The sequence below is a fragment of the Semicossyphus pulcher genome, unplaced genomic scaffold (genome assembly GCF_022749685.1).
Source record: "Semicossyphus pulcher isolate SPU_LCO1_2020_fin unplaced genomic scaffold, fSemPul1.0.p SCAF_8, whole genome shotgun sequence".
In the NCBI taxonomy this organism is placed as follows: domain Eukaryota; kingdom Metazoa; phylum Chordata; class Actinopteri; order Labriformes; family Labridae; genus Semicossyphus; species Semicossyphus pulcher.
The window spans coordinates 19020532-19142427 of record NW_027211759.1 but is presented as its reverse complement, the minus strand read 5'-3'; the positions used below and the strand labels follow the sequence as shown (position 1 = coordinate 19142427).

The following is a 121896-nucleotide window of genomic DNA, read 5'->3' as shown; positions in this document are numbered from 1 at the left end:
ATTAGTCTGATAACTGATAAACCTTTGATGTTAGATCTTAATTCTGACATGCTTTATGCTACTGCCTTTAAAAGTTGGTCTATTAGAAGCACATAAAGTAAATTATTGCACACTTAACTTTATGTTTATTGAATTTCCGACATCCTGCTGAGTTTATTTAACCCAGCTTTACACCTTTGACCAATAAATCCAGTAAGTCAATTCTTCCAGAAAACTCACAAAATTACTTTTATTAAGGGACAAGTAAAAAAAGTACATGATGTATAAAAAATACAAAACCGCTTTGTCTAACTTGTAAGCTAAGTAAATGCATAGCAACAGTACATGCAAGTCTAGAGTTAGGTAACGTATTAAGCTACAGGCTAAAAGGGGAAAGTACAGTTTGGTTGCAATCTATCATTCGTTTCAGTCTACGTGATACAGATCCAAAGTAATGGTACAGAATAAGTTAGGTTGCACGCAACTCAACTGATGAGTAAATAAATACTTAACATTTCACAAATATTGACATCCAGTAATTCAACGCAATGTTAAACAAAGCCTGCGTGAGAATTACATTCGATTTCTGATGTACAAAACCATACTACAAATAAGCTAAAGATGAAAATAATTCATAGCATTACACTTCTAAGTGGAGATGCAGTGATACAAATAAATATGAAATAAATAATGGAACCCATACAGGAGCCTTGTGGCCCACCCAGCCCCTTATGTACATAACACACCCTCTGCTCCCAAGTACAACATCACATGTATGAAATTTCATATTAGTGTTCATTTCAGAATACCATAAACATACATACAAATGACCTCGGACAAGCACAAGCGTCCATAGAAAACCTGCATTGATTTGACATTGGGTGAATTTCAATGTGCTTTGGCTTTAATTTGATAAATAAAGTAATATTAGGCAATATATCACAACACATGTGTGGTATATAAGAGGCAATGGCATAGAATTTCAGCTTGTATAAAGTTTTTTTTTACCATATACTGACCCAGGAATGATGGAAATTACTGTTATTATATTGCTGAATGACAATAGACCGATTGTGTGTTTTGCTGTCGTTTTGTGTATTATTATTATTATGCAATGACACGTTTTTATTTCTGCTTTTTCTTTTTTTACATATAAAAATAAGTTAAAACTTCAGAGAAATGGATCAACAAAAAAAAAAAAAGAAGTAAAATTTACAGTTCATATAAGGCCATGCAATTTTAGTAGACTCATGCATCAGATCATTAGGTCTTTTGGATGAGTGGGCTTGCCATTCATGCAAAATGCACTATGTGTTGCTGAGGCCACGATAAATATAGCTACTGTCCCTTTTTGTTCCTTAATACCAATCAAGAATTAACACTAGCGCTGTCTGTAACACATAATTAAGGCTGGTGTATTTGCTGTTGAAGCTGTGAATAGGCCTTATTTAACCGGGACCCACCGGGACACAGAGACACTAATCCAGTCTACAAACACAAGAGTCTTTGATAGGAGTGGATGTCAATGTGAACAGACTCACACATAGGGACTACTGTACAGGTCTGTGCTCTGTCAATGTAAAGTGTCATTCATTCCAAAACGAGATATCCACCATTTCAAAAAAGAGATATCTACTCTGCACAAAGAAAGCAAAACTAATCTCATTCCTGTATATTAGTCATCTTATCATAAACTGTAGGCTTATAAAATATCCTCGTCGATAATTATTTAGTTTGTAATGTTGAGTGATGAATTTCAAGTAGCACCTTTTTCTGTAACTGAGCGGATCTATTGCGTTTTGGAATAAAGTCTTTTAAATGTACCAGCAAACAGGAGCTCCAGCATTTAATCTAAAGCAGATCAATAACACTACAGATGATGGTCCATCGTCAGGATGGTGACAATATTAAATACAAAGTAAGAGACAAGGTGGAAACACAACCGTCCATAAGTTACCATTAAAAAAAAATCATAATAAACGAACCTTTGACATTATTATGGAGAAGACCAAAGGATTTTCAGCTGCTTTGTGACTGAAGGCAATCTGAGGCAACTTCTTTCTGTAAGTGCTTGAGAAAAAAAAAGGAACAGCACCCCAAGATTTCTTCAGAGATGTGTGCTACAAGGGGAGGCGTCGTCTTCACCACCCGTCCTCCACCAACGCAGCGCTCCTGGTTGGAGGCGTCACAGAAACGCACAGCTGAGCAGGATCTTCGTCACACATTGGAGTCTCCTTCACTTCCGCTTCCGTCTGGGATTTCAGCCCGCTTACATCCACGACCCCAGGGCCCTCCTCTATCTCCACCTCCTCTTCCTCCTCGTCCTCGTCGTCCTCTTCTTCCTCCTCCTCTTGCTGCTGCTGCTGCCGTTGTTTTTTGCGGCAGCATGGTTTGAACAAATGGGGGTCGATGAGCACCTCTCCAAAGCGCCCCTTGTAGATTATTCCACAGCACACTTTTTGCCTGGGAAAATGACATATTGTATTTATTTAAGTGTATGAAGCAACACCTAAACAACTGGCTGTCTGGAAGCAGTGATGCAATATAAATAAGATTTTAAGTTAATGGCCAAATAATGCAAACAAAATATGAACTGGTACTTTAAAGAAGCTAAGCAGTTTGTATTACTGTTATTGTTGTTATACCAATAGTATTAAAACAGCAGAGTGGTGGTTATATTCATTATATTATTAACATCAACTAGTGAAACATACAGTATGTTATTTAACAATTGCACCATCTTTATTTTAACAATGCTGTTGTACTAAATATCAGCATGACTGGGATTTGGTCACAGACACGCGGCTGCAGACAATCACAGCTGTTCTGATATTCAGTATAACAGCCTTCTCTCTTGTGCTTTTATACAACAGTTCTACATATGCAGTCATATAGCGATAACATATATATTTATGGTTTTCTAATCATTCATTGGGCTCCACCAACATTTTCCTGCACAGTTGCTAGTTCCTATATGTCTTCACATTACCACAGACCAGGTACTATATATTATGTACATTTATCTGTATATTTCTTTTTTGTAACAAATTAAATTAGAGTCTGATGACAGTTCATCTTGGATTGATCAATTTAAACCAAGACCTGTGATGTAAAGATAGTTAAAGTTATTCAGAACACCTGCAGCTGAGCCATACAAACAGTTAAAAATCCCAGTACTGTTGTACTGTATATAAGCACTCCTGGAATATTTCTCGTCCAATCAGATTACTTTGTCGGAACTAACTGTTGTATTATGCACAACATTAAAGGCCCTGCGCATCCAACCAGCTGTTTTTTAAATCCCTAGTAAGGTGGAAGATGTCACCAATCTGTGAGCTTGAAGAATGATAAAGGTGTGAGCTGTCCCAACATAACAAGTGCAACAGTAGATTGAACACCTGTGTGGGTTGACTGTGTGTAGGGCCTTTAACAAAAGAAACTGACCTCTTGCCTTCACACTTTGAGCATGTCAAAATATGCTTATTGGGGGGAAATTATGTTTGACTTTTTCGTTTATTGTTGTAAAATGTATGAACCTGTTTCAATGTTTCCCTGTTGTGTGAAATAATAAGGAAATAGAGCACTGATTTACCTCTTCCAGTAAGTGAGGTCGAGAAATGAGAAAACAGGGGAGCGGCTGGATCCTGGGCTGAGCTCGTTGTCTGAGCCGTCGTCTGACAGGTTGCTGTAGCTGGGAGACTGAGCTGGAGAGGCACTGGAGGTGGTGCTGTGGGCATCTGAGTCTGGTAGGCAGAACAAGGCAAACATTTAAGAGATAATAAGATATTTAAGGAACCAGTTAGTGATGTAAATTGCCAAAAGAAACTCACTGTTTCTTTTCAGCTCTTTTTGCAGCCTGCTGATCTGATTCGGCCGTGCTTTCTTGGAGATGGACTTTATCTTCTTGGGCCTTGAAGTTATCTTCAGGCTGGGACCTCCTCGGGCGTCAACAACCTGTGGGGAGAAGAAGAGAAATTAGCACTGAATGTGTCTGCGTAATTTGAAATTTAATAAACAAGATGAAATAATACTTCAACCATAATATCAGTACTGATCCAAACTCACATGGTTCCAGTTCTTCTTGGTTCCCACAGGAAGCTTTTTCCATCGTTTCACCAGGAGCACACAGGCATTACAGATTTCTCCAGACCGTGTTTCACTCAGTCTGCAAGACAATTACAGTTAGTGAAGAACTGACACAGGGGGAAAATGTCTCTCCTCAAACACCACGTGTTCAGCCGTGCCTCTTACCCGAAACAGCTCCTGAAGTCTTTCTCATACCGCTTGCTGTCCGTGAAACGGGAGCTTGACGATTTTGCGCGGCAGATGCAGCAGCCGTCCAAACTCCTGTACATTTTTGGCTTATGAAAGCCAAACATCTGCGTGCAAAGAATGAGTCAAATATATTAACATCTCAGGCTCTCATCAGTGTGCATGTGTGCTTAGTGCCGCGCCTCCCTGCAGCCGTACATCTCTGGCACAGAACAGATGAGATATTCTGCTGTAACATTTTAGACTAGCCAAATGTATTCATAAATGAGAACTGGTGTTTTGTCACGATAGGGAAGCATTAAAAGCATCCAGGGAAAGCGATTTTGTTGGAGCATCCCTCCGCTTTGACCCACATGGAGGAAGTAGGTCAACAGTCAGACAGCGTGTCAGACAGATCATGTCACCATGCTGCGCTCACAGGATGCACGCTTCATTTTGGAAACTCAAAATATCAGCACGCACAGCCCGATCCTCTGGGCTGCAAAGGATGGATTACAACCAACAAACTACTAAATGTGAGGATGTATTGCTGGTGAGAGCCAAAAATATAAACGTGTCCGGGAGAATTCACTCGACATGCAATAAGCAACACGATTGTGCACGGGAATTATGATTTATGTTGCTAGGCAAAATTTAATCTCCACAGCACATGTAGACCTGAACTGCGGCAAAACTGTGAGCCGCGCCCCCCAGACTGGATTTTTTTTTCTTGCCATCAGTCCTAGGGGTCTTCTGACAGTGCGGTGCCACAGAGAGCAGACAGAGAGCAGGAAAGATGAAAGAGTGCTCACTCTGCTAGGTATATCAGGTACCAATTGTATGGGAGCTAGATAACTGTGTGAGGGCTGTAATATCAGTGCATGTAGCCTATGTGGATGATAATAGATTACAGGAGAATGTGCAATCATGCTGTAAGAACTCTAATATAGTAAGTGCGAAGACTTTGAAGAACCGTCATTTATCAAATCCACCAGTATTTATTGAATCATTATGATAGAAGTCTGTAAAAGATCTTGACTATGACAACAGCCAGATTTAATTTAGTATTACTTAAATAAATGATAAATAATAATACATATACATATGTAGCCTACATCATACTACTGCAAAAAGTTTGGGGGTTTTTTCATAAAGACACTTGAATTGTAGCTTAATTTATCCAGAACAGTGCTTCCCTTTTTAGACCGTAATAGCACACCGAAGAGAGAAGTTAGAGGTCAGAAATCATTTACAGAAATGTAATTAGATAAAATATGAGCAAGCATTTTCAATAATTATTTAAAATAAATGGATATAATCAGAAGGGGGTTAGACTGATCTAATAGCCCAATAAATACCAACATTTTAAATCTGTAATTTTTCAGATTTGACAAAAACGACCTTGTATCAGCTTTATGCATGTACTCAAGAGTGCGTTATAAGGCCGACCAGATATCCAGCATCGAGTGTCTCATCTGTAAACCACAGACGATCTCTGCAGCAGAATACAGTACGTGACGCAACCCAACATGGCAACACACTTCAAAGGCGGAGGCAGTGTGGAGAAGGGGGTGTGATGCGATTTTCCGCAAAAATTGTAATATTAAAAGTAAACTGTAAAAAATCTCCAGAAAGCAGTCAGGACTTTCGTAAACAGCACACCCACTTTTAAAATTAAAGACGACACAGAGAAATGCACTTGTTTTTATCGAGAGAAAAGTGCAAGTCGCCAATTTCACCGCCCACTTCAGCGAGGAAGCATGGCATGCCACACGACCTGCTTCATGCGCACCCATTTTATAATGACCGTCCTCTGCTCGACGATGCTAGACTTTCTCTCCCTATAGTAACTTTATGTATTCAAATAAACTAAAACCAACACATTTCGAAAGTAAAATATCCGTTTTTCAATGTTAAGGAAAAGCCGTTCTCACATAATCGTGTAATTTGATCTTTACTCTTTGTTATTCCACAACCGCGTCACTGCAACAGTCCTTCAACTACATGTGCACTAAGTTCAAAGAGACGGCGTTTTTAAAGTCGGTGTTTGCACCATTTTCTTCAAATAAACAATATATTTTACCGAGCGTGAGTTTCATAAGGCGTTCATAAATACTTTGAGTTTGCGGCAGCTGTTTTGTTGACATCAGCGGCCGCGTGCTGAGACGCATCTCTGCTCGAGGTGGGCGTGAGAGATTCAACTTGGCTTATTTAGCAGGCGTAAACGTGTAGTAGACTGCAGGCGCAACACAACCACAATTTGTGGCCATTAACTCTGGTTAGAGAAATTTGACTCTCACCGTAACATTTACGTTAACCGGCTTTGGTCAAATGCGTAAGCGATAAACCGAAAATTGTTTCCGTACGTTTGGTTGTTGGGAACAAACAATAATATCAACACCCCCCTGCTCATCACGCTTGCACATGAAATCCATTCGGACACTATTAAACACATCTTCGCGGTTATCTCGCTTTCCGTCCACTTCGCCTGGTTCTTTTAACTGTTTATAAGTTAAAGTACACATAAACTTGACCACCCAGTCGGCCGTGCAGCAGGCCTAAAAAGAGCAATTGTTCTAAGACAACTCGGAGCTTGTTTTGAATTACACATCAGAAAAGCACTACTCAGACTTTACACCCCCGTAAGCGTCAAAGACTAAACAAAACAAATAAAAACCGGCTGCATACATTACCTTGTTGCAAGTTGCGTGAAGCTAATACAGATTAATAGTCCTGTAAAGGCGTCGTTACGATGTGACTATTATGAAAATCAACCCGCATCAGTAACCCGCTCCCTTGTTGATGTCTGCGCTTGTGGACGGGACTGGATAGTTGTGGACAAAGTGCGCATGCGTCGTATCCACACCTCCATTTCAGAGTAGGGCAGAAGGCTTTTTTCTTTTTCTTCAATCAAACCATTTACATAAACGACGTATGACGTATCCGTGCGTCTGCATTCTACTGGCCTTATAAGGATGGGAACATTGCGCGGGAACAGGGGGCTCGGCCCCGGTTGCTATGGCACATTGGAGAGTGTAAGCAAAGGGGCGGGGCCTGTTGTTTTACTACAGAACGCCAGATGGCCCGTCTGGAGGCCTACGGTTTTTAGGAGGCTCGGCGTCTAGCAGGGATATGCGCTTTGTTGATTTCAATTGCGTGACAACTGACCAGATTAGTGGTAAATAAAAGGTGGCTGAAACATGGCCTCCATCCAGTGGCCAGCTTAGGGCGAGCAGCCACTTCTATCAGTTTTTTTTAGACAGTGGCGAACCAATCGTGTTGCTTTCACGTAACAGAACACTGTGCAGACATTTAGCAAAATGTGTTGACTCTCCATGCTTTTGTGTCAAATATAAAATATAAAAAAACTAAATGCAAATAAAATGGGGCATAACTCGAAATATAATATAGATCGGTGGTCAAAATACACAGAAGTCGCTCTCTAATTCAATCCATTACAAATGTGAAATAAATATAAATTACAATTACTCACTGTCCCTTTAAGTAAAAAATAAAAAATGTGATTCAAGATACTGCAGAGTCTTCAAAAATGCTCCAATGGTCTTGATATAGCTAAAGCAAAATTCAGCACCATAAAATAAGAGTAATTTGTGCTTCTTGGTTATTGAAAGGAATTGTGTTACATTGCACAAATATTCTTTGTGCCATCCCTTTATAATGAGGCTGTTTTCATATGGTTAAGTGGCTGCTGCACCTCCAGTACTAGTATCCTCAAACTGATCAGAAGGGCTTGGCAGAAGGCACAGCCAAACGTACACAGCAGTTGGTAAAGCTTCATCACACATTTGAGTAAACACAACAACAAGAAAATAAACAATACCAAACATATCACTTATGACAATATTATCTTTATTCTTTAACCACACATTTCATAAATAACAATTCATTATTGCTTCCTCTAATCTGTATTTAAATGATAATAGAGGCTTGGTCTTTGACGGTTACATAGTGCTTGCAGGGCAGTGCAGGAGACAGCAGTTTTATAATTCTTCAACTGTTAAATTAAATGCGACATCAACATAATACCTAGCGTTTTTTTAACAACCTGTGCTCTATTATGTCAGTCGACAACTGAACAGTCCAGAAACAAACAGCATGATTATTATACATATATTCAGTAAAGTGTGTCCATAGTGGAATCTATTGTTTTACACAGACACAAACAAGATGCCTTTGTACAGAAAAATATGCCACAAATTCAGTACACCATGAAAACAAATGGGCATAATTCTATCAAAGATCTAATGAAGCAAAATATTTACAACGAGAGAGAAAGGGGAAAAGCTTTTTATCAAAGTGACAAAGACTATTTGAACTGACACAATTAGGACACCAGTTTGGTTTCAGTGTGACGAATTCATGAGCTCAACTCTGCAGTATGTGACCCCAAACTAAAATAAACAATGGGAAACAGGCAAGATGTAACACTGTATACCAAGAGCATAATAATATAACATTTTTAACATATCATAGAGTGGGGGCATTATTTTTCTGGAGTATATTTACTAAGATATCCAATGAATAAAGTCAAGAAAAATGCGTCTATATAATAAGGCCTGAGTCCTGATATTTCAGATCACAACACAGTAAGACAAAAAACAAACAGATTTTGGCCATGCATGTGCTTCCTTTAAAATTCAAGTGCAAGCAATACAGCAGTCGAAGGAGAGTAATAGTGGTTCTTGGGTCGGGTACAGTAAATGTGTGGGCTGTGAAAATATCTACTGTAGATGTGAGGTTATGAATGCCTCTCTATTTCTCCTCGGGGAAACAGAATTTCACAGTGTAAACAAGCATAGGAAAAATTTGACTATTTCCTGAAGCAAATACAGAATATCAGACATTTACATCAATGAACAAGGCAAAATGTTTGGAGCTCAAGGTGCCAGCGGCTTCATCTAGTCCACTGTCCTTTTTTATGATGAAGTCACATCTCTCAAGAGTCTCAGTGTACTTGTTTTTTCCACATATTTGAACCCATCAGCATTTCTGCAGCAGGTGACATAGCAGGGGCTGAACTGTCAGGGTCAGAGGTCAACTCCTTTGACCAGTGCAGTCTCCAGGGTGATGGTGAACTCATTAAGTGTGTGCAGGATGCGGGAGAGGGAGTGCACAGCAGCCCGGTCCCTCAGCAGAGCACCTTCCTCGTAGGTCCGAGCTGTCAGAGGGAACACTGCCAGCAGGGGGAGCCACTGAGAGAGCAGCCGGTCCCTGTCGAGTGGAACAGGTTGGTTGTTGTTATTTTGTCATAAATAACTGATGAAGAGAGGTATTCATTTGAAGGTTATTTCATTGTCAACAAGACAGCAGCCCCAAATATGTTTTTTTTAAACAACTTTAACAGCCTTGATATTTATACTGTTGTATGTACTGTACTGAAGTTAAAAATAAGAGTGCCTTAAAATCTAAGCAAACTACGCCGCTTACATTTGATTTAAACTATTTTTACTGCTTCTGGCAGTTGATGCAGAGACAACAGAAAACAATGACTCGGTCTGCTGATGTCAAAGTTATCTTACTAAAGAAAGCCTGTGCACACCTGAATTGTGACAGGTGCGGCGGAGGGAGGTGCAGTCTTGAAACAATAGGTGAAAGACTCCCGCACACAGTCTCGCTTGTTGCTGATAATATCTATTTCATATAATCGATGTTTTGGTCGTATCGACCTGACGACAACCTCATGAAGGATGATATGAAATAAATATTATCAGCAACGAGCGAGACAGTGTGTGGGAGTTTTTCACCTAAAGTTATCTTACTGAAATTCTCTTTTCCACCTGAACTTAAGTGAAGCTCGGCCAATAAATGACTCTGAGAGTGACACAGAAAGGTCACAGCCTTCACTGATAAGGACAGTAGCGGTGAGTAAAAAACAGCAGTTAAATCCTATTATATCAAAAACAAAATGCTTGATTTGATTTTTAAACGCTTCTGGTCCCTTAGCTGTGGTTTCAATGTGAGAGGACCTCAGCCTGGTCATGCTCCTGGTTACATCCTCAGGGCCTCAGGAAGGAAACTATACGACCTTTACCCAACACAATATGATGACCTTTAAGGACAATAATGTTCCACAGGTTTTTTTTAAATGTTTCGATATTTCTGGTTTAAATATGGATTCATTTGTGAATCTGTTTTAGACCTAATACATTGGATTCATTACACTACTATCATTCCAATTATAAAACTATTGTTGGATTATAAACTCTTTCGTTTATGCAAGAACATCTTTCTTTTCATGTCTGTAATTACTCTTTTTCTTTCCACTGGCTACTTTAACACTCCTACCCCTACAAAGAAGAAGGGGGGTGTAGGGGAGCTAAGGTGTTTAAGAGTTTTCTTCTTTAGGTCTTTTTTTGCCTGACTTTTAAAACTTCTTTAAGTTATAACCACTCACCTGATTCCCAGGCAGACAAACAGCTGGAACTTTCCCTCTTTTCCGATGTTTCGTGGCGAGGCGTTGATTGCGTTCACATAGTGGCACAGTGAGTCGCAAGGTGGCCCCTTTGTCAGCGTTGATCCATGCAGGTCACCCATCTGATCAGCTGTCTCCATGGAAACCACTGCCTTCTCTATGGGTAAGAGAAGCCATACAGGCGGTTAATAACTTGCTTTGTTGAGTGTTACGTGAAGTTAAAATCCACTGCCACTAGATGGAGCAAATAGACATGAGCGTAAACATCACTCACCCACAAAGTCCCAAACAAACACGTTCCTCTGGAAAAGACGGGTCGATTTGAACCCGTGCAGGAGGAACTTCTCCAGCGAGAGGACCAGACCTCCTTCACCACACAGCAGGACCGTCAGGTTTCCTCTCTGAGAGGACAGAAATGGGTTAACAAAAGCCACTGTAATAGAGAGGCTCATCTTTCACCCTCAGTAATCCTCTAATATGGTCGATAGAAGGCACTGCAATTTTTCGAAATCCTCCAGAGCAGAGAGCGATTTGTTGACTTCTAAATCTAAAGGGCTCTTCTGTCATTTATTAAAAGGATGTAACCAGAACAGAGCCAATGCTTGTACATTAAAGCCTGTGCACTAAAGTTGTTATTACAAAGAAGTGAGGCTCCATTATAGATAAACTGAAGCGATCCATCAAGTCTCTTCAGGGCTTTTTCCTCGCTGCTGCGATGAGAGAGGCTAGTCTTATCCAAAAATGAGACAAAGCCTGGGTAATGAACCGTGTGGGAGATATAAATAACACAGGCAGGAGGTTGACAGTCTATCACATCGCTGCAGAGATGCTTTAATTTGCATTAACAGTTTGGGCTTAGCGCGCCCACAGGTTAAACGAATGCAGGAGCTGAATCACACACACTCACTGTAGCAGAGACATACCTCTTGTTCAGGTTTGTGGAAGTGCTTAACAAGGTTATTTGCTGCCTCCCTCATGTCCTCTTGTACCTCCACAGACAGCATCCCTGAAAGGATGAATGGAGAACAGTTACAGAGAGAAACACGAGGATGAAGTGGTGACAGACACGAGAGGAAGTAGACTGCAGCTGAATAGAAAAGGTGATACAGGAGCAGAATCTGTTATTGTAGTGAGGACACTAACAAGTAGGTCAGCTATTGTAGTAAAGAATGTGTTCTTTGTCAGGACGTACTGCTTCGGTTGCCAAGCGATCCCAGCACTGTCCGCACACTCTGAGAAGGAGAGGCCAGCTCCGGAGGCGTCCCTGTCCACCTTCCAGCTTCCTCCTCAGCACCAGGTGACACCAGCTGACCAATGAGGACTCGCTCCAAGCTGCCATCGCCCACGCCTTTCCCCAGCCAACGTCCGCATGGGAACCTGCAAGAAAAGAAGACAGCGTTTCAGTGTGTCCAGCTGCGAAATGTGGGATTTATGATACAAGGACATGGCGTAAATAAGTGCCATCTGTTCTGATCAGTTATAGTGGTGAGAGTTTACTTTTATAAACAACTTAATGCAGAAATGTGCTTTGTTGTATGATGTAGCAAATATAACAAATATTCCAAGGTATTCACCCCCCTTGAACTTTTCCATATGTTCCAACTGCAGATTTAAATGTAACTTAATGTGTTATAGATAATGAATGGATCAACACAAACATTGCTGTGAAACCCCAACCAAGATCAGGTGTAACCAATTGCTTTCAGGTTAATTTGTGTATCCAACAGATGCTTGCTTTTTGGACTGCTCTTGTTTACCAATTCAATACAATAAAAAAGCCCAAATGAGTCTGTTTAAATTCCAGAATACTTATGTAAGGCAATATATACCTGTAGATTTCGTCTCTGTACTAGGCAGCAGCTGGTTTCAGTTAATGACATCACAGCATTTAAAAAAACTTGCAAAGATCCCAGATATGATAAAGGTATGTCATCCCACACAGTGTACACACAGTCACTACTTTTATATGTCTACATTATGGGGCGAATTCACTAAGAATGAATTGTGGCCGCTGATAGCACCATAAATTGCCCGCTATCTACTCCATCTCAAGGTCTGATTCTCAAAGAAAATTGCACTAATGATAAACAAGCACAAACGCGAGGTGCTGCACTCAGGCATTAGGTGAGCGCACACTGACGGATCTCAACTCCATGCACAGATCGATGACGAGCAGGGAGAGGAGGGGGCAGCTCTTTTAACAGTTCATTGTAAGTCAACTCCAGACTTCAGACTGTTCAGCTTCAGTTTTTAAACGAGCGTGCGATAGCAGCTCGTCCATATAATAATCCCTGTCCTGCGTAACGGCACCACACATGTGGACAGTGTGCCAATGTTCCGGGGTTGATGTTCCCCGGACTGATTGGTAACAGATTATATTTACAGACAAATACAATTTTTTGATCACTTAAAAGGTGGAATTGTTGTCATGATCACTGGAAACTCTGAGCGTGAATATTTTCTCTCTAACTGCATGTATTGTATCGTATCGTATCTTCTTAAAACTGGGCTTACTGACACATCCTTGTATAATTAGCCACTATGCTGTGAAGGTGAAGTCATTGTTTCGAGAAGAGCCGAAGTTGGAGAAAGCATCTTACTTGTAGGTGTGTCCTGTGATCTCGTTGTACACCATCACACAGTCGATCAGACACTTGGCCAGCAGGCCTGAGTTCTCCTGTCCCAGCTGCAGAGTGCTCAGCCTGCCCAGGTTCTTACACTGAAATAAAAAGCACAAATAGTAAGTGTAGCAGTGCATGTATCTGTCAGACGTGATGATTACTGCTGAGGAGCATTTACAAACCTGGAAATAAATCTCTTGTGTATTCTTCGGGATCTGTCTAACTCCTGAATCTCCCATTTCTCCTGACACACACACCCAAGGGTCGACTGTTGCCATTGCGATGCTCAGCTTCTTCATGGGGATTATGACGACACGGTATGGAATACCTGGAGAGACACAAGAGACAAAGTTTTCATTCACGTCATTTTCTTCAGTTTAAACTTCTCTCACAAAACTCGGCAGCAGTAACAGGGACGTGTTGTCCTTTGTTGGAGGTCTAGCTGTTTCTTGTGAATCCAAGGGATACAGGGTGCAATTCAGGTAAAACACAACCCAGCAGCTATAAACCTGCCAGTAAATTCCACCATTTTCTTGTTAAAGTTTACAGGACTCACTGATGGAGGTGAAGACGCGTGTGAAGCAGAGGTAGTCCACAGTGTTGAGAGAGAGCAGGTGGAACAAAAACTGCTCCCTTTCTTCCTCACAGAGCAGGAACGCGTGAGGTTTGTACAGCTGCCTGTCAAGGGACCAGAAGAAATAAAATAAAGTCAGTCATAATCCTGGGACTTATAATAGATGAAATCCAGATACATTCGATGTGTTTCTACTTGAATTCTGACCTGAGCAGCTCCTGGTTTGTCAGCAGCTCTTTAAGGTGTTGAGAAAGCATTTTCTTCTCCAGTGCAAGGTGGATCCAGGCCCGAGCCTGACCCACCTCAGATAGACCCTCACTCATGGTCTGGATGAACCTGGAAGAACAATAGATGCTGTATGACATAAACAGTAATTCTCATAACATTGTGTCTGAGGACTGAGTATTCAACGTTTTAGTCTTTATCTAAGTCAGTCTCATTACCTCATATCCTGTGTTAAGGTTCCTCTCAGGAGCTGAGTGCCTTCATCAAACGTTCTCTGATCCAATCCATTACACCCTGAACAGACAGGAAGTTCAACACAGATGATTATTCCACTCTTTACCTTGTTCATTTACACAACAGAACCGTCAGGTTGTGCTCTGACCTGGAGACTCAGCTGGTGTCTCCATCTTCCCCTGGGCCGCCTGGTAGTGAAGCAAATGGGACCAAAGAGCGGACTTCCCCTGTTGGAAATAGACACGCACATGTCAATATCCAGCATGTTAGTTAACTCGTTATGTGCATGATGTGTATTTTTTGCATGAAGGAACACATATTTGGATGTTTTTTTAGGTCATCTGAGCTGATTAGGCATGTTGCGCGGTGCGTCAGTGTGTCTGACCTGCTTCAGCTGCAGCCCGTGGCCCCAGGTTCTCTCCAGTAGGTCACACAGACCGTGGATGAGTGTGTTCTCCTGCAGGCCTGTGATGTTGGCTTCTCCCTGACCCAGTTCCACACTCTCCTTCCCCATCCTCTCCATCAGCATCCGTTTGGTCTGAAAAGCCAGACGACATGTTGTGGCATTAAACTATGATTTAAGAAATCAGTGACAGCAGTGCCTCCATCACGGTTCAGACGGAGCTCTCACCTTCAGACGACACTCGCTCAGCAGCCCGTCGACGAACTCTCGGTGAGTCTGAGTGACAGCTTGTGGCGACGTGTCAAGTAGCTTAGACTGGCGGAGGTTCTTCCTCGCAAACGTGTGCTTCTGTTGAATAAACAAACAGGAATAAATCAGACACAAGCGCTTTCAGTCCGGAGGGTGTTTGGTGTATGTGTGTGGACACTTGTAAGTACCTGTCTCTGTTCATTGTCCACTCCTGAGTGTTCGTTCACACTTGATCTCTTGGAGTCAGTCCTGCGTGAAGCTGTGACTCGACTGGACCACCTGATCAACAAGATAACATAACAAAATAACTTGGACTGTTTTCTGTATTCAAAACATGTGTGTATGTGTATTTTGGTTGGTGATAAAGTAGACCCTAACAACTAATGACATACATATGCAGTAATTTCCAACCTTTATTGTCTTATTACCCCCCAGAGCTCTATTTTAAGGGAGCTTAAGTGTCCCATCATTAAAGATACAGAAGGCAACATTATTTCATTTTCAAGTTTCAATAACACATTTTGATAATTGCATTTCCCTAACAATATTAAATTGAAATTACGTCTGTGACTGTGATCGCCCGCACCTTTGTATTTAGTTTGTTTAGATTTTTTTAATTAAAATTACTTCGGTCTGAATCAAACAACCAATCAGGGTCAGCTTTCCACGTAACTAGCCAATCACAGCGATCTGGCTTCCACATGATTTGTGTCAGCAGTGCGCTCACAGAGGTTGAGTCAGTCAGGAGCTATGGCAACTTGCACTAAATTTCCTGTTCCTACTTTGCCGACGACGGCATATACTGCCAAAGAAGCAGAAAGAAGGAAGACCATGGAGGAGAAAAACGCTACAGAGAGAGCCCTGAATAAAAAGAGGGATCAGACGAGTGGGAATGTAAGGGGCTGAAGAGTGACGTGATGCAGAGGTCGTCCTGTTCCTTCTTCACAGATAAGGGTAGCTCTTACAGTGACAGCTAACGCTAGCACTAAGCTCCAATACCTAAAAGGTAAAAGGGCCGTCCACATCAAGAATCATAACTATAATGATAACTTTAGTTGTATTTGAATATTTACCATCAATAAAGTGTACTTTTTGGAATAAACAGCATCTCTCATCTCTCTCGCCTCGCCTCGTGGGGCTGAGAGACACAGCACAACGGCTGCGCGGAACACACCAGTTGCTAATTGCGCATACATTTTTCGGTGTAGCGGAGTAATACAGAGAGGCAGAATATGTTGCAAAATGTGTTTATTTCAATAGACTTTAAAGTTAATGTTAATAATGCTATTAGCTTAAAAAAAAGTGGCTAGAGGTACATTTTATTTTCATAAATTATACTGTCAATATTAAGGTAATTTTGTTCAAGTAAGGAGGCTACTGTTTCCTTTTGACGTGGCAGGAGTAGGACCTTTACACTGTATTATCTTAAGCTATGAAACTTTTTACATTACTTAAACTGAATCATCACCAATGTTTGTAAATGACTTTAATCCATCCATTATCTATACCACTTATCCAGGTCAGGGTTGCAGGTGAGAGGCGGGGTCCACTATGTCCAAACCAGGATTCAAACCAGGAACCTTCTAGCTGTGAGGCGACAGCCGAGTTTAATCTAATCATCTAAATCATTTATCAGTTGCTTTGGGAAACTATTTTAGACAGTTTATCCTTAATTTTTAGCTAATCATTTCAATAATTTACCATTTACTTAAGGCTTACTTTGAGCTACCTATATAAACCGTGTGTTATCTTAACTTAACGTTTAACAATCACTTTTAGCCGATCATTCCAACTCTCTTTCAATCAGCTGTCCTTTAACTTTCCTTGCTAACTCCTCCTTGTACTCACTGGACCTTTGTCATAATAACTCATGGTTGGGAATCACTGCAGAAAACAAAAGGCTCACTTGTTGGAGTTCTGTCCCTGTGCGAGCACATCAGCCTGCAGCTTGGGGAAGTAGCCCTGCTGGTGACGACCCTGGCCGATCCTCATGTCCAGCAGGTGGGGGTGTATGGCTGTGTGGTCAGCCTTCAGCATCCTGCGCTCGATGGCCTGAGCTGCAGAGATAAACACAGCTATGCTTAAGATCCAGCAGATGAATACTGTAGATACAAAGCAGCCAGGATGAGTCATGAAAGTGTTACTATAAAAACATTTGCAGGGAGGATTTGTGCCTGATATTTAATGTCACCTCTTACAGGGACATTTTGTAGCTGACTGGGATAAATGCTACTAAGTTTGTTTCTTTCTTCGCCAGGAAGGGACAGCAAGAAGAGATGAAGCAACATCTCTGAGTCTCTAACAGACAGGCTGAGATATAAACAGTCCACTTCCTGCTGGAAGCTTGGCAGGACTTCAAAGCCCTGTTGTCCTCTTATACAATGTAATGCTCATTGCCTACCATATCATTTAGTCCATCCCTCTCAAATTCCCTTTCTGTGCCCTCCTTTCCCCCTTTTATCACATTATAATTGTCCCTTATCTATCAGATGATTTGATTATAATTTCCATTGAAGAAAGGTTACAAGAGTAGTTAAGAGTTTAATGTGCTGGTACACAAGTTCCCTTGAGCAGAGCTTAAGGAACATCTTCAGTAGTTTTCACTAAAGAGAGAGAGAAATGATGTTTACGGGAAGCCGAGCAGCACGATCATCATGCTGAATAAACCCAGACAGAAGAACAGATGGTGACAGATTTTCAAATCTGGCATCCACTTCAATCATATCATTCTGCTCAATCTACCAAGAGTGGGTAGAATCTAGTTTCTGGCTCAGTCTAAATCCTGAAAAGAAACTGTTGAAGCATCCTCATGTTACTCTTGGTTTGTCAGAGATTTAACAGCTTAATTTGTTTACGCTTTCAGAAGCTGTTAACTAAGCTCATTAGACAGCTCTTGCAAATGTACATCACTGTCAAATTTACATCAAAATCTATGGAATGAAGCAAAGTTATGTGAAGACTGTCCTTGTCTTCAACTGTACCTGACTCAAAGAGCGATGTGCACTTCCTGTAGCGACAGTTCCGGGGGTCTTCTTCGTCTGTGTCGTACAGTCGTTCTCTCTCCACGCGGCTATCAAACAGCTGCTGCAGCGGCTCTCTATCCGCCCAGCGAGATATCACCTTCCCATCCACAAAAGAAGAAAACATGGACGTCTCCAGGAAACGGGACAAGAAGTGCAAGTGAGCCGCTGGCTGAACTGAGAGGAAGGAACCCTGAAACATAGAGAACCAAAAACACCTTTTTAAAAGAAGAAACTTAACATATGTGGAAAGAATTTGCAGTAGGTTTATCAGACCTATAAATCTGTGTATTGACATGTACTGAAGTACCTTATCAAAGCTGAACATCGCCTCTCTGTTGCTCAACCAGGAGTCCAAATCAAGAGCGCTGTGGATGAGAAAGTCTTCATACCTGCCGAACATGGCAGCAAAGCGTCCAGAGAACACCTCCCTCAGCTGAATGTTCAGCTTAGCATCCCTCAGCTCCTCCTCCTCCTCCTCAAACACGTGTCCCAGTGTTTTCCCTCCATCTGACGTTTTGTCTCCTCCGCACCTCCGCGCCAGAGCCTGCAGCCTCTCCAGCACCGCCAGCTCCTCGCCTCCAAGGTTCCCGTTCCTCCTGTCCTCCATCAGATCCTCCAGCACCAGGCTGCTCAGGCGAGGGGAGGAGGTGGTGGTGGTGGTGGATGGCTTAGTGATCAGTCCGCCCTGTGGAGGGAGCCCGAAGCGCAGCAGCACCTCACTCAGCTCTTGGATGAGCTCCGACTGATCGGGAAACACGGGAAGGTGCTCGGGGGCCTCGACGCAGTGGTTGTCGATGTCCACGAAGCACAGGTTGGCCTGTGAAGAGACAAACAAGGGTTAGAATATGATCATTCAGTGAGCTTCTCCATCAGATAATCATAACAGGTTTACACATCTTAATGCACAGACTCGTATTCACCACATGAAGACAAAAAGAGCTTTAACATCCAATTAAATCAGAGATAAAGATTTGATTTCCATTAATAGATTCTTGGCATTTCATCGTGATAAGCCCTCGGAGGATATTAGCATGTGAAGGATTATACTACGATTACTGTTATCACTGCAACAGTGGAAACCTGCATATCAGGCTTTCACACAGGCGAACATATCAGAAACCTGTGGTTACAGTGTGGCCATGAAGCAGCTGAACAACCAGTTACAGAACTGTGAGAAGGATTTAAAAATAGTGCTTCTGTAAGCAGCGGTGCAGCGAGGCGCAGTCAGCAGCAGCGTGACCTTCAACAGCGACCTCAGGCAGTCAGATTACAGCCTCAGGGGAAGCTGGGAGAGCAGACAGTTGCAGACAGGCTCTCACTCTGTGCAGCATCATCCTCATAGTACATGTTTTTGCATTTTAACCATCTCTTTTAATCAAATAGAAACACAAAGAAAAGATATATATATTCTAACAAGGAGGAACATTTAAGTGTTCTTTTTTCGGAGCCAAACTGTGCCCCTCTCAATGTTTTTCCTCACAAATTACCGCCTATAAATTAATTGCACAACTCAAGGAATAAGCGACAATCTCTAATTCTCATTAATTATTCAGCAAGTCCCATTTTTCTGGATCCTTCATGCACTGCATTTTTGCTTTCATCCCCCCCGAGCTCTCTTTCAACTGCCTCTTTTCTGGGGCAGAGCGACTTCAAAGAGGCTTCAGTGAGATATTCATGCAGCATAAAGTGATCTCGGGTTCAGGACTGGATACATAAAGGGAGGGGGGCGGGCGCTCTGAGGAAATATCGTCTCGACAGGCCGGAGGCAGAGGGCGAACTGTCACGCATGCAGCACAGAGATGATCCGCAAATGTATGTGAGGGTGTTCAAAGGAGTTCAGTTCAGTTGATCCTTTTTTTGAAAGTTTTTGTCTGCACTTTATTCTGACTGGCATGTTTTTGCACAAGAAACTACAGACACATTAACACATGAGGTCTTTGTTTACTTCTGTACCTCGTGCGGTAGGTGGAGGGAGGATCGCTGAGCTCCCACTCTGCGCTGGATACCCATAAGGAACGGCACAGGAGCGTCCAGGAGGTGATGCAGCGGCGCAGAAACGATAGGCAGGTAGATGTGCTGCCACTGGAACGGGAACAGCAAGGTGGTGACGCCCTCTGCCACCGTCATCAAACGCTGATAGTCTGAGGAGAGAAAGAGATGAGACAGCGTGAGTGATCACCTGTAAGCAGCGAGGGGGGAAATGATATTCAAGTACATTCTCATTATCAGAATCTTAATTAAGCTGTTCCATGAGTTTCTTATGGAACTATTAATTAAATTATTGTTAACATGCTACAGAGAGCAGCACAGACTAATGAATGAGGACGTTAAAGGCTCGTTTAAGCTCCTGTGAGAATTTTTTTGATGGCTATGAAACAGACTGTAATTAATTCTGATTACTCTGTATGACCTACAGAAGCAAACCAGACCATCAGCGACAAGATTGAATATTTCTATATAGTTATTTTGAATGCCTGCAGCTGCTGGCGGGGGGTAGGTGTCAGACGAAGCAGTTAACTGCACGCTGCCTTTGTTTTCATTTTCCAGGGCAAAAATTTAAAGTGAGTGATACACATGACTGTTAAAGGTGCTATATGTAACTTTCAGAGAATCCTCATTCAGTCGGCCGTTGAGGGAACTACAGTCAACCTTCTTGTACGCGCTTGTGAGGACATGCGCACGAATGAACAAGCGTCCGGGGTTTTTGCTGAAGACACGCGAAACTGAGCATGCTCAGTCTCGGAACTCTCCAGCTCTGTTTACTTTTCACTGACGAGACGTGTTCACTGACCGGTATCATGTTGACCTGCATCATGTTGTCCAAAATCAACACTGTTTGTCATAATACCTCAGTTAATATCATGTTAGCTGGCAAAGTTATTTGTCAAGCTAGACTGACAACACTGACATACACACGCTGATGGTTTTTGGTTGTCATAACGTTAGCGAGCATGCTAAGGTTAGCCAACTAGCTGTAACATAACTACACTGCATGGATCTGGCATTGTGCTTCGTAACCAAACGGCAAATTACTCAGTTACCAGCCAGATCAGCTCCCGGGAGTCTGCGTGAGTTAGCTGATGTTATCCACTCAACGGGGCCTTGCTACATTGCCTAAATGGCAAATTGTCTGTGATAGCAGACAAGCTAACTGTAGCTAACTGCTAACTGCTAGTTTCCAGCTTACAGCTGGCTGGCTAACCTTAGCCTAGGCAGGTAATGCAATGACATAATGGCTAATAGAAAATAATCGGTAGTTATACACATTTGCTTTGTTCTGCTACATAATTTACAAAATCAACACCGTTTGTCATGTTAGCTGGTGAAGTTATTTGTAAAGCTAGATGACTGACATACACACTCAGATAGTATTTTGGTAGTCATAACGATAGCGAGCATGCTAAGGTTAGCCAACAACATAAATACACTGCTTGACTCCGGGACTGGGCTTCGTAACCAAACGGCAAATTACGTTGGTGAACCAGCAAATCAGATAAGTCACATCCTCTTGTTTCGCGAAACAACCGTCTCGAATGCTTTACATAAAAATCAGCCCACAGGTTGTTAGGGCCGATGGAGGAAGTTGGGGAAGGTCTCAATTTCTCAGTTCCTCTACTATCCCTTCACACATTGGCAATAAAAAATGATATTTGATTGATGAATACATGTAAAATCTTACATATAGCCCCTTTAAAAAACACCACTTCACACTCAAAATCAGCAAAGAGATAAGAGGTGGCTTTGTCCACAGGGGGTGCCAAAATCAACAGGAACCGAAAGTGTCTCAAAGTAGCTTTAAATTACGATGTCAGTTTCTCAGCAGCAGCATCAGTCCTGTTCTTACTGTCAGTTACATGTGGGGTAACAGTAAATTGTAAACAAAACAACTGCTTTTTAGCATTATTGTATTTAGTGACTATTCAATTTGTAACTTTCTTTCTACATTAAGTTATTAACAGAACCCTGTTATGTAAAAAAGCAGCTGCGTTGCTATGGGAGCTGACAAATTCTGCAAAAAAATAAAATATGGATTAAGTTTGTCTTCAACATACTCACACTCATAATCTACGATATCTTGACAATGATCTTAAAAGGCATCAATAATATCTTCGTTTGGTTTCGCTAACCCTGGCTGTGACTTTATTTGCATCACTTCATGAGCAACATTTGCAACATGTTAGATTTTCTTATTTCATTCTCAGGGATGCTAATAACTGAATCGCATGCTTACCTTGAGAGCAAAGCAGGACCTGTGTCTCCAGAAGAGCACAGGTGAGTAGTTGCACCATATTGTCCACACCCAGCAGGGAGAAGGCCTCGCCGAGAGGATACTCCCCCAGAGGAAGCTCACCCGGGCCGGGCCGCTGGCACAGGATGGGTCCCTGCACCCCGTGGAACCTCAGGGACCTGCCGGGCGGAGGCAGGGGCACCTCATACAGGATATTATGGATGTAGCTCTCCAGAGGGAGAGGCGGGGCCGTGTGTGACGTCACAGCTTGGTGCAGCTGAGACAGAAACTGTCGGGCAGCTTGAAGGAAGGGGAGCGGCGTGAGGAGGCAGAGGGCTTTGGACACATACAGGGTGTCCCGCGCTGGATCGAAGGAGCCCGCGCAGCCGAGGCAGGAGGACACCCCTGCCAGAGACTCTGCGTCTGACTCATCCAAGCTGCTCACGAGCGAGTCCATGCTGGAGGTGGAGGGCGAGGAGGCGGATGAAGACGAGGAGGAGGGAGAGGAGGCGGAGGAGGCCGAGTGGTGCTCCACGTGGTGCATCTGGAAGAGAGTCTGCATGGCGGTGATGATCTGAGCACTGGTCACCTCCTCGTAGAAGGTGTGAACGAAGCCGTAGGAGCGTGTGCCGTCGTCAAAGGACATGGTGAAGGAGTGAAACTGAGGGTCGAGCCTGTCGGCCTGCGTGCGGAAGGAGAGACCCCTCGGCATACAAAGCTGGGAAAAGAGGAGGAGGAGGAGGAGGAGGAGGAGGAGGAGAAAACATAAAATGGGGTTAAAGATAAAATGCCAATTTAAATTTAACCCTTAATTATGACTTTAACAACTGACATCAGGCATAAAAACAGCGGATGTTTTGTTGCTTCACTGGGACTGGGACTATTTTTTTCTGGGTGTAAAATTAAAATGACATTAAGAAATATTCATAAGACCATACATGTTGCTGAGAGGATGAATAATTAAATAATTTTGAGGCCAATAATTTTATCATTCTGACCTTGGATTTCCAGCAAGAAAAATACACATTTTATGTAAATGTAGACCAAACAATAAGACAGAAAAGAGTATGTTCTCTGAGACCCAGTGAACACACACAGAGAAACAACAGCAACACTGTTTCTCGAGCTGATTTAGTTACTGTGCTCCTCTTTTGTCATTTTTAACAATAACTACAGCACAAATGAGGCACAGCTTGTCCTTCAGTATCATTTCCATTGTTATGAGAGATAATGAGCGACACCGTACAAGAGCAGTTATGTTACTTGTGTTATCCAAGAACTCACCATGTTGACAGCATCTTTATTGAAGGGGTTTCTGTCTGTGTTTTCGGGGTAGTGCACCAGAACCTTGGACTTGAAGGACCGTCGAATGGGGCTCTGCTCGAAGCCTTCTCCTGAAAGACAGACAGTTACAGCATTATGGTATCAGGACAGATTGATCTCTGACCTTCATCGCTGCTGAGTCAGAGCTCATTACAAGACAAAAAGGACAGGACAGAGGACGCCTCGTGATGACAGCAGCTTTGACTTATGAAAAAATCCAGACAGGACGACCTTGTTCATGTGTTATCAACAGCGAGAACCATTCTGCAGAGGAAGAGGGGGAAAAACCCTTCCAAGGGTTATGTAACTCAACTCATTACCATAGAGATAGACTGGAAATGCTGCACAGCACCCCTCGTCCCTCACACATTGCAGCAGGAAACTCTTTACGCATGTGGGGAGCGCGCTGGATCAAAACATGCTGCTTCTTCATCAATCAAGAGGATAAAGGATGAGCGATTTCTATACAACAGCTTCACGTATATAAAAAGGGCTGAATTTGCAGTGCGAGCAAGAAATGTCTAACACATATTCCTACTTTCACAATGCAGGGATTTGATGCATGGGCCTGTCAGGCTCAGGTTTCTGCTCTGTTCAGTCTCTGCAGCTTGTGTCAGCTCCGAGCTCCGGTTACAAAAAGAGTGCTGCCTGCGTGTGAAGATGAGCTGCTGAAAAAGACGAAATAAACTGTATGTGTATGAATCAGTGTGAGTGTGAAATCGACTGTTAGTAGTGAATGAGGTACATACATTATTCATCCACTTTGTGAGGGATGCCCTTGAAGATAGTAAGACTTCATGCTCACATCACTGCATGAGAAGAACAAATCACCTGCAAGCTAACAGCTGTCGCTCAGATAGAAGCTTTGACATGAGGTCATTCCTGTGTTGGGGAAGGTTGGTAAAGGTTATCTTTGCAGTCTAAATTGCAAAAAAATAAAGGGGATATGGATGTTTAAAAAGCAGATTGAACTGTAAAAATCCGTTCATCCACTGCAGAGAAATCATTGTCTAAAGTCAAGAAAACTGCATCAACTTGGGGGCGTGGGTTTCAAGGTTAATTTCATCATTCTGACACAGGAAAATACACACAGCAGAGAATATAAAACCCTTTGAAATGTCTCTTTAATGTGTCACATTATGACATGTTGAGATGGGGAACATAGAGCCCCGGGTACATACAGATACCCTCCCTTTGATGCTCTCATTCAGCATTCAACATTCACCTCACCTGCCTGCGAGATGACGCACAGCACTGCGAGAGGAAGAGGCACCACTTCATGTTAAACTGAGTCACACTGGAGGGTGGGAGACAGAAGCTAATGGATCACAGCGCACAGGGAGAGGGAGTCAATGTTCTTTGCTAAGGATATAAATTGGTGTCGGCGCTGAGAGGCAGAATCAAGCTCGCAGAAGGACATCTAGTTTCCATGGTAGCGACTTCCGTTGTTGCCTCGAAGAGCGCCGTCAAGGCGAAGCTCGTCAAAGCTACGTCACCTCGACACGGAGATTCATCAGCTGACCCGTTTAAAAGGCAAACCTCCTCCTGACACAAGCTCCCACCGGAGTGTGCTGTGTCTTTGTTCACAGCACAGATTAAGAGGGAGGTTTGTTTCACTGTGTGAATGAGGGTTAAATGCCTGTTTCAAATAGGCTGTAATTAGCACGTTAGCTTCTCACAGCAGTAAGATGTACACTGTGGAAACCATGAGTGAGCTAATAAGCTAAAGAATACTTTACATCCTTTAAAGACCTGTAAATTAGGAGTTTTTCCCCCATACAAATTTTATCTTGAACCTTTTTCTTGAGGAATCAAGTTAATTGTTTGGTCGTCATCAGGTCAGAAAATAGTGACCGTCAAAGTTACCCTTTCAAATATTCAATTTGCTGTCACATTTCTGTTTTTAAAAAGTGACTCAAACAATTACTTGATTAACACAGACGATTACCTAATCGACTATTGTTTCAGCTCTAATCCCCGGTGCCTGAAAGTCCTTATCCCCATCACTATAAAATCAATATTGTGAAAGTTATTGAGGACATGATATAACTTCCTGTTCATTCTCTGTTTTAGACATTCATCACAGAGTTTACAGCTCTGAATTGTCCTCCATGTCTTAAACAGACACACTTAATCAGGGATGATTGAGCACCCCTAAAACTCTGCATCTGTCATTTTCTCCAGTGTAATTACCCAACTGTCCCATTCATCACACCATAACATGAGTAAATGAGTGTAGATATAAAAAGTGGAAAGTGATTACAATGGTACTAAATGTCAGCTGGCACTGACTGATGACGAGTTTGTCCAGTTTAAATCACTCCATCTTTGCGTCACAGATCTGTCCGTCCACTCAAGGTGAATCAAGAAAAATGACACATTTTCTTTTTGTCTCATTTTTGAACACAGACGAGGTTCTGAGCTTAAAATAAAAGGATAAAAGTGTTGCCTAAAAATAAGATAAGACAGTCTGGAATTTCTTTTCTTGATAAGACACGTGCACACTCTAATTTTTCAGTCTGTTCAGCCTTACAAAGCAGCTCTCAAATGTTCGGTCAGGGAGTTCTTGCCCTCCGCTGATGTCATCCCCCTGTGACAGTCATCAGGCCTGACCGGGCGCTGAAGCCTCGGCCGTTCAGCGTGCCAACAGACAACGTCATGTGAAATTTGATTAGGCTGCAGAAAACACAGTGGCATCTATTGAGAAGCCAACAAGAGCAGATTGTTCCTCTGTAGGCATTCACTAATTACACGCATACACAAACAGAGATTCTGCAGCAGCTCACACAACACTCATAAGGCCTGTGTGAATATGAAAGAATAAACATCCCTTGCTTTCCTGCAGTTTAAGGAATATGTATGAGAAGAATGAAATCCCTTGAAAGGAGCAGAGCCCCCTGCTGCAGAGACAACCTGCTGTTACATAAGCAGCTTGGATATACAAGCCAGTAGCAGCGCTGTCATCGCTGCAGGGAGCCAGATATCAGAGTCCACTATGGTTAGATAGAGCACTAAATAATCTGCAGCCTGGCTTCGCTTTCCAACATGGTACAGTCTTTTTGCTATTATCCAGAAGTCATTTAGCTAATGGAGAAAAAACACAAGGCCGTGTCTGTTTCAGTCATATTTCCCCCTGAGGATCTGCTCTTCATGTGCTGCATTTTTCATACAAAGAACACACAAGAATACAGGGTGTGACTCCACAACTCAAACCTGGAAGTGACGTTGAAGATGTTGGTGTTAAGCACACCTGCATGATTCTTCTTCCTCACAAAGAGGAAGACACGCGCACAGCAGAACAGATGTCACAGAGACCCCCTGGGTGCAATCTGTCCTCACATCACCCAGCTGAGTGTCAACACCTCGATGTGGAGGAAGCTCACACCACCTGATGTCTTTACATCCAACCTCCACAAATAAACCATCAAGAGCAGCATCACTGCAGCTGTTAACGCCGCTGCATCCTCCCACAACCACCAAGCATCCATGTCTTTAACATCCTTTTGGTGAGAAACAACGGAAATGTTTTAGTCTGGGGTCCATCTGTGTTTTAGAGCAGTAAGAAAAAAAAGGAGAGCTGCATCAGCGATCACACAGATTATCACTGCTTTCAGATTTACAGAACAGTGTAATCTGGGAGCTCCAGTGTTCACCATGAAACACTGCCTGCCTGGATGCTCCATCTGTGCTCCAGTTTTTTTTGGGCATGAGAGGATGCTGTTTTTGTCTCTCTATTAAACCCTTTCTCTGCTATGAGTGGATGACTTGCAGAAAAAAAACAACAAAGCAACATTCTCAGCGCTGTCAGACTGAAAATATGATGAAAAAACAGTGACCGGAGCTGCAATGTGTTTTCCTCGAGCAGAGATCACACAAAGGGACAAGACGATGGGGTCATAGAGTACAATCATCAGTTTAGATCAATCGTATTACTGCAATCCATGAGAAAATGTATCACTCTTGAATCTTGTGAATTTTTGGTTGTTTTCTATCAGACTACCTTTACCTATCACCAAATCCTTCAGTAAGAGATGCATTTATAAATACACAAATCATGAGAAAGTATGCACAAGCAAATTCTGATGTAATTGATTTAAAATACAATCTGATTGGCCAAAACATGCTTTTCTACTGACAAATATTTTGTTGTCAACAAAGGAAAGGAAGAGAGATGTGACGTCCAATCAAAACATATTTAAATGGATGTCACACATAAACAGGCCTACATCAAGGGAAAAAATTTTTCACATGAAGTATGACATCAAAAACAAAGCCTCGTGCGTGTGTGTGTTAGCAGGTCATTTTTTTTTCTTCGTGTTTATAGACCATGTACCTGCTCCATCGTCCGGCTCCAGGCCCGTCTCCGTGTCCACCCCACACACGACAAAATAGTGGGCGAAACGGCAAGAAGCCGATCCGGTGCTCGATCCTGCGGTCCCGTTCATCCTCGACGCGTTAATGTTGTGAGAGAGCTCCGTTTACTTCTACTTGACGTGGCGGATGTTCATAGCTGTGATGCGGCTAATCCGAAATGTTGATCCTGATCGCTGCTGCTCGCCTGCCCGCCTGCACGCACTGATCCACGGTGTGACTCTGCTGGAGCTCCGGAGGATCCAGCGATGGTCATCCAGCCTGTTTAGAGGGGGGAGGAGGGGGAGGGGGCTATGTGTAGGCCTGCGAGAGAGAGAGGGAGGGAGGGAGGAGACAAAAGACCTGAACGCATCATCATCAGCCTCATTATAATAGGTGCTGTCGATAATCGTCATCATCTGCACCTACATCACAGAAATCTGTCAACGGGAAAGTGTGACTTTCCTTTATGTCAGTGTAACCAGAAATACTTATTTGGAGTTGTTATGTGTAAAAGTAGGCAACAGTCAGTTTAGAGAAAACGCAATTAACAGTGTTTTACAAAATAAAAAAAAAGAAAATTCAACTTTCATCATTAAATTTTAAATTTTAACATAAAAAAATAAGATACAAATTTGAAATTAATTAAGAAAAGGAAGTTGATATGTGCTTCAAGGAGCACTCCACTAATTTTACACATTGAAGTCCGTTTACACAGCATGTGAAAACTGTTGTATATAGTATTTTATAACAGTTACTTCCGACCAAGTAATCTGATTGGACAAGAGGCATTCCATGAGTGCTGATATAAAGTACAACATCACATCACTGGCAACAAAAGTCCAGTTTCAGTTAAGTTGTGGAACTACTGGTAGTTGAGTTGGTGGAGCAAAAAGTACTTTTTACTAGTTTTTCTGCTTGTAGCTTTAACTGTTGTATAAGAGTAATAGCACACTCGAGGTTGTGATGTTGTACTGAATATGAGCACTGCTGTGATTATCTTTAGCACTCCGCCTGAAGCCTTGTGCTTGCCACTGAATTGCAACAGTGTTTATATTTAGTACATCACTCCCTCTCGTGTGATATTGCTTATTAGTGGCTCAGGGCAAGCTTCCAAGGGCTGAGAAAATTAACCTAATGATGTGATCTGCTTGACACCTCGGTTTTAATACAGGAAGCATGGTGATTTTTAAAGAATTGAGCTTTTATATCACTAAACTTGTGTGGAGCACTCATAGAGTTAAATTATGGATAAAGTAGGATCCAGATTGTAGGTGTTTTAAAAAAAAATTGACCGACAATAGCTACTAAAAGTCAAGTTATCTCATATTCTGTGGCTTGATTTTGACCTCTTCTTGTTATTGTGTCTATTTAATTCTCCAATATTAAGGAAGACCAACACTCACTGGGGTTATTTTTTAAGGCTCAGTCAAAGGCGGAAAATATACATTTATTTAAACTGGATATGTTAAAGAAAGTCTCTTATCTTCTGGACGTTTGTTTCAGCTCTGTGGTGCATGACCTTTATGCCCTATTTGTGTCCCAACATTTAGTTTGGACTCAGGGAACCATTAGATGAGTCTGTTGAGTAAACGGGAGAAAAAAGGCTGTGAACATCCATGATTTGTCTTTATGAGTTTTTATTGAACCAGACATAACAAACATATTTCTCATTCTGTAGGCAAAATGCTAACTAGCTTCATTAAATAAATAAGATAATCTAGGTCACAAGTAAATCAGCCTCCTGCTGTCTCTGCTCTGGTAAACCATGTTGCCTGAGAGATCTTTAGGATTTGGGTTTAATAAAGTGTCCAAACATAAAAAATGTGCAGCATTTTTTTTCACACCTGGACTGGCTCATGCTATAAAATCCTTGCGTTAAAAATCATATTCTGAGATAATCGTCACATTTTTCATGCAAATATGCACCGACACGCTCCCTCCTCTCTGTAGATATTGTTAACAAGTCAGCAGCACCAGTCCTCCAGCGAGACAACATCTGTCCCTTACAGCCTTTCTTAGTACAGTGGGGGCAGAACTTTACATTATAAGGCTCGCTTTCACATTCAATAACGGCGGTAATTTAATAACCACTTTATGCATAAAAATATTTAAATACAGTAATCGTTCTTGTTAACAATAAAGACTGCTTTCTCAGAGGAAGACCCCTCCTCTTTGTATTTTCCAGCTGGATATCTGCACGATACGTCAACAGTTCAGATGGTAACAGCAGTCCAGACAGTTTCCTCAAGCTCCTCCCTGAGGGATTTGCAAATAAAGATAAAACACCACCACTACATGAACCTCGGGGTTTTCTCCAAGATAGCTGTGGTTGGTTGTATCCGTAGCAAGTTTCCATTTCAGTGAGGTCGTCTTCAGGAGGGGGGCGCTGTTTCGACTCTTCCAACCTTCCTGTAGGTTAACCTCACTTTGGCTTTTCTTAATTCATGATGAGGATTTTCATATTAATTAAATTGATAAAATGTTTCTTTCATTAGAAGAAGACCATCATCTTTAAATCCATTCATTCAGCGAGGACTGGAGCTGCAGTGCATCCATTCATTCGTGTCTCCAAGGCATGGTGAGGTGTGCAGCCGAAACCTCTTCAACTCTCTTCAGGTGTCTCTCTGAACCACAGAGCCGTTTGGGTCATGCTGCACGGGTCATTCTGACACATTCTCTAAAAAATGTTTGGCAGTGGGTTTGGATTTAGAAATTTCACCTGGAACACGTCTTCAGAGAAGCAGGTGATGTTCTCAGAAGGAAGGGCACTGAGGAGCTTTGAAGGAAAATAGTCTCTGAAATAAGAAAACTCTCGCTGGCAGGAAGAAAACATAGAAATGGCCTGTTTGTTTGTTTGTTTCTGCTTCGTGCAAACTCATTTTTCATCATTTAATTGTAGTGACAGAAACTGGGAATTGGGAAAGAGTGGCTGGTGAGGTGGAATAAATAAGTTATGTGTGATAATAATACTGATCTAAGTAAAGCTTTTTAAAGTGTGGAAGTGTAAACTGAATATCCACAGGAGGCCAAGCAGCCTGCTTTAATAACATTATTGTCAACAGATGTAGATTTAAAGTGGAGGGTGAAAGGTTGGTGCCTTTGGCAGGGTGTGTGGAAGCTAAAGCTGTGCATGGATCAAGAGCTCAGAGTGTGAGGTCTACGTCAGGATGCGAGCCACCTGGGTCTGAATCTCCACGTCAGGGTGCGAGAGGAGCTGGAGCAGTCTGCTGTGGAGCTGGGACGACTCGTCTAACATGACCCGGAAGAGGCAATCCTGCTTCCGCCTCAGTTCATCAGCCACCTGCGCAGACGGCCTCCAAGCCTTTAGGTTCCCTGCAAACATCAGGAGTCGTAGGAGCACTGCAGAGGCTGTCCGAGCATCAAACAGCAGCACGACAGAAGCTGGTGCCTACAGCAAAGAGCAGAAAAACATCGACATGAGGATTTATGATGAAACTTTAACTGTACCAGAAGAGTCGGACAACAAACGGCAATCTCAACACAGAGCGGACAATCTGTGTATTATACTAAAACATGCAAACTGTACCGGTTATGTGACTTCATGAGGACTATTAGACAAAGACATTTTCATCCCTATTTCTTACCTGAGCTTGAACAATGTCATCCATGACGTCCGGATTAGATGACAAATTCACAAGGACTTTCAACGCCTGAACCTGAAACACAATTTGTTTACATTACATTTATAGCTCTACGGGCCTGTTTCCCAGCAACAACTTTACAAATGTTCAAAAATGACAGCCAAAACATCAGAAGATCAAACATAACCACAAGATTAGGGGTGTCACAATTTCGTTCCTAAATCTATCCTGATTAAAATGGGCTTTGAATTTGGATCATCAAAAGCAAGATGGCGTTCTCCGTCTATTTTAACACATCCGAAAGACAAGAAAAACACTGCATAGACACAGCCAAGCTTACCGGTGGCCTGTGGCTAAATTTTTGGACACATCATGGTCACTACAACAGGTGTACACGGCAGTGAGACAACAGAAAAAAGTGAAACAGCAATGGAAAATCCTTCTGCTTCCCTGAAGTCACCTTTGTGGCAACATTTTGCCTTCATCGAGAGAATAAATGAATATTCATAATAACACTGGCAAATGAGTGTGCGATTAAATATATCACTGGCATAGCCGTCAGTGCTTAAAAAAATGGTTAAGTCAAAAATGAAATAAAATCTTGACCTCAAAATCAAAAGAGACAAATTGAACAGTGGATTTGGAGAATCGTGACATCTCTAATCAAGATACAAGAATGTTTTTAAACAAAGACTTTGAGCTTTTGACAACTGATATCGTATAAGTGTAAGGAGGATCCACCAGATGCCCCCTGAGAAGATACCAACCTGTAACGCTTCATTGCTCACGACAAGTAGAGAGAGCAGAAGTGTAACTGAATCCTTCAGTAAGTGTTGATGTTTATCTGTGACTGACAGGTTGGTCAGCAGCCTGAGAGCTCCGAGCTGAAGGTCAGAGTTCACTGGGGACATCTCAATCAGTTCCAGCACTTGTGGCACGTAAACCTAGAAGACAGGGTAATTTTTTATGTTAAACTGTCTGACATGAATATTCAAAAATAAGAATGACTCAGGAACTGAATGCTGACTGAGTATTTGCAATATAGTAAACATAAACATACCTTTATTTGTTCCTGGTTTGGGATGTTCATACACAGATTATTTAAAGCATTTAGAGTCTGCACTCTAACCTCTGCCGCAGAGTCAGAGAGGAAACCAGCTACAATATGAATCCCTTCAAATTCCCGGATTAGATTCTGGAGTTTCAAGGGGAAAAAACAGAAAATTATATTACATCTCTAAACAAAGATAAATGTCACAAGCAGACATAACTTTAGACTTAGATTACTTAACATTTTACAATAAAGCAACCTGTGTTGTTAACCTCCCTTACAGGAGGCTTTTAGGAGAGTATACTTTTACTGCACCTGATTCACAGTGAAGGCAGCAGCATTTCCTAACGTAACAAGGATCCGACATCTGTCCGATGGGTTATTGCTGTTCTGCAGACATGACAGCAGCATCTTCAAGTGCTGAGGGTCCAGGTTGTCAGGGGACTGGTGGATGATGTCACCTGAGTAGCAGAATAAGCTTTTTAATAAATATAAATAATATTTAACATGTGCTTGCACTGAAGGAGACTGTTTATCGCTCAGCTGTAGTTATTGTTGACAGTTAAAAGCTCTCCATGTTTTTATGTGGGAGATGTGAACATATATGACTGTCTGTGCTTTTAAAAAGTGTTCATACACTTTAAGAAATTATCTTGAGGTATTTACTTTACCTGAACAATCACACAGGTTTATATGAATTTATAGTGAGTATTGTTAGGCTTTATGAGCTCTCTGGTTCTTACCAGATGCAGCATCCGCAGGTCGGTGACAGACGACGTCCAGTCCAGACACTTTAGCCAGCAGGCTGCCCGGCTGTAGGGTCAGTTCACTGGGCAAAGTGCTCCTAACACCAGGAGTTTCATTGGGGGCACTTTTTTTGTTTCTCTTGATGGTCCCCCCGCTGATAAGTTTGTAAATCCCGTAGGAAGCTCCAGCTCCAGCAACTAATCCAAGCAACGCTTTCATGTTGCCGATCCTGGGAGTAACAGTTCCATCACCCATGCTGCTGCTAAGTCTTTAGCTAAGCTTTGCTAGCTAGCTATTAGCCTCTAGACTCTTTAAAATGTTGAGTCGAATTTGTCAACTCACCAGCTAGCTAACCTGGTAGCTTAGTTAGCTACCACTGACGACAATTAATGGATATCGCTACAAAGCCCACCCAAAGCAAATTTAACGGACTCATTGTTCTGAAAACTGGAGAAGTTTGCCGACAAGCCACAGTTGTCAACAATGTTCTGATCCGTTGTTCCGGGCAGCTCGTGTTGCCAGGTTGGACTGAAAACAAGTAATCCAAGTAAGAGCCGAGAACCTGACTCAAATGGAGCCCAGTTTTTGATGTTTATTTAGGAAAGGGACTTTGAGCTCGGGAAAAATCATGACAATCCTTTGTCTCCGTTCTTTGTAAAAATGATTTAAAAAATAATAACAAATATCTAATAGGTGAAGTTAAAAGTTCTCTCGCACATGACAAATCTTTTTTCTAATAGCTATGGCTGAATAATAATTAAAATAGCAAAAAAGTTTCACGTAAATTGTAGATTTGATATAAAGGCATTCGGCTTTGCAGTGATTGGTGATCAGTTCATTGGCTGTTAGACGGTAAGCCGCCCAACCTGGCAACGTATGGGGCAGATCAGACAGAGTGAGCGAACAAATCTTCAGATGGGTGATCTGCGATTACTTTCTCTTCAAAATCTCAGCTTTGACTCTATATCTACAACTGATTTTTAAAAAGGTGAAAACATATATGCGTTTCGTTAGCCGATGAGCGGCACACAGTTGACTTACTAGACAAACGTTTAAATTGTGTTGCAGTGCCTTAGTTGTCAAACATTTTATCTAACTTAATTTTTACTTGCTTCGTTACCCAGCAGCGTCAGATTTCATATTGAAGATGGAGCAAATATTTGGCTAAACTTGATGCTTAATTATGCTAGTGTTAGTTACTGACTGAAATACTCGATAGCTCGATAACTATTAGTCCACTGAAAGGAATATCTTCAGTATGATGGTAGACCACCCTGTTTTTGTCTTTCCATGAGACGAACACATGATGGCTCACTTTCTCAAGTTTTCTGCTGGGAGTTACTGGATCCCGGCAGAAAACTGGCCACTGGCTAACAAATGCAAAAGACTTAAGATTAAAAACCAATGAAAACAAAATCTTTATTTTTTTCCACATTCTACCCGAGCCCTTAATGCAAGCCAGTGAAAGGCTGAGTTTGGTTAAAACAAACTAAAAATCTAGTCTTTTATTTTTAAATCACGTTGGAGTTCCTCTGCATGGTGACGTCCTGTCAGGGCCTACTATTGTTTTAAAGTTCACAAAGTGTCCCTTTAAGTAGCTACATGATAGTTATAATCAAGTATTGTATGTGGATGTATTTTAAGCCTTTTTATCTTTATACTTAGACAAAAGTGACTTTCAAATACCCATAATTCATTTTATATCATATGGTCTTTGTCAACTTAGATTTTTGCTTAAACATGTTATATTAGATTTAAATAAATGGTGGTATACAGGGCATCCACATTAAAAACAGTATACTTCTGTAATTCAAGTACTTTAGTAGTTCTTCCACTCCTAAGTTAAAATGAATTATTACATTAATCTTTTTTTAAAAGTTTGCTGCAGTTGAAGAACTTCACTCTGCAACCACTTCTGATTCATGCAACTGTTAACAGCCTTGATGGACTAAGATGACACCATTGTAAGGTATGGCTCAGTAGCATATAGAGTGAGGTGAAGTCCCATATTTGATGCTCTTGTAATAATTTCTCACTTAACCTTGTGTAGCTTTCCTTTTGTCTGTTTGAGAAGGCCTCCCCCTGTGACAGGAACAAGCGTATGTTTCAAGTAGTCCTACATACAGCTGAGAAAGTGATGAGTTAACAGCTTTGCCCAAATGTTTTGTCTCTGTCATTTTAAACCGAATATAAAGATTTACTGAAAGAAATTGATGCTAAGCTCATAACGTGACAGAATTAAGCCAAGAGATTGAAAACTTTAAAATGTTTAATGCCTTTACTAATCCGAGCAGGTGTGTGTGGAGCTGCAGAAAATTAACGTTCCTCTCTGCAGATGATGGCAACAGATCCTGTTGAAACAAAAGAAGTAAAGGTTTTCTAACTTCATTTGTTAAGTCTGTGAACATTGTGAAATGTTATACTTCACATTTTTAAGGACATCAGTTATATTCAAAACAAAGCATTTAAAAGTTCGTCCATACCTTTTTATCCCTCATTTGAAAAGTGTTTATCCTCCTTCACACTTCTTCAAATCCTTTAACATCACCGGCTGCAGAGTTCTTGTTTTTTTGTTGCCTTTGATTCCATTGGTGTGTGTCATTCACCTGATTCGGGTCATAACGAGTTTTTGATTGAGATACTTTTCCCCTTATGTAGCCGTTTTTGGACTGCACAACATATGTGTGGACAGACGGTGGTGACATAATGGGGCCTTTTTGATGAGGAAGCCTCTCAGTGTTGCCGCCTTTTCTCCGAAAGAGATGACTCAAAGTCGGACTAGAGACTTTGGATGCAGACGGTGGTTTAAGATGCCGGTAGGCCATGTTTCTAGATTCTTTATTAACAGAAACTGGACGCTTCCATACTTTGGTTGGTCGTTTGACGGTCTGCAGTTGGCCAGCTCTGACACCATTCAGAGAAATGCCTCGTCTCTGTGGGGTGGGAAAAAAGCCACCAAGTGTTGGAAACCTTTTGATTTTTTTTCCAGAAATGCCCAAATTCCTGTTCTTGACTTCATCACCTACAAATCTTGCAAAGGCCGTCTCTGATGCAGGAGCTAAGTTGGTTAGAGAGTTGAAACTTGCATAGCCTACTCCGACCTGAGATGAGATGCCACTTTGCGTTCTTGTGTCCGAGCCACTAGAAACAGGAAGTAGTGTCGTGTCCATCATCTGTTTTGGTTCCTGAATGGAAAAGATGAGATTCTGCATGGGGTGGTATGATTCATCCTCACCTTTTACCTGGGCAGGTAGGACAGAGGGATGAGTAACACTGACTGTCTCTTCTCTGGGATAGCCACCATGATGAGCACTGTAAGGTTTCACTCTGATATAATATGGGCTGCTTGTTTGAACCCCCACATGAGCACTTACACTCTGTGACGAAGGGTTTTCTGAACCAATAGCTGCAGGCAGGTTGACAGGCAGGTGGACAGAGGGGCCGTACGTTATATGGTTTGATTCCTCGCTGACAGTTGGTTGATATGCAGGAAATGTTGGGGCTGGGCTTTCCCTTTGTTTTGGTAGATACTCTGGGATGTACAGCTGACCTTTTGGTTTGTTGACATGGAAACTTTTGCTGTAGGAGTTCAAAGATCGGGGCTTTGGTGCAGACAGGACATAAGCTGGAGTCTCTCTGCCTGGGTCCTCCCATTGGAAATCTTCACTAAGTTCAAAGCCACCAGATGGTTTGTGCTGTTCTTCTAAATCGGATCTTGGTGGTGGGATATTTGTCGAATAGTAGCTGAAATCTTTATCGTGCATATCAGTAGCACTTGTGTAAAAATCCCCAGGAGGGCCACTATTATCAGAGCCTTCATTATCTGTGGTTGCTAACTGACTGTGTGGGAAGAAAGCAGAGCCTGGGCCTGAGTCATGGTTATTATAAGTACTGTGAGAAATAAGACTTTCAGTGGAGTCAACAGGATCAGGGATAGTGAGGCGTTCGCTTGCCGTTTGGTAGTTTGGACCCCACTCACTTTTTTCAAACTCTGTATTCATGGATTCACTCCAGACGTCTTCTTCACCGGCCTCGTCCTGCTCTTTGCCTTCTTTTGCAGACTCAGATTTGTGCCCCATGTCACGCTCTCCCTCAGTATTCTGAGCGTTAGACACCAACGTGTTTTCTATTTTGTCCCGTGCTGTTTCAAAATGTTTGCTCACGTCACTTCCTGGTTTTAAGAAGGAGCTTTTCATTCGGTGTATAAACTGTTTAAAATCTGTCAGTGTCGAGAAACTGATGCCCTCCACAGCTTCCTCTTGTGTGTGCTCCTTCACCAAAAGGCCAAACGGGTGTCGAGAACCAGATTCTTCATGATCATATCTCTGCACAGAGGGAGCAGACGGGGCCACTGAAAACTGCTCCGGCTCGTGTCCCGAGTCCGGTTTGTTTTGCAACACCTCCTCACTGAGGCTGCTAACAGAGCTAGCATGCTCACTGTCCTCATGCTGGACGCTTTGGGGTCTTATTGCTTGCATCTCATACATTGGACCATCAGAGTCAAACTGGTTTGAGGTTTGGGGATCAGACACACTTACATCATTGAGAGAGTAGCCATGTGCAATGTTGCAACCTATCAGGGAATAAATGGACTTTCAGTCACTTCATATGGGTGAAAAGTGTCATGAATAAGAGAAATTCTCACCTTTTTGACCAGGAAAACAAATGCAGCCCCAGAACAACACAGCGCAAAGCCAAGAGACCCTGAAAAAACAATAAAAGTCAGAAAAAAACAGAAGAATTCAGTCAAAAATGCTCTTGCATGTTATTTACCCGAATGGAAGAGCCATGGCAGCGAGATAAACCACAGGGTCCGCCTGTGACAACAACAGTCTGTTGATTAAAACTAGCAGCCCAGACAGAGATCAGTCATGCTCTGTCCTCCATCTCCACAAAGTTTGAGAGCAAGGAAGGAAAAAGAAAAGAGAAAGGAAGGAGGAAGTAACACTCAGATTAGATTGAGGTGATTGTCGACAGCTGTGTGTGTGAAAACACCTGATTAGACGAGCACAGGCGGAGCTTTTATTGAAAGGGCTGCGTGATGACGGCTTGAATATGCAGTGAAAATAAATCAGATTCTGGAAATTTCTCTTGTTTTGAATATGTAAACATTTAAATTGTGCATGGAGGATGGGATGTAATTTAACACATTGCACGCAAACTACATTTAAAGCCTCTGAAATCTCTCTGAAGACAAGACTTACATAATACCAAGAGAGAGTGACTCTCTGCAGTAATTTGACCTCTGTGAAAGTCCTGGATGTTTACATGCTGCTGTGCTCACGGGGATATTCTATTTCACAGGCTGACTTTCACCTGTGCGGACTTCAGCATCATCCCGCTTTAGCCCCTGTCTGTCCTTTCTGAATGTCCAGCCCTGCTTCACTTGAGCTCATTATAGAAAAACATTGAGATAAAAATGATTCATTTCATCGTTATTGACCCTGTCCTGCTGAGTTCATGCAGCTTTCTGAGTCTGCCTGTGAACTGCTCCTCTGAATTAATGATGAGCTGGACGAGGTTCACTACGCTGAGAGGCTTCACGGAGCTGCTCCGAAGATGGACCTGACAAAGAAGCACTATGAGAGATGTCAGCGGGCTGCGCTCATTAAATGGTCAAACTGGGTGAAATTACAGCAGAAGACGCGGGCTGGTAGGTGACTACTAAAGTTCTTCTGACTGAAACATAAATCATGAGGAGTTTTGGCTTAACTAATGGGAATGTAATGTTTATTCAAGCTGTGTCTCTGTTGTGTATTAAGCCAGAAAAAGCATGCAGTCTGGTTAAGAAATGCTTCTCCTGAAAATCAGTTTTTCCCCTCTGAATACTCCCACTCATGTGACTCATGTTGTCCCTCTCTCCCACTCACTCTGAGAATTGATCCGACTTTAGTAAGCTCAATTTGTGTGCAGATTCAGTACAATCCATCTTTGTTATCATGATTTTGTTGCCATGATGTAGCCTACATGTTGTCATGAAACACGATTATATTGTCTTCCAAACTAAGTCGCCATCATGAAGCTTGAAAGAGTTGTAAATGCTGGCCACCTTCAATGCGTCATAGCTGCGTGGAGAAATGTCGCAAAGGACTCAAAGAGGACAAAAGAGTACCTTAAGGTATGCTTTTATTTTGAAAAGTACAATGAGTAAATATTTATGTACATTTTCTACATTTGTGCTTGTGTGGTTCTTTCAGAGGTTTGAAATGGGGTCGATTGAAAACACCAACAACGACCTCGAGACTGGGACGGGATGTGACGGACTGTCAGCGCTCCCGATCAGCCTCTTACTGAAGGTCGTCCACCTTAAACTACCCAGCATTCATCTGTCTCTCAGCCCCTCTCTTAATGACTTCCTGATGTATGCTTTAAGTGCCTGATTAGTTCACAGACATAGATGGATTTTCGTCTCTGTTCTTAAAGCAGTCAGTGATGACATCATGCAGTTACATAACTTAAAGTGTAAACATGTTGATGAATGTCCTTCACTGTTATTTGTGGTCCAGTGTTCCCCTTACCACAGAGAGGGTTGAGTTTATGGAACAGTTCACTCAAAGTGCTGATGATCTGATGCTGTATGGTGTCATTTTGGAAACAAATACTTTAATAGGTCTTATATATATATATATATATATAGGAGTAAACGTGATCTGGCTGACTCTGTTGCACCTACCAGTTGTTGCCCCTGTTTGTTTTAGATTCACATTCATCGGCAAAGTGAGAGTAAATTAGTCTTTGTTTGCTCTGCTGTTTCTGCCCAACACCTCTCTGGATAAATAGTGCTTCAACATGACTATGTTTGGAGATAGAACGAGGCTGCTTGTACTCTTAGATCACACCGCCTTGCAGAGTGGCAGCAGCACAGTGCCAGTGAATGCAGACTGTTCTGATCGTGGGCCCAACTGTCCTCTTGACGGTGGCCAGACACTCCTAAAGTTGACTTAAATCTGGGGGTTACTTTTTATCACATTTGATACTGAAAAGGTTATGCTTTCATTTTTACATATTTTTTTAATGTTCCAAATGTCCGAAATGAAAGTCATATGACTGTTTTCTCTACAGATTTTTCAGTATCTAGAATTTCCAGACTTGCTCACCTGTGCTGAGGTGTGTTGCACATGGAGATCTATCACCCAATCAGGCACATTGTGGAGTCAGGTCTGTGCTTCTTGTATATAATTCATAGAAGTGTCAAACACAAAACAGGACTATTAATGTTCACTAATGTGCGACTGTGTTAGATCAACTTCTCTGAGGAGAAACACTGGATAACGGACGACACAGTGCAGCAGATTCTGCAGAACTACCGCCCCTTTGTGATCTATCTGAACCTGCGGGGCTGCACGTCCCTGAAGTGGAACAGCTTGAAATGTATCTGTGAGTATTTCACACCCAGTCCAAACTGTTGTTATCATATCTTCTTAAAAAAACAACACTGACAAAGTGTAGTTACTTCGTCTGATACAGACTGTTTTATGACATGGACAGGAAGGAAAACAGAGAGCCTTGTTAGAGTCAAACTTGAGGTCAAATGTTCACGAGAGTCAGGACAGCCTGTAGATCTGGTATTTCTGCGGCGCTCTAAGATGGTTCGGCTCCAGCTCCTCCTCCAGCTCTCCCTGCACCTCCATCGCCGTGTTCCACAGCTCGGGGTCTGTGTCGTCTGGACCTGCTCTGCTGTGCTGCCTGTCCTTTGGACACTCTCTGTTGTAGGAGTCCACATACCGCTGCACCAGCTCCCCAGTGTGCTCAGGAGGGGAGCGACACAGCAGACCTGAGTGCCTCACCCCGGGGTGCAGACGCAGCCAGTACACCATGTAGTGGATACTGAAGGAGTTTTAAATGTTTTGTTATTATTTGCATTTGTCTTAAGAGATGAATGTGAACATTTAAGCAGAGGAACTCACCTGTAGTCACACACCCAGGGGTTCCCTCCTAGTTTCAGCTGTGACAGGAAGTAGAGATCCTCCAGAACCCCGTACTGGATGAAATGCAGGCTGTTGACGGACAGGTCCAGCTCACGGAGGTGCAGGAGTCCAGACAGGGAAGCTGGGAGATGATAACGAGAGAGCATTGGTATCGAATCCTTTTTTAAAAGCTTCTCTCAGTATATTTATAAAACGCCCAGGGTGCAAACAAACTCTGATAGGAATGTGCCGGCTTCAGAAGTGTGTGTCTTAATCACTTGAACACTCAGCTTTCCTCACTATAAATAAAGCACATACTGTAAACACAAAGATGGCAAAATCCCCGCTGTCATTAAAATGGGATAAATGGGAAACAGAAGCCAGCAGCAGTTGTGCAACGTGTTCTGGGCCTTTCAGGATGTTACAGGAAATATAAAACACATGCTGTTAAATTCACTGATTATGATTAATAAGTGTGCGGCGTTAAAAGCACACACACCTTTGTCAATCTGCTCCATGTTGTTGTGACTGATGTTAAGCGTTCGTAGGCTCCTCGCTCCGTGGAAATCTCTGGCTCTGAGGTGATTGATTGAATTGTGGGAGAGATCGATGTGAACGACATCGTCTGGAATACCTGTGGGCACCTCAGTCAGACCTGGACACAAAAGAGACCAAGTTTTAAAGGGTTACAGGGATACATTGTTTTCACTCTTTGTACTGAAACTTTAGTCTAGCTGAAGATTTGGCACAAAAAGCGATTTATGCTTTGCTAAGTTTGACAGTAAAATCCAGGCCTCCTGCCAGTAGGAGGCAGACAGTAGTAACACATTATTATGTTCCGTCTATTCTTAGGACAATTTAAACAGCTTTTGCTTTATTTGTAATGATGTATGAGCCCTGCTTTGTTTAGCTGATGCTCTCCAAGTTGTTCCTAAGGCGACGAATGAATCTAAACTACAATCAGTCAATGGTGAAGCTAACATTGAATAGAAAACACCTGCCAAGCCAGATGTGAGTCTTTGCCAGTTCTCCGTCTGCCTTTTGAGAAATGGAAGTTTAATCATCCCCGTCGTACAACGGCAATATTTAATCATGAACATATGAGTTCCCTGACATGTAGTTTCTGAGGTATTTCTCTGTTGCATAAGAAACACGTGTGCTGAATTTCTGCAAGGTTGTGATTGCGAGCTTGCCTCGGTTACTGCAGTCCATCCGCATTTGGGGGAAAAGGTAGGTGTGGCAAGATGTGATGGCGTCCGGTTTGGTGCGGATGTGACTGGGCTCGACAGGAAATGAGGGATCCGTTTGGTCGCCCTGAGGGTCTCCGGTTGGGTCTGTCTCCTTACAGAGCAACTCAGAGTCAACCTGCTTCAGCTTTTTACCTTTTAGCCTGATGGGCTCTGCACACCTGGAGGAGGAGACACGATAAATCAGGGTTGGATCAGATGAGTCTGTTGGATCACACTTTGCTAAACTCTTTGTGGACTCACCTGGCATGTGTTCCTAGATTCCGGTTGCTCGGTACCTGCAGGGTGCGGATGAGACTTTCCATGGGGCAGAGACAGCTCCAGGGATTACCGTGCAGACGCAGGTAGCCCAGGTTGGGCATGGGGATGAGGGCCTCCTCGCTGAGCGTTCCCAGGCGGTTGTTCTGCAGCAGCAGGGTTGTGAGGTGAGTCAAGCCCTCGAAGGCTCCCTCCTCCACTAAAGAGATCTGGTTCTGCTGCAGGTCCAGACTTGTTAGACCCTCATATCCTGAGAAGGCCCCGTCTCGAAGGACTTTGATGCGGTTGCGGGCTAAAAGCAGGTGCTTGGGTTGTTGGGACCAAGTCTGCGAGGGGGGGATGGAGTTGAGGCGGCGGCCCTGACAGTCCACAAAGACATCTCCAAACTCTGTCAGCTCTGAGCAGTCGGGGGCCACAAGTCTGGAGGAGCGAGATCTGCTGTGAAGCCCAGCACCTCTCGCCCTGTTTTCAAACACACAAAACATAATTCATGTCCATAAGTGGTCTTAAGAGAAGGTGAAATGGTTTGAATAAGTCAGACCTAAGAGTAAATGCATACCTGTCCCGCGCGAGTTTGTGTCTCGCCCCTTTGAGGCCTCTCCCCCTCCCCGCTTTCTTCATCTCACCGAACGGGAGCAGCAGGAGGAGCAGGGAGGCTACGAGGAGAGAGGAGGGCAAACGCATCCTGAGCCCTGCAGGGATTGTCTTTTCAGTAAGAAGGGCTGGAGCCGAAGCAGAAGGTCGTGGTCTGACAAAGACGGCAGCACGGGGTCAAAGGTCAACAGTGTTATTGTTGATGGAACACAGCTGCTGCTCACCCTGTGGAGAAAGTGAGGGGAAGCACGTTATGTAAGAGCGTCGGGGAATGTATATACAGCTTTGACAGAAGGCAGAAGACTTTGACACTTCTTGTTGGTGCTTACATAATCCCAAATATCACTTTATATATCACCTCCCACAAATAAAGATTGTAGCAGACATTTCTCTGCTCTTTACCTGTTTACTCTTCATTGTGTGTTTTTTAGGCGAGTGCAGAAACCTCCAGGAGCTCAATGTGTCCGAGTGTTTAAATGTTACAGTAAGTAAAACAGCTTTTAGACTAATGATTACCCATTTTCTAAAATGTCTTTATACGTGGAATTTCATGAAGACTAAGCAGTATTAATGTTATTCATGTGCATTAAAATAAGCGTGCAATTGATTTTGATATTACAATGTGCTATACACTCTGGTAATGGGTGCCCCTGCTGACATTTAAAGCTCTGCTCTTGAACAGGATGCCATGGTTCAGAGAATAGTCGCGGGCTGTCCCTGCCTGCTCTACTTCAACCTTTCCTGCACACTGATAACAAACATAACTCTGAGACAACTGTCCAGGTAAACCTCCAGCTGTGGTTAAACCTCCGTGTGCTCTAAATGGTGGTTCAGCTCACTCAAACCTCCACATTTCTTAAAGACAGTCCTGTATAATGCTGGTTTGGACAGCAGCACGGTCGGTGCCGACTTAACAATTAATAGGTACAGATGTGGTTCTTCTTATTACATAACATCTGGAGCGTGTGATTACATTGGTGACAGATTGCAGGCTCAGCAGTTTTCAGTGATTAGCTCTCCTTCTCTCTCGTGGATAGTAGAAGCAAATGTTTCACATTTAACCCTGCAAGTACTTCAAGATATCTGCTTTTATTTCGAAGTCTTATTCTGTGTTTATGACAAACTATGATCAACAGCTTTATCACAAATTATTTCTCCTCCTTAAACTATTAAACAGGTACTGTGTGAACCTCCAGTACCTGAGCCTGGCCTACTGCGACAGATTTACAGATAACGGCTTTATTTACCTGAGCACAGGGCAGGGCTGCCGCAATCTCTTCCACCTCGACCTGTCCGGCTGCACTCAGGTCAGTTGGTTTACTCCTCTCACTTAGATATACTCTGCTAAGCTTCACCTGTAGAGAGGAGTTTTTGCAATGCCTTCAATCCGCCTCGGATAAATCCAACCGCTCCTCTCTGTTCACACGTGTCTCCTCTTCTTCTTGTGACCGTTTGCACTCAGTCAGAGCGAATGAACGAAGGTCTGAAGGAAAGGGGGAGCAAAAGGCAGCTGCAGCCAAGTGGAGGGTTGGGTTTATACGATCAGTTGTAGCCCTCCCACTCACCATGTGCACACTCCATAACATGACACACATGCACCACAACATAAAACGCTTTTTCCCTCTGGGAATGTGCTCCAGGTTGGTTCCAGATGTATGGTTTCACTTAGCGGGGCCCTGTACATGTGAGGCGCCAAGGAAAGCTGCATCCAGGAAAGATGATTCAGATTCCAGCATACACACACATTTTCCTCTTCCCCCTCCTAGATGACTGTAAACGGGTTCAGATACATTTCAGCCGGATGTCCTTCGCTCAGGGAGATTGTGATCGACGACATGCTCACGCTGTCAGATAGCTGTGTCCTGGTGAGTTTGATCATTCATTCAGGATCAGCATCCCAGCTCTGGAATGTTAAACAACCATGTAGAAAGTCAGGAATGAATTAAAGAAAAATGTGTCACTTCATGCATAATTTTTTGGTCCACCCTCATTCCGTCGCTCCAGAGACAAGCTTTCAGTCTCTTCTTCAACAGGCGCTGACGGCCAGATGTCGCTGTCTGTCTGCCATTTCTCTGCTGGACGCTCCTCATCTTTCCGACGTTGCCTTCAAAGCCATCGCTGAAGTCGCCAAACTGCAAACTTTTAGCACAGAGGGTGAGATCATTCTGCAGCACTCATTTCCACATACACACAAAAAAAGATGTACTCATCCAGTTGTGTTCATTTCAGGTAACAACCAAATCACAGACATCAGCCTGGAGGCCCTGTGCAGCAGCTCACCGGGCCTCTGTCGGATCCACGCTGCAGAATGTCCCAGAGTGACCGACGCCAGCCTCAAATCTGTGGCCACCCTCAAGAACCTGCAGCACCTGGACATCTCACTTTGTTACAGGTGTGTGTTTGTTCCTGTTGTTAATTAAGAATGTTCTTTTTCATGACATAATGAGTGTATCTTTTGTGTTTCAGGGTGAGCGATGCTGGGATCCAGGGCTTGACTGAAGGCTCTTCATCTAGCAAACTGAGAGAGCTAAACGTCAGTCACTGCAGACTCATCACTGACAAGTCTGTCATGAGGATTGCACAGAGGTTTATGCAATGACTTCACACACACACACATCTCATTGTGGTCTGCTAAATAGCGTCACACAGCAGTTTTTCTTGTGTTGTGTGCGTGTGCATTTCTCAGGTTGAGTAAACTGCACCATCTCACCTTGAGTTACTGCGAGCGACTGACTGACAGGAGCCTGGAGGGTCTGAGTGGCAGCTCGATCTGCTCTCTTGACGTCAGCGGTTGCAGCATCCAGGACCAGGTATGGCTCCAAAGTTTGTTCTCACGCTCACAGATTCCTGAGAAGAAGATAAGCAGCCCTGGTGGGGAGGTCTGTAACTTGGTATCTGCATTTTAAGGGGCTGGCTGCTCTCCGAGGAATTTGCTTGAAGAAGTTAGTTCTTGCAGAGTGTGTCTTCGTCACAGACATCGGCATAGAGGTACAAATCTAGCCTTTTGGGTGGTCCGTGTTTTCTTCTTTTCCCTTTGTTTGCTATAGTAAGCTGCAGACAGTAAACATCCCATTCCACTTCATCGTCCTCTCTACTTTGTTCCTCTTGAGGGCAGAAGCTGTGCAAGAACATGAGAGATCTGGAGCATGTGGATGTGTCTCACTGTGTGGCTCTGTCAGACTCGGCCGTCAGAGCACTTTCATTCTACAGCGTAGGTCTCGTCACGCTGAGGATGTCAGGTTGTCCCAAGGTATAAACAAACACACACACGTACACACTCTCCTAAAGACTGTCTACTTGTCACTTCATGCCACATTTTTATTACCTTCCTCAGATGACAGACATGGCAGTTCAGTATCTGGCGAGCGGATCTCAGTACCTGCGAGAGCTCGACGTGAGCGGCTGTGTTCTCCTCACAGATCGCTCTGTCAGGCACTTGGAGAGGATCTGTCCTCCGCTCTGCTCAGTCACCATGGACTGCTGCAGCAGCATCACCAGGTATGATGCGAACTTAAATAAAACACTACAAAATCTGCACAATAATTTGTCATGATCAGAGTGTATTTGTTCCCTCAGGGCGGCTGCCTTAAAGCTTCAGCCTCATATGAAGTACTGGGAGCACAGCAATGACGACCCTGCATACTGGTTTTAGGGCATCGGCCAATGGTTCATCCAATCTTAAACCTGGGGAGAGGTGGAGCAGAGCCCAGTGATGATAAGAGTGTGATGTTGACATACTGAGATGTTTTGTTCAGTCTCAGGTCCAAACAAATTTGGGTCGCGATTTGTCATTACGGAGGTGGTGGCGGGTCCTTAGGCCAGTTTAGAACCACTGGTTTAGATAACACTTAGTCAAGGCATTTCACTTGGTTTTAACTTTGTACAAAGAAGCTGAATAGTCATCCCTGTCTGTCAGAAGATCCACTCATTGGTTGACTTTTATTTATAAGGCCTTTCTTGGTCTGGTCCCATCCTACCTTGGCGTTCACCTTGTTGGTAACCATGGACATTATAGTCTACGATCCAATGACTTTTTTACTCTGACAGTCCCTCGTGTCCTCACAGAACTGGGGAAAAAGGCATTTCGGTACGCTGCTCCCTCTGCATGGAACTCACTGCAAGCTGAATTAAAATTGTCAGACTTGATCCCACTTGACAGCTTTGTTGAAACCCTTAGAATGAAGGAACTCGAAAGCATTGGGCTTTGTCACTGTTTTTAAATCAGATGGTACGCTCATTTAAACTATCTTTGAAATTTTTTGTTCTTTATTTTATTTACTGTGCGAATGTTGTTTGTGTTGTTATGATATTCGTGGTGTTGTGTTTTGTAAAATGTCTGCTGCCTCTTGGCCAGGTCACTTTTGAAAAAGAGATTCTATATCTCAACAAGCTTTTACCTGGTTAAATAAAGGTTAAATAAAATAAAAATAAAAAGTTTTTATATTTGCTTTATGTTGGATCCACATTGGTAACACTATGGGTATACACAGGGAGACACTTTGCTTTATGCTCCAGGTGAAATGAGGCTCATTAGTGATGACAAGTTCAGATCCTGTACAGTTTTTCTGCTGATTTGGGAAATTATTCAATTTCTTTAGGAATATACAAAGAGGATTTTGGAACACATGTTAAAAGTTATTAATAATTACTGAGACGAATATCTGAACTATTAGCTTTTAATCAGAAACAGGTAATATTAGTCAAATTCAGATGGTCTGATTCTGTGAATTGTAACTACTTGAATTTTACAGCACAGAAGCAGAGGTAGAGTCTCTGAGTATAAGACTTTTAACAATTCTGTTTATAGTATTTAGGTGCTAGACAGAATCCTACGGTCTCTGGCAATATTTCACCTCACAAGTAAACATACAAAAAATATTAACACCCTTTTATTAACATTCAAAACCATTGGCAGTTCAGCGCAAACCTGCAACCCTGCTGTGCAGTTACACACTTTGCTTTCCAGACTCAGTATGTACAGTGAGTTTTTTTTACTCATGCAGAATATGTATTAAATACTATCGATGAAAAACTTTTAAATAAAAGTCCATCCAGTCCTGAGGAGTGACAATACATGTCTCTGTAAGTAGTGCAGCATTATATGAGCTCATATATCAGCCCCCCAGCTTCAGGGACTCAAACCAGCTCTGTGTCTTCAGTGTGACGGAGCCTCTGTCTGCCCTCGCTTTAACCCACTGCTCCACTGGAGACTCTGCATTCATGTAGCCTGAGAGACACAGAGCAGGGAGAAACAAGAGAAACACAGAAAACAGAATGTTCAGTGTTGATGTGCTTATGTTTGTGGGTTTTGCTAATCAACAGTGCCCTGGAGTGTGATGAAATAAAAACAAGGGCCGACCTGTTACTGTGGTTTGGCCGTCAGTTGTGTTGTTTTCTGCTCCGCACAGAACAACCTCTGGGCTGATATCCAAGGCCGTCCCACAGAGCTCCACCCCAGCTTTCAGCGTGGAGGGGACACGCACACACACGGCTCCTAGGTACAACACAAGAGCAAATGAGGGGGGGGGAAATATGACTCGACAGAGGGTGAATATTCTTCTCATACAGTGTGTTTACCTTCCTGACTGTGGAGTTCAGCACTACCGCCATCCCCCACGTAGACATCGATGCTCCCGCTTTGTGAGGAAACCTTCAGGAAACTATTTGAACCATCTGCAAAACAACGCAAGCCTCAGGTGTTTTGACCAGACACTTATAGAAACCATATGTACTGTAGTACATTGTGCAATCAGAGTCAGCCAGCTTACCGATAACTGTATCCCCTGACACGTTCTTCACTGTGGCGTTACCTTTGAATCAGTGAGAACACAAGGTCAGTTTTAACTACTATAACTAGCTATCAGATTATATTTCATAACTATTACAACATTTTCATTCTGTGTGGTAAAGAAAATCCTCTGTCACAGACTGTTTATCATTAACCTGCATCAGTGGAGTCAACAGGATAATTGTTTCCATGCATCTGTGCTAACAGACTTGTCGGGATCCAGATTAAATTAAAATTCTATGAAGATGACGCTCTTTCTACACTTCACATAACAGTTCTGGTTGTTTATGATCTTATCTCTCTTCCAAGAATTAGTCTTTTTACAACTAACATTTTATAGTTTATCCAACAACTATAAATCCAACAACAACAGACTTTGTAGTAATTGCAGCCACATTACAGTTAAAAAGAATCTTTCTGGATAAGGTCCTGGGATTTCTTGTTCTATCAACTTTACGTAATGTAGCCCAGAGTAAGTTGTAAGTTTAGATCCTTCTGACATTGTGACCTACTAGCTACATGTTCTGTATTAAAAGTTAGTTTTTAGTGCAGGCTGCTTTAGTTCATGTTTGTAAAATTAGCACAAGGTTCTTGAACAAGACAATTATCCCTAAATTAAAGGAGCAATTCTCCCCTGGAAAAAGCCACTCTCAGTCGAAGCTGGTGTTCTCTGTAATCCATAGAAGCAATAATATTTTAAATTGGCGCAATAGCTGTGGAGAAAGTTGTACAAACAGCTCGTGGTTTCGCACATTCTACATTCCTATAATACCCAGTGTGCATTGCGCCCCTCCCTCTGAAAGGAACGGCCCAGCGAGAGACGCTGGAGTGAAATACTACCGTTTTCCAGTCAAGGACATTGATCCCTGCACACAATGGCTCAGAGCAGTACAGAATCTGAAATACGATCAGAATATACCGGTGGATTGTCTGAAAAATGTTCTGGTCTGCAGTCTACATCTCAAACCTGACGATTTTGAACGAGACATGACATCAGAGGCGGGCGTCCTAGATTGAGGAAGTGTCGTTTAGCGAGCTCCCTGGCCTCCGCCAGATGACGCGTTTTACATAGTCTGGCTGAGGTTTAACAGGGCCCATTCGAGAAGCAGATAGCGTCCTCCATAGGCACAGAGCAAAATTGCATTTTGTTTCTACCATAATGGCATTAGCTTAAGCATAAGCATAATGGCATTGGGGCCGCTGTGGCTCAGTGGTAGAGTCAGTTGCTTTCAATCGGAAGGTCGGAGGTTTGATCCCCAGCTCCCTCAGGCTACATATCGAAGTGTCCTTGGGCAAGACACTGAACCCCAAATTGCTCCTGGTGGCAGAGCCAACGGGTATGAATGTGATAAGTGATTGACAGTTGGGCACTTTACGTAGCAGCCTCTGCCATCAGTGTATGAATGTGTGTGTGAATGGGTGAATGTGACATGTAGTGTAAAAGCAGCTTTGAGTGGTCGCAAAGACTAGATAAGTGCTATATAAGTACAATCCATTTACCATTTAGCTCCCCATAATAGCATGATAGCACTGAGGTTGAAATTCAGCAAATTGGCCCTCTAAAGAAACCTCATGTTATTTTAGTTATTTTGGACAAAAGCTTAATGAACTTCATGTAACATTGAAAGCTTTTTATCCTCATTCTACTTTTGATTTGGGCTGTAGCACTACTAACAACACAAACTATATAATTTAGGACATTTGGATGCTTCAGTAGATAAAGAATAGACTGTCCTGATTGCTCACCGTGCACATGCCCCAGTTCTACTCTGCCAGAGCAGGAGGAGACACAGCTGGACTCGGCATAGATGGCTCTGACCTTCAGAGGGCCGCGTTCTGTTGAAACATTCATTGCGGTGCCCTGGAGCTTCTTGACATCCACTGCCTGCAAACACAAAACAAATCACTGCATACGACTGTCACCAGGTGCTGTATGATTTACATTGCTCTCATTGTTTCCAAATTAAAGGTGCACTGTTAATCTTAATGCTGTAAACACAGTTACATGAACCCTGTTTTCAGGCTGCTGCTGCCCCCTAATGACTGCTTAGTGTAAGTGTAACACCGTGTGTGTGCTTACACTGTCTCCACTTGTGCTGATGTCCACATTACCATGGATGGTGCCTGCACCTGTAACGTGTCCTCCGTTGGACCTGACTTCAACATGGTGACTCTGAGACACAACAGTGAGAGGACCAGAAGAGAGGAAGGTCAGTCTGAAACAAAATCTAATATCGCTTTGATAAGTCAGAACACATTTTCAACACAGCAGTCTAGTGGCTATAGATGCACTGAAACTAGAAAAGTTATTGTAAAAGGAAACACTGACATATCCCCCCCATAAGCTATTACTGACTCTAGAACCGTGGTTCTCAACTGGTGGGTCAGGACCCAGAAGTGGGTCTCGGAGGTGTGCATGAAACAACAAGTTGTGGCAAAAAGTCTATGCTGGGCTTTCATTTTGAAGGACATGGGTTCCCTATTATGTGTGTGCAGTAGAAGTGGAGTTTATTTGGTGTAATCCCAGTTGGTTGACCATTATACTGTAGTGTTTTGTGATGTTGACTTACTGTAGTGTTTTATTCCATCTCAGGTCCAATCTGCACCATTTTTCATTGAGAAGATTTAAGAGGTAGAAAAACTTCTGAAAAACTTCTGTTGCAATTTGTCATTAAGGATGTGGTGGTGGGTCCTGAGGCTAGATCAGTTGAGAGTCACTGCTCTAGAAGACATGATGTTTTGTTTTGTGGCCACTTAAACATTTGTATAATTTTATAATTTTTCTACTGAAAGATACAAGCAGCCATTATACAACAATTAGTTCTGACCAAGTAATCTGATTGAACAAGAGGCATTCCATAAGTGCTGATATAAAGTACAACAGCACTGGGACTTTTCACTGTGTGTTTTAATCCACCTTAGCTGTTCTAAATAGTGTTAATTAACATATAGCAGAGCATATGTCTCAATAGATTAAGCTGGTACCTCTGAACTGCAAATGCCACCAAAGCAACTGTCAACAGACTCTTATTTATCTAGTGGCATCATAAATAGAAACATACACGGCTGTGCTGATATTTTGTACAACAGCACTCCCTGCCGTTTGATTTATCTTAAATAACTCACAGGAATATGCAAACATAGCATTCCGAGTCCTATATACAATACTAGTGTTTTTATTTTTGTAATAAGAAATGGTTTGTGTTGTCATTACAGTACCCACCCTGATTGAGTGCAGCAAACAGTTGCCCTTCTCTGTCTGAACCTTGCAGATATCACACTCCATTTTCCTCACTTGTACGTTGCCTTTTCCTTCAGCAGCAATGATGACATCTGACAGGAACAGCATATGTTAAGGGGACACCAAAGGACAACACAAAATGAAAGGCCAACTGCTGCCATTTGAATCCATAATTGCATCATCTTTTAGGAGACACTCACTACTTTTGATGGGGGCAGCCACATCGATGGACACGCTGCTGTTAACCTTCTCGGCTGTGATGAGCAGCTCTTTGCTCTGCTCATTATAGCGGACGTGTAAGTGATCCAGGCAGACCTCATCCTGCTCGGTGTCTGTCCCGTGAACTGTGATGAAGGCTCGGTCAGCCTCAGGAAAGCTGTGCGGGTCGAGCGGGCGGATGGAGATGCTGCAGCCGAGCTGTGCCCGTATTGTGCTAAAGGGGCTTACATCCAGAGCCCACTGCTTTAGAGGCAGGTTCAACTCTTCATGAGTCGGAGACTTGGAAGGGGCAGAGATGGAGAAGAACCTTGAAGTATGCAGAGGGCAGCGGGGTGTTGTGGGTGTCCTGTGGCTGACTGTCATGGACCAGCAGCGGAGAAGCCGGACACATCCTCGCTGACCTGCTGTGACCCAAAACATCTCTGTCAGCTTTCGGTGAACCACCTCATCCACACCTTACACTTCAGCTGTTACTGTTCATTTACAATACAAAGTACTGAGCTAAACAAGCTTTCATTCAGGCAACATGGACTGTCACAACGCAGTCAAACATGTGTTCTGCTCTTAGCATTAGGCTAATACTTCCGGTACGACTTTTCAAAATAAAAGTGCAACACCTTTTTAGCTTTGGTATACAAAAATCCTCCAAGAAAAATAACAATAAAAACGAAGATGTAGAATAATATTTAAAATAAATTAAGGAATTAATTACTTTATTTACCTTAGTATTAGTCCCCCCGATTTATTGACTTTCCATCTTTCCATTTAATTATAAATATTTAAATTATCTTTTTTTAGTTTAAGTATTTATTTGTTATTTTTCCTTTGCATTTGTTTATGCATTTATAACACATAAAAGAGGAAAATAAGTAAGAAATATGGTATGGTAATTAATACACAGGCAAATATACAAACAGGCAAAAATAAAACGGATGTCTCAATTTATGCCACTTTTTGTCAATTAGCCAACATGTCCTTTTAAACTTTTATGGTCTGCCTTATGTGGAATATTAATTTGCTAATAGAGTCATTCAATGTCTTTTCTTTGCATTACTAGTTCCCTTTGAACAATAAAATGAACGTTTTCAGTTAAATGCTATGCTGAAACTAAACTATGTAGACAAGCAAGATTGATTGTAGATGCAAAAATATATATATACATTTTTTCAAGTATTTAATACCTTTTACACTACACTCAAATCGTCCTTTATAGAATAAATGATGAAGGCTTATTTGAGTTTTCATTGTGAACCTCTGTGGCTCTGGTATATGTTCTGTGATGAAGTCATTTATAATTTGTTTAATTGTTTTTGACACTCCACCATGATCAGAATTAATCTGAGGGGATTACAAAGCAACAAAAAGCTAACTGGCTTCTGTTACTACCCCCCTCCATGTCCCCCACACCTCCATCTCTTCTTCTCTATTCCCCAGATTTAACTGTCTCTTATATTTTGTGTGTGTGGTAGTTTTATAGAGCAAAACTGATTTTATAATTGCGTAACATGTAAGCACATAACTGAAATAAATGACTCAAAACTAGCTTCTTCCCCTTCAGATGTATCTAAAAGACTAAAGTTACAGGACCAGCAGCCTGGATTCTTTAAACGTATCTCTATTACCTTTTATATTGAAGGAAAAGTCCTTTACTTCCGGTCGTAGTCCGTGTCACTCCAAGTATCTTGACAGGCCGGATGTACAATGTTGTGTAAACTTAGCAGCGTCCCTCTTTTGTCCAATGGGTGTGAAAGTTGCAGGTGACGTCGTTGTCTGCGCAGGGGCTGTAGGGAATTTGAGTCTTAAAGCGTCAAAAGTTTGACCAAAGACTATAGATATAAGTTTTTTGGTCTTATTTAATACAACATGCAGTGTAAAACCTTAAGTCTGGGATGTAAGTCTGATCACTTGCATGTCTTAAAACACTATATGGTTGCTTACCTGTTCAAAATGTTGATATAACTCTACTTGTTATTGAATTTATCGGCTAGGCTACTTTGTACTTTGGGTGGCAGTTAATTTCAAAAGAAAAAAATGGAGGACAATCCAAACAGATATGTTAATCAATTTTATTTATCTCAACAAAACCCTCATAATTATGAAACATCCCAGACAGCTTCAATCAACGATCAGTTGGCTTTCCAGTCCTGCAATAAAAAAGTAATAGTCTCTGCTGCAACTTATCATGTTCAGACTGTCACTTAAAAATTACTCTTTACAAAAGGATTTCCCTCATTTGTCCCTTAACAAATTACACTCAAAAATCTAATGTAATATCAATATTAAAAGCTTATTGAAAAAGATACTATGAAATTCACTTTTTTAACTATGTACATCCTCAGTTTCTGTCATATAAACAAAGCAGTATTGCAGAATTAAACATCAGCATTATGTTAATACTTAATCATTGTGTATACTGGGTTTTTATTAAACTGTAAGGAGCATTTTTATGACTGAAATAGTAGTTAGACCCTTAGAGTGTATTTCCCAATGTGCCCTGGCAGAGTCACAACTCATGATGCAAAGCCCTTTGGTCTGATCATCATTCTGACAGCTTTAAAAGACTGTCTGTAATTGGTGGGGTAATACTCTGTAGAAATATTGTGCCATGTCCCCCAGAAAATCCCATCCCGGACTCCTTTATACCTCCCAACATGGTACCTGCCGTTCAGGTTTGCAGCCATGCAGGCATCGAACCACCAGCCGGAGCTGTAGTAGGCCCCGCAGTTCCCGGATGGATACCGGTCGTGGTCCCTGTCCGGGGTGGTGAACGCCCTGTTGTTGTGGTCGTACGTTTTGCTGAAGCGGAGAGCATCACCTGCAGTCCCCGAGTACCCGCCTACTGTCAGTCTGTAGCGCATCCGTTCACTCGCCACCCGGAAGTGCTCGTACTCCGCGTACTCCATCACCCCACCAAAGTCCTCCAGCTCCACCCGCAGCACCATGTCCCTGTCCCGGGTCAGCAGGTGGATCATGGTGTTGCCCAGCCAAAACTCTCCTCCGTCTATCTCCCCGAAGCCTGCCCGGTACTCCGCCCAGGTGCGGTTGAAGCTCACGCTGCCGTCCTGTCGGCGCTGCAGGAGCGTCCACCCTCCGCCACCCAGCTGCATGTCACAGAAAACCTGGAAGCTCCTGCTGCGGAGGTCAGGGGTCACCAAGTACACTCCGCTTTTTGTCTCCCCTCTGAGCAGGTGGTCGGAGCAGTCTCTCCTCAGCATTGTAACTGCAGGTAAGAAAAAAAGAGGGAAATTATTGGAAATGATGAGATTTTTTCCTCAAAAGAAAACTTGCTCCACATCTTGTAGAGACAAATGTAACCAAAGTCATGATTTTGCTCATAAATTGCAGATGAAATTATCATCTTGCAGCTGGGGTGAAGCCGTGAAATGAGGTCACTCGCTCAACAGGTCAGTGAAAACTACTTTTCCACCATAAAAGATTTAGTGTTTTGGCAGCTTTTAAAGGTGGACCTCCAGAGTAGTTAGACAGCATTTAGATGAACAATGAATTTTGGACATAAGAGGTGAGTGCACATTTTAATATCTGTAAATAAATAGAACAACTATGTTATTTCAGTCACTCCTACTTTTTTTGTTAAATAACACAAAACTGTAGGCTACAGAATGTTGTCTGTAAAAAAATAGGTGAACAAATCCTCATACCACATGATTAGTGTGTGTTTAATTCATTTAAACAATCTGAATTGTTCAAATCCATACAATAAATCTGAAGTCAAATGATTCTCTTACGACATGTGGAAAGCTGTTGACAATACATAGTTGTGGTTTCATGCTTAATAAGGACACACATGTAGCCACATGTATATTGCACACGTAGCAAATTCCTCCTTTAGCCATGATGTATGGTATGAAGATGTTCTCCAACCACATAATTAGATTAGATATTTTTTCCTTTATGAGGATCTTTTGTGCTCCCAGTGTGGTCCTCTTACTTAAAATCATTTCTGGTCTGTGAGTAATGCAGTTATAAGCACTCAAAAACTAATACACAAGCGTGCCACAGTTTTCGCTGTGCGCAATTATAATGGTGTAATGTCAACAACAGACAACAGATTTTTACGAGGTTGGTTGTAAATTTACAAGAATGTTGTTGTGACGGTGCAAGTACCTCCTCTAAGTGACTGATTGAGCAAAGCAACCATTACACAGTTGTACTTGTATCAATATTACTTGCTGCCAAACCCTCTGCATATAGTTCCTTCTTTATGTCTAAATTAATGTTAATTAATTTTAAGAAAAAAATTGATCAGTCTAGTTAAATATAGTCCGTCTTGCCTTTAGATGGTTTCAGCGTTGGTAGTTTGCTGTCGGGCCGGCTGCTGTCCTCTGGGAGTTCTTTTGGACGCCTGTCTGGTGGTCTTTTATTTGGACTCAGGCTTTTATTGAAAAAAGCGGCCACCTGGTTGATCTTCACACGTAGCTCCCGGGCACTGGGAGTTGAAGACTCAGCAGCCAGGGGCACGGGGCCAGAGGTGGCCGGGGTTGTTGACCTGAGGTCAGGGTTGGTTGTTGAGGCAGTTGGGGCGATGGAGGAAGGGACTGGAACCATTGCTTTATGTGGATCTGGAGTTTGTGTGGGTGCTGTTTCCTGCACATTGTGATGAATCTGAGCTTGTAAGCTGGAGTCAGTGTAAGACGCTGGATTTGTCTTTGTTGATCCTGGACTGGTGCTAGGGACAACACTCTGGAGGATCCCACGCATGATTGTGTTTGGTCTTGTTGTCATTGGGCTCGATGGTGGTAGACCGGCTGTTTGTGGCCTCAGATCAGACATAATCCTCCTGTTTGGGCTCACTGTGAATCCCTCAGAGTGAGTGTGAAGGTGAGGGAAGGGTCCTGTCTTGAGTCTGTTGGAGGTCTTTGGACCCAGAGTGGTAGTTTTCATCTTGTGGTCTTGGTTTTTGGGTCTGAACTCTGTGTCCTCTGGGGAAGGAGTCACTTCAGCAATCTCTTTAACATGTCCAGATGCAAGTGGCTTGTCAGTTTGAGAGTTTTGGATGCTGTCTGAAGTCCCGCTGATTTTAGGAGGATCTAAATCTGTTTTGGTTTGTGAAGTTGGCATTAGATCCACTGCTGGTTTTGGCTCTTCAGCAGGTGTTGCTCCTGGCATGACTGTGGGTCTGGTTGGTGTCCTGTGTTTTTGGGGAGGCCTTGGCTGCAATGTTTTACTGGATTCTGCTTCAGGGATTCCTTCAGGCACAGATTTGGTGTTTGGATTTGGCATTTGGTCAGGCCGAGATGTTTGAAGCCCAGGGTTAGTTTGTGATGTTTTGGGCTTCACATTTGGTTTAGTCTTTTGGCCTGTTATGAGCTTTGGATGTTTTTGGTGTGGTTTAGATGCTTGGCCAGGTTTTGGCTTTTGGTTTGTTTTCTGGCTGGGTTTAGGCTTCTTATCAGGGGGTTTGATCAGGGCATGATCAGGTGTTTGTCCAGGTGCTGAGTCTTTGATAGTTGTAGCCCCTGTAAAAGGACTTTGATCAGAACTCTCTGTTGATTCTGTAGAAGGATTTTGTTTCAGTTTTGGCGTGAGGCTAGTTGTTGCACTTCTTTCAGGTTCAGGTTCTTGAACAGGTGTAAAATTTTGGTTTGATGTAGACCTTAGATCCGGTTTTGTCCTTTCTTCACCTTCCGTCTTTTTGAGAGGTTTTTGCTTTTGGGCAGGCTTGTTGGGTTTGATTGGATGAACCAGCTTTTTGTCTTTTGGGTTGGAGTTTCGATGAATCATTGGGACTTCAATGGGATCTTGGTCAGTTAGAGGGTCTATGTGAGAACCAGTAGCACTTACAGTTTGAGATGTCGGTCTCTGGACAGGAAGCAAAGACTTCTGATGGGATTTTGGCTTTTGAATCTGTACTTGGTTTCGATCAGTTGTTTGATTTCGCTCATCTTTAGGTGTCTGAATGTTTTCCAGATTTTGATCAGTTGGTAAATCTTCAGATGGATGTTTTTGATCAGATTTCTGACTTTGGACCCGTTTAGGGTCTTTGCCGGGTTTAGATTTCTGGTCTGTTGTGGGTTTTTGTTGGGAAGGCTTCTGCTTTTGGTCATATTTAGTTTTTTTGTCCGGCAAAGGAGCTCGGTCCGGTTTACGATCATTCTTTGGATTTTTTAGCTTTTGGCCTGCTTCAGGTTTAATTGCTGGTTTTTGCCGTTCGCCGGGTTTTGGTGCTCGGCCCGGTAGAGGTTTCATGCCAGTCTTAGTGTTTGAGCTGATGTTCTTCTTAGCTGCCCAGCGGCTGTGGTCTGCAGCTCCTGGTAATGTAGTTGTATATGAATTCTGTTGAGGAGTTGTGCTGGTTGTAGTTTCCATTGTTGAGCTAACTCGACCCTTGAAGCCTGATCCAGGACTTGCCCTGGTTGTGAAGGTGGACCAAGTACTGGCACTGGTTATCTGCTGTCCTGGGCCACCCAGTGTGCTCATCGCGGCTCTTGTTGTTGGCTTGCTTGTGCTCCTAAAGCCTGCCTCTGCAACAGGGCTTAGCTGTTCAGAAAAGCCACCTGTTCTGAGGCCTGTGCTTTGGGTTGGTAGTCCGTCAGCAGTTATTGCCGTCCCCTGATCAACATCTGTGATCAGATGTGGAGTGGAGCTTGACAAAGGAGGAGATGGAAGAGATGACGTAATGGTTATAGCTGTGTTAGGGTCCATGGAGTCGTGCCTCGGAGCTAAACTAATGATAGAGTCAGTCGGACTGATGGAAACAAAGTCTGTCCCCTCGGTTGACTTGCTTGACGCTAATTCTCCATCACCGTCTCTCTGTACACTCTGGACTGTTTTTCCTCCTTCTGTTTTGATCTCCTGTCCCGTTTCCCCGTCCTCCTCCAGCTCCCCCTCTTTTATAGTCTTCTCTTTTTCTGCACGCCCGATGCTCTCAGTCTGTTTTGGTTTCTCATTATTTCGCTCCACTTTTATTCCCTTTTCCATTTCCTTTCTCCTCTCCTCACTGTGCTGCTCTCGCTCCTTATTAGTATGCTCATCTCGGTCCTCAGACATCTTTATTCCATCACTGCCCCGGTCTTCTGCCGTTTCTGTCTTTTTGTCTGTTTCCTTCCTCTCGTCTCGCCACACGTGATGGTCACTTTCTTCTGTTTTCTCCTTGTTTTTTATATAAGTTGTTACCTTCCTCTCTTTACCATTCTCAAGTGTACGCTCTCCATCTACCTTTTCCTTCCTCTCTCTCTCTTTTTCTTTGTTTATTTCTGTCGGCGTCTCCCTGTTATTTTTGTCAACAACACTTTTTCTGCCCATGTCCACCATTCTCTCATTTTCGCCAGTAGTTGGCACCTTTTCCTGTCGCAGTTTGTCCTTCCCTTTTGCCCCATCCGTCTGAGTTTTTCCTTCTTTTTCTGCCTCTACGTCTTTCTCATTTACTTTTACGACCCTTTTAGCGCTAACTCTTTCTTCTTCCCATTTCTTTCTATCTTCCTCTTTCGAACTGGTTCTTTTTTCAGAGTCAAAGTCACTATCTCTCTCCATAGCGTTTTCTGCTTTAACCCTGTCTGTCCTACACTCCTCAGGGTTTCTTTCATTCAGCCAGTTCCTCTCATCATTATGCCCATCTGTACCCTCGTTAAGGGCATCATGATGTCTTTCTCTCTGCCTTTCACACTCTCTCTCAGTTTGGCTTACTGTACAATCTGCGCACATCTTCCTCAGTTGGTCCACATTGTCCTTCAGCTTCTGCAGCTCCTCCACGATCTTGTCCAACTCCCTCAGCTGCTTTGGCAAGTGGAAAGTCAGCGGGGGCAGACTGAAAAGGTATGGGCACAAGCTGTCATCCTGCCCCTGTCTGCACAAACCCTCAGGTCTCAGAGTTGCAACGCAAGGCCCAAATCCTTGATCTCCCAGGGGGCCTCCTTCATCCGAGTCTGCTATGGTCCAAGAGAGGATCGAGAAGGCCAGAAGGGTCCCACATACGCACAGTGCTGTTAACCTCATCACGTCCTGATAGTAAAGACTAAAAGGGAGGCGTGAGGGAGTGTTAAAAAGACCCACCTCAGTTTGAGAAGCGCTGTGACAGTGAGAGGAGGAGAGGAGGTGGGAGGGAGAAGAGGAGGGAGCAGGAACTGATGGAGCTGTTTGGTGGAAAGTGAGTCTGCGAAAGAAATGAGCAGCGAGGAGCTGTGAGAGGGAAACAGGTGTAAAAAAAACAGAGAGAGAAGGGGGGAGGATTGTGTGGATGTGCTTCTCAGCAGACTGGGAGAGAGCGGATAATAAGAATGAGGCGTGAGGAAATGGTAAAATATTTTCACTTTGTAATATAAGCAGAATTAGTCGCTAATCTGTCATGCAAGAGCAAAAACAATGTGAAAGCTTCTTTATTGTAACCCTTTCATGCCATTCCAGTGTTTCCTCGCTGTAATCACATCACTTAATGAAGACCATTTGAATCGTGTCTCCCTCCATGCTGCAGCATCGCAACTATGAACGCTCATGTGTGTCACAGTTGCTTTGGCAGGCGCTTCCTGAGCTTCCTGTGCGTGGGTCAACAAACATGTGAGTGACAGATGAGACAGGTCGAAATATGCATTTGAGGCAAGATATCGGCTGCTGCGTCCGAGCCAAGAGTTTGTTATGCAGATTTTGAAGGACATACTGTATTTCATTTGACTGTAAGCTGCGTGGTTTACTGCAGCTTCTAAGTAATGAAAGTCAGGAATGTCAGATTTGTCCAAGAAGGCCGCTTCATTCAAATGCAATGCCGGGGGAGAGAAGTTTCTCAAGTGCTTTGGACTTTATTCGGACCGTCCTAATCCTTGACAAGCACGGGGAGTCGGTGAGGCAATCCGACCGTGTGCAGACTGTCTGTTCATCTAAGTGTTTTGTTCAGTGCTAACTCATTGTGTCTACATATAGTCAGAAAAAAGGAAGAGAGAAAACACAGTCACATGCACTAAATGAGGCATCTGCTTGGCAGGGAGTTTAGATAATGAGGCTTCAGTTTCTCAGGCTGGGGGTGTAAATGTCAGTCCCTCCACAGGATATGAGAGATAGCACACAATGCCAGCCTGTTCAGATATTTGTCCATTTTTAACGCTTGTTAGACCTCTCGAGTTGTCTTGTTTTTAAACTGCAAAGAAACATGACCCCAGTGCATTTTTTTGTTCTCTGTCTCTTACTCACTCTGAGTGCACGAAGCTAGAGAGATTTCTCAGCTGGCCTTTAATAATGACAAAGGAAACCAGTTGTTTGGCGAGAGGGCTGTGGGAAGCATCAGGTTAGAGATAAAAAACGAGTTAAGGTAGAAGAAAACAGCTCACTTTAGAACAGCCCTGGACATATCGTGGGAGCTTCAAGAAAAGTTCTGTTTTTAGAGGATGAGTCAAAGTAAAAAGAGGAATATGTTTCAGCTTGATGGTATAGATGCCATTTAGTCTTGCATATGGATGTGGTATCTATCTACCCAAACAAACCCTGCATGAATTTACATTGCACGACCCTTCCTTCTTCTTCTGTGCTAATGCAGCTATGAGCTCATTTGACATTTGGCAGCTGTTGGCAGGATGAAAACAAGGCATAAGAGTCCTTTCCACCTTTCACAATCCATTCAGCACTTCATCACCGTACAAATAGTATTAGAGAGATGTTTACACTCTCGGGAGACTCCCGTCTGCACACCAGGCCATACTGACTCATTATCAGAGCCGAATCTTTTGCAGCGCAGCCAAGCCTGAACCTCAGAGAGTCCCTTCTTAGCCACAACAAGCTGACCTGCTGAGAGGGCTGCAGGAGGAACCGAGCTGATCAATGCGGATGATAAAGGTTAACACGGTCGTTTCATTTGATCGTACCTGATCCAAATGAATAAAATGTGTTCTCAGCTGCAGCAGAGCCCAGCGAGTGACTCTATTACCCCCTATTATACCCTCGCTCCTGGATGTACCCATTTAAGGACAGCAGTTTTTTTCTCCTCAGGGTGCCCTCTTTGGATCCATTGTTTTGAATTCCCCCGGTGAGCTGGCTCGGCCCACTCTCTGTCCCGGACTGTGTAAACACTGCGCTTTTTTTCCACACAGACTAGAACAAACATCTGACCATCAGTCCGGCTCTGCTGCCTGGGCTTCCTGGCAGAGCACTTCATCTCGCTCCACTTTGGGCAGAGGAGCCAGTGTCGTCGGTCATGTCTGTTATGTGCATAAGTGTCCCATTTCCAACCGAACTGGAGTGAACCCAACGTCTTTTGAGCTGCAGCACCAACCAGCCTGTCGTAACACCACACTCAGTCTGCCTGAAGGTGCAAACATACCTGAACAGTATTATTTTACTGTCCTGAGCAAGACAGTTATATAGTACACCTGCCTGAATCCTGGATGAGTGTGTGTGTGTTTTATTTGAACTCTCGTCTCGGTTTTAATCTCTTTCTGTCTCACACACACATTCACGTCAGTTATTCATGGCCAATTCCTTAAGTCTTCTGTAACTGATACATTCCTTTGCCATGTGTGAGAATGATTTAATCTGTCAATTGATTGATAGTGATTCTTGAAAACGAAGCAACCAAGTGTCTCTCACATCTGGGCTGGATTTCCAACAGCTAGCCGACACCAGATAACGTCAGGTCAATTAGTTTCTAATCCAAGGCCTGGAGTTCATTAAGACAAGGTTTGAAATGTACATGTAAGAATCGTCATCAATCATGAAGGATATGGAAGCAGGTGTAACGTGGGAACAGGTTACCTGCTGCTTTCAATGTCTGCCCAACGAGAATGGACTCCAGAATCGAGAAATGAAAGAGAAATATATGGATATCTTTTTGAAGTATGCTTTATAGTTTTAAAGTCTCTTTAAAGTCACTCTCCGTAGAGAAATTGAAGTGATGGTGATTAGTTTTTCATCATATCCCGATGTTTGTACTGATTAGCTCTGGGCTGCATTCTGTTTATGTCCCAGCTGTGGTGAATACAAACCATATGCATGGACCAGATGTCAATGCAAAGCTAGGTGTTAGGAGGTTTATTGCTAAAACCAATTTGTTGACCTATTTATCTTCTCTGTACCACTTAAACATCAGTATTAAGAGGGGGCATTAGGCTGGTAAAAGTAATAACACATGAACAACCACTTATACTACAAAATACTGGATGTCATTAGGTGACCGAGGTATTCAGATCCTTTACTTAAGTAAAAGTAAGAATACAAAGTGTTTGAAATATCCCATTACAGGTAAAAGTTCTCTACTGAGTAAAACTACAGAAGAATCGTTGACAAAATGCAATTATCCAAAAGTTAAAGTACTCAATACAGAAAACTGGCCACTGTAGGTGTTTTGCTATGAAATATATTATTGGATTATTATTACAAGTGAGTAAGTGTGTATGTAGCATTAAACTAATGTCGCTAGTCAAAGTGTAGGCACTTTTAATTACTACTTTTAATACTATTAGTAGTGTTGGACAATGAATGGTATTAGGGTAATTTAAGGTCATTTTTAAGCTAACATTTTGTACCTGTAAGTGGCACTGACTTGAGTAGTCGGTGATGTAATTTCCATTGCTGAAGGTGCTATAAAGAATTAATTGCTCTCTCTCTGCCTGGTGTTATGGAAACCAAAAGAAACGTGAAATTTTTATTATCCTGCAAACTATGTTTTCGTCTGGATGAATTTTAAAGTGTTGAGTCCAACATTCGCCCAAAGACCAATCTGAGTCATACGAGATAAACAAATCTCATGTTAGAGTAAGCCGATGTCAGTGCTGATGAACAATGTGTACTTCTCCATCTCTAGCAGATTACGACTTCTACTTCAGTGGCTGCAGATATGAACAAAAGTACCACATAAACGGGTGTGGACTAAGAGGGAGGACTAGTTCACAGAACAGTTTAGAGAACTTTGTTTTGGTTTTCTGTCATAACAAACTGATAACATGCAAAACTAGCATGTTTTGAAAGACACCATAAATTCATTGTATTAACATTCTTATTAGATAATGTTGACTTTAAATGAATAATGGTAGTTAAATCTTGGATATAATGGGAAATAGTGACTAACCAGGATATATTGTGCAACATTTGTGGGGGTTACATATTACATATAACCCTATACTGCCACCCAGTGGCTTTGTAAAGGAATATCATTGTTTACAGATTCATTCTATAGATCAGTTATGTGATCAGTTATGTGATCAGTGTGGGCCGTGGCCCCCTGTTGGGCCGTGAAGGTACTGCAGGTAGGCCGCACTAGGCCTTCTAATAAACAGTATTTTTTTAATTACATAAAATATAAAAGGGAATAATTAATCTTAGTTTAAATCAGAATTGCATGATCAGAGGTTTAGAACAATATCTCCTCAAAGACACTGTGCACAAAACTATATGCATGAGGATTTTTGATTTCCAGTCATTTTTTAAAATCTAAGTCCCATTTATTTCTAATCAGAATTACATACAAACGTTTCTGCAATATACTAGCTATTTTTAGTTAGACATACCATGTGTAAATCTGCAAATTACATTAGCAAAAAGATGTTAGAACATATTGCGTTTGAAATACTTTTCCAGTGTATTTGTTGTTAAATCATTAACCTTTATATTAATACTGTTAATTAATACTGTATTAATACTGTAAATTTGGCAACGCTTAAAGGTTTTCATTGTCTTCGATCCCTTATTTATTAATTAAATCAATACACTCTTAATATGAGTCCTAAAATGAAAATCAAACATACAAACAAAAACAAACAACAACAAAAAATTACTTATAAAAGACTGAGGTCTAATCAGCTCATCCTATAGCCCATTAAGTTTCAGTAATTCCCTATAAATGTATTGAATTAATGATGAATGTAATTAATCAAAATCATTAATTATTAAACACTCAGATGTCTAATACAGCCACGCGACATCTATGAATATATTGTTTGCTCAAAATAATTGACGAATTGAGGCAATTTTACAACATGCAATACTACATTTTCACTCTTTTCATTAATTCTTCAGAACTAAAACTGATTAAGAGCTGAACACGTAAATGCTGCCCTCTGTCAGCAGGTCTACGCTGTTATATATTCATGGTAACACTGTAGTCTGTGTGCCTGTACGGTTAGCAGTGCAGTGCTGTATCTTGTCCTGCAGGCTGTAAACAATCCTGTCTGCTGCGCTCCCTCCTCCGTGCGTCGTACGTGACTCGTAAGGCCCCGCCCCCGCCCTGGCTCTCGCGCACCAGTTACGTATGACCGTAAAAAATAGAAACTTCCAAGATGGCCGAGGCCGTGGACTCCATGCATTTCGCAGCAAACAGCAAAACAAATTCCCCTAAACCCCTGATAGCTAAACGGCCGCCGGAGAGCCGACCGCAGTCTTCCAGCGACATTTACCCACCGCCCCCTAAGAAGGTCCGGGTGGAGGAGAAGGGCCTGAAGCACAGGAAACTGAACGGAGAGGTGTGCGCAGGGGAAAAACACAACGGGAAGCAGAGTTGTGGAAGCCCAGCGAAATGGAGTTTCGGCCCGGCCAAGGCGAGCCACTCCACCGCCGCCGCGGTGCCAGCGACTCCCGCCCGGAAAATCTTCAAAATCAGCAACTTCCTCGCCTCGCCCCCGAAAATGAAAAAGGCGAAAGAGAAACGACACAAGGAGAAGGAGAAAAGCAGTGAGGCGCAGCGGAGCTCAGCCGTGAGTGTGGAGAGAGTGAGCCCAGCTAGCTGCCATACAAAGACCGAGAACGGCGACATGAAACTGCTACAGAGAGGTAGGACAACACAGCCAGCCCGCTCACTACACACCTCTGTTTAACCACTTTAGGGTCACATTTAACACTGTATGTGAGGCAATACAGCAATAAAATGCTTTATTAAATTATTACATAATTTCACATTTAACAGGCCCTAGTGTTTATTAGGCCCAGATAGTGAAATATACACGTGGAAATGTTTGCTCGTCAGTTTTGTTACTCAGCATGGATGTAGCAGCGTTTCACCTCCCTCTGTCTTCTCTTCTGCTCTCCTCAGATCACCGTGTGAAGGAGAAAGAAAAAGAGAAGAAAAAGGAAAAGAATAAAGAGTGGAAAAATCACAGATTGCCTCCTTTACATGACATTGCAAGAGAAAACGGAGAGGTGATTTCTCCACAGAAAGGTATGGATGAAAAGTGATTTTATTTTTGAGTTAACTTTGAATTTCACAAATATGTTGGATATGTTTTGCCTTTATACGGTGTTCAAGGTTTGACTGAGGCAACTTTGCTCAAGTCACTTTTCAGATACATTGTGGATATCGAGTCCTGTAAAATTGAACAATATGTAAAAAAAATTAACCTTTTCAAAGAAAAACTTATACTAAATAAAGTTGCCCACATTTGGATGACATTTTAAGCAAATGCAGTTGTTACTTTTGATAGCAACCTCTGCGACATATTAAAGGCCTTAAATTAAGCACATTGTTCTTACTCTAAAAATGTTTTACCCTCCATCACAGAGTCGAAGGAGAAGCCCAAAGCTGGATCAGAGGAAGACCTCCTGCTGAAGAAGCTCAAGAAGAAAAAGAAAAAGAAGCACAAAGATGGCGAGCGGATGAAGGAGAGGCACAGCCGACCCAAAATGTATCATCGCTCGTGCCAGACGGTGTGTTCAGGAGTGTCTCTGGCTCTGCCCGAGTTCCTCAGTCGAATTAATGGAAACAACAACAACAACAGCAGCAGTCTACTCCACACCACTGCAGCACCACAACACCACCAGGATCCTCATGCTGCTACCTCTGCCTCCATCACCTCCATGGTCAGGGAACGGCTCGGCTACAGCTCCCCGCTGCACTGCAGCCCAGCGCCCAGCCTCCCGGGTCTGGAGTTTGGCCGGCTGATCCACATCGAGCAGCAGGCCAACGGAGGAGCATCTGTGGCGCACGCCTACAGCGAGCAGCTCTCCTGTCTGTCTCCTGCTGAGATGCAGCGTTTCGCCCAGGAGTTTGTGACCCTGTCGTTTAGCGAGGATAACGCCCAGGCTGCGTCTTTCGTGATGGGAATCATCCACGGAGCTGCTTCCTACCTCCCAGACTTCCTGGACTACTTCTCCTACAAGTTTCCCACCGCGCCAGTTAAGATGGAGGTGCTCGGGAAGAAGGACATCGAGACGACAACCATGGTCAACTTCTACTCTCAGGTGAGAATACTTTTTAGTATTATTTTTCCTCTCTTGAACAGACAAGTGGTGAGACGGCTCTGCGTGTTAGAGGATACTGAAACGTCCACTTTGATAGTGTGAATTGTCGAGAGGTGTGAGCAGCACAGACTCAGCGGTCACACGCTGAAACAACACATCCACAGATTTCTTTGTGTTTGGAAGTTATCTGAGTGTCAATCTTTGTCCAGACCGTTGAAGGGTAGTGGTAGTGGTAGTTTTTCTCTCTGCCTGGAGCTATATTTACTCCTGCGTTCAAAGTGTTTCAGTACCCAGGTTGTCTTATGGAGCAGTGAGTCCTAATGCTGCGTGTCACATTGTGTTCCTTGGAAAACTACCTTGACAACGCTGGAGTTGTGCTTTCATGTGAGGCAAGGATGATTCTGCTTAAAAATGTTTAGTTTTCTATCTGTGAGTTCAAAAAAGTTGTTTTTTGTAACGGTGCCAGTGAGGATTACTGCGCTGTAGTAGCCTTGGTTCTTGTTAAATTATTTAGTTTTGAGTCAAATCAGCACCGGAGTGTGAAAGTTATAAGTCCTTTCCTAAGTAATGGAGGTTTCGTGTTTTGTTATCTCTTTACTTCTCCGTCAGTGTGTCTGTAGTCTGCATTAGTGAACTTAAAGCTGTTGCATTTTCTTGTTTTTAATGCTTAGGAGTTTTGATTGCTTTCCTACAGAATAGGTTTGCAATATTTCTCTTGTTAATTTCAAACAATGAAGTGCTTTGTCCTCATCTAAAATCCTGTCATATGAGTTAATCTGAAAATATATCAAGAGGAATTTCATGTCACAGATTAGAGAAAATTTATGAACACAAGTACAGACTGTTTGTAGAAAGAGTCTTTCATGAAAGATTTGTATTCAGAAAACGAATGTTTTGTTTTTTTGGTCAGAGTTTACTTCCATGTTTGGCTTCAAACAGCAAGATAGCGCAACACTGAATTATGTTTAAGATCCCCTCGACTTTAAAAGGTGTTCAACATTGAAACGTTTTTTAGTAAGGAGGTGTTTGCAGATACGGAGGTGTCTGTGCACTTCCCTAAAATCTGAGACTGAAATGAACCCGGAGCAGCTACATTTCATACAAAAACAGATCCAAAAGCCAATCACTGTCTGTACAAAACAACACTTGCAACGAAACCTGAAACCTCCTGTGCAGACGGGAGCAGACTTGTTAGTAAAGAGAGCCAGAGTTTACATTACAATAATTAAAGTTTGACAGGACACATGGTGGAGTGCGTAGTTTTCAGCCGTTAATGCGTCCTACTCTGTCACCTGTCATCCTCGTGCAAGCTGGTGGTGGTGGTGGTGGTGGGCGGGGCACGAGGCCTGATCATTTCTAACAGAGGGGAAAGAGAACATGTGCTTCTGTCTCTTTTTACAGGTTTTCTTTTTACTATACTGCATGGAAAAAATATGATAATCAAAATACTGTTCAAGTATTCTTACAAATTAAAAACTATAGATGTTCCAACACTATTTTATCCATTTCCACTATACTGATCAGACACCCGAACCTTTCTTTAAACCGCTGCGTACTACTGACCCTGGATGGATGTTGTCTTTTGGCCTGGCTCAGGTTAAGGTTTTTTCTAGTTTGACAGTCAGTCAGTATCAAAAACGACACGTTGGAAAAACACTAATATTTTTCTAGCTGAAGTAGCTTTATTCAATGTTTTGCCATTTTAATTTCCAGGTCTGTTTCTTTTAGAGGAGGACATCTTCAAAAAAATGTCTTCCTCTAAAAACCTCATGAACAAAGAAATCTGAAGGAATCCCAACCTAAACACAAGCGGAGGAGCAGGAAAGAAGCTGTGCCGTCATTAGTGTCTGCTCAGCTTGCAGCCCCTCCAGACGTGCTGCCAAACATGGTGTTAAACAGCAAACAGTTTACAAGCTCTGACCAATGTTACACTGTCCGCTAGCACCTCACTGTTGTTGCTATACTATCATGACGTAATAAACGACTTAAATAAGTTCTTCTTTGCTGCTCTTAAGCAATAGGTGACACATTGGCACATTCATGGTGCCATCAAACAACAATTGGCTGATGGGCTAGAGCGCTGAAGAAGAACTGATTTATAGTGAAACAAGTAGATTTGTTTTAATCTGATAACTAATTCCTTACACTCTATTTTCAACGTGTCTGGAGGGAGACTTTAACATACAGTATGCTTAAACAAATACTTTATCAATCTAATAATTTATCAGTGATCTATTTCCATGATCTAAGGCACGATAATGATATCTGATCCTCCTGAGTCAGCAGTTTGTTGAATTATTTTTCTAAAGATATAAAATGTCCACCCTGCACCTCACCCACAGTTTCTATTTTAACATCATTCGAACATTTTTTTTGACATTTTGAGAATCATTTAGCTCAGAAAAGGCTGTAATTATTAAGAGACCCCTCACCTGGAGGAAAAGGTTCCTGATGTGTCAGAATCAGGGGTTTCTATTGCACGAGGCTTACATGTGGCAGTAATGGACACAGTCTTACATTTTACATATTGGATTCATTCATGGCACCTCCCAAACAGAGCTGTAGGATAAATTATATTTTCATTCTCAGTGCTGTTATAAACACACCCTTGGCACACACCCTGCCTGAAATTAAATGAATAAGAAAAATCAAACGGGTAAAAAATGGGGCCTTCCTTCCCACCATTCAGCCAATCGGATGACGCTCCAGCCGGCCGCCTCAATTGATTTTGTTGTCCGTTTGCTGGGCACTGTGAGGTTAGCAAGCATGATGGCAGAGGTAGCAGGGGAATGTACGTGACAAAGACCCTTTTATTTAAATAGAACTAAATTTCTGTTGTTTGTGTTGAAACCCAGGAAGTATAAATGTACAACAGCAGAGAGAACTTTAAATTATAACTAATATTGCCATCCCAACACTGTTACCGCACATTAGAGTGCGAATTATACAAATTGTACTTATTCTGCTTTTAAAGATGAACTTAAATTCAGGATTGTGTTAGAGAAATTTTTTTATAGTTATGAAATTGTAAAAAAATCTGTTTTACACCTGGTTTGAAATGACACAAGCAATGAATCAATTTCTGTGAATTAAGGCGACGCAGGGACCTTGTTTTTACTGCCAGTGGACCGATCACGCTTACCGTCGAGCACAGTTATAGCTACAGTCCCTAAAGGCCCATTTTAAGCTACAAAAAACCCTGACATGTATTTTATTGCATAGCTTGTGTGAAGTGCCTGAAATATGTGCAGCAGTAGTTTTATCGCAGTGCCTCCAGGTTGTGTGTCACAGACCCTGGGGGGCTTCAGTCCTCACTTTGACAGTCACCAGTGGTTTAGAGCAGTGGTTCTCAAGTGGTCTGGCCTTAGGACACACCACCACCTCCTTAATGACAAATTGTGACCTGAATTTCTCACTCAAATTTATTTAATGAAAAATTGTGCAGTTTTGACCTGAGGTGGAACAAAACATCACAGTATGATGCTCAACTAACATTTCCAGCAGGTGGCAGTTCATCAGAGGAAAATATTTCCTCTAAGTGAACAGCCTTTTTTCAACATACACTTTAAAAAGTGAGACATAAATGCAACTAGTGCACGGCTCATCAAGTTACAGGAATGTAAATGTAACTGTAGCTGGGATTACGCAATCGAGGGATACATGGAGTGTGAATGAACTACACTGCACACACGTCTTAGGAAACCCATCGCCTTCAAAATAAAAGCACAGTATAGACTTTTTTGCCTTTTGTTTTCAAACACACATCCACGGCCCACTGAAAACAGCTCCCCGACCCACTTTTGGGTCCGGAACCACTGGTTTAGAGCATCCCCTGTTGTGAGGCTGCAACACATTTATTTCAAGTGTCCAGGTTAACCAAGTCAAAAAGATGATCTTGTAGACAGAGGAAGATATAAAAAAGGAGGCCTTTCATTCGTTTCCTTCTGTATCCAGGACACATGTAGGCTCCGGGGGCTTGATGTCCACTTATGGTGACTGTTTGAAACGCCTCCGGTCTCAGGTGTTCATGCTCCTTATTTGTCTTTATTTTTATATTTTATCTTAATGTGAACTTGTTGGCAGTAGTTAAACACTTGCAGGTCGTTAAGTCGGCATCTCGTGTCATTATCTGTCATTGTTTAAAGACATTAAACTTCTTTCATCACTGATGGTATCTCCTGCAGCATGATGTCATCTCACACCACATTTTGTTGCTTATATTTGTGAACATTTGTAACACAGTAACACTACTGTGCTCGTCAAACGTTTTGTTCATAGTGCCAGATACATTTTTGTATCAGAACCTTCTGGTTCAGATTTGTATTATTGGTTGTGATTTTAACATAGTACCAGTAATGTGTACTTTAATTCACAGGTTTAACTGTCACTTATACCCCTTTCCCCCTGAAATTAGCGCTTTGACGCAGGTTTTTCAGACCCGCTTATAGATGCCGATTGTCTCTTTTCCCATTGTCAGTAAAGTATACTCCTGTTGGTCTCTTTTCTGCTGCGTCACCGTCTGACATCACAAATGGGCCCGACCATAGTAAACAGCGTAGATGTTATGTGGTTAGGTCTTTATTGTGTCTATTACTCATTCAGTCTGTTTATCAAACTCGGCACTGACAGATTTGGAACAATGTTCTAGCGCTGCTCGGACGGAGACGGGTGGAATTTGCAGCTGAGATGACGAGGAGTCGCAGAAGTTACAGACGGAGCATAGCGTCGCACTGGAAAGGGGGCGGAGATTAGCGTATTGACACAGGTTTTGTGTTCCCGGGTGTTAGCGGCTGTTCGTTGGTTTTTTGATCAGTGGAAAGCAGCTCTGTACTGCACATCTCCTTTTACTCCTCATGTAAGATTATTTCTTATTTTGCTGTGTGTGTGTAGAGGACGCTGTAATGTCCCAGAGGGGGGATTTGGCTCCCAGACAAGAATCAATAATAATAATAAATACAGAAAAGCACAGCAATGAATTATAGTAAGTGCAAAAATTAAAAAAGAAAACACAGCCAGAGGCAAACTAGGAAGAAGAATGACATGGAGGAAGAGAGGCAGCAAAAGGCAACTATACCAGGTCAAGGTCTGTCATTGTTGTAATTGTCACACAAATAATCCAGTAAAAGCAGCGAGAAGAAGCAGCCAGAAAACAAACACACCAAATGAAATGCTGATTAAAATGCCCTAGATGGATTATAGTAAAAAAAAAACCTTTAGAGCAACCTCCGGGGAGGTAGAGCCTCCATCCTGATGAGAGAAACTTAAACATAGTGTGCAAACATTGTGTGAACGCCTTAACCGTCTGAAACAGTCCACCCACCTGCACAGTATACCTTTGATACACCTTGCAGTATATTGAGATGCAGTCCCACAATCTGAAACTTCAAGTTGTCTCCATCTGCTTCTGACACATAATAAAGGTTTTAAAGGGGCCGTATCTTTTAAATGGATATTCTCATATTTTGATGGGTTTCACATTTTTTGGTGTTTATTGTTCACAGTGAAAAAGTGAAAACTGCATAATTTTGTGTTTTTCCAGAATTACATGTTTTAAAAGGGAGCCTCTGAAATGGGCCGTTCAGAACAGCTGCAGGTTTCTACGTAGAACCTTGCTTTCGCTGAAATTGTCATTCACCATCATTCACCTCAGGCTGCCTTCTCCTGCTAGCTTGTAGACAAGTTGTTTTCGACTAACCGTTCTGATACCTCCTGGCGATTCTGGCTCGTACATATAAGGCCGAATAACCGATCCTAGAGCAGCCATGTTTTCTACAACTTTAGAGTGACAGTGCAGTGCGGCCGCTCCCCCATGGCTACGCGGTCACTCCAAAGACTGTATACTAACCACATTAGAATAATAGAAAATTGATTGCATTGCTGAAGTATGTCCACTTTAAGAGATGTTCAGAGTAATCGTCCCTGCCTCACGTTATCCCCTTCATGCAGCCGCAGTAAAAGACACTTTAAAATCTGATGGACCATCTTGTGATTATCAGTAGGGCTGAAAAGATTTGCCTGTATTAATAACAGTAGGGATAAGTGGTGCCATGTTTCCACAGGGCCGTCTATTATTACCACTCAATTTTATTTTAATTGCTTAATGGCAATAAGATAGAGGTCTAGTTAACAACATGTAATTAGAATGCACAGTCCCATCAACTGGACAGGGGGGTCTGCCACAGGTGGTCTATATCTTATTGACAGTGTTGTGTAAGAATTACTTAACTTCATGGATATTTACTGTCTGTGTAATGTGTCAAATTACAGCCTTTAGATTTGTTGGGAAAAAAATACGTTTGAGGAGGCCCCTGGTTCCTCCTTTCATGTCCTGGAAGAGGTAAACTAGTTTGTCCACATTTACCCGGCAGAAGTGAACTTTGGGTCTTGTTAAGGACGAAGAAGAGCTTTGAGAATAATCCCTCTGATGGTGTGGACGTGGAGGGAGCACAGACAGAGTGCATGTTAGCTGCTCTGCACAGCTTTTTAACTTTTCCAGCAGTTCAGTAACCCCACATCTACATTTGTTTTATTCTTTATTAAGATTTTCATCTTGTTCTGAATCAGTGACAGTCCCTCTTTTTCTTGTCCGTCATCAGCTGGCATCATCATCGCCTTCCCCTTGTGTAAATAAGCCACAGTTTCACGTACCTCGTCGTATTGAACATCCTCGAAGAATGAGAATTCTTTTTAACTGAGGATCATGAGCTTCAGCTTAACTTTTGCCCTTCAGTGCCATCATCACAGTTTTTGTTGTGTCCGTATCTAATCGAGAGTTTTCTGGGTTCATTTTAGAAGTGAGGAAACATTCACCACTGCACACGAATGAGCCTAGCAGATATACATAACATGTATTTTAAATAAGCCCTGTCAATGGACTCATTCCCTGCATTACATTTCCTGAATATACACAGATGAATGCTGAGTCAAAGACTGCCTATGCAAGCCTTTTCAAGTGCTTTGCCATGTTAGATGTTGTTAAATGAAAAATAAGCTCTTACACTTTCTGTGTTGGGCTGTGTTTGTAAGAATCTGCTGATAAGATAAGTATCACAATACACGGATTATAATACAATGGATTAGAATACTTTTTTTTTTTAATCTAATGTGAAGAAAACTGTCAAAGTATTAAGAGCACACCACCGTCTGCATCTAATCTGATTTTAAAAAGTTCCCTCATAGCACTTCTTTTTACTTTATGCAGTCTAAGCAAAGGAATTAACATTTGCCTCTATCAATAAATAATGTGTCGTCTTTAGAAATCGAGTTTAGTTTATGTCAAAGAATAAAGGTTTTAAAACCTGCCGGGTCTGACCCTCCTTCTCCGTGGTCCCTCCTGCAGGTGAAGCGGACATATTCCCAGGGAACGTACCGTGCCGGGGCCATGCGGCAGGTCAGTCTGGTCGGGGCTGTGGACGAAGAGGTCGGAGACTACTTCCCGGAGTTCATCAACATGTTAGAGGAATCTCCCTTTCTGGAGGTAAGTGAACGTTTGTCTCCGGTTTCTTTCTGTACGACTATGTTTCACTGTGTAACTACACATTTTTACCTGTGTTAATACAGCGGACTCTGCCCTGGGGAACATTCTCCAGTCTGCGGCTGCAGAGCCCCACTGAGAGCGATGACGGCCCCATCATGTGGGTCAGACCCGGAGAACAGATGATCCCTATGGCAGACATGCCAAAATCACCCTTCAAAAGGAAAAGGTGGGCTGAAATATTGAGCCGTAAATGCTCTACAGTGCATGGGTGTTATCTCACCAGCATGCTCATTTCCCAAGAGAATAAGTTTCAACTGAAGCTGAAAATGTAAATGTACTTCTCCATCACTGAACAATCACTAATAGCTCACCAATAAATGTATTTCAGGTCCACCAATGAGATAAAGAACCTGCAGTATTTACCCAGAGCCAGCGAGCCCCGGGAGATGCTGTTTGAGGACCGGACGAGAGCCCACGCCGACCACATCGGTCAGGGGTTTGAGAGACAAACTACTGCTGCTGTGGGCGTGCTGAAGGCTGTGCGCTGCGGAGAGGAGTGAGTACACAGTGACCTCTTTTTACCGCGCCACACACAGTTCACACAAATACTCTGTATACTGTATAACTGTACACACTCTAAGCTACCACAGTGTACAAAACCACAACAACCACAGACAGCATGTCCACTATAGTAGGAACTCAATACTTATTTGTGTCTTATATGTGGTCTGTAATAAAGATTGTAACTCAGGTCAGCTAACAGGACTTTGCGTGTTGCCTTACAGCAGTGACGCTGCTGCCCGGATCACCAAAGATGTCGTGTGTTTCCACGCTGGAGATTTTCCAGATGTGGTCATGAGGCTGCAGCTGGACCTCCACGAACCTCCGCTGTCTCAGGTGGGTTACATTTATTAAACGTTCCCAGTAGGATACAGTGGTTTAAAGGGCCAGTTTGCCGATTTTCAACCTCAGGCCTATCATGCTATTATGGCGCGCTTATGCCATTATGGAAGGTAACAATGCAATTTGGCTATGTGCCTTTGGAGGACGGTATCCGCTTCTCCAATGGGCCCTGGAAAACCTCCACCAGACTACGTAAAACGCGTCATCTGTTGGAGGCCAGGGAGCTGCACTTCCTCAATCTTTGACGCCCGCCTCCAATGTCATGTCTTGTTCAAAATCGTCAGGTTTGAAATGCAGACTGCAGACCCGAAGATATTTTAGATGATCCTCCGCTATATTCTCAGCGTTTTTCGGAGTCTGTACCGCTCTGAGCCGTTGCCTGCAGCGATCAATGTCCTTGACTGGAAAACGGTTCTCTTTCACTCCCGCTTCTCTCACTGGGCCCTTCCATTCAGATAGAGGGGCGCAATGCACGCTGGGTGTTGAAGGAATGTAGAATGGGCAAAACCACGAGCTGTTTGTACAACTTTCTCCACAGCTATGGCGCCAATTTCAAATATAATTGCTTCCATCGATTACAGAGAACACCAGCTTTGACTGACAGTGGCTTTTTTCAGGGGAGAATTGCTCCTTAAAGTAGTAGCAATATTTTCTGCTATTTTCTTCTCGTATCATCTTAATGAAATCATCCTTTACAGCTGCACTTTTCATCATAAACTATCAACCAAATGACAGTTATGTTAATGAGGTTGCTTGTTGTGACCAGTCCACAGACGCTATACTGAGCTTGTTTCAGTCATTCTTTTGGTTTTCTGGCCCGAGCTTGATTCACTGTCACTGCTCTTGTATTTAAGCAGTGGGCAGCTGATTTCAGGAAAACGCTTTAATATACCTTCTACACTACGAGACAGCTAGTAAGTATCAAGCTGTTGTAGGTAGTGGAGCATTTAGCTGCTAAAGAGACAGATATTTGTTTTAGTTGGTGGACACTTAATAAAGAGCTAAAGGAGAGTGAATATTGGACTGGATGCATTTGGAAGGTTGTCAGAAACGCCTCGAAATAAATGATACATTTTCCGTCTCTGCTGTATGAAACTGCACACTAACATTGTCACCATATCAACTTTATAAAGGGTTAATATGTAAAGTTCATGTTTACAGCTTGTAGAATTGTCCGCAAGTTTAAAAAGCTTTAAGTGCAAAAAAGAAAATATATTTGCCACATTAGCCCCTTTTACACTGCCAGTTCAAGGCGGGATTATTACGCCTCTGTCACGTTCCGTCTTCTATATAAAACACACACAGGCAGAACGGTGGGGCGAAGTCGTTCCGCCTCTGAGTCGGCATCGGAGGTAGTAACAAAGGAGAAAAGGTGTCTGTGTAAACAGTGAAGCCGGCAGGGCGGAACAGCGCCGTGTATGTGAAGCACGTGCTGTTAGACTTAGACTTAGACTCAACTTTATTGATCCCTTTGGGATGACTCCCTCTGGGAAATTCAGTCTCCAGCAGCTTATACAGTACAATACAATAGGAAAGAATCAGCACACAGAGGGTAAAAAATAAAGATCAAAATATATATATCTATCGATATATATATATATATATAAAAAAGTACACCTTTGTTTACACCTCGCGCACGTTTGCTTCCGCAAAACTGGAACGCTGTAAAAACACACACTGCGGCGGCTTTAGGCCGGCGTTGCTTGGTCCATTGTAAAATGACAAAGGCTGCATGACGGCGGAGCTTCGTTACAGCGCTGAGGCGGAACTACAGTGTTGTCTCTTGGTAGTTTATTGTGGAGCAACTTCCCAGGAACTTATTGTTACCCTGTGCGATACATGATGAGATTCAGTTGTGTTTTTCTTTCTACCATGTAAGAGTTAAATTAGTGCTTATTGCTCATTTTATTGAAGGATGTCGTGTGTTCCCTTCTCTGCCTCCACAGTGTGTGCAGTGGATTGATGATGCCAAGCTTAACCAGCTGAGGAGGGAGGGGATCCGATACGCCCGAATCCAACTCTACCATGACGACATCTACTTCATCCCAAGAGGAGTCGTCCACCAGTTCAAAACTGTGTCCGCTGTCTGCAGTCTGGCCTGGCATATCAGACTCAAACAGTACCACCAACATGAGGAGAAGGAGGAGGAGGAGGAGGAAGAGGAGAAGTGTTCTCCTGGAGAAGTCACACTTCATATCAAAGAGGAGGAGGAAGACGAAGACGAAGACGAAGAGGTTGAGGGGAAGGAGTGTGACCCGGTTGTACAGACAGTGATGAAGCAGGAGGATGAGGACACTGACGGAAGCGAGGGCGCTCACTCACCAGCTCCGACACAGATTTTCAAGGAGGAGGAGCAGGAGAACAGAGCTGAGACGAAGGAGTCACCAACGACACAGTGTCTGCCTTTCATCAAAAGTGAGGGAGATGAAGGTTTACTCACTCACACACTAACAGAGCCTGAAACTGAGGAAGAGGAGAAAGAGGACGGTAAGGGAGGAGGGGGAGGTACAGAAACACTGCAGACGGGCCATGAGGAGGGTGGAGTGGACAGTGCTCCCTTAAAGTCACTACAGCAAGTTAGGAAGGAGAATGATGTGGAGGGAGAGAGGCAGCAAAAGGTAACGATGCCAGGTCACGGTCTGAAAGAGAAAACTAAAGATAACATACCGAGCACTTACAACACACAGCCAATCAAAAAGGAGAAAGACAAAGGAAAGAGGGAGAAAGATGAAAAGGAGAGGGTTAAAGAGAAGAAGGACAAGGATAGGAGTAAAGACAAGGACAGGGATAAAAAGGACAGGGGGAAAGACAGAGATAGAGAGAAGGACAGAGGGAAAGAGCAGGAGAAAGTTAAGGCCGAGGGAGGCAGAGAGGGAGGTGCACCAACGCAGCCTGTGCCGCAGATAAGGAAAAAAGAGGAAGAGGAGCGGACAAGAGAGGGCAGCAAAGCCTCTCAAACCTCCCTGCCTGCAGCGAGAGAGGAGAAATGGGTTAAGGAGTTGGACTCAAAGCCACAACCCCACGTCAAGAGAGAGAAGGAGCACACAGGGAGTGAAAAGGAGAAGGGAGGGTCTCACAGAGAGGAGGCTCGAGACCCCTGTACGCATAAACACAAGTCTTCACACGGGAAGAAGGAGAAGAGCGGCCACAGGGAGGGCAACACATCGGGCACGCAGGTGAAGCCGGGGAGAGAGGACGGGAAGACGGGGGCTCCCAAACCTGCGAACATTCAGATAAAGAGAGAAGGAAAGAAGGAGAAAGACGTGAACAGTAAAGAGGAGAGGAAGAAGTCTGCTCCTCCTGAACACAAACCACCACGGACACTCATCACCTTTGACCTCTTTAAGCCGATGGAGGCTCACCAAACTCTGGCCCTTTCCTTCACAGACAGTCGGCCTAAGAGCCACCATCACAGTGACTCTCGAGGCTCTTCCTCAAAGCCCGGCTCTGACTCTCGGACACTTGTGCCCTCTAAAGGACCAAAAGTAAAGGACTCTGTGCAGGGGAAACCTGCCACGCCCCTACAGGACACTCGGCCACAGCAGCACTCGTTAAAACAGCCCCTTAAAACACACACGCCCCAAACACAGAAAGACTTCTTATTATGAATGTCTAGATGTCTAGTCTTCTTTTTTTACTGTACAACTTACGCCGAGGCTTTGTTAAAGTATTTGAAAATGCATCCTTTCTTCAGACATCGACTGGCCTTTTTTAATTTGTAATAATTGACGAGCGGGTGCATTCCATTACTTTGCTGACACACCAGTGACGCAGTGAAAAGAGGATGCACTCTCCAAGTATTTTATCAGTGCCTAAGAATGTAAGCTAAGTAGCTCACTTCACGTTTGTTAGCGAATGTATGTAGGCTCTATATAAGATGTTATGTGACCCATGTGTCAGTGCCTGTGCACTACTTAGCTTCGCTCTTAAAGCACCTATTTTAGGTACTGGACTAGCCAATCTGAAAACAACCATCCTTGCTCCCTGCTATAGGAATTACCTACGTTCACTGTATCTGACATTTCAGCAAGTCACCGAGCTTACGCTGAGATCCTTTTTGCCGTGTTGCTTTAGTCGATGGGGTTTGTTGTTTATGACACTCCAAAATCAGAGCAAGTAGTTGTTTTCAGACTGGAAGTTGTTTGACTCACACAGGGCTGTAAATGATACTGTATGTACCAAAACTGTACAGTATAGATGTTATTAGCACCAATGTGAGAAAATGTATACAGAAATTGCATATATTTTTTGTAAGACAAGTTTTATTTTCCATAGAACTTATTTATATCATTTACTGTCTGTTTTTATTTGAAACCAATGTATGTGAAAAATTGTTGTAAATACATTTTATTTCCTAAGATAAGACTTGGTAGTGTGATTTATACTCTGATCAGAACCTCTCAATAAATGGTTCAAAAATATCGACTTAGTGTTAATTTCTCTCCTGCATTTCATATAGTTACGGTTTCAACGTTTGTCAGTTTAGCTACTTAAAACCATAGTTTTCAATGCCATGACATTTAGTGCCACCACATATGAACATTCTTCAGTTTGTCAGGATAAAACTTCTGCCTGAGACAAGCTTGCAGTTTAAAGTTAATATAGGACGGCAACATGGTTCTACAGGGAAAGATACAGGTGTTACTAATGGCTCAGTTCTGTTCAATATCTGGCAGAAGTTTATAAATATAATGTGATCACAGGTGAAAATTAATCCTGAGGATGTGCACAACAAATCTGACAGGGAAGTGTATCTGCGAACACTGCTCATGATATCTGTCAAAACCGTACTCTTAAGTTACAAGAGGGAGTTACACTCTAATTGTGAGTGGCAGCGGGACATCCTGTGATGGGTCTCGACGAGGGTTCGGCCCTGACAGACAGACGATGCCATTTGTAGTACTTAGTATTGATAAATACATGTAATACATTGTGTGTGCACCACCACGTGAATGTTGTGAGGATTCACATTGCTTTACAGATGTGTTACTACAGTGACTTCACAAACAGGTATAATATGGCTCACACAGTGCATGCTGTAATGCAGATTTTTGTATAAACAACACCATGTAAGACATTACTGTTTATGTGTACATATGTGCACTCTCACCCACAAAAGTATAACAGTTAAAGGTGGATCATGTGTTCCTTAGTTAGCCAAGATCAATTTCTTAAACCCAGTCTTGACTGGCAGTAAGGATCTAGTTTATAAATCATATTATCCTCTAGACCAGTTCACCTTTACCTTAAATCCTGCATGCTAAAGACAAGTCAGGAGGAAGGAGCGTGATACCAAAACAATGTGAAGGTTAGATTTATTCTAAAGACATGGATCTTTGTGGACTGGTGTATGTAAAATCTTGACTCATAAAGATGCAGGTGAGAGGAAAGGATCCACCTTTCTGACTCTCTTTCTGGTGCAGGTAGCTGATCTGATAGTAGTGCTGTTACATATTCAAAGCTGTAAGCAACAATGTGACGACCTTAACACCCCAGCCTTGCCTTTGAGTCTGTAACCTACTGTGACCTTAAAGTAACGAAAACAGAAACAGTGAATTCTTATTCTAACAGAGAAACTGTTTAATGTGGGATCAATCAGGACTGACTGATCCCCTTTTTAAAGTCATTATTGTCCCTGATACCAACCCAATGGATCAGTTGGTGCATCCCAATCGAGAGATACTGGAGTTCAAAAAGCTTTTCTTCTGTATTGCACAGTCCTCTGGTTCAGTCCCTCCTGTAGTGGAAAACGCTGTGTCCCAGCTCCACCAAGGCCCCACCCAGCAGCACCCACAGAGGGACACACACCACACTGAGCCACATCTCAAAGAGCCTCTCCAGATGGGAGCACAGTGTTAGACAGAAGGCCAGCTTCAGCAGCAAGGCCGTCAGGTACCACAGCCTCCTCTTCAAACTCTGCTCTCCATCCCTGGGGTCAAAGTCCGGCTTGCAGCGCCCTGCCATCTTCACTATGAGCATGAGGATTAGGATTGTGTCAAAGGTCCAGACAGGGAGGAAGATAAGAAACCAGTTCCAGTGAATCTTAGAGTCCAGTTTGAGGACAAGCATGATGAGGAAGATTAGGGCAAAGATCCAGGAGAGGAACACCCGCTGGGCCAGGGACATCTTCATCTACAGAGGACTGGCACAGAGCCGGTGTCACCCACACCAAGAGAGTGAGGAGAGGACTGAGGACCACAGCCAAGGTGACTCACAGGATCTGAAAATAAACAAAAATACAAGACAGCAGGCTCATCTTCATTCTCTTAATAGATTTTATAACTCAGATATATATAATTAAATGTGTACATACATCAAAACTCCCATTAAAATCGTAAGGACATTTATAAATATGTGTCTCGCTAAGAAATCCTTCAGATGTGACTTCCATCAGTGCAGACCGGAAGCTCCTGGATGTTACTAGCTCTAGCTAACTTGTGAAACCCAAACAAAAACATTTGTAAAATAAATAATGTCTTACCGGGCAGACCAGGGGAGATATCCGGTTTAAAAGACCAACTATTACACATAAATAAAAGCCTCCGTACTTTTTAACAAACGACTTAGTTTTAACAGCTAAACCAATCGATAACGGCGAGGAGTTCGGACAAGTTAGCTTTTAGCTTCTTGCCGCTTCTGCTCCAGTAGCGTTGTCAACAGTATCTAGACTTCCGGTTTCCCTTTCCAGAATAAAAGCATGTTTCTAATCACTGGGTGGATTTTATTTTGCTAGATAAACTGCCAATCTTCCGGCAACGCTATTCAAATCTAAAGCATGAGCGTGATGTATTTTATTTTGATTGATAACTGCCGGGATGAGGCTATTACTGCGGACACTGAGTTCATGCCATCTGTACTTTTCCCGGAAATTTTAATAATCTGGTGGGGATTTCACAAAAAATCTTAACTGAAGATTTACTTACTAAATCTCTTACCTATGTCAGATGACCAAAGTTCACATAATGTGGCACAAAAGCTCTGAGAGATTCAAGTAAGTGGACCTTGAGTTAAGATTGCCACCTTTCTAAACCCCAACCTGAGGTGAGTTTATTTAGTAAAAAGTAGGCATGTCGGCTATTTTGGATGATTCCAATATTTTTAGACTTTATATTTTCAAATCAAATATATAGTATCAAAAATCATCATTCATGATCATGTCTGGTTTAAGCTTCCTGAGGTGTTGATGCAATGGAGCCCCAGAGTACAGGTGGCTTTATGGAGCTTGACTGAACAGTAAAATAAATCCAACTGTAGATCCTCCCCTCTCTTTAACAATCAACCATGCATATACCCATGTTTATATTAATCAGGGCAAATATTGTATTTGTAAAAATTGTATCAATACAGAAGACATAAGACGTGTTTTAATTACAATTCAAATTTATTTAATTTTTAATGGGCTAGTATAACAAATTAATACAAAGTACAACTCCATAGACATCATAGATTGTCAAAAAAAGTAAAGTACAAAACGCTTGAGGTAAAACATCGTTTGAAAAAGATTCAGTTAAAAAGCCCTTATTAAAATCTCAATTCATTTAAAGGTAAAAGCTCACTTTACACCGTCTAGCTGTCCTAAAAAAACCAACAATGCACTTTTATTTACATGGTAGTGGTGGTGCAAATACAGTGTGTGAGACGACATTCAGCCAAAATGTTCATGTCTTTTTGTTGAATGTAAACAATAAACATCGTCATCCTCCTCATACTCCTGCTGTACAGAGCTGATGCAGAAAAGCAAATGCTGACACACCGATGTTTGCTATAAGACGAGATTTTTGCATTAGACCTCCATGAACGCCGCTGCGATAAAAACAATTCAAAAGTCCACAAGAAGTCGTACAAAACTGAGAGCAGGAGGCCTCATTACTGTGTTACCGTAGCGTAAACAGAAAATACAAAATATTCATTAAAATAAAAAAAACACAATAAAAATGTAAAGTTTCTGTAATTATTCCATGTAAATGATGGCGTAACATCCATGCAGTAGATCTGGGTAACTGATGCGCTTTGAAAACCTCATTACTTCAATTTGGGTCATTTTGTTTTAATTTCAGTTAAAGCATAATACTGACTTTATTGTATATTTTTTATATTGCCAAAAAAAAAATCATAAAAAGACCAAAACCAACAATCTGTTAATGCATTTCTCAGAATGTCCAAAGTGTGTCGGTGACGATTTAACTCATCATTCCAACTGAATATCTTCTTAATCCTGGTTACAAATATATAACTTTAAAAATGCTGAATAATTCTGTAAAAGACATGGGTATTGTAGTTTTTAGCATACATAACTTAAACAGGATTAAATAGTGTTCTTGGTACTATTTTTAGCCACTAGTTAATTCATTTAACGCATTGCACAGTGATAAGCTTTAAGTAGTTTATGGACAAAAATGTAGGTCTGTAGCAGAAAAAATACTTGAAGGATTAAATTCCTGTTGATTTTGGTCTTTTTCATGGGATTTCTTGTTAATACTAAAAAATAAAATATCGTCCTTATAAGAACCTTATCTGACTTGTTAGGTTAAAATCTTAGAAGCTCAGGATATAAAGACACAACTCTGGCGTCCTCCAGATGAAAACCTGGTGAAACATTCTCTGTTACATCTGTGTTGTATTGTGTTGAAAAAGGCCGGAGAGGTTTTCACTCGCAGCTGAAAGCACTTGGAATGGACTCGCCATGGAAAGTATTCGTACTACAGCAAGAAAAGAAGATGGTACCCATTGAATGAAATGTGGCTTTGTTTGATCTGTAATAATCACAGATTATTACAGCACACACTGTGGATGTGGGGAGGTTGTGGGTTCGTTCACGGCAGCCACAGCTACACAGTGCTCTGCCTGCTATCGTGGCTGTACCCCAGAGCCTCTGAGGAGTGAGGAGGGAAATCAATAAATATCCCATCCGAGTCTGAGTCTGCAGACTCCAGCACTTGTCCAATTATGGTCTCCGGGCTGGATGATTCACTGGGCGGCGTGGAGGATGCACCCATACTAAGATCAGTCATTGTTGTTGTGGCCTCCGTGCCGTGGAGAGCTCCTGAGGAATGAAGGGGAAGGATGGACGGAGAGGAAAGAGGCAAGTCCCTAGCACTTGATCCTTTTAAGATACCTGTGAATGAGAGGGTTCCTGGATTATCATGGATTATTACATCACGCTTTTTGTTTCCTCATAATAACCAACATGTGACATGTGAATCTGTGTCATACCGTTGAACTGAGAGGCCACACACAGCCTGTTGGAGGAGGGGCCAGACAGTTCAGATCCTGAGGCCAGGTCAGCGTAGGCAAGTCCCTGTTCCTCCAGGCATGATATAATCTCACAAGCTGAGTGGCGCCTAATTCCTCCACTGCCCACAGAGCTGGCATCTGGGTCATACTCAGCCACTGGGGTCAGCAGCAGAGGGATGTTGTAGCTTTTCGATCGTACCACGGGGTTCTTAGACGGTTGATCCACAGACTTTGGCCAGCCCCACGGCAAACACTTCTCTACAGACCGGGTAAAAGTAGAGCGAGTGTTTAGTTTATGTTACTCATCGGGCACAAGCATTATTTGTCTGCTTTTTGAGTTTTTTTCTCACCCAGAACACAGCAGTTGGCCTCAGCACCATCTCCAGAGTAAAGCCCGTGGGTGCCCAGGTAGGGGGAGACCACTTTCTGTACCAGAGACTCGAGCCTCAGGTACTCCTCATTCACACCGCGCGACTCGTGGACCCCCTAAACAAAGAGAGGGAGAGGTTGACAACTTGCCACATGCAAAGCTCAGAAACATGATTTGGTTGCTTTTTTTGTTGGAAACAGAAGGATTGAACAAACTGTGAGTGAGGAAACAGGCTATTCAGTTTCCTCAGCGCCTGCGTTCCTACCTGTAGAATCAGCAGCATCTGTGTAACAGAGGGGGGCACACGGGCTCGAGGTCGAGACAGGGCGTCCTCTAACTTTACACTCAGGACGATGGTGTTCCTGAAGTGAAGCAGAGCGAGCTGTCGGACTGAGGGCTCCTTACCCTGCAAACAAGGAGGACACAGAGAAGAGCTGGAGTGACACAACAACAACCAACAAGTTAACGTGGAATTGTTCCGTTTGTTTGTCTTTTGCTCAACAGAGACAAAAACAGCTCAGTCTTTAGATGGTTGTGTACCTGAACAGGGTGGAAGATGGCCTGCAGCATCGAGAGAACATCACAGAAGAAGAAATCCCACGTCTCTGCCAGAGAGTCCAGCAACTTCTGACCTACACCAATCACACAGGAACAAACACGTTTATTACAGCTTGATTCACTGACACACACACCACAACAAAATGTATCCTCGTGTGTTTCAAAGAAGAATACCAATAACTGCCCTGCATTATGTGATGCGGACTCTCTCCGTTTAAACTGCGTGCTGTTGGTTGGATCTGAATCCAGTATAATCTATATAATGCGATATGTATAATTGTCATGACTGTTTGATGGGTTATGTATTGCTATGAAAAGTGTCATATATGAAACTGTTTGTAAATCACTGTGTAAATCTCTTGAAGAGATTTGTCTGAGGATGCCAAACAAATTTCAAATAAAGTCTCATCATAACAAAACATATTAAATTGTATTATATCGTATCAAATCAAATCGTATTGTACCGTATTGTATCGTATCCCATTGTATCGTATAGTATTGTATCATATCATATCGAATCATGTAGTATTGTATCGTATTGTCTCACAGCGTACCGTATCACATCGTACCGTATCATATAGTTTTGTATCGCATTATATAGTATTGTATCCTATCGTATTATATCGTATAGTATTGTATTGTATCAGATAGTATTGTATCATATCGAATCTCATCTCATCGCATCGTACCGTATCATTTAGTATTGTATTGTATCGCATCGCATTGTACCGTATCTCATCGTACGATATCTCATCGTATCATATCGTATCGTATCTCATTGTATCCCATCACATCGTACCATATTGTATTGTATTGTATTGCATTGCATCGCATCATACCGTAATGTACCTTATCATATTATATAGTATTGTATCGCATTGTACCGTATTGCAACGTACCGTATTGCAACGTACCGTATTGTATAGTACTGAATCGTATAGTATTGGATCGCATCGTACCGTATAATATTGAATCGTATAGTATTGTATTCTATAGTATTGGATCATATCGTATTGTATCATATTTGATTGTATTGGATCACATCACATCGTACCGTACAGTATTGTCTTGTATCGTATCGTATCGCATTGTATCGTATCGTACCATATCATACCGTATTGTGCTGTATGGTATCGTAACATATCTTATCATGTCAAATGGTATACTATTATTATATGCAATCGGTCATTCTGTACCTTCGTAGAACCTTATTTTGTCCCGAAGGATGACCATGCCTTTTGTTAGCAGCTGGTTCTGTAAAATACAAATAAAACATACCATTAAATGTAATAATCTTAGACAAGAACACTTAAAACTACCACAAAAAGTTAGTCTCATCTGAATGGCTTTTGCAGCCAAATTCTGATCCCAATTCCATCAAATAATAAAAGTCTCCTACCTGAAGGTATTCTGTGAAGAAGGAGCCCAGCTCGGTCTTTAGCAGATGCCTGAGGAAACAAATATGTGTCTTTATGACTCAAACAAAGAGTCAGTGATTATAAGATAAAGAGTATTTAACCATTATTACCTATTGTGGTGTTTACAGCCTGATTACTCAATGCATTTAATAACATGTAACTGTACTACTGTACAATCTACTAAGCATCCTGTTTTTCTGCATTATAGGAGGGAGTTTCCTGTAAACAGTTGAAGAAATGTAAATCAGCCTCCTTGGGGCTTTTCTCTACATGTAAATATGTTTACTGGGCCGTACTGGAGGATGATGCGATAAAAGTGATGGGTCTGGTTTGGTCAGATAATGAGATATCTGGCAGGACCACATGACTCCCCAGGCCCACATACTGTACACTACACATACAAACAAACTAATTCAAAAGAAAATGTTCGGTCAGCACATGCAGGACAGACGGTAATTAAACTAATTATAGCTCAACAGACAAAAAAGGGAACTTTTCTCTATGTTTTGTGTGAGTAAAAACCTACCGGACACCTTCGTTGAGGACGTAGAGTTCGTTATCTGCCAAACCTTTCTTCTGGAAGACTGCTATTACGGCATTATGGATGCTGCAACAAAACACACACACACAAAAAGTCTAAAATATTGGTCACATGCATTTAAACTGCTGCATTCTTTGCGCCTTGATTGCATTGTGTGTACCTGTTCCAGGTGGCGTTGGCTCCCGCCCTCTTCTGCTTCTCCCCTCTGTCCTCTGGTGAACCTTTCTCGCTCTTGCCCAGCTCGCTGAGGCTGGGGGAGCTCATCAACTTCAGCCGGTGCAGAGTCCTCATGAGGGAGAAACAGAGTTTGCACTTAGTACAGGACAGGAGAGAAAGAAGGTCAGGCTACGAGCTGACAAACAGAGACACAGAGAAGAAGAGGATATAGCTGGAGGGGAGGAGGAGAACACAAGCAGCGTGAGTCTGAGAGAGGAAAAAACACAATGACAACACAAAGAGCGGCCGGTGACAGAGGATGAGAGAAGTAGGACAGAATGATGCATGGTGAGAGAGGGGCAACCCGGTAAGAGCAGGATGGGTGGAGCCAAGCCGAGAGGTGGCCCAGGTCTCTGAAAAAGAGAAACAATAGCACATGCAGTGATGGGAGCATATTCTTCCTCCCTCTCTGCCTCTCTTTCAGTACAATGCCGCCATTGATGCAAACAAATATTTATGCAGAGCACAGATGCCACAGAACTGCAGAATGAGCAGACGAAAGCAGTCGGGTCTTTGTTGTGCCTGTCAGTGTGCGGCGAGGAGGTGGAGGAGGAAGTTGTCCAGGTTATTATCAACAACAACAGGGATAGGAAGCAGGGACACAATACAGGACAATGAAGAAGGTTTTCCTGCTCTCCCATTTTCAGCACAGCTGCTGCAGGACAACAGAAGTAGGAAGGACACACCGAAACCGGATCATAATGATACTGATATTTGAGAGTTTAAACATCCGGTTTCTCCTCTTTTATACCAACTTAAATAGCCTGAAGGTTGGGTAAAATCATTTTCTTCTTCCGCCCTGCCTGGCAGAATCTCATGAATAATTTTTCAAATCAAAGCTTTGATGTTTACTCTGAATGAAACGTACAATCCCGGGAATCCTCGTTTCTATGGCGCCATTGTTCCATCAAAGGGAAGTATTCTGCAGGTCTTGTGCATCTTTTTTGGAAACCTTTCTTTCTTAATTCAACTTGGCATGTTGGGTTTTTCTGAAAATCTTTATGATCTCTATTAGAATTACAAAAAACAAAACAAAACATGAATTTGAACAATGTTTGGCAGAACAGCTTTAGTTGTAATGACTGATCAAACACAGGCAGGCCACTGATAGTTCGGGGGTTAACGAAAAGTTTGGGGAATACTCTTATTTACTGTCTTGCTGAGTGTTAGATAAAAACATCAATGCCACTAAATACACCACATACAAAGAGACAGCAGTTTATTAGCCTAGCTTAGAGGCTAATAAAGAGCTAGCATGGCTGTTTACAAGGGAAAAATAAAGGTTTATATGCTTCTCGAAATTGAATCGGTGGACACTCCAGTGACAGTCAGTTAAAAAAACTAACTAGATATACAGTAGTATATTGATTTGTTTTAAAGTGATCGAGGTAGATTGTCATAAACTCTGTGGATTTGTCAATCTAAATCTGCACGAGACAATGTCTCCTCTAAGACACCTGATTTTCTTTAATCCTAATTACACACCAGGACCACTGGAATGAGCGCTAATTTGATGAATTTTTACTTTCATGATAAATAAACATAATAAATGTCCTGAATTGAAACACATTTTGCATAATTTCAGCAGGGATTGCTGAAAATTTGCTCTTTGAAGAAGAAGAAACGATGACTTTAATCCCACACAGTCCATAAACTCAGCTGACAGCAGAGACAGTAAACAACAACACCCTCTTTCAAACCCACGTACAGGCAGACAGAAAACATGGAGAGAAAACTGTACAAATGGATGACATGTACACACGTAAGGAAATGAGTCAATCAAACCAGGAGATCATTCTCATTTGGTCAACAGGCAGCGAGCAAAGCTCAGCCGCTAACCGAGATCCTCTGAGAGGAGAGGACGTGGGATTTTTATGAATGCTCATTAATATTTCAGGCATTTTCCAGGATGCTGTATGTTGTGAAATTTTAATCCCAGGAACTGAGCCTTTACCTCCTGATTGGATGCTCACTGCTGGTGTCCATGTCCGGGCTCGGGGGAGGGGCCGAGAAGGTGCTGAAGTTGAGTGACAGGGGGCGAGAGGTGGGCCTGGAGGAGGGCCGGGAGGCGTGCCTCCGCCGGAGTCCATCAAGCATCTGAAACATAACAGAGGGATTAGGGTAAAATGGTTATGTCGGTTAAACTGAAGGTAAACAGATCATCAATGGACAGTGTACATTGGGAGTGGTCACACGCAGCGACGTGAAGCATCTGTGAAGAATGTCTGAGGCTCTGACACAGACATGAGTCTGCTGCTGCTATGAGACAATGAATGAAATAAGAAACACTGAAGCTTTGAAACAGTCAAAAGTCAAACTTACAGTCAAAAGGGCAGCGGAAGAAATCCAGCAACACATTTGTGACCTCTTTAAAAGAGGTGTGAAACCAGCTGGCTGCTTTCTGTTTCCTGATTCTCTCAATGACTGTTATTTCAACACAATGGAGGAGTGTTTTGCAATCACAACTGAACCACAGTCACCTATTACATCAGAGAACAAAAGGGGAGATGCATGTGCGAACATGTACAGTATGAGGTTGAGTGTTACTCCTGTAAGAGCAAGGAAGCCATGATGGAGTATTTCATTACAGTATTATAGTCTGTTTGGGTGTCTCCCCATAGAAACCCACTGTACATAGTGAAGCACCATCCCCTGGTCAGAGGGGAGAACAACAGTCTGGGCTGTCACTCCTCAGACAAAGACACAACACGCGCTCCCCCTCACTGCCCCCCCTGCATGTGTGTGATAACATGTGTGACTGGTGTGTTTTCAGAGGGCTGACCTGCAGTTTCATCACAGTAACATCACATCTCAGCCAGAGGCTCACAAGCAGACTACACACAATCTACCCGACATGCCATGCCACGCCAGTCTAAGCATTTCTGCTTTTGTTCCCCCCTCCTCCTTGTCTCTCAGGGGCGACTACAGTCGGATCGATGTCACTTTCATTCCTATTAGTCTCTATTGCTTTTCTGGCCTATTGATAACCCACGATACGGCCCCATGTTTATTCGGGATAGGATAGCTAATCAATGGTAAAGACATGCAATCAACAGTTCACGTTTGTCCTACGGGGAGGAATGTACAGCCAGTCGTGCGTACGTGGAGGTTTTTCCATTTTTTCTACCTGTGAAGACGCGAGAATGAAGCAGTGTAAACAACGTGAGTGTCTTATGAGCACACACAGCCAGGCAGAGATGCATCACAAAGTCCACCTATGGATAAAAACTGTCTCATAATGGCCACAAAGTTGCCGTATATCATGCGCCTCTGCCCGCCCACAGTAGCCTGCTCTCACCGTGCCGTATCCTGTGTTGCTCCTGAAGGGATGAAACGGTCATGTAGTACTGCTGGGATGTGTTTACTGTCCGGGCTCATCCACGGCTGGCTCCTCTACTGTTCCCCGCCCGTCTGCGCACCCACACGGGCATCAGGGTGCAGGCGGATGAAGGGTCCGACCTGCGGTGCGGTGGAAGGGGACTCATTCATGAAGCATGCAGCGCCGTGTGCTCGCTCGCTCTCTGGCTCGCCCCCGCTTTGTTTTGACGAGATGCAAAGCAAAACCTGGGCGCGGCCATGAGCTGCACGTGCACGCGCATTGTGGTTAGAGCAGTATGCAAAAGAGGGGAATTACTGGGATTCAAGAGAAGCACGAGTTCTGCCGTGCCCTGGACATGCCCGGATGTATTTGACTTTATTCATAAAGTATTTAAACGCAGGCTGTGTGAGGCGGATTTATAGGCGCATATAGGCCCTTAATAACACAATCATCCATAAAATAAGCTAAAGCTGTAGCCTACTGTATTTGCACTAAAGCTCAGAGGTACAGCCAGGTGTGCAGTAAAGACACTGCTTCTGGAATGGGGCCTGCATGTGCCACGTTGCTTTGGCCTCGTGCATGCATGTGGCTTCATAAACAGAGAAGGATATAGTAAACGCATATCATCCAGCAGCACTGACCCCAATCTATGCCGTTTAGCACAGTGGGTGTTTTGCCATCTGTCAGCGGGCGCGGGCATTTTGCAGATAATCCCCTTTTTTCCACGAGTGGTGATTTAGCCTAAATAACTGGCTCTCGTGACAAACTAAACTGGTATAAGTATCACGCAAGACCTGAGGCGTACAGTACAGTAGCCTCCTTATTATATGAGAAATGTATGGTTCTGTGCTGTGCAAACACGATCCATGTTCACAGTGCCTAAAAAACCCCCAACATAAATCATGACATTAAAAAAACATTTTAGTAATATGTTATTTCATCTACTGGATCAAAGAGCCGCACATTTACATACAACAGATAAAAGAGGAATATACTCTTACCCAAGATTCAGTGTTTTAACATGTTGTTGTAAAGTATTAAAATGAAGAATAAAAAGAGAAGAAACCTAAATAGTCCATCTTTCTAAATGTATTTCCCCAAAATTCAAATTACAACAAAATGAATAAAGTACAGCATCTCAAATGTATAACCACTCCATGTAAGAATAGGGGATTATAAAAGACACTTGTCCGCTTTATTGTGAAATCATCGTATATCATGATTAAATTATTCTGTCTAGTACATAATGTGAATGTTATGTATAGTTCAATTCACCTCGTAAATGTCCATTTTCTAGCAAGAAATACACTGGAGACATATGGCACACCTGTGTAGTAATCATTTTTTTTTATTATTGATTAGGTGTCACTGTGTAGCATTACAATAAATCCACTGACAGAGCTGTCATTTTCTATAATACATTAATAATCAAACTTAGTGTTTCTAGTTAAATGTTTATTTTAGTTAGGCTATAATGTCCTACAGCGACAGAATGAAGTAGGCATAATTATTTTATGATTCTATTCTATTTTTGCTTTTTAAGCAAATTATACTCTGAAAACATGTAGTCCTTAGTTGTGGACTGAACCACTAAGAGGGTAAAGTTTTGTCGACAAGAAAGAAGAAGACTTACAATGAACATTATATCTTACAAAAGCATTTCAGTTAAATCTCTATTTTCCGACGGAACGTGAAGGCAGCATAAGCTCCTCCCCTGCCGGTCCGAGCGGGAAGTTCAGATGTTCGTCCTGTTGAGCTAAAATGTAGCAAATATTCCTGTACTCCGGCTAGCAGCACAATACATTACTTTTTAAGGAAGTTTAACTGGTAAGTTTTGTGTTAATATGCTTCGGCTAACTGACCTTCAACGACTATCCGTCATGGTTAATGTAAGATTAGCAGGCGAGCTAACTGGAGACAGCACTAGTTTGACGTGCTGATATACAAACCTTTATTGTTAGCTTTACTTTGAGTCACTTCAGGTACTTTAAGGTTCATTTTAGTGAGGGCGACGTACAGCAGTTTAGCTACATTAACTTTATTTTCTGTTTACTTAAGTGACTACAGAGGAGCTTCGCAACCATGTCCAGTAACCCTGAGGAGAGGAGCATCTCTGCACCCAAGTGCTTCGGGCAGGTAGGCAGAGAAACCTGCTAACACACCTGTTCCTTTAAATTAGCTGCACCTGCCACACCATGTGTAGTGATTATGTGGGAATTTCTGGGCCAATTTCAGTCAGAACTATTGTTGTTCATATACAGTATCAAGGTGAAGCTGTGTGTATGTGTATGTTTGTTGATATGCACTGGTAAAATGTCCAGCACAGGCTTAAAGGCATAAAAAATGACATAGGAAGAAACAGAAATGACATGCATGATATAATTGTTTATTATTTTATCATATTTATATTATTATTATTATTATTACATATATTTTTTCACCTCACCCCCTTGTTCCATCTCTTCACGAGGCTATTAAATGTTTAAACTGAGGGAGAATAGTAGAACCCTGGACTTGATGTTTTCATGGCTGCACCATATCCAACAATTTGTAGTCCATCATTAATCAAGATTAATCCTGACATATATTGTATCCTTAAAATTTGGGGATCTCCACTTGATTTAAAGTTCTCTGGATTGAAACAGAGTTTGTATGTTTGCACAAAATAAGCTCCTGCTTGTACTTATGAGATTAAAACTGTTTTTGTGACACACTGCTCCAAACTTCTCAATACTAGTATATACAGAGCCTCGCATAAGTGTCCACCCGCCTTGGACCTTACCACATTTTACAGTGTTACTTGGAATTCAAATAGACTTAATTGTGCTTCCAGTCCAAAATGCACAAGTTAACCTGCATGCAATTGGTCGCAGCTGTAATTGTGGCAGCTTTGGAGCTTTAGTCAATCCCAGATCAATAATTGTTGACCAAAAAAACATCCGTGTGTGTTTTTGCTTTTGGTTTCTCAGTGCATCTACACAGCTGAGGAGTACCAGGCGGTGCACAATGCTCTACGACAGAAGCTGGGACCAGAGTACATCAGTACCAGAGTGGCAGGAGGAGGACAGAGGGCAAGTCTTTGTTTGTGCCTCTGCCTTTGTTTTCTGTACAGCTTCCACAGCTGTGCAGCCGGTTTCAAGTGAACTGTAGAAATGCTGCAAACAATCAGAGCTAGATGTGTTTCTTATAACTGGGTTAATATTACCATTATTAATGCACAAATGCACTTCTTTACTGTTATGTAATTTGTTCATACTTCCTTTTAATATGTAAGTTTTCAAGATGCAATAAAAGATTTTGTTGCACTTATATACAACCCCGCGTTCTCCCCCTCTTACACCTGCACGTGTGTTGACCCCTCCAGGTGTGCTATGTTGAAGGTCATCGTGTTATCAGCCTCGCTAATGAGATGTTTGGATACAACGGATGGTCTCACTCCATCTCTCAGCAGAATGTCGGTACGACTTGTGAAGCTTCTTGATGAACCTGTGAAAGTCAAACTGTCTGTCAAACAACCAGACTAACAAAGCCCTTACATTTGACAGACTTTGTCGACCTCATCAACGGGAAGTTCTATGTCGGAGTCAGTGCGTTTGTCAAAGTGCAGCTGAAGGTTGGATATTTTCTCCTGATATTCTTATATTCAATCTTTTATCCACCCTCATCTGCTCATTTTAACATGGATTTGTGTGCGTACTCTTTGTGCAGGATGGGGCGTTTCATGAGGATGTAGGGTACGGAGTCAGTGAAGGCCTGAAGTCTAAAGCTCTGTCACTGGAAAAGGCGAGAAAAGAAGCAGTCACTGATGGCATGAAGAGAGCACTAAAGTACTGGAAACATTTTTACATGCCCTAAAAATATGTCTTTTCATTAGAGGACTGATGAAAGTCTTTTGCTTAAGTTTGATTTATTTGTGTTTGTCCATTTTGAGATGCTTTGGAAATGCCCTTGGAAACTGCATCCTGAATAAGGAGTATCTCATAGCCATTAACAAGATCCCCAAACAGGTCAGACACAGTGCGTCAACTTTCAGCAATGTGTGTTTCTATTTTCATTAAAAAGAATTCTGTGGATGCTGAATCCTGTCGCTCTTCCTCTGCACAAAGCCTCCTCCTCCTCTGGACCCGGCCCAGACTAAGCGCTCTGAGGGGGAGCCCTCAATAGAGAAGGCTCGGTTCTCCAGTCTGGTCCGGGAGGAAAAGCTTTTATCTGCGGTGGGTCCTGGCAGGACGCCACTGGAGCCCAGAGTCCTGAACCACAACCAGAACATTTCAGAGGTCCACACTCCTAATGCTGCAGGCCCTGCTGCAGAGAGGGAGAGCGAGAACGCTGGCTCCAGGTAAATAACAAAGAGGCTTTTTTTTCTTGAATGACACTTCTTTATTTCTGTCGCATCCAAATGTGCATCAGCTCCAATATATTTTTCCCTGTGTCCTCTGTCAAGACCTGTTTCAGACTCTGTGGACGTGGTCGGGTCTGGAGGGCACTCAGACCCCAAACAGCTGAGAAAGCTGCGACAGCAACAGCTTCAGCAGAAGTTCAGGAGAGAGATGGAGGCCAAGAGGGTGCAGCAGAAACAGGATCCGACCAAGTCTGAGGACACAGAAGTCGCTATCGGTCCAGGATCCAGGGAAGGTACGCGTTTCATGTGTAACATAATTCAGGGCCATGTGAAGCAGTGATCTCATACTGAAATTACCTCACTCTGGACAGGTTTTATATTACTAGCGGGGGACAAAAAATAGTCAAGTGTCAAACTCTGTTGAAACTTTAAACTGTTAAGTCTGTTAAATGCGTCCCTTAACTAATTCTGTGCGGTATAAATGTTTTTTTGGCTTGTTTTCATTATAAAGACGGATCCATTCCCCCAGGTCATGAAGGAGTCCCTGTGTGCAGTGACAGCAGCTCGGCGGAACACAGGAAGCCCAGCAGCAGGGACGAGTATTTAGCAGGTGCTCTAAGCCTCCAGCAGAGGGCTCAACATGCTTTTACTGTGGCGAGGAAACCTTCTTCTGACTATTTTGTCTCCCTGCAGATGACCCTGAGCTCTGGGATTTCACGCTGGATGGGATTGAGGAGCTGGATGGCCACCCCTCCAGAGCGCTCAGGCCCAGCACGCCCGGGAATCACCAGATGCAGACACGCAGCAAGACCCCTCAGAGAGCCCCGGGCAGACCTCCAGACGAGGCCCCGTCGTACAACACGGGACAGAACATGGCTCAGTCCAGACCTCAGTATCAGAACCAATATCAGTCAAGAGCAGGTGAAGTTTCATGACAAGATGCACTGTCGGTGAGCTGCTCTCTGATCTTAAATCTGCCTTTTCAACGTTACAGGTGACGCAGTGAGTCCGTACAGAGCAGGACAGCACATGAAGAAACGCAGACTGGACACATGAGATTTTATGCTGCTTTTCTTTGTACAGTGTGTTTCTTTTATATTTATTTTAGTGTTTACAGTTATTAAGTTCATTTTGCAATGACTTATCACTTTTATATTTGGAGACGTTTTATTTGGTACTGTGAAAAAATAAAAGCCAATCTCAGGTGAGTTTCATGCTTTTATTCTGAAATCTTTAATTGTTGCTTATGCTGTGACAAATATTTAAAGCAGTAGAAAGGTGTTCAGGATTTAAAAACATGTTTTGAGTTCAAATTAAATGAAAGTAAATCAATCAAATGCATTTAAATAAACCAATGGGCAACACAAGAGCTTTAAATGATATTACTTTTTATTTGTTTTTACATTTTGTACAATGTGAAAAACATACACAAAACAGACACAGAATCACAGGAAATCAGTAAGGAAGGATCAGAAATAAGAGTTGAACAGATATTACTGCGTGTGTCAGTACTGTGTACAGGTGTGTGATAATTGGACCTTAAGCTTTGTGGAGCTTGTGCGCTGTACAGTGGCCAGGTGTGAGTTGTTTGTCATTTGTAAGATTAAACATCAGTGAAGCCTGCATGCAGAAATCATACGCTGATATTGAAGTTTTGCCTGTGATAATGGTGAATGGCAGCTGAACAGATCAACACTTTGTGATGACTCAGAAAGGCAAAGATAAAAAAAAAAAAGATCTCTAATATTCCAATATCAAAAACATTGAAGTCAGTAACAACCCTCATCAGCATGCAAATGTTTCCGTTACCCCTCAGTCCCTTTAAAACTTTAAACATTGCATATTCTGCATTGCAGTAACGTATTTTTCTCTAGAGAAGTTTAACTACTCATCAGATCTACGAGCAGGCGAAAGAGTCACAATGACAGCATGGCACTCGTGTGAGGTTGTGAGACAAAAGTAGAGCCAGCATGACAATTTTTAAACCTTTATACAACTCACTCGCTGCCTGAACAAGTGCTTCTATTTTAAACGATTTAATGATAAATCCACAAAACAAATGTCAGCCAAATCCATGAACGCATGAGCCAAATATAAATACACCGCTGATTATTACACAACCAACACAAATGTAACTGTAGTGAGAAAGAAATTGTTTCCACATCACTCAGTGTGCTCTTTGTTCTGCAGTCCTGCGCGTGGTGTGGGATGGTTCAGAGTGTTACATCCTCAGTTGGCCGTGTGTCAGTTATGTTTACATCGTGTACAGATTTAATTTCACTGGTTTTCTGCGGTACAGTCACAGCTACAGGACAAGATGAATCTGGAACTTGTCATTAGTGAGGATGCAAGGCACTAAAGTGTTCCTCGTGTTTACAGGTTCGAGTGCATGTGCGTGTAGAGTGGGTCATCACAAGCATACTCTAGTGACTGAGCATTACATGAAAGCATTTACCTCACATTAACATATATACAATTAAATAGAAAAGGGGGGCAGGGCGGTCATAGATAGAAGAGCTTAATAAACCACAGGATTACTCCTGCGTGGTGAGAAGGATACCAATAACAACAACCCTGCAATTGCACTTTTTATATTCCTTTAACTACATGTTGTTTAACAACCTTTTAATAATAATTACAGTGAAACAACATCAAAATCTGATGGCTGAATACAGGTCCATAAAGAACATTTGTTTTATTAAATATACGCATACAAAAACAGACCACAGAAAGAGAACCCCAGACACTTGTGATTTGAGACGTGACGACTAGACGTCATGAGCGGAGGATTTAATGTGACACGAATTTACTAACGACCTGTTCATCTGCGTACTGTGCACCATCTCTGTCAAAGACTGGGAGGAGTGGGAGGCTAATATTGCAATAAACCAAAAACTACTTTTCTATATGATGAGCAGATTTTGAGCTGCACTACGTGAGGTGTTTAAACCCGGGATTCTTAAGATTTCAAAAAACAAACACCCTGCAAACACCCTCTACCCCGATTGTGATTTACAGCAGCATCACCTCTCAAGTTTCAAACTCCGGATGGTGGTCAACACCAGGACAAAGCTTTTTATGTGGCAGATCCACATCGGACGTGAAGGATAAATCTGTTTGATAATAAAGCTGTATGGATACAATGACGACTCTCACGGGGACATAAATATGCTAAACATGGAATCATTACCCAGTGAAGAAATATCTATGTACAATATGTTTAAATGTGTTTGGGGATTAAGGCCACAGTTACAAGGGACAACTTTACTTCTCTTTGCCAGTATTGCATTTTGCTTAATAGGGAGCCACTGGGATGTATTCATACTGCAACACCATCTATTACACTCCTGCCTGACTTACTATGTCGTTCTTCTCCTCACTCTACCCGTCACACTTCACTTTTCCAATCTCATCTTCCGCTATGCTCCCCCTCACTCTCTGAGACAACTTAACCTTCCATCCCAAGTCACTCACCCAGGTAAATGTTATGTCAGGTGTCTGTATGTGGCGTCTTCAGTCCCAGCTTGGCTGAAAGTCAGGACCAGTAAGGATGTGAACTAGAATCCCTTCACAGGAATGCCGACAACGCAACGGCTGCTCTCAAAGGACATCTTTGGCTGTTGTTGGCTCTGCCTTCAGGTCGTTACACCACCAGACACAACCAAGCGACTCGTCACAGCTCCTTTCCACAGCTAATGGCAGGCTAAGTGTGAGACTCCGTGCCGTGGATGTGTATTGCACTCTCCCTACGATAAGCCAGACAGATTTGCTCTGCCTGAGAGGACTTGAACCACACAGGTCAACTTTATAACAAAAAAAAAAAAAACACATAATAAAAGTTGAATTAAAAATAAAACACGATACCCAGTCAGCTAACCAGCTAAGACAGCTAGTGGTTCTCGTTCAAAGACTGTCTGCCCTGTGTGGCCCTCCATCTCAGCCTGGACCAGGGCTCAGACTGGGCTATGTGGGCCTCAGGTTGGACCCTCCGGGGCCAACTGATTTCTGGGGGGCTGGTGTGGTTCCAATGTGGTAGCCTTGGTGCAGCGACACCGGGGCTGTCGTAGGCGGCTGGTACTGTGTTAGTGGCTGTGGGGGGTTAAGCATGCTGACCTGGCATGTGCCTGTGGGTCCTGCCCACTGAGGAGCGCTGTAAGGGGTTGAGGAGTATCCAAACCCCGGGGCTACGGGGCCCAGAGAGCCTTTTCGAGGCCCCACAGGGACGGAGGGGTTGGCCGGGTTGGGGAGGTGAGTGGTGCTGGTGGTGGACGTCGTGTTGGAAGGCGTGGGAAGTGTTGGGCAGAGGTATCCTGGAGCTGAGAATTTGCGGCCCATGTTGGCAGGAGGGATAATCTGTGATGGAGGAAAGAAAAGGGGTGTTACTACTGAATATGCAGGTGAGTATACTACATACAGTCAGAAAATGACACACAAAGAAAGTACTGAATGCCTACGTCATGTCCCAGTGCTGCCTGTGCTCCAGTTCTCTGACATTTCTTGCCCTGTGAGAGGCTGATGGCGTCCCTGGCCCAGTTATCCACCAGCTGATGCAGGTCGTCAGTGAAGGTGCCCTTACCCTTCTGGGTGTGGGAGGCAGGAGGAGCGGATCCACCCGCCTGGGGCAGGGAAGTGGAGTGGTTCTGGCAGTGGCCTGAACCATTTGTTGAGCTGGTCCCACTTAAACCTGGGAAACAAAACGAGAGACGAGAAGTTAATCACAACAGAAAATAGGGAAATTACTTCAAGAAGCTCATTGTGAAAGATTCAGTGCTTACCTGTGGAGCAGCTACTGAGGCTGGGCATGGATGGAGAGGATCTGAGCGGCGGTATCAGTGACCGACTTCCTGCCTGTGAGGCCTCTGTTGCTGAGGGTGAACTTTGCTTTGGAGGGGATTCTGAATCATGAAGACTCTGAGCTGAGGCTGGAGATCCTGAACATACAAGCACAGAACACAATGCAGTGTTCACATTTACTCAAGATTTAAACAGCTTCAGTGATGCATGTACAGGAAAAACTAAAGTTTTATAATGTTATTTTGCTCAAAGTCAGTATCAAGTTTGTTTTGAGAAGCACTGTCCTCACCTGAATGAATGGGGCTGGGCTGTCCACTGCTGCGAGCAGACTTGTGACTTTTGCGCCTTCGCCGACCTCCAGCCATTGCGACAGCGGGCGAGACGACAGAGGGAGGAGAAGGTTTTCCCATCCGCGTGAACAGGGCATCTATCTCATCTTTCTGACGAGTCTGCAAGGCCTGGATCTCCATCATGTGTCTGGGAGCGAGACGAAGAAAGCGCAAAATAAACATACAGTCATGTTAAATATTTGTATTGAGCTGTGAAGCAACATTCATCAGAGGAAATTAGTTGGATTGTGACTATGTGACTTACTTTTCTCGGAGGCGACTTATTTCTTTCTGCAGAGCTTCGTCCTCAGTCTCAGAGTCGTCATCGTTGTCACTACTGTAGTGGGGGTGGGTGTTATGAGTATCAGAGGTTGAAGATGAGGGTCCGTTCTGCGTGCTGGGGCCATGAGGTGGACTGGAGTCTGCTGCTGGAGCTGGGGTCACTGGGGGAAATTAAACACACAAGACCATTAATGCTATAGAGTAGGTTTACCTCGGGACCTCACCTGATGTAAACATGCTCACTCTCAACTGCGCTGAGAGGCTCAAAACTGTTTTTATTAGCTCTATAGACATGTAGACAATATTCTGGATCTTTAAATGCCATCAGATGGCTCTGCCGTTAAGGATCAATTTACAAACATATAATTAAACTGAGTCAAAGCACTTGCCGATCAAAGCTTGCAAATATGCCGTGAAGCTGGTACACACCTGTGACGGAAAACCGCCCCACTTTAGAGCCAGCAGTCGGCCCAGATGTGGCGTTGGCGCTCGTGGACACTTGGAAGCGGCCAATAGTGGTGGCCTGACTGGTGGGACCAGCAGAGGCTCCATTTACAGAGTCAGTTACACAAACTTCTTTGGACAGAGAGGACGACCGGTGGAGGGTATTCTCTGGACTCGAAGGTGAAGAGGACGACGTGGAAGAAGAGGAGGATGAGGAGGACGAGGACGGTGTCAGTGAAGAAGAGGAAACAATGCTGGAGGGACCTGGAGCACTGCTGGACCCACCATCTGTAGCAACAGACACCTGAGAGAGAGGAGGGGGAATTTAAATGTTGTTAGCTTGAGGTTTAACTGATTTAGACCGACTTCATCAGATGCATTTTAAACTTTGACTTACTTGGAAACGTCCAAGAGTGAACCCTGCTGCTGGGGCCTGGGCTCTGTTACCTCCCTGAACGGTCTCGGGGCTCAGAGCTCTCCGCAATTCAGCGTCCAAATTACCCAGCGGTTGCTGTGACTGTGGAGTCACACAAAAGGGGAATGATGCAAGATGTACATATATACAAAAGCATTAGAGCAGGTGGTATAACAGGGTTACAGTAGACCTCACCTGATTTGGTCCAGGGAATGGGGGGACAAGATCGGAGGGAGGTGTAGCAGCTTGATCAAACCCAGTAGGTAAGGTCTAAGAAAACAAAAGGGAAGTCAAATTAAGGTGTTTATTTTAATCAATAACATGTCTGATTTGATTTCAGGATGCTGCAGTTATCCCTGACCTGTGCCCTGGGCTTAGTTGGAGGCGTCTGTGCATGTCCTCCTGGGGTGGTTGAGGGGCCCAGGACACCCTGCACCCCAGAGGTGAGGGGAAGGTTAGATGGAGGCATTAGAGCAGCTCCAGGTGGTGGTGAGGAAGTACCAGTGGGAGGAGAGGATGTGCCTGTGCTCTGACTGGGATCCATGGATGCGGAGGACGAGGCCGAGCTCTGGTCTTTAAAGAGGGATCGTAGCTTCTTATCGAGAGCTTGGATATCATCCCTGCCAGCCTGCTTGTTTTGGAGGTCAGCCCCCTCCGACTCCGCTGGCTGTGGCTGGACCTGGCTCTGACTTGGAGGAGGGGGCTGAGCAGAACTGGGGGCAGGGGAGGTTGAGTGCTGAGCTGCATGGATGGACGAATTAGAAGAAGTAGCAGCATTATTAAAGGGCTGCTGCTCTGAGGGAGGGACAGCGGCAGTACTGCTGGGTGCGACATTAGCAACAGAAGAGGCAGAGACAGAACTGCTGTTAAACTGAGACCCAGATACTGCAGGGACGGACGTCTGCACTGATGGAGGAGAAACAGTGGAGGATGAGGGAGGGATGTTGGCAGCTGATGGAAGCTGCGAGGGGGCTGTTTCATGGGAAGTCTGAGGAGGGGGACTGGGATCATTGCTGACTGCAGCTGGAGTTTGGGACTGAGTGGATACAGGTGGAGGGGAAATCCTCCCAGTTGAGGAAGGTGGGGAGGATGTTGTGGTAGATGTGAGAGGTGCAGCAGGAAATGTATTGCTGGAGGTGGAGGTTACAGCTTCTGGAGGAGGCAGGACATTGTTAGAGCTTGGGCCAAGTCCAGCCTCAGTGGATGGGTTAGATCCTGGTTCTTGGTCAGTAGAAGGGATATCGAGGGTGTTGCCTCTCTGCACACGTTCCTGCTTCATTTTACTGAATGCCTGCTGTAGAGTCCCAGAGGGAGCAGACAGAGACAGGCCCAGTGGCATAGAGGGAGCTGTTGAAAAGTAAAAAGAGAAACAAGCAATCAATAAAAATGTAAATATGTGTATTTTGACCATCAATAACTTTAATTTCCTTTTCCATTACTCTGTTTTGTTTAAGAAAATAGCACCTGCCACTGGTTCATGTTATATTCTTTAAAGACCAGGCATTGGGGTTAACACAGGCCCATGACAGTCTTTAGCGTACCAGGTTTATCAGGCTCATCTGAATGGAATTAACACCCTTGAGAATAATTTCATTGTTTGGATTCATTCTTAACATTAGCTTATAAATAACCAAGTTCCAAATTCATGGAACATGTATTTAAAGTACTGGCTGCATTTCTGTGTTCTAATGTAAAGAACTGAGATAGTTAAATTCCTGCTCCACCAGCAGGAACATGACTGTCTAACAGTACCACGAACTACATTCTGCTGCTGAAGCCTCTTTACTAGCAAAACCACACAGGTGCAAAACCTTCATTGACTAGAAAATCCCGATAAACCAGCTGCATCAGCAAAGCTATGCTGGGCTACCAGCACAGCTAGGTTTGGTTCTTAGCTAAACCAGGACAAGACTGATATAACCCGAGTCATTTATACTGGTACATGCTAGATAATCCAGCTAGGACACTGTTATGCATAGTTTGTGCTACTGCAATGTTTAAGACACAGCGTCCTTCCATGCCATCACTAACTAACATGTTTGCTTATACGATTACACACAAACCATTGAACACACATGACAGTAATTAATGACGATATTTATCTAATCCTAAGAAACATTTTTATAAAGGCAATTTAATACTTTAAAAGGCACTGTTCATTAGAAAATGAAGTCCAATAGTCTTTTGATCCTGACAGGGACCCCTGTGTAACCACTATTTTTTTAATAAGTTTTTATCAATTCAAATGTTTAACTTTATTTTCATGCAGTTTCACATTACTTTTCTTTTTGATTACTTTTTGGGCCTGATCGAAAAGACAGCTTAAGGTAGACAGGAAACACGGGGAGTAGAGAGTGAGGCACCAAATGATCGGCAGACTGGGAATCGAACCTGTAATCAGCGTGATGAGGACTGTAGCCTCTGTACATAGGGCGCCTTTTCTACATTCTACAGGAATGCAACAAATGTTTCTCTCACCTGGGGCAGATTCATCTCCAAAGGAGGTGTTAGCAGAAGGAGCTCCAAAGAACTGTTCTTTAAGACGAGACTCAGGCACTGGGCTGACTATGAACCTTCGTCCAGCCGAATGTACCACCTGGGCGGTGGTGCTGGGGGAAATGCCTGAGAGAAAGTTAAAAAGAAACTAGTTATGAAAAAAAAACAATGACTGGACACTGAGCTTTATATTTTCTGGCTGAAATTTTGTTTACCTGGCAGCATGGGGACAGACAGCTCCGGCTGCTGTTGGTGATTACTCATCTGTAAAGAGATGAAGAGATACTGGTTAGGTCCTTGGGTTCAGCGGGTGACGATCTTAATTATCAATATAGATAAATTAATGTGAGATAATGAAATACCTGGGGGAAGCCTTCTTTCATGCCCTCTCCTTTCTCATCAGCCATTTCTATGACTTCACGGACCTGCTCGATGAAGGACTCCCGCTCGCTCTCCAAGATGAACTCACTCTCAACCTGAAACAGAACGCCAAAGAAGCTCAGTACTGCAGCTAAAACTCCATACATTGTTAGAACGCCTCACAGAAAGTTTGTGACTGCCTTTGGTTGATGCAGCAAAGTTAAAAGAAAAAAATAAGAACATCATGAATGGTTTGTCTTTTGCTCTTGTGGATTTTCACTGTCAGTTGCCAAACATCATTCAGGACATGTTAACTGTTTAATGGTTGAGTGGAAACTAGAACCAGTACTACCATGATCTGCGCGATCTCCTCTGGATTATCACCATCAAGGTCGAATTTGAAGGTCACCATCTTCCTGTTGTGTGTTTCTAGCTGGCACTCAGCGACTCTGTCTCCCACATTAGAGATCTGCAGGACATTCATACAGGTTAAAACCGTTTAGTCGTATAAGCCTCGGACAGAATATAAACTAAGTCATGAGTAAAGATGCATACACTGAGAACATTGAGCTTGGCCCTGGCGGTCTTCTCGTGGCGGGAGCGGCTGCGTACAGATCGCCGCTGGTGGCGCTTCAGCGAGCGCCCCTCATGACGACCTCCTGATGTCGAACTTCCATCATTGCCGTCACTTAGACCGGAAGCTGCATCTGACAGGCAGCTGAGGGAGATATGGAGCCATGAGATCAGACACATTGTGCGGTGACGATGAAACCTGCTTTTAAAAATAACTCCGCTCTTACCTCTCCACAAATGGTGGCACCAGAGCAGCGGATCCTGCGGGCTGCTCTGCTGGTACAGACTGAGACACACTCACAGGGGCCTGAAACACAGAAAACCTTCATAAATCGAGATATTCTTGCACAAAAGCAAATGTTAAAATGCAAAGTCCTTTCCTAAGGGGATTGCTCATTTTTATTGATTTTAAGGATTTAAACTGTAAACTGTATGTATTTTGATATTTATGTTAATCCCATTCATCCATTAAATTTAATTTAATACTATTTACAGGTAAGCAATAATTAAAACAAGAGCATCCACCAGAGGGGGCTGTTTAACCTGGGGAAAGTTGCAATTATTCAACTTTCAGGTTGAGTGTCAATCCTGCAGTGCAAATGAGTTCTCATTTCACTTCCTTTAAAACGTGGTCATTTATACCCAGCTGTGCTTTGTTTCTACAGTTTACTGCAGTTCTATTAAGTTACAGTTCAAGCCTTACAGGAAGTTACCATCATAAGGCTTATGTAACTGTGATTAAATATCTATTACCCATGCAAATCGATTATATGTGCAGGTTGTTGATTTCATGGAGGAACAGGCAGAACAGCAGAGGGATATGAAGTTGTTTACACTGCGTTTGTAACAGGAAAAAAACACTGTTTAATGTTGCTGATTATGTTAATGATGTGTTTGGAGCTCTACTGGAGAATTTACCCAAATGATTATGCATTTATTTCAATAAAAATATATGTATCAAAAAGTGTGTCAAATCCGTGCCCTGAAGATATTTGTGCAGAGGATGAAAAGAACAGGAAAAGGAACAGGAAGCTGTGTTAAACAAATGCTTCACACTTGACCCACATACATCCACCCACACAAACTCGTTTTGTGCTCTGTAGAATACCTGCAGAACAGAGAGGCACGAGGCCTGATAGAGGAAGTATAGGTGCTCTGCATTCACTGGAGGAGACATGATAGGAGGACTTGGATCATTGGCCCAAGACTAAGAGTCATGCAGGAACATGCAGCATGCAGAGGAGAAGAGTGACAGAGAGAAGGGGACAGATGTGGTAGTGACAGATGTGGGACCAGAGGAAAGAAAAAAAGGTTTTGGAAAACCAAACACAAAATTAGAGAGCATGAAATCCATACTGTAGTAGGGTAGAGCAACTAAAGAGTTAAAACCTATATGTAACAGTGTATGTATTAAAGCACTTCAAATGCATAATAGCAAGTTAAGCGGAGGTGTCACCTGTAGCTGCTGAGCTCCAGTCTGTCCCTGCGGTAGAACGGTGCCCTGAAGTGAAGCACCGCTCTCTGGATGTTGCTGTTGTTGAGGGGGAGACTGCTGAGAGGACGGGGGTATCATCACTTGCTGGGTGGGAATCTGGGAGAAAGTGGCAGAAAGAAAAATATAATCAGAGAGGTAACAGGTTGAGGAAACATTCATAGTTGTATGTAGACTACCTTCAGTTTCCTTCTAATTTAAACCGTTGAGAGATTTTTGCGGCTCTATTCAAAAGCCTTACTTACCTGTGTGATAACATTGCTGCATAATTCAAACTATTTATAATTTGAGCATGTACAGTGCCCGTGTGGCCCACTCCCCGTAAAAGTTTTTGAAACTACTTGACCTAATATTTGTTTTTACTGGAGGCAATAAATTCATAAAAGCCTGATATAGACAATAAGTTCATTTTGTTTGATAACCTGAAAGGCTGTTGGTGTGTTAACAGCACAGTGTTGGTGCTAAGTGGTAACAGGAAAATGGGTCATTTTATCTACCTGAGGGGGGAGCGATGGTTGGTAGTAAACTCCGTACTATAAGAAACAAAACATAACACAGGGTAAGAGAGGGGAAAAAAAGAAAAGCAAGCTAAGGAAAATATAACAGAGGCGACTGGAACACGTGGGACTGGGAACACTCAGCTGCTGTCAAAGCAGCAGGCTGAAGCACACAACACATGCTGTAAAGGTTAACTTCACACCCCCTGAAAATCATGTTTATGCTGACTGTAAGTGGTTGAAGTTCACATGTGCTTCACTGATGTAGTTCAGGGTGTGTTCAGTACAACATCGCATTACTATTAGTAGATCCAGCAGAAGTCAGAGAAACAAAAGCTCTTCAAATCAGTTATTCTTTAAAGACTTGCAGGACAATGGTTACCTGTGGAGGTGCGCCTGGAACAGACTGGTTGGTCGGCGCAACTGGAACAACTTCAGGCTGCACACCTTGCATCTGGGGTTGAACCTTGTGGTCCGAAGAGGGAAAATAACAGCACGTGTAGAGTAAATGAAGACAAAGAAGGAAGTAGACAAAGAACTGATCAAAATCTATTATCACAGATCTACAGCAAAGCTCATAGGACCCATGCGGAGCACAGAGGTCAAGTTCTTGCAAACCAAGACTGAGACCCCACTGTGCTGACGGCTGTCTACAATGCCAGTTAACAATTGGAAGTGCAGGGAAAAGGGAATAGAGCGTGCCAAACTTATGGATCTTTCTTAAATGTATATCTTATTCTTAAGATCACACATCATGGAGTAAATAATCTGATTATCTACAACAAACATGACTATGTCTTGTTTTCAACGTGACTCACCACTGACAACTGCTGCTGTTGCATTTGGTCGTTTTGCGTTGGGGGGCAAGACACCTGGGGCTGAAGGTGCTGACTGGGGGAGGAGGTGAATGGAGGCTGGACTTCATGAAGGACAGAAGAGCCAGCAGGAGGTCTGTCGCTGATGTGACCGGCTGTATAAGGGGGGGAAAAAGCTCGATTAAAGATAAGACTCCAGATTTAAAATCAAATCATTTTGTCATCACCATCATGGTGTATTCGGCTATAAATAGTTGTTGATCCACACCTCCTCCAGTGTGCTGTAGTTGTTGATGTTGGTCACTCTCAGGCTCCTCTGACTCTAGCTGGATGGGGGCCACATTCTGACCCTGGACTGGAGCTGGGACTTGCCCAGTTGAGTGTGTGACATAAGGGACCCCCTGTGCCATGGCGGTCATTTGAGTCGATTGAGGAGTGCTGTAGTTGGAGCTCTGGAGGCTCTGCTGAGACGCAGGCTGGGCAGACATCTGTGTGCTGTGTTGGTTCGGTTGTGGAGAGACATAAGACGCGGGCTGTGGCACCGGCTGCAGCACGGGCTGGGGCTGTGGCACGGGCTGGGGCTGTGGCACGGGCTGGGGCTGTGGCACCTCCGTGCTTGGCTGCTGGCCTGGTTGCTGTGCTGGCGGTAACTGAGTCTGCTGCTCTTCCTCCAGCCTTCTCTTCTCTTGATCTTCTCTGACCTGCATAACGGTCACCAGCAAATGCATTAAAAACCTCCAGAAAGCATTGACAGACAACATATATACTTCACAGCACAGGGTTAAACATCTTATCTGAGTGAGGTGCTTAAGCAGATAGTTAACATTATTAAATGAAATGTACGTTTGTGAGCATGGACACACCTGCTGCCGCTGTGCTCTCTTGCGACTGATAAGAGACACCCTGTCCTTGATGGCCTTCGCAATGGTCTTGTGGTCGCCGTCGAACACATAACCAGACTCAACCTACAGCACAAACACGTGACATATTGTTAAGAAGTGAACATTTCAACACTTAAACTGACTGTGTGATGCTGTGTGACGGATAAATTCACCATTTCCTGAGCCACGTCTTCTGGTACATCTTTGTTGAGGTCAAAAGAAAACTCAATAGCTTCATTGTCTTTGTATTTCCCCTTGAGTTTCTTTACATCCTCAATTCTCAGCCACAGCTTGATAGCTTCCATCTCTCCATCGTCTTCTTCTGCCAACTCCACACGCACCCCTGTGTCCTCTTGGAAGAAGGCATGGTTCAGAAGGTCCTTGATCGAGTACCTACATTGAGGAAAACAAGCATTAAGTAAATATAGGATTTCCAGGAAAGCTAGACTCCCAAAGAGCTCACAAATGTTCTCTTAAGTTAAAGACCTCTCATCCTTGTTCTGGCGAATACATCCCTCGATGATCTCCTTCACCTCAGGGATGGCCACCTTGTCGAAGCTGCCCGGCTTCACCCCCTACATGAAACACAAAACCCTCAATGAGAATGGTTCTTTGGACCTTTTCTTACTTTGGAAACTACCTTCTAATATTTCTCTTTTTTAGCTAAAAGTACAGTAGTCTAACAAAACTGAGATTAAACTAACTTCCTCTTTCAATTATGCTTTGGAATTTCAAAATGTCACAGTAAGAAGAAGAAGAAGGAGGGGGTTTCTAAAAAAACTACATTCCAAAGCAGTAATAAGTATTAGAAGGATAGCATGCTTTTTCCAACTGGTGGCATTTAAAAATGAAAAATATCAAGTGATGGGAAAAGGATGGTTTAAGCCCGTAAAGGATGGTTAAAGAGAGGGGATGAGATGAGTCAGTAGCAGGAGGAAACGGCATGCTGCTACAGGAAAATGGAGGCTTAGAGCCGAACAGCTGAGCTTCATGACAGAATAGGAAAAACAACAGCCGATCTCCCAGAGGCATAATACTGTAAAACCTGAGCATGTGACACTACCTAAATGTAGGCTCGACACCACAATAGCACTTTGTTTCTTCACTGAGTCAACTGTGTGTGGTGCTCTGCAGTATGAGTTATTTGTGGCTTATAAAGAGAGCTAAAGAAGGCAATGCTTGGAAGTGGGAAAACAGAAAGATCCTCTGCTGAGTCACGTGGCGAGGACTTCAGTGTTTGAACTTTGCAGTTAATGATAAACTGAGGGTGAGGGTATAGATTTTAAGTCACACTGTGTAGATAACAGTCTTGGAACAGGTTCAACCTCTTTATCTATGAGGCTTGTAATTGCAGACTATGAATCATATCAGTGACTTTGCATTTCGAAGGTACAGCAGCATAAGCTGCATGATTAACAGCATTAATATGTCTTTTTTTCTCTGACAGTTACTGCCCTTCTGGCATCATCACAAGACTAAACCATTAGCTGTTAGGAAAATAGCAGGACTGTGCTTGTTCAGCCTCTTTTCACTCATCCACGCCTCAGGTCCACATGCTCCACCAACATTCATCATCATTCAGAAGGAAAGGAGACAACAGTGAGAGGTGAGGCAAATGAGATTGGTCATAGACTCATGAGGTGAACAGTCAGACAGAAACTTAAGGTGTCAGCAGCAATGTAAAAGTCACTCCAGAATGGGACACTAGCCTTCTTGGCACATTGGGAGAGGTGAAGGCAGAGGGGTGAAAAGAAGGGTTGAAAAGTGGACTTACGCTGGTAACTCTGCGGTAGATCTGTGCAGCATTCTGGCACTCTGAGTAAGGGTACTCTGAGGTGGCCATCTCCAGCATGCACATTCCAAAGGCATACACATCCACTGACTCGTCGTACTTCTCCTCATACATCTCAGGCGCCATGAACTCAGGGGTACCTTAAATCAAAACAACTATTCAGAACTCTCGAACCCCCTTACTGATTGAGTGGGCTTCTCACAACCCATTGCCCCTCTGCTCCTCTAACCCGTGAGGGGTTGAGGAAGGAGAGGATGAGAAGAGTGACCAGCCTGTTGACATCTCGTGCAGTGGGGACCTGTGAGGTGAAAAGTTGGAAGAGAGAGAAAAAAAAATAGAAAAGGGGAAGGAAAGCAAAAAAGAGACAGAAAACAAAAAAGGAGGGAGAAGCTGGGCTCAGTTAGACTGCAGAGAAGAAAGCACGTGTTTGTCTGTGTAAGACCTTTACATGTTGCAATATGTGACTGAGGTGGCCAATGTGCAGAACACACCGGTTCGCCAATACTATTGAAATGTTGGGGGGACACATTTAAATAAGGCACATGAAAATCGTACCCAGGCCACTTTGTTTAAAAGGGTGCCAATGATCTGTGCGAGAGTAATATCACTAGCTATGGAAATAACTTTTATCAAGCCCTTACAACCATATTAACATCTTCTTTCATTGTCCACTCACCTTTTGTTGTATGACTTACCATCTCCTCTTGACCTACAGGGGGAAGCTGTTACAGTCAAGTTCTGAGAGAAGCAGGTCCCATAGCTAGTTACTCTGCTCAGCAGTGTGTCCTTGCACATCAGCCTTGTACTATTAACTGATCTTGTAACATAAAAATTTCAGGTCTTACACAGAAAAACTCTTTTGGTTATGTAATTGTAATTTGTTTTTGATATTGATGTGTGTTACAGCACACTGTCAGACTTACCAGGCCCATAAAAGTTCATACTTACTCAATGATCAGCAGTACCCTATTCATTCCAAACAGCAGAATGGGCACAGCTGAGGCTAGAGCCTACATTTTAAAAACATACCCAAGAATGTGAAAGAAAAAAAAAGAAAAATATAATAAAACAAATAAAAAACAAGGGCAAAAGGCTGACAGAGAGAAAGTGGGGAGAGCTCCCGGGACACAAAGACGGAGCAAAAAGATTCTGCGATCCTGCAATATCTTAAAGACAGTAAGAGACACAGACTAGAAAAAAAAAAACCTGTTGAGGCAAACCCATAGAAAGAGACGTTAAACATTATAGGTAGAACTTGCAAACAGACCACATATTTCCAAACCACAGAACAATGACCAGTCTAAGACAGAAGCAAAGGCCATACCTTTAGCCATGGCCAAGTTAGCCTGCAAGAAGGCATGACAACTATTATAATCGTAATATTTAACAGTATTAGAAACATTAGGCGCTACTTACATTCAGTAGATGCCTGTAAAAAAAGACCCTCTCTTTTTTTGGAGAAACATAGAACAGAAATATTCTGTACAGTGACCAAACTTGATAGAGTTACTGCGGAGGAGCAAAGAGAGAAAGCCTTGTGGTTATCTCTTTAAGATTACCACAATATTTGGCCTCCATTTGAGCTGTGGTTTGAGGGACAGCTGAAACGCTGTGGTCTGTTTTTGAACCACACCGTCAAGGAAAATACCTTCTTTAAACACAATCATTTTCAATACAAAACATATAACTGAGAAAAAGTCCCCGTCCCACAGCAGGACAGGGACCGGGAGGTAGAAATGACATCTCAGTCGTACCTATTACACTCTTGGCGAACGATGCACGCTTTAGAGTAGCCAATCCCAAGTCTCCAATCTTGACGGATCCTGTTGGGCCCGTGATGAAAATGTTGTCGCACTTAAGGTCCCTGTGGATGATGGGGGGAGCCCGAGTATGAAGGAAGTGGAGCCCCTTGAGGATTTGTCTACACCAGCTGCGCAGCACTTTAATTTTCATCACCTTGAACCGCTTCAGATATCTACAAGAGAAGAGATCATCATTTTCATATTCACTCTGAGAAACAGAGACTAACACCAGCACATGTAGTGTTTTACTGTACACGTTTTCATAAAAGCACATAACTAAGTTTTGATTTCAATTGTATGAAATTATATATTTATGAACCTTTAAAAGATACAGCTGAAATACAAAAACAGCTTATACAAAATTCAACATTTATTTTTCTCAAAAGGACACAAATATTGGTCAGAATATTTAGTATTAATAGCTAGGGTGTTCCTTTAAATTAAAATAGTTCAGAAATAGTTTGTAAAGCTTGTCTGAGTTCTGTTTTCATGTGTTTGTTAGGGCAGCCAGGTCTGAGACTCACGTTTTGAGTGTGCCGGAAGTCATGAGTTCAGTGACCAGTACAATGCACTTCCTGCCTTTGGACGGTCCCTCCCAGGAGTCGTAGAATCGGACGATGTTTGGATGCTGTAGTCCCTTTAACATCCCCGCTTCCTCCTTAAAGCGCTGCCTCTCCGTCTTTGACAGCTTACGATCCTGAAAGGGAAAAAAAAAGGAAACAACTTCGGTTTAATGTCACAGAGAAGAGATCTATTTATAGATGTACTTAGTTAAATTTGGAGGCATGAAACACCAAGGAAAGTTATATTTCCCCAGGCAGCATCAAAGTGTGTTTGCTCATAAGATAACATTTTTTAATCTACAGTCTTTTTGACACTGCAGGATGGAACAGCATTTGTATAAACAGTGATGGAGTGCAATTTCATCTGAACATGAAATATGGGATATTTTCTTTTGCACAAGTACAAACACTGATAGGGACGAAGGTATGTGGCCCTGTTTTCTCTGGCAGAAGACTGAGGACCAAATGGTTTGTGTATTTTTGTCCTAAATGTTCAAGAACACCAAAATAAGAGCCACAACATGACTCATGAGACATCTTTAGAGGGACACCAAACCAATCCACGCTGCAATACATACTCAATACATAATCACCACAATTGGGAAACAATATTGATGTACATTTTCAGCAGTTGATGGTTGATGTGGAAAAGTAAAATTTTGTGTTTCAAAAATTGTAATGAATGCAAATTCAAAGTGTTTTGAATACCAAGTTATTCTAGCTTAGTTCTTGTTGTTCATTTAGTCAAAAAGCAGACCCTTCATCATTATTAACAACATCAACAGTGATAGAATATAATCAATATGAATACTAATATAACACCCTGGATGCATCTGGTATGATGCCATCATTGGGCGCATCAAACCCTGTGACTCTTATATCAATTGGTTTATTCAGTATACAATGTATCGCAGCTGATGGGTTTGTTGATGGATTACAGCCAAATGTACGTAAGGCCAATCCCAGTGTTTGCCCAAAGGGATTTAACGTTTCATAAACTGACGCATAAATAAGTATGGCCAAGAATGCCTTATGTAGGGTCTGCGTATTAACAAAAAATCTGGAATGTGTACAGCCGCCCTCCTCAAATTTCCTGAGTAATTCCTGGCGTGACCTACATTCACAGCAGACCCATACCAGTAAGACAAGCCCAGTGAAACCATGCAGCTAAAGGCCTCCCTTGAAACCCCCAGAGACCTGGCCATAGGCCAGGCTGTCCAGGAAATTCTGCCCATTTGTTAGTGGAGAGCATTTGTCTTTGTGTGTATGTCAGCAAGAGATAGAAAAGTTTGCAGTGACTGACGTCAGCCTTAGCTGGATGTATTGTGATTGGATGTTTTCAATGTCTGTGGAAAAGAAGGCTAAATAAAATCAGAAGTCAAGAGAAGAAGAAGAAAGACGCAGAATCAGAGAGTAATGTCAGGAAACAGAAGGTGAGGGAAAATGGGAGAGTAATGAAGGCTCTTCCATGTGCTCAGACCATGTAACCTACTTTCCAGAGTGTTGATCTAGTGGGTATGTGGTTCCACTTTGTCTTTCAGCGCACCATGTGAAAAGTCATGCATAACATCTACATCACCATCTACAGCCTCAGAGCTACAAGCCCTCAGGGTGGGCAGCATCCCAACCCCCACAAATACCAATGTCCTGTATTAACGACAGCATTTTTACTGGAAGCACATGCCAAACTGATAACTACTTTACAGCATAAGTCATCCATGTACAGGTCCAAACTAGTTGAAAAACTGCATTCCCTGTATAAGATAAGACATTCACCTGCTTAACAGCTATCTACCTCAACTTGTGCAAAGAAATACTTGAGCAACTTTGGAGTACAGCACAGCACCACGACTTCATAAACTTTACAGATCATAAAAGATAAAAGAAAAGAACGAAGTGGTTTGCATCTCTACCATTGTTTCCATAAGCTACTCCGCATGAGCCAGGACGAACTGATGCCATAGCTCTCACACAAGCTGACAGTATGCCGGGCCCTGGGCCTGGAACAATCATACAACACACATAACACTCCAACTGACCCTAACCTGAAAGAGTTCTTCGGCCTGTGCCTGGTCATGCTCCGTTTACAAACTGTTACTACTCCATAGATGCACTCGGAGAAGTTGAGAATTTGAATAAAAAGAGTGGGTGTCTCGGAGGATGACCAGTTAGACCCATCAGCTGGTTTTGCTGTGATTTGTTTATCGCACCTCGGCTCCACTTTAGCTCCCTTACCTTTGACATAGTTTAAATTGACATGTTTTAGATGTAGTCTTATAACCTTTTGGGGGGAGGGGCTTTAGTTGGCCATAAATAAGGAATCCTTATCGGCAGGAACAGAGAGGGCAACAACAGCTGCAGTTGAACAGCAGTGTTATCTGACCGAGTGTTCATGAGTCAGCTCACTAGAGAGCTGTGCTGCCTCCAATGTCTCTACCATATTTCTGCAATATCATAACACGGCACTGCGAAAAACTGCCCTTGTGAGAATATGATAACGTGGGTGAATGGGAAGAATACTGTGTAAATGCCTTTGTTTAATATACACGCACATCTTGTCCACACCTAAAGTGAGAGAACGGTGCAGAAATCTATTTAAATCTCTTAAGATGATTTACAGTCTTAAGAGTTATATCTCTAAATACAGACTCGTAAGCATTTGTTCTTGACACTTCTGCAGAGTCAGCACAACACTTATCTGAAATCACGTTCCCTATTGCAGTGGCACACCCCTTAACAAGCTGATGCATGGTTAAGCAGGTAAAAGCCAGAGTTATTACGATTTAATTGCTCAGTCTGATCAGATCAAACAGAAATCCCGACCTAACATTTAAAAAGATAGAGCAAGTTTTAGATACGAGACAGTTAAGACCTCTGTCAAAGCTCCATACCCACCTACCCAGTATACAAGGAGCTGTGGGTAGGAATAACCTGTTAGCACAAAATAGTTTTTGTTTAATCTGTTCAGTGTTTTTTGAGATAATACAGCTTAATTCCAACTATTATCAAAAAGCCTAACGCTATGTGAAGAACTTCATGACGTCAAGGGTTTCTAACCAATTATAGGAATTAAATCCAATGCTTGTTAACAACAGTAGCACCAAAGCAGAGCTGAAAATGCTGCTTCCAGGCAAAGGCCATCATAAATAACTCAACAACCCTAAAAATAGACTGGGTGAAAAACGCATGTGATCATGCCAAAGCCTGGCACTGTCAGGTCCCTGCTCGAGGTCCACTCTGAGGCTGACACTGAGGGCCGGATAGAGCTCTCTGGGTAACAGTGGTTTGGGTGCGGGGAACAGCAGACAAGCCTGAAAGGCAAGCAGCCATTATAAAACAGCTCCACCTTAATGTTAGTCAGATATCACATTAGGTGCAGTATTCCTATTTGTACAGAAAGTTCTGGTATTTCCATGATGCTGCGACACATGGCAATGAGGTCAAAGATCACTGTGACTGTCAGTCAAGTTGTCAGATGACAGATTTGGGTCATTTGACATCTGCCAGTGTGACTGTTCATCTAATTTTAATGGGGTTGAAAAGAAAATGAGGCATTTACCCCAAAAACAGTAAAAAAAAATAAAAGAGGGGACTGTAAAAAAGAAAAAACAGTAAATGTACTTTTTTTGCTTAATGTGATTTTGTTGATTTTTATGAATGAAAAGCTTCAATATAAATATTTTGTTAGTGATAACCCTCTTCTAGTAGTTCATGAAGAATTGTTGAAAAGACATCACGAGCAACGTCTTCTAAGCCATTTCCATCAGTGGACTGGTTCTGCTGATCCTCTAGGTAACACCATGATCCACATCTAATAATTTATGGCCCATGAAAGCTCGAGTCAAGTATGAAACATGTTTAGCAGCTACAGGCACGGCACATTTTTGCTCTGATGAATGAGTTTGCATAAATATGTGAAAACATGTCTGCAATAATTTTGATGAATGTTGTTTGAAATAGTTGATTTCTTATCTTTCTGAACACTTATTTGTACAGCTTGTAGTGGTGGTCTTTGTAGAGTAGACTCAGCTTTATCTATTTTAGACAAAGCTGCAGACATGTCTGACAATATCTGTGTGTATTTCATGTCAGTAATCACTTTCCTAATGAATATTGAATATATTATATGTGATGAAAATACACATAGGTTAGAAACCAAATCTCAAAGTGTGGGTCAGTGATTTAAAACAGTTTGAAAGGTCATAACCTTCCTACAGTTACGGTCAGATGGAAACCAGGCCACAGAATCACGCTAAACAGTTAATGGTGTCCGTGTTGCCGTCTGGTCTATTTTGAGAGTTGTCATGCACAAAGGCAGCATTGAGCTGCTCTGTTTTTATGATTGACGAACCCCCACTTACTGCTTACTTTCAAGTTCTTACAGTGACACAAACTCTAATGAGGTTACATGCAACTAAAATGTATTGCAGCACTGATTATTTGTCCCATCATAGGTAATGGTAAAAACAGTACGGGTTAGCTTCTGTTAGATCATTCTATAATAATGAGCCAGGAGGAGAATCATAAATGTTTCTTGTGATTTTGTTATTAATTAAAATGTAATGGCGCTGGTCCAACAGTTTTAGTTCTTCCCCCGTTAATGATTTTTGACAGAAAACCCCATCATGAGGAAGTCCACTACATGGTTTCATTGAGGAATGCTGATAATGCAGTCAGGAATTTCATTTTACAAAATGTGACCTCTTTCCCAGATTTGCTGCTTCTAATAATTAGAAATCAAATTCTATCATGAAGAATAATAAGAGATAAGTCATTATTTTATACTACTTGGGGATAGTGAGTCACTCTGAGCGGATGCCAACCAGCCAGCTGGACAGGCAGCTCTCATAACGTCGAAAAGGATGCCTGGGGTTCTCTTCCTCAACTTTCAGTGTTTGGCTGCATTCAGTGACTGCAGAGGAAGGAGGTGGGGAAGCAGCGAGCGGAAGATGACATGGTTGAAGATGGATGAGTGAGCAAGAAAGGGGAGGCTCCTAAATTTATTCCTTTTTCTTCCCTCTCCCTCGACTTCCTCTCTGCGGTGACCTACTTATTGTTCAGACATGCCTGCAACGAGAGATCCGAAACAAATGTGTGGGTTCAGGGGTGGGTGAAAAAGGGTGGACGCCTAGAAATTCTTAGACAATTGTGGACAGATGGCCTACCAAACTGAATAAGCCAGGGCCATGATATTCAAACTTGATGCACAAAAGTTTCTAGGCTTGATAGCTGTAAGGGAAGGCAAAGTGGAGTGGTTGCCCCGTCAGTCCGACAGTCTTGTCCAGAGGGAAATACCTCTGACTACTTCAGAACTTGTCATGACATGACACCAAATTTCCACTTTCCTAACACTACAGTGCATGACGGCACATCTCTAAAAACAAATGACTGAAATCCAACTTCAGATTTTACTTTGAAATAAAGGAGTAATGTCTTTCCTTTCTAAAACAAGTTCTCAAAGCGTCTCTTCACTTTGTTTGAGAGTGTATTTCCTCCACGGTGACGGACAAATAATGATAAATGAAAAGGAATAAATGAAAATTAGGTCAAACTTAACATGTTTTCCAACTCTTGGTACAGATCTGAGAACAGCAAACCATTTTCTGGTTTGTGGTATGCAATGTTCAATACAGTCTCACATGACTGCTAGTTCGCCTTGAGTTTTTTTTTTTACATTTAAGGATGAATTTAGGATTTTATGAGGAAAAACCTGTCAGACTTGTTGCTTTAGCAAACAGGCAAAGAAACTGCTGTTGCTTCCAGATGACACCAAATCCGCTCAGAGCAAATGCTGACTACTTTCTGCATCACTGATCTGGCATCAACAGAAAACAAAAGAAGAAGTGAGCCAACAGATGAGCCCGCACTCCTTTCTTAAATAATGCCATCTACCAATTAAATTTGTAGAATGAAAAAATATACTTCCATCACTGTCAAAAGCTCCTAAAACTAAATAGTTGTAATCAAATAAACGTTTGAAAAAATATTAAATTATTGATACTAAACTAAAACTATAAATATATATTCCTAAATATGCCCTCAGGATGCGTGGGGAATGCGACATGAGCACTTGTGTGATCATGGGACAGCTTTAACAAACATGTGAGGGGGGACTTCAGCTTCTCGTGTGTAGCTGAACTGTTTCTAGCATTGAAACGAAGGGGAGTGAGAGTATCAGGTTACATGTTGGTATTTCAGAACAGACCCCGACCACAAGACAAAGCTGGTCCTCATTCAACTGTAAGCATTGCTATCACTTCTTTGCACTGGATTAGGCTCTAGGTCCATAACCAAGTTTAGATGATCCTCATAAGAGAAGCAGGCACACCTCGTCTATTTGGGTGAATCATTTTCCACAAACCACAGGAACAAAGACGGGTGCAGTTTGATTTTACTTTATAAACTGGTACTCAGGAAGTCACAGGACAACACATGAATACTTTCCTTCCCAATAACATACTGATATTTGGCCTACTTTTCAGTCTATCAATTAATTACTTTATGGACAGGAAAACATAAATTGCTTTAGTCAACTGACTCTTGTAACTTTTGATGCTAATTTATCAGAAGCTTATCTTTAGTAGCATTGTGGGGGAGAACCCAGCCGACATCATAGCATAGATGAATTCAAATGTATGCTATAAAAGTAAACTTTGAACCATCAGACAGCAGGTAACTTTCCATTTCTTCTACAATACTTTGCCAATAATAAACTGCCTTGAGGTCAACAGAAAAAGAGCTGCAGTTCAGACAAAATATCTAAAAGTATACTAATTCAATAACTCGTATAATATTAGCTAACTGAAGTAGGAAGGCTTTGATATATTAAAGTGAGTTTTGCTAGAAAAAGGTTGAAGAAAAGAGAAATATTGCAAAATGTGACAAAGTTGAAAGGGTGCGAGGAGGACTGATAGTTTAGGAGCAGGCCTTAGCAGGCCAGCCTTCTGCACTTCTCACAGGAGATTCCTCTATGAGGAATGTGACCCATTTTACATTCAAACAAGCATTCAGAGCAGGATTGCACTGAGCATGCGCTTGATTCGTTCTGTGTGAGGGGGGAGGGGCACGTGTCTGTAATCTTCACATTGTTCTGAAACCACAGTGCATGTGGAGCTCTGGTTTTCTGTGCTGCCGTGTCAGGCCTATGCCTCTCATGGCAGGGCAAAAGCGTGACAGTAAAAGCAAACATTCATGATGTGAATGAGGTCAGACTTTGCTATGGGCCATGGAGCTGCTTTCACTGGACTGCAGCGCTACAGTTTTTTTAACTAGCTTTTTTATCACTTACTCTTAATCTGTGGCAGATTCAAAGCAAATAGTAGATTCCTCAATTCAGAAACGATAGATATAATGAGGAAATAGATTCAGTAATGACCTAAAGCATATAATGACACCAAGAAATCAAAGATAAGATAAAAACATGGTGGTGTTTGGAAAAGGGCAAATCAATTATTACTGCTTTAGCACTGGAAAATACACATTTAACAAAACTGAAAATGAGTTTTACTGACTTTAAGTCATTTAAAGATGTAATAACCTAGATCACAAGTTTCCTTATGTTATGTTATGTAGGTGTTCTAACAAGGATTGGCGTAGCTTTCATTCTAATTATATGGTTATGGTAATTCTACATGTCAGGAAGAAAGTTATAACTCATTATTGGCCTATAATGTCCTCTGCAAGTGTGAAAAATGAATCCACCACATGGATTCTGAACTCTAATAGTGCAATAAAAGAAAAAGCCTAACCCTGAATATAAAGTCAAAGGTACCTAACAGTGTCTACAGTGTCACCCTCAGTCACAGTGCCAAACAATTACATAACCCTTGGTAGCTTCGGGCATTTTGCCAATGTTAGACACTCTTTACTAAAAAGAGTCAGGTTAAGTGCTAGTGATTTTCTGAGACCGTTTTTCCTTTACAATATTGATTTCCATACCTAGACTTATTCCATACCTGGTATTCGCCAATGCCAGATACCAGTGAAATAAAACATGTATTCACTTCCTCACAGACCCTGATTTTTAACACGAACCTGCTTAATTGTGTGCCTTTACCGGTTTAATTGATAATAACTAAGAATTCAAAAAATACAGCATGAAAATGTGTGATGGGAAACAGCCTTGACTAATATTACACCCTATGCTACCACCACTTTGTTTGTGTTTCTTTAAGTGATAGTCCACCTGAAATCATTTCTTCAAATCTGTTCTAAAACAGAAGTTGATGCCATTATAAATATTTTTGCTTTTTTGCTACTCAGTGGGAGAAGAAGTCACACATCCATGTTTTTGGGGGCTAAAAATGATGGTATTGGATCGTGCATTAA

General features: G+C 42.7%; 13 protein-coding genes across 17 annotated transcripts in view; 3 read left to right on the top strand and 10 right to left on the bottom strand.

Annotated features, from left to right (window-relative positions):
• Positions 1 to 207: 207 nt before the first annotated feature.
• On the bottom strand, positions 208 to 7029 carry LOC138612992 (SIN3-HDAC complex-associated factor-like). The gene is made up of 6 exons (XM_069686546.1): positions 6924 to 7029; positions 4231 to 4358; positions 4045 to 4144; positions 3810 to 3933; positions 3572 to 3722; positions 208 to 2442 (listed from the first exon to the last, which is right to left on the bottom strand). The coding sequence occupies exons 2-6, from the start codon at positions 4356 to 4358 to the stop codon at positions 2121 to 2123; spliced, it is 825 nt and encodes a 274-aa protein (XP_069542647.1). The 5' UTR covers positions 6924 to 7029; the 3' UTR covers positions 208 to 2120.
• A 1050-nt stretch (positions 7030 to 8079) lies between these two features.
• Positions 8080 to 28107, bottom strand: LOC138612984 (DENN domain-containing protein 5B-like). Of its 2 annotated transcripts, XM_069686536.1 has the most exons (21): positions 27877 to 28107; positions 23505 to 23614; positions 22224 to 22938; positions 19946 to 20133; positions 18300 to 18809; positions 17951 to 18182; positions 16876 to 17026; positions 15158 to 15248; positions 14949 to 15068; positions 14703 to 14855; positions 14466 to 14544; positions 14302 to 14377; positions 14066 to 14194; positions 13841 to 13962; positions 13467 to 13612; positions 13264 to 13382; positions 11856 to 12040; positions 11587 to 11669; positions 10938 to 11064; positions 10646 to 10820; positions 8080 to 9462 (listed from the first exon to the last, which is right to left on the bottom strand). In XM_069686536.1, the coding sequence occupies exons 1-21, from the start codon at positions 27986 to 27988 to the stop codon at positions 9279 to 9281; spliced, it is 3807 nt and encodes a 1268-aa protein (XP_069542637.1). In that variant the 5' UTR covers positions 27989 to 28107; the 3' UTR covers positions 8080 to 9278. The 2 variants fall into 2 exon arrangements, with proteins under 2 accessions (XP_069542637.1, XP_069542636.1); XM_069686535.1 differs by having other exon boundaries at positions 13264 to 13612.
• A 1418-nt stretch (positions 28108 to 29525) lies between these two features.
• Positions 29526 to 33781, bottom strand: armc10 (armadillo repeat containing 10). The gene is made up of 6 exons (XM_069686545.1): positions 33293 to 33781; positions 32865 to 33010; positions 32559 to 32693; positions 32266 to 32442; positions 31502 to 31573; positions 29526 to 31305 (listed from the first exon to the last, which is right to left on the bottom strand). The coding sequence occupies exons 1-6, from the start codon at positions 33549 to 33551 to the stop codon at positions 31054 to 31056; spliced, it is 1041 nt and encodes a 346-aa protein (XP_069542646.1). The 5' UTR covers positions 33552 to 33781; the 3' UTR covers positions 29526 to 31053.
• A 5074-nt stretch (positions 33782 to 38855) lies between these two features.
• On the top strand, positions 38856 to 46954 carry fbxl13 (F-box and leucine-rich repeat protein 13). The gene is made up of 17 exons (XM_069686107.1): positions 38856 to 38949; positions 39362 to 39414; positions 39494 to 39592; positions 40359 to 40454; positions 40538 to 40673; positions 43734 to 43786; positions 43985 to 44085; positions 44480 to 44609; positions 45069 to 45167; positions 45336 to 45456; positions 45532 to 45694; positions 45769 to 45888; positions 45989 to 46112; positions 46210 to 46290; positions 46418 to 46552; positions 46637 to 46800; positions 46879 to 46954. The coding sequence occupies exons 1-17, from the start codon at positions 38856 to 38858 to the stop codon at positions 46952 to 46954; spliced, it is 1845 nt and encodes a 614-aa protein (XP_069542208.1).
• On the bottom strand, positions 40761 to 43461 carry LOC138612987 (leucine-rich repeat-containing protein 17-like). Its single transcript, XM_069686540.1, has 6 exons — positions 43268 to 43461; positions 42694 to 43170; positions 42397 to 42611; positions 41703 to 41858; positions 41204 to 41345; positions 40761 to 41123 (listed from the first exon to the last, which is right to left on the bottom strand). Exons 1-6 carry the CDS (start codon positions 43390 to 43392, stop codon positions 40841 to 40843), a joined length of 1398 nt encoding a protein of 465 aa, XP_069542641.1. The 5' UTR covers positions 43393 to 43461; the 3' UTR covers positions 40761 to 40840.
• Positions 46955 to 48122: 1168 nt separating the features above from the next.
• Positions 48123 to 53080, bottom strand: fam185a (family with sequence similarity 185 member A). The gene is made up of 8 exons (XM_069686541.1): positions 52532 to 53080; positions 52314 to 52423; positions 51171 to 51263; positions 50837 to 50975; positions 49071 to 49112; positions 48880 to 48975; positions 48662 to 48796; positions 48123 to 48529 (listed from the first exon to the last, which is right to left on the bottom strand). Exons 1-8 carry the CDS (start codon positions 52968 to 52970, stop codon positions 48417 to 48419), a joined length of 1167 nt encoding a protein of 388 aa, XP_069542642.1. The 5' UTR covers positions 52971 to 53080; the 3' UTR covers positions 48123 to 48416.
• Positions 53081 to 55024: 1944 nt separating this feature from the next.
• Positions 55025 to 55765, bottom strand: LOC138612704 (fibroleukin-like). Its single transcript, XM_069686106.1, has one exon. It carries the CDS (start codon positions 55763 to 55765, stop codon positions 55061 to 55063), a length of 705 nt encoding a protein of 234 aa, XP_069542207.1. The 3' UTR covers positions 55025 to 55060.
• A 1057-nt stretch (positions 55766 to 56822) lies between these two features.
• On the bottom strand, positions 56823 to 60570 carry LOC138612703 (DNA ligase 1-like). The gene is made up of 2 exons (XM_069686104.1): positions 59066 to 60570; positions 56823 to 57490 (listed from the first exon to the last, which is right to left on the bottom strand). Exons 1-2 carry the CDS (start codon positions 60501 to 60503, stop codon positions 56823 to 56825), a joined length of 2106 nt encoding a protein of 701 aa, XP_069542205.1. The 5' UTR covers positions 60504 to 60570.
• A 5066-nt stretch (positions 60571 to 65636) lies between these two features.
• On the top strand, positions 65637 to 80398 carry LOC138612985 (lysine-specific demethylase RSBN1L-like). The gene is made up of 8 exons (XM_069686537.1): positions 65637 to 66251; positions 66511 to 66636; positions 66976 to 67655; positions 74995 to 75132; positions 75216 to 75358; positions 75521 to 75688; positions 75918 to 76029; positions 77982 to 80398. Exons 1-8 carry the CDS (start codon positions 65762 to 65764, stop codon positions 79641 to 79643), a joined length of 3519 nt encoding a protein of 1172 aa, XP_069542638.1. The 5' UTR covers positions 65637 to 65761; the 3' UTR covers positions 79644 to 80398.
• tmem60 (transmembrane protein 60) lies at positions 80310 to 82665 on the bottom strand. The gene is made up of 2 exons (XM_069686548.1): positions 82517 to 82665; positions 80310 to 82255 (listed from the first exon to the last, which is right to left on the bottom strand). The coding sequence occupies exon 2, from the start codon at positions 82165 to 82167 to the stop codon at positions 81763 to 81765; it is 405 nt and encodes a 134-aa protein (XP_069542649.1). The 5' UTR covers positions 82168 to 82255; positions 82517 to 82665; the 3' UTR covers positions 80310 to 81762.
• A 1926-nt stretch (positions 82666 to 84591) lies between these two features.
• Positions 84592 to 90749, bottom strand: prr5a (proline rich 5a (renal)). The gene is made up of 11 exons (XM_069686538.1): positions 90695 to 90749; positions 90327 to 90469; positions 88317 to 88442; positions 88142 to 88222; positions 87597 to 87645; positions 87394 to 87451; positions 86180 to 86271; positions 85905 to 86045; positions 85620 to 85755; positions 85249 to 85527; positions 84592 to 85150 (listed from the first exon to the last, which is right to left on the bottom strand). The coding sequence occupies exons 1-11, from the start codon at positions 90728 to 90730 to the stop codon at positions 84864 to 84866; spliced, it is 1428 nt and encodes a 475-aa protein (XP_069542639.1). The 5' UTR covers positions 90731 to 90749; the 3' UTR covers positions 84592 to 84863.
• A 4322-nt stretch (positions 90750 to 95071) lies between these two features.
• On the top strand, positions 95072 to 97189 carry rad52 (RAD52 homolog, DNA repair protein). Of its 2 annotated transcripts, none has more exons than XM_069686544.1 (9): positions 95072 to 95149; positions 95237 to 95304; positions 95400 to 95518; positions 95623 to 95698; positions 95798 to 96030; positions 96136 to 96326; positions 96563 to 96643; positions 96727 to 96954; positions 97028 to 97189. In XM_069686544.1, exons 1-9 carry the CDS (start codon positions 95101 to 95103, stop codon positions 97087 to 97089), a joined length of 1107 nt encoding a protein of 368 aa, XP_069542645.1. In that variant the 5' UTR covers positions 95072 to 95100; the 3' UTR covers positions 97090 to 97189. The 2 variants fall into 2 exon arrangements, with proteins under 2 accessions (XP_069542645.1, XP_069542644.1); XM_069686543.1 differs by having other exon boundaries at positions 96545 to 96643.
• A 221-nt stretch (positions 97190 to 97410) lies between these two features.
• Positions 97411 to 121896, bottom strand: part of LOC138612982 (serine/threonine-protein kinase WNK1-like) — a 28147-nt gene continuing 3661 nt past the window's right edge. The window contains exons 3-29 of one of the 3 annotated variants that reach the window (XM_069686528.1): positions 113530 to 113702; positions 112958 to 113178; positions 111186 to 111343; positions 109898 to 109986; positions 109585 to 109804; positions 109394 to 109495; positions 108799 to 109231; positions 108534 to 108685; positions 108098 to 108181; positions 107716 to 107751; positions 107183 to 107317; positions 106835 to 106933; positions 105954 to 106033; positions 105709 to 105871; positions 105506 to 105622; positions 105156 to 105269; positions 105009 to 105057; positions 104776 to 104919; positions 102659 to 103644; positions 102493 to 102567; positions 102280 to 102399; positions 101868 to 102186; positions 101422 to 101599; positions 101117 to 101304; positions 100809 to 100964; positions 100488 to 100717; positions 97411 to 100386 (exon numbers count right to left, since the gene is read on the bottom strand). In XM_069686528.1, the coding sequence (XP_069542629.1) occupies positions 99997 to 100386; positions 100488 to 100717; positions 100809 to 100964; positions 101117 to 101304; positions 101422 to 101599; positions 101868 to 102186; positions 102280 to 102399; positions 102493 to 102567; positions 102659 to 103644; positions 104776 to 104919; positions 105009 to 105057; positions 105156 to 105269; positions 105506 to 105622; positions 105709 to 105871; positions 105954 to 106033; positions 106835 to 106933; positions 107183 to 107317; positions 107716 to 107751; positions 108098 to 108181; positions 108534 to 108685; positions 108799 to 109231; positions 109394 to 109495; positions 109585 to 109804; positions 109898 to 109986; positions 111186 to 111343; positions 112958 to 113178; positions 113530 to 113702 (5211 nt within the window). In that variant the 3' untranslated portion in view covers positions 97411 to 99996. The remainder of the gene's footprint in view (positions 100387 to 100487; positions 100718 to 100808; positions 100965 to 101116; positions 101305 to 101421; positions 101600 to 101867; positions 102187 to 102279; positions 102400 to 102492; positions 102568 to 102658; positions 103645 to 104775; positions 104920 to 105008; positions 105058 to 105155; positions 105270 to 105505; positions 105623 to 105708; positions 105872 to 105953; positions 106034 to 106834; positions 106934 to 107182; positions 107318 to 107715; positions 107752 to 108097; positions 108182 to 108533; positions 108686 to 108798; positions 109232 to 109393; positions 109496 to 109584; positions 109805 to 109897; positions 109987 to 111185; positions 111344 to 112957; positions 113179 to 113529; positions 113703 to 121896) is intronic. The other 2 variants (XM_069686530.1, XM_069686529.1) reach the window with 2 other exon arrangements.

Excerpts from the sequence above, each read along its gene's own strand:
- LOC138612992 (XM_069686546.1), bottom strand. The coding sequence starts at position 4,358 with ATGTTTGGCTTTCATAAGCCAAAAATGTACAGGAGTTTGGACGGCTGC. Across the intron at positions 3,934-4,044 it reads CCAAGAAGAACTGGAACCAT|GTTGTTGACGCCCGAGGAGG; the intron begins GTGAGTTTGGAT and ends TTCTCCCCACAG. Across the intron at positions 2,443-3,571 it reads GACCTCACTTACTGGAAGAG|GCAAAAAGTGTGCTGTGGAA; the intron begins GTAAATCAGTGC and ends TCATTTTCCCAG.
- LOC138612984 (XM_069686535.1), bottom strand. The coding sequence starts at position 27,988 with ATGAACGGGACCGCAGGATCGAGCACCGGATCGGCTTCTTGCCGTTTC. Across the intron at positions 23,615-27,876 it reads GGAGCCGGACGATGGAGCAG|GAGAAGGCTTCGAGCAGAGC; the intron begins GTACATGGTCTA and ends TCTGTCTTTCAG. Across the intron at positions 22,939-23,504 it reads ATAAAGATGCTGTCAACATG|CTTTGTATGCCGAGGGGTCT; the intron begins GTGAGTTCTTGG and ends CTCTTTTCCCAG.
- armc10 (XM_069686545.1), bottom strand. The coding sequence starts at position 33,551 with ATGGGTGATGGAACTGTTACTCCCAGGATCGGCAACATGAAAGCGTTG. Across the intron at positions 32,694-32,864 it reads CTGCCTTCACTGTGAATCAG|AATCTAATCCGGGAATTTGA; the intron begins GTGCAGTAAAAG and ends TTGAAACTCCAG. Across the intron at positions 32,443-32,558 it reads CAAACCAGGAACAAATAAAG|GTTTACGTGCCACAAGTGCT; the intron begins GTATGTTTATGT and ends CCTGTCTTCTAG.
- fbxl13 (XM_069686107.1), top strand. The coding sequence starts at position 38,856 with ATGGACCTGACAAAGAAGCACTATGAGAGATGTCAGCGGGCTGCGCTC. Across the intron at positions 39,593-40,358 it reads CGATCAGCCTCTTACTGAAG|ATTTTTCAGTATCTAGAATT; the intron begins GTCGTCCACCTT and ends TTTTCTCTACAG. Across the intron at positions 45,457-45,531 it reads GCAAACTTTTAGCACAGAGG|GTAACAACCAAATCACAGAC; the intron begins GTGAGATCATTC and ends TGTTCATTTCAG.
- LOC138612987 (XM_069686540.1), bottom strand. The coding sequence starts at position 43,392 with ATGCGTTTGCCCTCCTCTCTCCTCGTAGCCTCCCTGCTCCTCCTGCTG. Across the intron at positions 43,171-43,267 it reads CACAAACTCGCGCGGGACAG|GGCGAGAGGTGCTGGGCTTC; the intron begins GTATGCATTTAC and ends GTTTGAAAACAG. Across the intron at positions 42,612-42,693 it reads AATCTAGGAACACATGCCAG|GTGTGCAGAGCCCATCAGGC; the intron begins GTGAGTCCACAA and ends CTCCTCCTCCAG.
- fam185a (XM_069686541.1), bottom strand. The coding sequence starts at position 52,970 with ATGTTTTGGGTCACAGCAGGTCAGCGAGGATGTGTCCGGCTTCTCCGC. Across the intron at positions 49,113-50,836 it reads AGAACTGGGGCATGTGCACG|GTAACGCCACAGTGAAGAAC; the intron begins GTGAGCAATCAG and ends ACTGATTCAAAG. Across the intron at positions 48,976-49,070 it reads GTCAGGGGATACAGTTATCG|ATGGTTCAAATAGTTTCCTG; the intron begins GTAAGCTGGCTG and ends GTTGTTTTGCAG.
- LOC138612704 (XM_069686106.1), bottom strand. The coding sequence starts at position 55,765 with ATGCTGAGGAGAGACTGCTCCGACCACCTGCTCAGAGGGGAGACAAAA.
- LOC138612703 (XM_069686104.1), bottom strand. The coding sequence starts at position 60,503 with ATGAGGTTAACAGCACTGTGCGTATGTGGGACCCTTCTGGCCTTCTCG. Across the intron at positions 57,491-59,065 it reads AAGCACAGGCCTCAGAACAG|AGGACACAGAGTTCAGACCC; the intron begins GTGGCTTTTCTG and ends CTCCTTCCCCAG.
- LOC138612985 (XM_069686537.1), top strand. The coding sequence starts at position 65,762 with ATGGCCGAGGCCGTGGACTCCATGCATTTCGCAGCAAACAGCAAAACA. Across the intron at positions 75,359-75,520 it reads TCACCCTTCAAAAGGAAAAG|GTCCACCAATGAGATAAAGA; the intron begins GTGGGCTGAAAT and ends AATGTATTTCAG. Across the intron at positions 76,030-77,981 it reads ACGAACCTCCGCTGTCTCAG|TGTGTGCAGTGGATTGATGA; the intron begins GTGGGTTACATT and ends CTGCCTCCACAG.
- tmem60 (XM_069686548.1), bottom strand. The coding sequence starts at position 82,167 with ATGAAGATGTCCCTGGCCCAGCGGGTGTTCCTCTCCTGGATCTTTGCC.
- prr5a (XM_069686538.1), bottom strand. The coding sequence starts at position 90,730 with ATGTGTTGCTGGATTTCTTCCGCTGCCCTTTTGACT. Across the intron at positions 87,646-88,141 it reads GTCCTCAACGAAGGTGTCCG|GCATCTGCTAAAGACCGAGC; the intron begins GTAGGTTTTTAC and ends TTGTTTCCTCAG. Across the intron at positions 85,528-85,619 it reads GGCCAACTGCTGTGTTCTGG|AGAAGTGTTTGCCGTGGGGC; the intron begins GTGAGAAAAAAA and ends CCCGGTCTGTAG.
- rad52 (XM_069686543.1), top strand. The coding sequence starts at position 95,101 with ATGTTTGGATACAACGGATGGTCTCACTCCATCTCTCAGCAGAATGTC. Across the intron at positions 96,031-96,135 it reads AGCGAGAACGCTGGCTCCAG|ACCTGTTTCAGACTCTGTGG; the intron begins GTAAATAACAAA and ends TCCTCTGTCAAG. Across the intron at positions 96,644-96,726 it reads CAGGGACGAGTATTTAGCAG|ATGACCCTGAGCTCTGGGAT; the intron begins GTGCTCTAAGCC and ends GTCTCCCTGCAG.